General features: G+C 38.8%; 1 protein-coding gene across 2 annotated transcripts; it reads right to left on the bottom strand.

The window, feature by feature from the left end:
- Positions 1-31,817: 31,817 nt before the first annotated feature.
- Positions 31,818-137,208, bottom strand: gfra2b (GDNF family receptor alpha 2b). Of its 2 annotated transcripts, XM_053515596.1 has the most exons (9): positions 136,625-137,208; positions 131,752-132,036; positions 94,098-94,175; positions 71,576-71,960; positions 55,434-55,543; positions 52,529-52,669; positions 52,217-52,404; positions 41,378-41,428; positions 31,818-32,175 (listed from the first exon to the last, which is right to left on the bottom strand). In XM_053515596.1, exons 1-9 carry the CDS (start codon positions 136,662-136,664, stop codon positions 32,038-32,040), a joined length of 1,416 nt encoding a protein of 471 aa, XP_053371571.1. In that variant the 5' UTR covers positions 136,665-137,208; the 3' UTR covers positions 31,818-32,037. The 2 variants fall into 2 exon arrangements, with proteins under 2 accessions (XP_053371571.1, XP_053371572.1); XM_053515597.1 differs by lacking the exon at positions 41,378-41,428.
- Positions 137,209-144,179: the final 6,971 nt, after the last annotated feature.

Below are 144,179 nucleotides of genomic sequence, written 5' to 3'. Positions count from 1 at the left end.
CTGAATTATGCAAAGGTTAATCAGATAACAAAGCACACAGCTTCTCCATGACTGTGCTTGTTGAAGAGAGTCTGATCTTTTAAATCATATTTATCTTGATTGATTGCTTTGCCTTCCTTTCATTCCAAACACAAGTAAAGAACAGCGTCAAACAGAAATCGCACTTAACCCCGTTCCTCCCCACAGCTCTCTGGAATGATAATTGGTGTTTTTTGTTTTCATTTTTTCCCCCTTTTACTGTAGGTGTGTTACACGACTGCCATTAAGCTGTCGCAGCCTGTCAGAATAAAAAAGCATCCATCTGTATGAAGAAGTCCCTATGATGGTCCTAAATGCATGAGAAGAATATTACAGTCCCACATGGCTGTGAGATGCGATATTTTAAACTGCTTTTCTGCATGCAGATGGTTTGTGTTATTCCTTTAACAGCAAAATCACACTTAGATTTTATCAATTTAAAAGGTTTGTACAGTACTGTAAATACTGGACATGATAACATTTGTTTGCATTATTTATTCAGTTAGGGTCAAGCTGTTGGAGTTCAGGATACAGCAGGATGTTTTAAAACCAGTTGGCAAATTTAAAGACTTGGCAACAAAATCAGAAAGAAACAACAGCAAATTCTGAAACACAATGTCAACCTTGGAAAAATCTGTAGCAAATACAGAAATAGTAAATTCTAAAACAATAATGGCAAATTTAACAACTGGGCAGCAAATTTTGAAACACAACAGCATATTGTGAACATTAGCAGCAAACTCGAAAAAATCAGCAGCAAATTATGAAACTTAACGTCAATGTAAGAAAAAAATTGACAATTGTGAAATGCAATGGCCAATTAGGAAACATGGCAACAATTCCAGAACACAACAATAAATTCTCAAACTTGATGTAAATTTCCTAAATTCAGCAGCAAAATCAGAAACAGTGAATTCTGAAAAAATATGGTAAATTCAAAACCTGAACAGCTTATTCTGAAATCCAACAGCAAACTGTGAAACTTGATGCCAAATTCAGAATGTCAGCAGAAATTTTGAATCTTGATGGCAAATATAGAAACATGCCCTAAAATTTGGCAACATGACATTACATTCAGAAACCCAAAGAAACCCGAACACAACATACTTTTTTCTTTGTGCCAAAAAATTACCAAAAATGAAGCTAAAAAGAAATAAAATTGTGGGCAATACGAATAATAAGTACCCCTTTACTGCTTTCACTAGATTTAAGAGGGTAAGTTGTAACCAGATGCTGCTAATCATCAGCTTTTGATTAATTGCTCATCAGCAGGTGTGCAGAGGCAGATGTTTTGTCAGTTCGTTAGTCTGGTGCCTTCAGGTGTGTGTTAACACAATGCCGAGAGGGAAAGACAACGATCATAGAGAAGCAATTGTTGCTGCACATCAATCTGGAAAGGGCTATGAAACCATTTATAAACAATTTAAAGTTCAACATTCTACAGTGAGAAAGATTATTGACAAGTGGAAAGCATTTAAGACAGTTGCCAATCTTCCCTGCAGGGGACGTCTCAGCAGATTCACCCCCAGGTCAGACCATGCAATGCTAAGAGAAATACAAAGAAACCCAAGAGGTAAATCTCAGACACAACAGGCCTTTCTGATCATGGTAAAGTCATTAACAGCACAATTAGAAGAAGACTGAACAAGTACAGATTGTTTGGAAGGGTTGCCCTGAGAAAGTTTCTACTGTTTAAAATGAACATTGAAGCACTGCTGAGGTTCCCAAAACTGCATCTGAATTAAGGACAAAGATACTGGAACAATGTCCAATGGACAAACGAGACCTTTGTTGTTTGGCCTTAAGGCCCAGCTCTATGTTTGGTTCAAACTGAACAGCATTTTAGCAGAAACACCTCATACCAGCTATCAAGCATGGTGGTGGAGTGGTTATACTGTGGGCTTGTTGAGTAACCGCAGGACCTGGGCACCTCGCAGTCAATAAGTTGACCATGAACTCCTCTGTATACCAGTGTATCTATCTGACAGCTAAAGCTTGCTTGAAATTGGGTCATGTAACAGGACAACCATCTGAAGCACACCAGTAAATCTACATAAAAAAAAATCAAGGTTTTGGATTGGTCCAGGCAAAGTCCAGACCTCCACCCAATTAGAATGTGGTGGGTCCTTAGAGAGCTGTAAATTAGCAAATCCCCCAAACAATCAATGAACTGGTGCAATGTTGTAAGGAAGAATGGACCAAAATCCTTCCACAACAAGTAGCGAGAGACTGATAAAGTCATACAGTAAACGATTATGTCAAGTTATTGCCATTAAAGGTGGATCTACAGTACATGCTATTGAAACAAGTTGGGTACTTAGTATTGCCCACATGTTGTTTTTGTTGTTAAATAACTAATGGCACAAAAAAAAATTATATGTTGTTTGTTTGAGGTTGTATTTGCGTGATATATTTTCTGTATATGCTTTTACAAAAGAATATATATAGAATTAAAAGAGGGGGTACTAACATTTACACATGACTGAAGCTTTCTTGTTCAAACAGAGCATGTTAAAATGTTCACGCGTGATTACAGCATCAAAGTCTCAGATACATTTTGCTTCCCAGTTATTGCTAAAGCTATTATCCTATAGTTTACCTGTAATAAAATAAATAAATAAATAAAGGGTTAAATTCTTTAAATGAAAGCAGGCACCAGTACATCTGACGTCATACACATGCTGTTGCTCCAAAAGTGTTAAATCTCACACCTCTGATTGCTTGAGCTTGTGTGTGTGATCCCTCAGGATTGTGTGTGAATGTCAAGGCCAACCTGGAGATTGACCTTAACACTCACCACAGGGTTCAATGACCTAATGTTCTTGCCATGTTAATGAGCGTGGAGATCCTGCTGGTGTGCTTTGCTCTCTGCATCAAGAGAACCTCGACAGATATAGTTTGTAATAGTGATGGAATCTTACAGAACACAATCCATTAAATGCAGATCTTTTCAGGTATATGTGTAACAGCATCGTTTATCATCTTTCAAAACCTAAACCTGAGATAATATTGGTCCCATCTTCATGAAACTAGATTCAGTTTTTAGTATGTTTTCTAAATAGGTTGGATTCACACAAATACACACCAAAATCCTGCATCAGGAGCAAGCAGAAGCGGCAGGTCCTGTACAAGTAAGCAATCTCCTGAGGTCTGGCCATGTGTGCAAGCATTCACGCTTGTGTGTGTGTGTGCACTTTCTGTAGGACATGACCCTCCTGTGTCCTGCTGCACTGTGCCAGATCACACCACTGTCCCTTTTTATGATTCACACCATCTGTTAGCAGATCATGTCACAAACCCCATGATAAAACTATTACATCAATGTGAATATGAAATGCAACTTTAAAATCAGCTGACAGGAACAATCACCTGGATTACAAATACTATGAGTTTATGTCCAACTTGTGAATGAAGGTGTAAAACCGACATTTACAGAACACTTCAAGCACAGTACGGTGATGAGGTTCTTAGCCGCAGAAAACATTTGAGTCGTTCCTGTGAACATTCAGTGGAACGCCTGGTCCTTGAAAATCTATGAATAACTTGTCACCAACTTGCAGAAGAGACTCATCAGTCTGATCATGGTGACTAGTGAAACTCCTGTACAAGGTCAACGGAAGCCTGTAGCCTATCCCTAATCAAAAGTCCTTGAAAAAAAAACTCGAGTTCACCCCGTATTTCACCCTTTTCAGGCCACCATGTTAGTTATACACCACTTGACCATTTACTGTCCAGCTGTGATGAATCTATTTCCTGGCCAGCCATTAACCACTTCAGTTTCTGGCCTAGGTTCTGATTACCTGATTTCCCGTCCACCCTCTGATTATTCCAGGCTCCTCACCATACCCCGACCACCCAAATTCCTAACATCCCTCTAATTACCCCATTTCTTGGTCACCATTGCACCAACCCAATTCCTTGCACCGACCCCCAATCTCCTCCAGGTTCCTGGCTTGTCTTTGATTATTTCCTGTTCCTGCCTTTCAACCACTTTATTTCCTGGCTATTTCCTGTCCATTCCACAACTTGACCTTCCTCTGACCACGCTACTTTCTGGTCATTTAATTTTCTTTTCTTTGACCACTATTTGATCTTTTTTTTTCCTGATGACCCCAGTGACACTCTGCTCCAATTTTCTTGTCATTCCCTGATCATCAGCATGGCCAGGTTTTCATTGTTACTGTCGCTAAGACATTAATCCCCCCGCCCCCCACTCCCCCTCGCCGGTGGTACTTAGTGTGTAACCTAGTAACCCAGTGTAGGGATCTATCCAATGATGGAGATTACAAAGCACTTTTGTGAATCGCTTTGGATAAGAGCGTCTGCCAAATAACATGTAAATGTAATGTAAATAATCCTAAACTCAATATAAACCTGATATCCTGATCACCCGGTTTCCTAGCCAATATCACTCAATCCCACTTCCTAGACACACCCTGCTACCTTTTTTGGTCACTTGTAGACCACCCTGTCACCTCCCTGACCACCCCATTTTCTTGTTTCTGTTTGGCTAGCCTCCGGTTATGAGTTCTGACACTAAAGAGCACAAAATGTTAGACTTGTGCTGTGACAAAAAAATGCATAATTTCTGAATCCCTAGAGCTTCACTGAGCGTATCGAAGTTTGCATCATTTTCAGACTACATTACTACGAACGGCCTTTAAAACCAACCAACGTGACTGAAGTTAACATTTCAGCGTGACGTTCAGCAACTTGGAAGCGGGAACAGCCGTGGCCTCTGCATCAATCTCTCCTTACCAAATCTCATTACCTGTGAAAATGATCTGAGAGATACACACAGAGGATTAAAAAAAGCCTCAAAAAGATGAAAGCTTTGTTTTCAAGTGCTATGATGGAGCCCTTTAGGCTTGTTACTTAAATGACGGTGTGTATGTGAGTGAACCAATCCTATTTAACTGGAGAAGATCCTCAGCAAAGTACACAGTGTTATCTGAAAGATGTCAGACTTCAAGTGTTGGATTACTGCTGCCTGTGGAAGAGCTTCTTGTCCTGTGTGTGTTTTCTCCCCCAGACGCATTAGAAGCAGTAGTTGACCAAAATAACAAACACTGTAGTAAAGGAGGTCCTGTGTTCGATCCTAAACTTGAGGTTTGATAATGTGCCTGAAGTGTTGCATAAGATCTTTTGATGTTATCAAAAAAAAAAAAAAACACAAAAGTAACATTACATTTACAACATTCAACAGTGGCAACTTGGGTGGTGTTGGGGCTTGAACTCGGGACCTTCTGATTTGTAGTCCAACTTCTTAACCACTGGTTGGCGCCCTGTGATGGGTCGGCACGCCATCCACTGGCTCCTGTCTTAGACCCCAGGGCCGCTGTGACTCTAGACAGGATAACTGGTACAGACCACTTATAGGTATATAGTTCCAATACTCTGCTAATATTTAACATTAGTTAACACATTATATAAGTGCTTTGGCTTTTAACTTAACCCTAAAAATGTGTGCAGATTTTCTGAAGCTGAAGCTCGACTGTGAAAAACAGATAAAATTTGTAGAAAATCAGAGTATAAAATGTCTTTAAGATTATAATTTGTTTTTGACTTGTGATACATATTTAAAGACTTTGTGCTCTTGGAGCTCAGATTTTACAGGCAATTAATTAATAGATTCATGGAGAATGAGGCAGCAACATTGAATAAAAACTAATTGGCCTCTGATAACAATTTTATATTACAAACGTATGTTACAGGACGAGGATGTAGCGTTTAATTTAAATTAATTTGTTGATGCTGTGTACAGGATACAGGTACAGGGTCGGGGGGGGGGGGTATGTTATGGCTGGAGCCTATGCCAGGTGACTTGGGGCAGGAGGCGGAGTACAGCCTGAATGGCACTGCATGAAAAGAGCTGTATCCAGACAAATATGGTATGGGAAATCTCCGCTAAACTTTACGTTTGCCAGATGTATGAGGTTTTGTGAAACGACCAGATACCTCATGTATGTGGATGTATACAGGAATCAGTGAAACTTTCTAGGAATCCTTACAGCTAGCAGTGAGAGGTGATGGCTGTGAGGTGTAAAGGCCTTTTGTATGATAATGACTAGCAGGAAGAGGTGCTGTCCTTCTTGTCATTGCCAGGTCGGGGGATTAGCCATGGTGTGCCTTTGTCTCTTCAGCTTGAGGGTTTGAAGGAGAAGCAAGCTGCACACACACTGCTCTTCTCAAAGAGGTTATCCAGCGTCTTGATGCATTTGAGCGCAAGTTTGATGAGAGAAGACCGCAGGAAGAGTCAAGCCATGTGCATAAAAGAGCTAAGAGGGCACATAACGTGGGCATTGGCTAACGGTAAGCATTTGGCTACACATCTACTTTGTTACTTGCATTGTTGTAGGTGTCCAGCATATTTAAAAGTTTGTCACGTCTGAATTATACAATGTTGTTTACAAATGTATGTATTAAAGTGGTTTTAATTCAACATTACAGGAAGTTGAAAGAAGCCTCCATAATTCAGAAAACAACCCACATAAATACGATCCACGAACTGGGTAAGAATGTTGTTTCTTTACATGCTATGTATGGGGTTTTACATAATCATTTTAAATGTAATTAATGGCACTACTCTCTTTCCACACAGAACAAGTTTACATCATGATCAGGCAGTGATGATATATCCGCTGGAGGAATTAAGGATGACTTTTGCAGATGCAGACCCTGCGTGTATAACGGATAATCAGAAATTGTTATTGTAATTATTTTCATGTCCCTTTTTTTTTGTCCCTCTTATAATTTGAATTGTTTCTGTCACTTATCTGATTTTTTATTTTTTTTACCAACATGTTAAACATTGCAGAGGAAATACCTTTTGTCTCGGCCAGGGGAAGTCTCAGCTAAGAGACTCTAGTAAGACTGGGGCTAAAAACCGAAGTAAGTGTACAAATTCATCTGTGTATTAAGTTCGGTACGTCCCAGAGTGTTTTTAGGGGTTAACGTATGGTGTGTTTTGCAGTTGCTGGGGTCCAGGTGTAGAGTCGTTCAAACAGATGCAGAGAAAGAACTATGGCAGACTGCAATGCTGAAACTGATGTCCGATGAGGAGGATGCCATTGTGTGCTGTGCCATCAGCGTGTAATATCTAATGGGACCAAGCTAGAAGGACATTTATTTTGACCATCTAACAAGCACTTGTGCAGGTTTTGTTTTAGTATTGCTTTCAATTCAATTGCACCTTCATTGCTTTGTATATTTATTAGCGTTTGGTTTGATTTTAATTAAAACAATTCTGAATTAATTCTATTGTAGTTTTTTAAAGGATGTGGGGGATATATAGTTTTGTTTGGGGGTGGATAGGGCCTATCTACATACCTGCCCAATAACCAATCAAGTCACTTGGACTCCTCCCACACGAAGCCGGTGTGTTCCCTATCTGATAATTTTTTTGCGTGAACACGGCGTCGTCTCAAGAAATATCTGCGTACACACGAAACCACTGAAAACGGTGTATGATATATATGCCAGACCAGTATGGGGCGCTGTAATTCTGCCATAGAGATACACTATACACGGAGAAGAAGACTTTGAGCATGCGCATAACCTTGCGCGCTGTATACGAACCAAGATGGTGTTGTCCATTATCGCTTGTTGCGCATAACAGTTGCATAGAAACAATAGATTTTGCTGTAATAAAGCTAGTAGGCTTTGTAGCAACACGAACACAATCATGTAGTCCGCCATTATTGTTGTTGCTGTTACGTGTGACGCAGCCGACACGTGATGTGATGACATCATCGTTTCACAAAATATACGGATTGGCCGTACACACGAAGACGCAAGGGTGTCGTATTCAGATTTATCCACTTTGGGACCCGGTTTCAAAAAATAGCGGTTTCAGTCTCCTAAAACGCCGGATCCGTGTGGATGAAACGCCAATACGATAAAAAATGTATACGTATACAGCGAAACGCGTCTCCGTGTGGACAGGCCCTAAGTTATGAGGGCTTGGGTTGGGCTAAATAAAAAGTAGTGACTGGGTAATGTCCCAATAGATGTCAGGGTTTTGGGAGTGTTTGGGAGTTGGGCAACGGTGTAGAATGTAAATGGGGCTTGAGGTATGAATGTCTCCTGACAAAATCCTTGAGCGGATTATTTACCACGGCAACAAATGGCTGTATCATGGAAGGATTCCTCAGCAAGATACATCCAAATTGGTATCAATCCGGAAGTATCTTAGCTTGGTGAAATTTAATGTATACGCTCAGTGGTACTTGTAGATACTTCCGAAAATCAGTGGTGTATATGGGAGTTACCTAGTACAGATACACCTCTTTTCATGCAGTGTGGGGTGCGTATACATTACAGGGCACACAAGCGCACACACAATCACACCCTACTAGCAATTTGGAAATGCCAGTTGGCTTACTCTGCATGTGGGAGGAAACCGGAGTACCCAGAGGAAACCCTCCAAGCATGGGGAGAACATGCAAACTCCACACACACACACACACACACACACACACACACAGTCCCTGAGGCAGGACTTAAATATAGAGGTGCGGGGCTCCGGCGCCACACAATTTAATTTAAATGAATTTAATTCAACTTATTGTCTACTTTCCAAACAGCAGTGACCTAATTTATATAAAATATGAATAATAGCAATAATAAAAGCTTTCTGCTGATTAGTTTTCTAAGTATTTTCTAAATGAACAGTTGCTGCATGTGTAGTCATATTTATAGTAAATAGCAATGATTAAGATTTATGTATGTACAGTATGTCTAATTAATTAATGCTTTTTAATAGTTTACTTTAATTAAGTCTGATTATAATTTAGATTGCATATACATTATACTGTACAAGCAAAGAGCTGAGCACACTATGTGTGTGTGTGTGTGTGAACAGTAGTTGGGCGAATATTTTCCCATAGAGAAAACTGTCAGCATTGCAGTTTGTGTGAACTGATGAAGAAGGCAAGTTTATGAAACTCTCCTTTTAACTTTAATTATTCACAATGAACTGAACAGTGAGACAGGATCCAGAACTCGGGATCTAAACTCTAAAGAACTAACAGAACTATATATATATATATATATATATATTTAAAAAAACAGTTCTTTGCCTCCGTTTGGAAATCAGAACATCAATCAATAGGTCAGCGTTTGGTTCAAAGTCTGTCTGGGAAGATCTGATCAGAACTGGTCAAGTGATATGGTTGAACATTTGCACCCACACTTTAGTGAGATCTCTGTAGCCTCGGGTTCGTGTTCCTAGCTGACAGGAACGTAACCCAATGTGGTCTCCTGTAGCTGCACCCCAGCTGCCTCAGGGTCAGACATTCTGTGATGCTTTTCTCTTCATCACGCTTATAAAGAGTGATTATCAGGAGAACCCCAGACAGCTGGAACCAGTTTGGCTCTTCTCCTCTGACCTCAGTTAAAGATCATGTTTAATGCCCCGAAGGATTCAAAAAGGTGTTTTTTCATTTAGCCTTGAGCATTTAGATGTTCCTGAATGTTGTTTTACAGAGAACGAACCTCATTAACTCAGTCTAATTCTCATAACTTTATGTATGAGTAATTTCAGTGTGAACATTTTTGTCATTTGAGTAAAAATATGCTTTAATTCGCTTCAGTCTGGACGATTTCTACTGGGTTCTGCACTGCAGTTGAATACCAAATTAGTGCACTTGGCACATCTTAAAGCATCAGAGAAAATATTTCCTACCATTTACTGTAGAGAGAATATGAAGCCGTGCAATAGTCAGCCATTCGGGAAGATTAAGAAAACCCTAAATGAGGATAACTCAGAGGGATGTAGATGAAGGATTAATTCAGGGATAAAAAAATAATCTGGTGATTTTCCTTGTAAAACTGTCAGTGGACAGATATAAAGCAGTGCTGCTGAAGTTTGCTGAACTTTAGCCACTTTAACATAATACACTAATGACTTCACATATAGTTATGATACTTGGATTTCCTCTTCAATGGATATCTTGAGGAGGAATGGATATGATTGTTGTTCATTTCATTTTAGTGGAGATAACAGAACTTAGTTTGGACTTAATTCTTAGTTAGTTAATACTTAATAGTTTCATACGTTATATGTTCAATTCAATTTTATTTATACAGTGCTTTAAATAATAGTCACTCTCGCAAAGCACCTCTACAGAACTAAAAATAGAAATAAAAATAAGTTTAACGAATGTAAGGAGACATGTATAATTTATAATTATTTGTCCCTGTTTGTCCCTGATGAGCGAGCCGAGGGACGAAGGTGACAAGGGAAAACTCCCAGAGCTGGCAGTAGGAAGAACCCTTGAGAGGATCCAGACTCAACAGGGAACCCATCCACATACTGTGTGCTATAAGACTGAAAGTTCAATTTAACAGAAAAGTTATTTAATTTAATATGAAGTGCAATTTTATTGTTGGAGAAATTTTAGTGCTAAACAACCGTCTGCATCAGCTACACTATCTTCATGGTCAAGTGGAACTACAGTATATACAGATATATATGTCGCCGTCACCCTTGGCTTGCTCATCAGAGAAATTTCATTCATTCATCTAGTTATTATCTAGACACATTTTTCTCACACATACACAATTTATTATTATTATTATTATTATTATTATTATTTTATTATTATTTTATTATATATGTATATATATATATATATTTTTATTTATTAATTTTTTTTTTTATGAATTTCTTTCATCTTTGTGAAGCTGCTTTGAGACAATGACCATTGTTAAAAGCGCTACATAAATAAAATTGAATTGAATTAAATTGAATATGTACAGATAGCCCTACTTTGTTGGCCCAATGTTAGCAAACTTTTGGTAACCTTTGTCAGTGCTCTCAACAGCAGTGCATACAATGGGCCAATGTTGGCATCAGTGGTCGGCCCAACCTCATTTGTCCGAACATATTTTGACGTACATTTTACTGTACAATGTTCAAATTATTGTTGCATTTACCCAGACTAGTGTCACAGTTCTCCAAAGATGCTGTAATGTTGAAGATGATGAGGATGATGATGATGATAAAGAACAGCTGAACTACAGTGATCAAGCCGATGGTGAGAGTACCGAGGTGAATGATGATGAGGAAGATGCAGAGCCACCTGATATAAAGACAGTCTGAGGCGATGGGTACTTGTATGTTTGTATTTTTTTTTTTTTTTCATCCACTTTGCTGGGAGAAAGAGTGGTTGTACTAGGGGTTTACTTTGTAGTTTATCATCATAATGGTCACATACAGTACAGTAAATTTGCTTAGTTTGTAATCATTTTATCACGTTTGCAAATACATTTCTGGAGATATAATTTTTTTTTTTTTTAAATACATTTTATGTTTTTATTAGTAATGATTAAAAGCATTTAAATTAATTTCCAATTTTCAACCTTGCCATTATCTACTGAACCAACATTGCGAGAACGTTGGGCCAACAAATCTTTGGGCCAATTATTGATGCCAACATACTGTATGCACTGCTGTTGGCCCTTCTGGGTATATACAGTACAGTGTTTGAAACCAAAAATTGTATACAAACTAACAGTTGTTATTTATGTCCTTTTTAAAAACTCAATTTGAATCCTGGCAGTGACATGTATACTGTATGTTTCCTCTAAAAATGTCAGTGGTCGCACCATCGCTAATGCTATCATGTGAACATGATTTTTCATGCCTTAATTTTTCCTTTTTAAAGAAAACATAACCCCCTGTACGTATACACACAGTAGACTTAGACCACCTGAGATGGGTGCAAACATCTGCATTTATAATTTTTAACACATACTATTAGTTGCTTATGGAAGTGCACACACTCGAGCACACCAGGCCCGCTTCGTGAGAACTGTTTCTGTGTTGCCTTAAAGTAAAAAGAGCAATGCGAAAACCTGTCTGCACACAGCATACATTACTTTACTAACCCATAAGGTGTATAGCTGATGTCTGGAAAACAGCCAAAGAAAAATTAATGATGTTTCACTTTTTCTTTAAAGTGAGGGAAGAATTATTTGAGAACGGAGTCTGAATGTTCTCTCTGCTTTATGACCAGCATAGCCAGAATGTTTAAGCCATCTGTTACATAAACAACAATAAGTAATGAACATATTCCAGGGAGAACAAATAAAGAGAGGGTGTTGCACGAATATCTGTCCAGACGTGGGATCCTGGAAGTAATACCATATAAGGAATGATGAAGCACTTTTTGAGAGACATGGAAAATTCAGTTCAGTTCAGCATTTATTCGTCACACATACATTACTGCACTTTATTCTTCGCATATCACATATTCTTCAGGGTCAGAGCACAGGGTTAGTCTTTATACAGCACCCCTGGAGCAGACAGTGTTAAGGGCCTTGCTCAAGGGCCAACAGTGGCAACCTGGCGGAGCAGGGGCTTGAACAGCCGACCTTCTGCGCCGGGGAAAATAGTCAATTTGACTAACAATATCCAAAAAACTTGCTACCTAATAAAAGTAATTAGATCCAGATAATCATTTCAGAATTTTTATTTTCAATTTAGTTACGTCCAATCTTAGCTCGGATCTTTACTCCAAATTGTGTAAGCAAAAAAAAAAAAAAACCTACAACATGGACTGACAGTGTAGTTTTCCAAAGTGCAAAACAAAACTGAACAGCTACGATGTCTGAATTTACCTTTAATATTAAACTTTAGTGATGTAACTTGTCTAAATCTGTTAGCTGCCTTCATGGAGACGATTTCCAGTGATTTTATTTATGACATTCTCCTGGCAGGCGTTAACTTTGAAGAAGCTGGCACGAGAGAACGACAGAGACGGAGAGTAATATCCATTTTTTTCCATTAAAATTGTGATTGGTATCAGAAAAAAGGTTTTAGCAATCTGTCATGTAAATGCGTGCACATCTGTCTCAGCATGTCACATGATGATAAGTGCAGCTGTTTATTTCGAGCACCTTCCCAAGTACAGGAACGCAAACAGCTACTGTAGCTCCAGCCTACATTCCTATCTTAATAAATAAATAAATAAATGAATAAATAAATAAATAAATAATCCTCTTACAAATGTTGAGTGTTTGACTGTAAGACTTTGTGTGTGTGTGTGTGTGTGTGTGAATACTATACTGTACATTTGTGTTTTTTGCTTTTTACAATCAACAAAAAAAAACACGTGGGGGGCATTTTAGTGCATAACACGTGTTACAAAAAAGTTGAGCCGCTCTTTTTCCATTTCCGACATATCGTAATTAGCACGATTATCTCATCTTAGATGTGTCAGATGTGTCAAGCGACGTACGAAGAACGGACCCCAGAATGATCCAAACAACAACAACAACAACATGCAAGGACAGAGACTATTCATACATGAATAGATAAAGAGCACATGAGTAGATGAAGCATTCTGGGCTATTTTCACAAGCTGAAAGATTGGCAAGGCTTTCCAAAAACACTTTGAAAACCATGCGCTTCTGTAGAATACAGCCAGGAAGTGAACCAGATTTGATTAACTGAAGTAGACTCCTGGTGACCTCTCTTAGCAGGATGGCTTTTCTTTCCTGGACTGCTATTTGACAGGTGACACAGTGGTGTAGTGGTTAGCACTGTGGCCTCTCCAGTGAAAAACAACAACAAAAACACTTTAATGTATTACATATGTATAGAAATTCTCGATAGTACATTGCAAATACACTAACAAAAAGTCATACCATCACTTAATATATAAAAAGTATACTAACATTCTGCTTTTACCAAATTTTGGAGTTAAACTTTAAACATACTTCAAAATAATTGTATTATAGTACACTTTCCAAAAATACATTATTGGAAAATATACTTTAAGTAAAAGTTTGGTCTAATTTCCAAAGTACATTTATTTAAACTTTCTTTTTCAATTTATTTTTGGTATATTGTAAAAAAAATATGCTTAAAATAATCATTGTACAAATGTACAGAAAGTATACATTAGAATAAATTTTTTTTATATACGGTAGTCCCAGTATATTATCAGTTATATTTAAATGTACTTATTCATAGGTACTTATTTATGTTTATATTTAGTGCCCTACTCTCTCATGTGTGCGCGCACGCTCTCATACTCGTTTTTGTGCACTAAAAATCACTTTTGCTCATTTAAGATCATTTATGTTTGCACTCTCGCACTCTTCTGTGCACTCACTATCATAAAGCTACACTTGCATGAACTGCAGCAGCGTTAAAACTCTGCAACTATTCCAGCCAACCAGAGACTAGAGTCGGTGCAACACCAGCCAATCAGAAGCGGGAGGCAGGCATATTCGGAGGCTGTCTGTTTTCTGATTGGCTCCCCAGTCCTCCGCTTCTGGTTTGAATTCACGGCTGGAAGCTGCATCATCGCGTGCGTTAGTTCATATCGTTATTACTTTATTTTCATCGGCATAAGTTAAATTTCATGTTTTTTTTAGGGTAGTTTAAAATCAAGTACATACTTTAAACTACAGAATGTATTGTCTAATGTGTTGTTTATAAATCTCATGTACTTTGCTTGAGGTATAATGGCTCCGCAGCTCTCGGCCTGTTTTCAGTCTCTGTGTAACAGAATCAACACACAGGTTTAAACTAATACTGTACCTGTATACTCTAATACTAATGTCTGTCTGTGTCCACACACCAGGTTTAAACTAATACTGTACCTGTGTACTCTAATACTAATGTCTGTCTGTGTCCACACACCAGGTTTAAACTAATACTGTACCTGTATACTCTAATACTAATACTGTCTGTGTCCACACACCAGGTTTAAACTAATACTGTACCTGTGTACTCTGATACTGATGTCTGTCTGTGTCCACACAACTTATTAAAATTTAGTTTGTGTGTTTGTGAGACAACCTGGCGTTTTGTTGAACACAAATAAACTATAGTAGTGTTTTTTTGTAAGCTTGTGGAAATTATTTCTGTTGAACTCATGAATAAAATCTGCCTCATAATAACTGATGTAATGTGTTTCAAAACATGTTGTAGTGTAGAAAATACATTCAGCATTTATAAATTATCCTAAACACCTTTATTGTACTGGTAATACATTTGCAATATTGTAGTATAGAAGGTTGTGTGTACTGTACTGTATGATACAATAAAGTATATTTGTATAAACCACAAAGTGTACTTTTTTAGTATTTGTAATTGACCAGGAGTATAACAGCTACTGCTGCAATAAGAATATACTTGTAGTATGTACATTAGTACACACACAGCCATATACTTTAAGTGTACTGAGCACACAACAGTACACTTAATGTACTTAAAATTGTGCTTTTGTACAATTTAATTACAACTTAAATACACTTAGTACAAAAGTAGTTGTTCCAAAATAGCAAACCTCAAGTATACTAGTCATTAGTCTGGAGCAAGTACACTTAAGTATGCTTTGACATGTTAGGATTTAGTACACTTAGCATACTTTTTTTTTTTTTTTTTTTAACTTGGGCTTGCATCTCCAGAGACAAGGGTTTGATTCCTGCCTCAGGCCTGTGCTTGTGCATGTTCTCCCCGTGCTTGGTGTGTTTGTGTCCTGCCATGAACAGGTTGGTACCCCTCTCATCAGAAACTCACACATTTGAGATTTTTTTTTTCATCTTCACCACTAAAAATGTTATAACTGTTTGTTATAATTTATACTTAATTGATTATTTTTTTTCTTCTAATTTATATGCATATTTTTATTCTGTAAAGGGGGTTTTCATCAATGAATACTGTTGAAATGTAAATAAAAATAAATAAACACAAATAAATAAATCACATTTTTTTGATTAAATATTTGCATGTTTTCTTAAAGCTGAGCTGTGAAGGATTATTACAGACAGAAAAACAGTAGAGACCAATTAAGAAAAAAAAAAAAAATATATATATATATATATATATATATATATATATATATATTTTTTTTTTTTTTCTCACAGAATTCTGCACCAACAGACACATTCTTCCAAATTCTTGTATATTTCGTGATACAGTCTAACTTACTGCACATATTTGTACGCCTCGTACCCCGAGTCTCCTGAGATCCCTGTGACACTGTATACCATTGACACTGTGATACCTGTATACTATTCCAAAGTGGTTGAATTGTCTGTCACAGTTGGCGGTCACTACAGTTGTTGTAACTTGGTACAGTAGGTTCAGTGGGCTGCTAATATGGTGCTGCTAACCATTTTCTTTTGATGCATACTGTCTATTGTATAAAACTTACGTAACACTTTACACAGAACTGTCCCCCTTATCCGTCCCCTGTCCCCATGACAGATACTTACCTGTTTTTTTTTATTTATTTTAATATTATGGCTATATATAGCTGCTTTTTATTCATGTACATCTATATTGCAAACTATCCAGAAATGGTTGCCATGACAATGATCACAAGAAAGCCACCACTTTAGGGAAAAAAAAAAAAAAAGAGGAATCTATGACACAGTCAGTCTTTTTGTCTGTCAGTCATTTGTCTGTGCAAGTAAGTAAAAAGTGTCAGCCCTGGATGTAACACACTCCTCTTGGTGTAGGTTTTGTGGTGGTATAACTCATATTTATGCTGTAATTATACCTTGTTACTCTGTGATAAATCATTTTGCCTGCTGCACCAGAGATATCAACCAAGCACATATTTTGTCCTCTGGAAAGAGCTTTTTTTTTATTAGTTAGATGATGATATTACTGTGCCTTCTGTTTTAATACACATACAATACAAATACAAGCTATAAATTAAACTAGGTACATTGAGATAAATATGAATCTGCCAACACATTTAAATTAAGAGCAGAATTTCTAATCAACCTAAATAATATCGAAGTTAAACAATAAGTAAATAAGCAAATGAATAAATAAATAAATAGATACAACCCAGAGCATTTTTCACATTTCTTTTTGTCTTACAAAAGAAGATCAATGCTTTTGGTATTTTGCAGTCAACCTTGAGGAAACGGTATCCAGACAAGAGTACCAGACTCTCAAGACACTGAGTGGAAGAAGCAACTCAGCAACAACAAGAAAACAGATGGAACCTTTGTAAGTTCATATCATTGGAAAGAACACTGCTAAGAGATACCCAACCATGTTCAACTGCAAGGACCAGCAGCAGAGCCACCAGTATTCATTCCTCAGTGGTTGATCCAAATGATGGTGAGGGAAAAATATTAATGGAGAAGAGAAAGGCTACATGAGTGGGCCAAGGCTTTGGGTTACTCATCAGAAGGTCAGGGGTCAAGTATCTGCACTGCCAAGTTTTTGGGGAAGTGGTAGCTCATTATAGTTGGGCTCTAAATTACTGATAGGTCAGTGTTTCAAGCCCCAGTTCCACCACGAACAAGGTCCCAAACCCTATCTGCTCCAGGAGCACCGTATCAAAGCTAACCCCATCCCAGCTTCCTAACACCCTGGAATATGCAAAGAAAGAATTTCACTGTGCAGTATGTATGTATATGTGACAAATAATGGCTTAACTAAATGCCAGAGGAGACATTCTGGTGACTTTCCTCCAGATGTTCCTGCAGTTGATCTGGCATCTGGAATGCATTCTATCATCTTGGAAAAAAGCCATCATTGTGTCAGGTTTAATGACATCTAAAATGCAAATGTTATTGCAGCATCAGCCATTATTCTAACCATCATCGGATGCAGTCAGACCGTTTATCAACAAAGGATGAAGTGTTACTACACACTAAAAGTCAACATCTGACCACATATATTCACCAGCCGCGGCAAATGCTCCAAACTTCACTACAATGGCTACACTAGCTATATTTGTATCCTCAATTTCCTGCCCAGGCATAAAATGTTTGGATCATGTCAAATGTTCTTGACTTGAACAAACTTCATTCTTGATAGAATCCAAAGCCAGGAAGTGGACAAATTTAAATACTTGGGATCCATAATGTACTGTAGAAGAAGAAAGTGGCAGCAGATTGGTAAGGCAACAATAGCATTCATATCACTCAACTGGTACAGACAGAAAAAGCCAATATTTCCATTAAGACCAAGATTGATCCTATACTGTATGGTATGCAGAAATGCATATCATGCTGTAACCGAGCTGGATAAACTAAAGGCTTTCCGAATTCAATGCTTGCATCACATCTTGGGTGTTTATATTTGTTACCGACTTTTTAACGAGACGATTTGACACAGTTGAGATGTGGTTTGCCAACACATTGTCACACATCTGCCAAATAAACACCACCTGGATATCATATCAACTATTCTGGCATCAATGTCCAATGGGCTGAAGGTACAAAGATCTGCGCCAAAAAACATGTTGTCCAAGCAAATTTAGGAGGACTTGGAAAAACTGTGCCTCCATGATGCCAAGGCCAGTGCCATGGATCATACTGCAATAGAAAGACTTTATGAATAAAGTCTGCAATCCAGCAGGGCCCATAGCAGCGTACCAGCTTTGGAGGCAACCCTGTCTGGTTGCCAACTAGGGATCAAAATAAGAAGCCATTTAATAGGGACTCATGCAAACGCTCTTGATTGTTGCATCTTTAGCTCCATGATTTTCTGTAAGATTCCCAACCTGAGAGTAGAAAAAGACTTGTGTCTGCCATATCAACCCCAATTTTCAACGTTTTTTTTTTTTTCTTTTTTTGTTTCTGGCTGAATCCTTGCAGGGACAAGTATCTGATTACACCACATCAGGCACGAGAGCAGAAGTCAAAACTCAAAGGCATAAATATAAATGTTTATGTGAGAGGTGGGTAATTACCATGTAGGCAATTAGCTAATCACATCAGGATGCTAAAACATCCATCTGTAAATGCACACACACACATTAGCTCTGCGAACCAACATCCGTGGAAGAGAAACAGAAGCACAGTTGCTTGGCTCATAAATAAATTAATTACTACTATTACTACTACTACTATTATTATTATTATTATTATTATTATTATTATTATTTAACACTATATAACTGTGTATAATAATCACTTCCAAATACCCATTCATAAAGCATATTGGAATCATATATTAATTAATATTAATAATGAGATGTGATTAAAAATTGCTGGATTTCATGATCTGTTTAGAAAGAATTTCTTTTTTTTAATTGGTAATGTGAATATAAATTTGTATAGGATTTCCCTTTCACTATGGATGCAGTTATGGAAATAAACATGGAGGATTTTCTGCAATCTAAGGAGTGATAAACAGATGAATTCTGACATTTTCCAATTAAATTCATTGCATATTTGAAGGTAGATAAAATTAGATTTCTAAATAGTTGGCTCCATTTGTCATGTCAAATTTGGTTTCATGTGATTTGAAATTTTACCACATCATAAATTTAGTAAAGACAAACTAGACAAGACAAACTGAAGTCTACTCTCTAATGAGTCTTTGAGGAGGAGATTACGTCATTGTGGAACGCAGTTTTTATTTTTTTTATTTAGCTCATTTCAAGAATGCTTTTTTTTTTTTTTTACCTTTAGATAAGATTACACATGGAAAAGTTTAACAAGCTAGGACTGTTGACCAACCAGAAACCCTTAAGTATAAGGATTGTTCAAGTCAAACCAGGATTGTGCAGAACATAGTTCTGAGAATAAAAACTCCATTTATTTCTCTATATAATCCCCTGCTACACTAACGCACTTATCCTAGTGTTTAACTAGTGCTTGGATACCATCAAGGTAGAAAGTTTCCCTAGTACGTCAGAGCCATGATAGGACTGCTTCATGTCTGAAACACTGGCCTCCCAGGAACTCCTTTAATGTTTGCCCAAACATGGGATGTGGAGATAACTCTGTAACGTACCTGTACTGTACATGTGGTGTTCATGAACACTTGAAGTCTTCTGTAAATGCCAAACATCAAAAGTAATGGTTTGACTTAAACACCCCTTGTATAAGTACAAAACAAAGAAACAAACAAAGAAACAAACAAAACACCCTGGATATTGTCAAGATATTAAAAAGTAGTATGTAGTATGGGCATTTCCTGTCTAGTACTTGTTGGTTTTGTAACAGCAAGTCTGTCAAATTAAGGCGCGGGCGATGAAATGTGCATAATTAAAAAACGTGTTAGTAATCGCACTTCTAATTTCAGAACCCGAAGCAGAAGAAAGACTGCGGTGCCAATATGAAAATCATATGACTGTGACTCAATTTTATCTGATTCACATTGGCGTTCTCCTGAACAGTGTTGTGTTACTGAGTAAAGAAAGCTATAAGTATCATGGTGTTCACATACAGTAGACATTAGGCTAGACTGGTCCAAAAACACAGACGTGCTGGATAAAAGGTCAGAGCCACCTGTATTTTTTGTTTTTCAGTATTCTCAGGTCTTTCCGCATCTGCAGAACCATGCTGCTGATGTTTGATGACTCAGTGGGTAGCAGTGCCATCTTGGCGTGGTACAGACAGGTGATGCCAAAACACTCAACAAACTTATTAGGGAAGCTGGCATTAGAGTGGACCTGAAGTCTCTGGTGGAGGTTCCTGAGAGAGGAAAACTGAATAAACGTCTGAGGATTATAAACAATACGCCCCATCCGCTGCATGTCACACTGGTGTCCTACCCGAGCACACTGATGGAGATTGGTGGGTTTCCTTTGAGTACTCCAGTTTTCTCCCACAGTGCAAAGACATGCAGATTAGGCTAATTGGATTTCTCCAAAAAATTTGCCCGTAGTGTGTGAATAAGTTTGTGTGTGTGTGTGTGTGTGTGCCCTGTGATGGATTGGCACCATGTCCAGGGTGTACCCCTCCTTGGAAAGGCTCCAGTCCCCCGTGATCCTGTATACAGAATAAAGAAGTGTAGATGATGAATGAGTGAGTAGAGTGAGTAGTACTGTTTTTTTTTTATTTATTTTTTTATTCTTTACTCCAGGAGCCGTCTCTGGCACAACAATTTCCCCCAGGATTAATAAAGTTTTAATAAAATTCTATCAGCTCTCTATGTCTATGCTGTTTTTTTTATTTTAAATAGTTACTGTATGTATAGTACATGTTTTTTCTGCATATGAAAAGCTTAATGAAAAAGTAAGACATTAGATTTGGTATGCATCGCCTCTTGTACCAGGTTATGAAGAGGCGATGTGATTTAAAGTGCTTAAAGAGAAGATGTGCCATGTTCATTGGTGCAAAAGTTGTTAATTGCTGCCAATAGATAAAAATAAATGTGTTTGTCACATATACCTATATAACGTCATGAGACAGAACTTACTTAGATAGTAATGTTTAGTTTATAGTAAAAATGTTTAGTAATAGTTTAGAGGGATAAAATGTCAGATTGTCCACTTTCATTCCAATCGACTTGACTTATTAAAAATTTGGACGGATGATTTAAAAAAAAAGTCTGAGTTTATTCCAACACGAACACATTTCTGACAAGCTCCCTTTTAACCAACATTCCGTGCACAGAAACCAAGGATTAGAGATTATAGCTTCAAGTGCACTGTGGAATAGACTGCAACATCTGTTGCTACAGTATAAACACACAAACACTTAATAATGGCGTTTTATTCATCATGAATGCACTCCACATTTTTTCCGTATAACTACTGTATATACAACCATATTGTAATGATGATACACCATTAATCCAGACAAGCTTGTTTTTCCCAACACTGGTTGAACAAAACAACAAACATTGACTAAAAGCCAGAGGGAGCGAACGATCAGAGCAACAGCACAGGAGTTCACCGACAGGTCCATGAGCGCTTCAGGGGCTCCAGTCCAAATGTAATCCAAAAACATAGCCTGAGTTTTATCAGCTGGAAATAAAGTAGGAATTTATGTACTGGTTTTTCTCCAACTTTGCTGTGGGTAACTGCAGTGTATCAGTCAATGTGCAATATATACAACTTAATTCGTGTAGATTACACCAGCTCACACTGTCTGCATGATTTATGTGCTGTTTTTGTATCCGTGCATTATAATGCTATTATTATTATTATTATTATTATTATTTTTGAGTTGCATCCTTACATAGTGGTTACAGTCCAGCACTGTCGTCTTGCACCTCCAGGGTCCGGGTTCGATTCCTGCCTCGGGTCTGTGTGCATGCAGTTTGCATGTTGTCCAGGTGCTTTGTGGATTTTCTTCGGGGTTAACTGGTTTTCTCCCACGGTTCAAAGACAAGATTACAAGATTCCCAAATTGCCTGTAGTGTGTGAATGTTGACTGAAGGTTCTAGCATGGTCATAAAAATAAAAATAAATTCCATGATTACTATTGGCCTCTACAGGCCCTAAAAGTTCCTGTATGGATGGATGGAAATTGCCTGTAGTGTGTGAATAATTGTGTGATTGTGTGTGTGTGCCATGCGCTGGATTGGCTCCAGGCCTCCTGTGACCCTGTACATGATAAGCGGTACAAAAAGTTAATCTATTATTATTATTATTATTATTATTATTATTATTATTATTATTGTTGTTGTTATAGATTTCTTTCTTGTGCATGCTCCCACCATTTAAACCCTTATGAATACAGTATTCTTTGACTTTTTTTCTTAATATTCTTAAACATTGCCTAATTTGCAAACACATTTTGTTCATTTTTATTAAATTTATTTTATTAAATTGGCTGCAGAAAGAGTGAAGGAATTAATAAAAATCATGGCTTCAGGTGTGCAGTTAATCCCATACAGCTGCTCTGTTGGGGAGGAAGCACGGATCGATGCGGGTCACTGATAGCCTGGCGAACTGTATGCTGGATTATCACACCATGATGCTGCTATTTGTTCGCCCTTTTAGCTGCACTTTAGCCACCATATTGTGCAGCACAGGATGATCTGAGACTACTGAGAAAACTGTCCTCTGTCATATTTTTCCTGTACACAGGAGAGCTCGGGGAAAATTCGGGTTCCAAACCGTCACGACTCAGTGAAGGGTGTGGGAGAAGATCTGGCGAGTGCTGTGAAGGGAATGATCTTGGACGTCAGGTAGGATCAAACAGCATCTCTCATTCTAAGGACAAATGTACAGTCTGTCCAAGCTTACATGTTCCTTAGTGCCATATTAAAAATAGAACGGAACAATAATGTAAAGGCTTCTCCTTAAAACCAGCCATGGCTTTATTTATTGTGGAAACAACTTCTAAGAATCCAAAACGGCTTTGAAAAAGTGCAATCCTTTTATTTCCCGTTACTTTAACAGGCGTATGGCTGCAGTTTAAATCACATGCTTACATTAAAGCTTGTGTTAGAAGATTTTGTGTTTTCTTGGCAATATGTCACTTTTTTTCTTGTCATTAAAATTATTACAAAAAATAAGCCATAACATTAAAACCATTAATATTATAATCACCTAAATTTTGGTTCCTCTTGTGCCACTGGCTTGGCTCTGGTCCTTCAGGGCGTGGCGTCGTAGGGCCTCTGGGATGTGCTGTGGTGTCTGACACCAGGACATTGAATCTTTAGGGGCTGTGGGTTGTGTGGTGGTGCTTCCATGGGTTGGATTGGGATCTGGGGAGTTTGGGGGCTGGATCAGCAACCTTAAGCTCATTGGTTGCTGGATAGCATGTGCGGCAGGCTGTGGTGCACTGGCTGTTCTGGTGCCTTTATATCGTCGCCAGAAGTGACTTTTGCTTTGGCTTTCCAGTGGACAGACATCCAGACATCGGACAGACAGCCTGGCCTTTGGCACCCATGGGCATTGGGTGAGCACCAGTTTAGAAAGTATATCATTGGTAATCAGTGATAATGTGTTAATGTAATGTGTTGTTCATGTTATGGCTGATCAGTGTAACTTCTATAAAAAAAAACTATAATCTTTAAAACAATTTTAGTTGATTGCATAGTTAGCACACTTTGGGACATAATGTTACAAGAAAATAATCAACTTTGAGGTGGTAATAATAATAACATCATGTCCCATGAGTTTTTCTTTTATGTAGTTAATTTTAAATGTATTAACATACAGTATTACTACACTACTTGAACAACTTAAGTATATAAATATAAACCCCAGAGCATTTTAGCCATTATTTGTTTTGCTCTTTATTTAATTATAAATTTTTTTATAAACATGTATATGGCTCAGGATTGTGCAGTAAAGAGTGACATATCCTTTTTTTCAGCACAAAAAAGGCAATATGATGAACTTACTTTTATTTCATTTTGACCAACTATACAAACATGACTGAGCAAAAAAAAAAAAGAGAGAAAGAAAAAGAGTAAATGGGTCACATAGGCCAAAATATTGCACAGATACACATGATCACGTGTTTTTCTGGTTGTTTTCGATTGTTTCTATGACAAAAGAAATAACATTTTTAATTTACACATTATAAAAGTAATAATAGCTTTCGTTCTACCTGACATATCGGGAACCTCAAATGCACAGTTCGGTGTCTGAAGGCTCCCCGCTAACACACACCGACAAGTCTTCCATACAAGCACATATATATATCATTTAATCCTCATTAACCACAGCTGTACTGCCAGCACGGATCTGCTTGGGTTTTAATGGTTTTAATAAACAATCAATAACATGTTGTATATAGTCCATATCATATAGTTCTACAGTATATAGAATAATGTTTTATTCATCACGGTAGTGTTCCTGAAGCCCACATCCTCTCACATCCTGGTGAAATAACACAACTTGCAACATTAAAATAACATTTTATCAACATGAATTTTTTTTATTGAGACTTTGACAGATATTTCAGACACATTCTTGAGTCTGCCCCCCAACCCAATGTTTAAAGCAGCACAGATTAAAGAAAACATGTTTGTTCTTCCGGAAAGAATACAGTATGTCCGTCGTGCCCTGTCCTGAAACCGTGACATGAGGGAGAGAAAGAGAGAGAGCAAGAGAAAACGAAGCAAAGCCGGAGAGCAAAACAAAATTAAGGCCCCACGATATATTGCACACTATAAAACACAAACAATTTTTACGCAATCAGTAAACGTTCAGCTTGTGTGCTGATCCGAATCTCCTGGGTGAAGCGAAAAAGAAAAAAAAAAAAGAATAATGACATACTAACAAATAAAAGTCTTTTTTAGACTCTGTATTATAGACATGAACCTGGATTTCTTTTAACCAATTAACATTGTGTGATGTCATCAGTGTGTTCCTCTTACTCCTCCTTAATTTCTTAGTTTATGGAGCCATATTGTAATGTTAATCATTTAAAAGACAGAATTATTGTGTGGTTTATTTAAAAAAACAAACAAAAAAAAACCAGCCTCCAAAGGTCTTCAGAAAGTGACAGCGCTACTAAATGCTTGAATCTGATTGGTCAGAAGTTGGGCATGATGTTTGTATAACAGCACTGGGAGTTCCACTTGTCACATGAACAAAAAGTAAATTTTAAAGCCCTGGTTCTAATACCTTATTGTTTCTATGGTAACAGCTCATACGCAGGAATGAAATGGTACAAAATGGATAAAAGCCTTGTTGGTTTACAAAGTAAAATGTATAACCATTGATGCGATTATGTTTTTTATGAGAAGACATTTATTTATCATTTATAAAAGGAAACTTGGTTGTAAGCGCTTTGTAGAAGTGATGGCGCTTTGCAAAGTGCATCATCACAGGAAAGTATTCAGGCGAGAGGAGTTTAGAATTTACTTTTTTATGAGAGAGAGAGAGAGAGAGAGAGAGAGAGAGAGAGAGAGACTGCTAAGGGTACAAAACGCTACAGTATGACATAAGTGAGAACTGAAACTGTCTCTCAGACATTTCCTAGCATTAAATCTAAATGAACTATAAAGCCATAAAATGTGTCATGTTTTCTATACTGAATGAAATATTGTAATTGTTGGCACATCGCTGCAGTACTGTATAAGTAAAATAGTAGACTCCGTACTGTGCTGCTATACAAACCCATGAGAAATTTTATCATGGTATACAGTAAGTCCCCTACATACAACATTAACATTCAAGTTACGAACTTTCAAAGTTACAAACATGCATTCGCGCATGTTCAATTGCGGAAGTTACATCACGCATCACATGTCCGGATGAGCAGGCAATAACGATGGAGACAAAAAGTAAAAGTAATTGAGAGAATGGAGTGAGGTAAAAGATGGCAGACTCTGCTCATTCTTTTAACATGACTCATTTACCGTACTGTAATATAATGTATATAGCCAGTTGTGTTACTTTTTTAATACCTAGACAATGTTTGTTAGACTTACAAACAAACTGGACGTACGAACAAGCTCTCAGAACAGAACTTGTTCGTATGTAGCGGACTTACTGTATGGTACCATGGTATTTTTGACAGTACCATAGTACTTATTTGCTAATATAGCACATGTATTACACTACTACGGTGCACCGTTTTACCATGGTACATACTCTGACCCGATGATACATGTACAATGGAACACATACCAGGATACTGTAAAAAAATTTTATATACTGTATATATATGGTCCATAATTGTAATATTTATATATCATGGTACTATTGTGTGTACGTATATAACAATAATTAAATATTATAGTGTATGTTGAAACGCTTAATATTACATACTGTATATACAAACATACCAGATTAGATCCCTGCTGAACTTTTGTAGTCACTGACTTACCCAATAAGTACCATAGTATTATCCAAAGTATTGTGGAACACACCATAGCACTACTGTACCACGGTACCCAGTGAAGTGACATACTACCTACCCCTGGTACACTGTACAGTCCTATGGCCACTACTATGGTAATGTGTAAAGCATTAGGGTAATACTATGACATATTATTGTGGTTTACATCACATTTCATATGTATATATATATATATATATATATATATATATATATATATATATATATAATTCCATCATTTAGTGCTCGGCTTGTTAATATTAACTTAACCCTCCAAAATTTTTGTAAAGATCAAATTTTTGGCTTTAATTGGATAACAATGATCTAGTTGGCACTCAACACAGAAAATGGTAATGTTTTGGCCACCATAGTGAATTCAGTCCATATCTCAAAAGTGTTCAGTGCACCAAGAACCGCGGAAGAAAAAAAAATAATTGAAAAAAGAACTGCTGCACTCAGTGTGTCAGACCCATGACATTTAAATAAAAATGGAAAAAAGTGTAAAAGTGCAATGTAAAACATATATATATATATACTGTATATTACACACTGTAGATAGCATTTAAACATAAAAAAACTACAATCTATTACATGGATCCATCATCTTGAAATTGTGGTGGTCACGTGACTTTCCTGATACAGTAACTGACATTCAGAAGTGGGAGGAGTCAGAAACGCACACTGATGACAGTAAAATCAAATGACCCACTTAAAAGAAAGGGAACGAGAAATAGTTGTTGGTTCAGAAACCACCTCACCTTGTTTATTTCCTTAAGCATTAACCTATGTGAAAATGGACCATTTTTGTTCACCTTGTCCAATAATAATCACTCATTCCAGCGCAGTCTGTGTCACGTGGCATGTACTGACCATCACAGACTGTTAATACGCACAATATGTTACGGTGATCCCAAAACTGTAAAAAACCCGACCGAACATCAGGCACCATTTTCGGACAGACGAATCATTTTACGATATGAGTCTGTGATTAGGGATTCACCAACACGGACAGTTTGGGATCGGTCTGACACTGTGCTCATTTACGTATATGAATAAAAATCTAACATCTGATGACATGATGCTACACGACATGTGCCTACATAGCAAAATCCTCCAGTGTGCTGATTTGACACTTTTAGAGGTCATTTGTGTTTAACTAGGCTTACAGTACTATGTAAAAGTTTTGAGCCAACACTCATTTTTCTTTATATTTTGTTTCTAAAGAGCTAGACGTCCTTGTATTTTTAATGTAGTCTTGAGGAATAGTTCTCTAGGCTTTATGAAGGCCTTTTTTGCCTCTCATATCTGTAAAGTTTTTGTCGCATATTTCTAGTCCAGTCGCTGTACCTGAGAAGTTTTTTGTTGGTTTGTTAAGCTACACAGTGACCTATGAATCATTCAAGCATAAAAAAACATCTAATGCATGCACCGATAGATGATTAGTACTGTATACTGCTGATGCTGAATGCTGAGCGGTCAGAAGAGTCGAGAGGGGAAATGAGGTTGCTGCTGAGGTTGTTACATAAACATCCAATTTTGTAATTATCTTTAGGCACTTTGGAGCCTGTTACAGTAAAAACTTCAATTTATTTAATATAAAGAAATGATGGGTGGCTCAAGACATTTGCATAGTACTGTATATAAACACTGAAAAAGAGAAATTCATGTGTTAAGTTAACAATCCTCAGGACCTACAGCACGCTGTATCAAAAATATCTCGAGTGTGCAATCCTGACTGACCTGAAAAGACAGAATAGTACAAGTGAGCATGGACAAGCACAAGGTGTTATGAATGATGCACACACAAAAGCAGTCCAGTTCTCCCAGGATTGAGCGCTGGCACACATGCACTTTATTTTACCGTGGTTTAAACTTTTCTTAGTCTCAAGGTGGCATTCACACCCTGGCCGTCCTTGTGTTCTTTGTTAAACACGATAGCATCATAAGAATAGAAATCCACATGAACTACTGTAGGAATCAAAGACTCCATGATGAATATTCATGACTTAAAAAGTGTAGTAAAGTGTAATAATAATAATAATAATAATAATAAGAGATGAAAGGTACTGTAACATCAGCACATGCCTACGCACAAGCTTCTAAAATCTGTAAATTACATCTACTTCCATTTCACATTTTCACACACCATACAGTCAGGCCCAAACACTCGAGTCAGCACCAATCACTGATTTTTATTTCATCAGTTAGCAAACACAATCCGGTTTTGTCTAATTGTCTTAGCGAAGGACGATCTGGTTTAAGGAATATAAGCCATTCACAGCTCACAACCGCCGAGACCTGGATCTGCCTTCTGTTCGTGCAATGAAGTCGTACAGATGGATGTGTTTTTATTCTGACAGGCTGCGACAGCTTAATGGTACTCCTGTAATGCACAGGGGGAAAAAAGACACCAATTAGCATGCAGGAGAGATGTGAGGGGGAACGGGGTTAAGTGCGCTTTCTGTTCTGACGCGCCTCTTTCTCAGACAAAATAAAAGGCGACGCGATCAATCAGCTCAAGTATGATTTAAAGATCGGTCTTTCCTCGGCATGTTAAAATAAGACTGTGTTAAGATGTAAAAAAAAAAATATATCAATCATGATTTCTGATGGAATTTTGAAACAAATTAGTACCAAAAATGGTTACAAATTAAGTAGGAACATTATTATTATTATTATTATTATTATTATTATTTATAATATTGGTATTATTATTTTTTAAAAGAACAAATATTGTTTACATATTAGTATAAATATTAAGTGGAAATAAGACTAGACTTTATATCAGATTGTTTAGATGTAAATTATGCAGTAAGCACAGCTAGACTTAAATAAATAAACAAATGAATAAGCGCACTGCCAAACAAACAGTTAAATCTATGAATAGGGAGATCATCATCATTTATCAAGGATTAGGTAATCAAGGAAGCCGGAGTTTGTGATTGTGATTAAAATCTGATCAAAATTCAGCACAGCCTTATTAAATCAAAGCAGCAGGCACGAGAACAACTAATACATCAAATAGCGGAGCGGATAAACCATGTGACAGACACGAACACTGAATTCCTATAGGATTATAATATGTTGTATGGCGCACGCTGACATATGACGACAGATTTAGATCTTGCACTATATCGCCAAATGTTTGTGGACGACCCTCATATGTGACACATCAAATCAAATCAGGCATTAAGTCACACTTTGGGTGATTTGTCAGATTTCTGTTTCAAAAAGATCTATTTTAAAACCATTTCAAATCCACATTATTATTGGTCACATACATGACCATAGATGTTATGATACATTACAAAGTTGTACGTTTATCACTTTATCACGTCCGGTTGCTGAGACGGTCAGTGTGTATTTGTTTTGAGGAGGACCTCCAAAAAAATCAGTCAAAATCCTATTTTAGAATATTTACATGAGGATTCTGACATCAGCTTGATGGAGAAAGAAAATGCTTATCTTATGACAACTGGGGTCATCAGCGCGGATAGTGCTCATTAAATGTTTAAAATGGAAACTTTCTTAATGAAATTATGTTAGATGAAATAAAAAATTTGATACATTTCACTTACCGTACTGCTTAGCGCTGAACTAACCTGCGCGACTTAATCCCTGACTTGATATGTCACATTTGTGCTTTTCGAAGTTCTGCTGTTATATTAACCTCCACTTTTCTGAGAAGGATTTCCACGAGATTTGGGAGATTTTTGGCTGTAGGGATTTGTAATCATTCAGCTGCAAGAGCTTTAGTCAGACCAGGCACTCATGTTAGTTGGATTCATGTTACAGTAGGTCACGGTTAAGTTCATACAGCTTCACACCATGACTTTAAGGTGCTCTCTTTGTGCACAAAGGCACAGTTTTGCTGAAACGGGTTCGGGCCTCTTCGTTGCAGTGAAAGGAATGTATGCTGCATCATACAAGAACTTTTCACTGTATAGAGTTGTGTGCTTTTAACTTTGTGGCAACAGGTGGGGACGACCCACATATGGGAGTTGTGGAGGTCCACAAACTTTGGTTCAACTTCAAATAACATCTTCGCTGAGTAAGATTTTGATATCAACAAGATGAACATCTTGCCATTAATAAGTTCTAGACTATAGTCCTGCTAAATTCTCAATTAGGTGAAGTATTTCACGTGTCTGCGATGGATTGGCACCCCGTCCAGAGTGTACCCTGGGATAGGCTCTAGGCCCCCCGCGCCCCTGAATACAGGATAAAGTGGTATAGACGATGAGTGAGTGAATGAGTGAGTGAGTAGTTCATGTGTATTTTCTAAAACAGACGCCAGTTGTTTTGGTTGGAAGCCACATCACTCGATCAGCCATAACTTTGAAACCATTAACATTAGTTTTTTTTTAAGCACAAATCAGTGAAAAAAGTCAATTTTGGCAATTTTGGATCGCTCGTTGATCCTCTAATACAGATTTAAACAGAAACGGATGATTTCACATTTTTGGAAAGAGTCTCCAGTACAAGTGCTGCAGATTCTCTTATAATATCTTGAATATCTTGTAATACAGTATTGGTTGTAACATAAATTATTATTAAATGCAGCTGTATACTGGTAAAGAAAAGCTTTAAACAGCAACAAATTAAGCATAACTGTAAGCGAATGGCTATGAGATGAGAGAAAGAACACTTCAGGTCATGCGGTTATGAGAACATAATGAATGACAGAGGAGTGTGAGACAGTCTAATGTGAAGCAGCCGTCCAATTCATGTTTTATTCCTTACTTATAACTCTGAAGATAAACAACCAGACACGGCATTGTGGGAAAATCCAGCTCCACTGTCTAAATAAGTGTCGCATTTAGTGTAAAATATTCAGACACGATCAAGCATCAGCCAGTCAGAGACAACATTCATAATTCTAGTCATCTACTAGGAAACATAGTGTTTGATGACTGATTTAATAAAAAAAAACAAAAAAAAAACAAAAACATTTTGGTTAACTCAGACCTTTGCACCTGACTCGAGCTGTAAATTAAAAAGCATTTTACACATAAACGATGTGTCGTGCCATGTCAGACAGCCAGGTGGAGGTTTATTTTACAGATCTTCCCGCTCAACTGGATATAAATATACAGAAGAAGCTCAGTATTATGAATAATGCGTCGGTATCTGAAAGCCACACACTGTTTCAAATATCCACGAAACGTCTCCTGTGATTATATACCTGTACATCACAAAGACTTTCTGCATTCCTACTTCCTTTGGTTGTTCAATCCCAGATTTTTCTCAAGACTGCCCCCATTTACCCCCCGCCATTACCCCCCCCCCACTAACCCCCCTCCCCTGCACCCCATTAAGCCCATGTTGCTAAGCTAACGGGGACGTGGAGATACCCATTCTGTGCTGTAGGACTACACATCCGCGGTTGCTGGTTCTCTTCAATTTGACAACAATTGTTAAAAATGGCGTGTAAGACACACAGAAAAAGAGAGCGAAAGAGAAAGAGAATGACAAAGATCAATGTCAGGGTTTGGACTGAAGGTGTCCATCTGATTGTTTTGGTCCTTGTGGACTCGGGAGATTTATTTACACGACCTGAATGGCAAGTACGACGGACAGGACGATGGTTGCCATGGAGACGCCGGAGAGATATGCAGACGAGTGTCTGTCGTTCTCGGATTGGTGCGAGCCGACGGAGCCGTCCAGGCTGGAGTCCAGGATGGTCTGTAAAGGACAAGGAGAGGAAAACGTGATGTGGAAAACATTATGTGGCAGATTTAACTGTAACATAATAAGATATTATTACTAATATGAACTAAAATCAGTTATCGAACGAAAAACTCCGGTGAAGGTTAAAACTTAAGGTTGATTTTTAAACTTTTTTATTGACTTATTTAATACAAATCGTAAACATGTAAACAATTTTATACATTTTCATTAAAGTGATATACTACGGAGCCAAAGTGCAAAAACATTACCGAGGTCAAGAGGAATACAACAGGAACCCATACTGCCCACGAAACAGGACATTACGATAAATATGTACAAATTTTAGTCTACGAGATGCTGCACATGGTGCTTCAACACAACAATGGCTAAAATGCACTAACGTACTTGACCTTTCCGTATTTTCTGCTGGAAGACTGACCCGGAAGTATAAGTTTCAAATCTTTTTCTGTTCTATGTCCCATTTTTTTTTCTTCTTCTCAGAAATGTTTTTTTTCCTTTAACGGATTTCTTTCCCTGACACAGAATTATTTTTCCCTTGACAGAGAATTAGTGGCCAGGTGTTACGTTTCTCGCCTGTCCAAGCCTGGATAAATTGGGACGGTTGAGTCAGAAAGGGCATCCAGCGTAAAACCTGTGCCAAGTTGTGTGCAGATCAGATGGACCCCCTCGATGTTAGCAGCCAAAAGGCCAATAATAACATTTTTCCCCCTTTAGGGGCTCCGTGATATACAGTAGTATAGTAACTTCACATTCTTGGACACAACACGGATGAGATTATTGTATATATTCCTTTATAAGCTGCTTTAGTTAAAAGCTTGTAAAAAAAGATCTTACTGTAGGCGACCTATTTCTACAAAGCTAAATTTACTTTGTAGTCATTTTTAAACATTCATATGGTGTCAGATTTAATAAAATTTGGGAAAAAAACATTCATATCATCATCCTGTATTTGTTTTTGGTCTTATGTTGAAACTTCATTTCCCATCATGCACTTCATCACAGTCAAGTCGTCCTAATTGTATTCACCTGCACCTTGTCTTGTCTAATTAGTCTATGTAGTCTATAAAGTGTTCCCTTTCGATCGGTCCTAGATGTCATCTTATTTGTACCCCATGATTTTGTTTTGTTTTAAAATCTGTGCACTGCGTTAATAAACCACTGTCTGCACTCGGATCCTGTCTCTCCTCCATACATGACAATTCCTTGATTAATGTCCATTTTCAATTCCCCCCCCAATATGACCTCATAAAAGAATATCCCATCCCCCAGCTTGTTTCTTAGTTTGCTGTTCTCTGGAGGGGCGTGGCTTTAGCAAAGGAGTAAAATTATAAGGTATGGAAAATGCATTATCTAAGGGATATTATCAGTTCCAGCATAAACACACACTTTAAGGGAGCTCTCGAGTCCTGTGTTAAATAAATAGTAAGATATGGGACCTTTAAGGTTAGGCTCAGGTTATGTTGGTCACAATGCAAGCAGGAATGCAACACAATGCCTTTATTGTATCGGATCAAAAAGTGCGGAAAGATTTGATATTCACTCGAAAAACTGTAAGGGCTACACTAGATATTTGCTAACTTTAAGAACTTATTTATTTTAGCTGTGTAAGAAACTCTGATCTGATTTTATTTTTATTTTTTAGGGGTTGTCCAATGAAAAAGAGTGCCAGGTGCTGTGGAAAAAGTGTTTGCGCTTCCTGGAGCAACTGTCAGATGTGTGAGGACTTCAGTTCTGCAAACACCAGAACATGAGTGCTTCCTTCTGCCAGGATTCAAGTTTTGATTGAGTCAAACAAAAAGAAAATTGTTATAATAGTTGTTTAATTGTGTTTGAATCAACAAACCATTATTATTATTATTATTATTGTTGATATTGATGTACTATCAATCCAGGCTCTACCCCACTTTGTGCCCCAAATCTCCTGTAGCCTCCAGACCCCCCATGATTCTGTATACAGGTTAAGCGATATAAAAGATGAATGAATGAATAAATGAACCACCATGTAACCTCAGCAATTCAGAACCTAAGATTTTAGCTGAGTAAACCGTTTTTATTCTCATCAGGGCACTACTGGCTGAATAAAGCACACAGTGTTTACACATCAGTCAGAGATGGCTAAGATGACTGAGGGGACTGGGACGTTGAGCCAGCTACTTTTTTATATACCATACTGGGGCCGGGCTGAGTAACAACATCATTATGTCTTGTCTCCTGAGGGACCACAGCTAGCTTTTTTTTTTTTTTTTTTTAACCAGCTTTTCATTTTCCCTCAGTAATCGTAAGACCATGTGTTGTCAGAGCTGTCAGGATGCTCCTCCTCACTGGGGTAATTAATCAGCAACATCCTCATCACCGACATCTTTAATCCCTGAGTCTGCAAAACATTCAGACAGCTCCTCCCTCCATGAACATTTCAGGGTTCATGACTAACAGGGGATCATGCACTATGATGTCAGTGCCCTAAATATCCAGCACTGCCAAATGAACTAACTGGGATGTTAATCGCCGGAAAAGTTGACCTATTTTACTCAACAAATATTGTAAATCCACAAAATATTTAAGTTAAAAACGTCTTCTTTTTGTGTCTATCCATCCATCTAGCAAACTCTGTAGTCCAACTAGGGACCCTAGAGGCCATTAGTGACCACTGTATTTATTCCCATTTCACAAGTGTGGTATGACCTCTGGTCAACATTCACACACACGTTTACACACTACGGGCAATTTTAAAACAATAATTAGCCTAAATTGCATGTCTTTGGACTGTGGGAGGAAACCGGGGGAACCCAAAGGAAACCCATCAAGAGAACTCCATGCGCACAGACCCCGAGGCAGGAATCAGACCTGGACCCTGGAGGTGCAAGGCGACAGTGCTAACCACTAAGCCACCATGTCGCCCCTCTTTGTGTATAAATTTAATTTGCATGCCTAGATTTCAGTGGATTTAGTGGTTAAGGCATTCGACTACAGTTTGGAAGATCCCAGGTTCAAACCCCAGAACCACCAGGTTGCCACTGTTGGGCCCTTGAGCAAGGCCCTTAACCCTCAACTGCTCAGATGTGTAATGAAATAAAAATGTAAGTCGCTCTGGATAAGAGCGTCTGCCAAATGCCTAAATGTAAAATTTTGGGATTTTAACTCTTTTTTTGGGGGGGAAAAACTCAGCTAAACATTGGAATGCATTTTTGCATGGAATGAGGGTTGTGGAATTTGGCCCTGATTACTTACATTGTGAATTGTACATCAAGTGACAAACTTTATGGTTGGTGTGCAGAGCAGGAAAACTTACAATGCCCGACAGCAATGGTAATGTACAGAACAGTCGTGGCCAAAAATTTTGAGAATGACACAAATATTAGTTTTCACAAAGTTTGCTGCTAAACTGCTTTTAGATCTTTGTTCCAGTTGTTTCTGTGATGTACTGAAATATAATTACAAGCACTTCATACGTTTCAAAGGCTTTTATCGACAATTACATGACATTTATGCAAAGAGTCAGTATTTGCTGTGTTGGCCCAATCAACTTCTGGGCCAAATCCTGACTGATAGCAACCCATTCTTTCATAATCATAAATCTTTTTCCAGATGCCCCAAACAAACGGAAAGAGGATTCTTCGGAGAATATGACTTTGCCCCAGTCCTCAGCAGTCCATTCACCATATTTTCTGCAGAAGATCAATCTGTCCCTCAAGTTTTTTTTGGAGAGAAGTGGCTTCATTGCTGCCCTTCTTGACACCAGGCCATCTTCCAAAAGTCTTTGCCTTACTGTGCGTGCAGATGCACTCACACCTGCCTGCTGCCATTCCTAAGCAAGCTCTGCACTGGTGGCACTCCGATCCCGCAGCTGATCCTGGCGCTTGCTGGACTTTCTTGGACACCCTAAAGCCTTCTTAACAAGAATTGAATCTCTTTTCTTGAAGTTCTTGATGGTCCTATAAATTGTTGATTTAGGTGCAATCTTAGTAGCCACAATATCCTTGCCTGTGAAGCCATTTTTATGCAACACAATGATGGCTGCACGTGTTTCTTTGCAGGTCACCATGGTTAACAATGGAAGAACAATGATTTCTAGCATCACCCTCCTTTTAACATGTCATGTCTGCCATTCTAACCCAATCAGCTGTCAGAGTTGACAAGACGATTACTGATCTCAAAAGGTGATCTCAAATGATCTCAACAGGTCCTTTAATGACAGCAATGAAATGCAGTGGATGTTTTTTTTGGGATAAAGTTAATTTTCATGGCAAAGAAGGACTATGCAGTTAATCTGATCATTCTTATAACATTCTGGAGTATATGCAAATTGCTATTATAAAAACTCAAACAGCAACTTTTCTAATTTCCAATATTTATGTAATTTTCAAAACTTTTGGCCACAACTGTACATTATATGCACCTCACTTTGTAAAAAACAAACAAACAAAAAAACAAACAAACAAGCAAAAACCCCACAGACTTTTATACAGTATGCACAGGACAAGACAGTGTTAGAACTGTGATCAGGATTGTACGGAAAATCACATTCCAAAGGATCTCATCTTACGGCAGGATGTTTCCAACAGAACACTGTACAGATGGCCTACGAGTGTCATTAGGAGTCCCTGCCACCCCGCCCACTCACTGTTCACACTTCTAAACTCCAGTAAATGGTACAGACTCTGGGACAACCTGCTTCCTCAGAATGTCCCCAGCAATGGTCTGCCACTTCCACCTACATATTATCCTTAAACTAAACGTATATATGTGTGTGTGTGTGTGTTTGTATATATATTAGATGACCAAACCAAAAAATTTGTGTGTGCCAATTGTGTCAAGCCAATTGAACAAACAAAAAAAGTTGAGCAATAGTTTTACGGTTATATTGACTTGTATAGAACTTGAAACCTTATGGACGATTTGTCAGGATTCAAAAACATTCCAACCACAAGTATATTTTACTGCTGCACATTTCTGATTTGTACTACCATGTTCTATTCTACACCATGTTTTCAAAAGTATTACAGCCTACACAGCTTACCAGCCTACAATTTCTCCCAAGTTTTCCCCAAACTAAAGGTTAACTTGCACACAGTTGTACAGAATGTCTTTTTTTTTTTTGCTGTAGAATCACAATTCCCCTTTACTGGAACCAGCATGCCAATTGTCTTGTGCACAAAGTGAGCTTCTTCAAGACATATGTGTCTATTAAAGGTTGGAGGGTAAAAAACCTGATTGTTCATTACAGACCCCGGACCTCAACGACACCGTACACATTTAGGATGAACTGGAACGTCGACTACACCGCAGACGTCCTCAAACAATATCAGTGCTTGAGTAAACACAACTCTCCATGGCTATACTCATGGTATAGATCAAGTCGGGTTTAATCAAAACCAGCATGTTCATCAAACACAAATACAGTAGCTTTGCTACTCAGGTGTCCACTAACTTTTGGTGAAATAGCGTTTATCTGTGATATGTGCAACCTGGCAACTCTACTCGCTAGACATAAATGGTTGTGAAACTCCTGGTGGTTTAGCTGCTGCTCCATAACGCTTACACAGACTCCACGCTGTGCACAGAAGAGCAGATCTCTGCCGGCTCTCCATTCATTAATTACTTTATGAATAAATATTCTAAAACTTCTACTTTTATTTCACACAATTTTCATCATTCTTTATCCATTGTTCTCGTCGTTATGAAAAGAACTTTTTGGAATATCTTACAGGCATTATAATTAATTGCAGCTTAAAGCATCCTATTTCAACCCACAGCAGCATTCCAGTCTGTATTCCAGCTTTACTGCAGATTTTATTCATGTATCCGGCTGATGTTAAGTATGCGAGGAACGGAAGTAAATCTGAGGAAATTGTATTAGATGCTATTGTCAGCTTTAGCCTAAATAACCTTGTTACTTCGTAAATGATAGAAAGACCACACCCTCTTCTGGTTTGATTTCGAATATGATAACACTGACTATCGAATATGATAACACTCACTTATTGTATTCTGTATACTGGGGGGCCTGGAGCCTATTCCAGGAGACTTAGGGCACGAGGCAGGGTACATTTAAGCCCAATCCCAATTCTACCCCTTACCCCTACACTTAGCCCTACGCCTCCGTTTGGCGCGTTCACGTGAAGGGGTAGGGGTGTCTCATTCCTCTTTTGGTTGGAGGGGTAGGGATAAGGGGAAGGGCCAGATAGCCCTCCAAATGAAGATTTTTCGGGACCTCACTTCAAACAAAGGGCTAAGCGAAATTTTCAACATGGCTGCTCACTCGAGCAAGCAGACCCATAAATGTAACTAATTTTTGCCATTAATAAGGATTTTACAACAAAAAGAAAATAGAATTGGGATTGGGCTTTACTTACATTTTCTCATTATACATCTGAGCAGTTAAGGGTTGAGGGCCTTGCTCAAGGGCCCAACAGCAATAACTTGGTGGTTGTGGGGTTTACAACACACAATACACACAAAGAGGCAATTTGGGACACCAATAAGTCTAATCTGCCTGTCGTTGTACTGCTAGAGGAAACTATATTCCCCATATTATATATATATACATACACATATATATACACACTCACCCTAAAGGATTATAAGGAACACCTGTTCAATTTCTCATTAATGCAATTATCTAATTAAACAATCACATGGCAGTTGCTTCAATACATTTAGGGGTGTGGTCCTGGTCAAAACAATCTCCTGAACTCCAAACTGAATGTCAGAATGGGTAAGAAAGGTGATTTAAGCAGTTTTGAGCGTGGCATGGTTGTTGGTGCCAGACGGGCCGGTCTGAGTATTTCACAATCTGCTCAGTTACTGGGATTTTCACGCACAACCATTTCTAGGGTCAACAAAAAATGGTGAGAAAAAGGGAAAAACATCCAGTATGCTGGGTGAAAATGCCTTGTTGATGCTAGAGGTCAGAGGAGAATGGGCCGACTGATAGAAGAGCAACTTTGACTGAAATAACCACTCGTTACAACCGAGGTATGCAGCAAAGCATTTGTGAAGCCACAACACGCACAACCTTGAGGCGGATGGGCTACAACAGCAGAAGACCCCACCGGGTACCACTCATCTCCACTACAAATAGGAAAAAGAGGCTACAATTTGCACGAGCTCACCAAATTGGACAGTTGAAGACTGGAAAAATGTTGCCTGGTCTGATGAGTCTCGATTTCTGTTGAGACATTCAGATGGTAGAGTCAGAATTTGGCGTAAACAGAATGAGAACATGGATCCATCATGCCTTGTTACCACTGTGCAGGCTGGTGGTGGTGGTGTAATGGTGTGGGGGATGTTTTCTTGGCACACTTTAGGCCCCTTAGTGCCAATTGGGCATCGCTTAAATGCCACGGGCTACCTGAGCATTGTTTCTGACCATGTCCATCCCTTTATGACCACCATGTACCCATCCTCTGATGGCTACTTCCAGCAGGATAATGCACCATGTCACAAAGCTCGAATCATTTCAAATTGGTTTCTTGAACATGACAATGAGTTCACTGGACTAAAATGGCCCCCACAGTCACCAGATCTCAACCCAATAGAGCATCTTTGGGATGTGGTGGAACGGGAGCTTCGTGCCCTGGATGTGCATCCCACAAATCTCCATCAACTGCAAGATGCTATTCTATCAATATGGGCCAACATTTCTAAAGAATGCTTTCAGCACCTTGTTGAATCAATGCCATGTAGAATTAAGGCAGTTCTGAAGGCGAAAGTGGATTAAACACCGTATTAGTATGGTGGTCCTAATAATCCTTTAGGTGAGTGTACATGTGTATATACAGTATTTATATATATATATTAATGCTGGTAATTAATAAAAATCATCAAGTTAATCAGAATTATAGTTTGTGAGTAATCACAATTAATCACAATTTTAAAATGCATTATTTAATGTTTAATTTAATTTGCGTTAAAAATAGCAATGTATATATATATATATACACATTACAATACACCAGCTGAAATACTCCTCAGATGCATTTTTTTCACTCTGCTTCATTCCTCTTGCAAATGTGCCATTTCAGTGTTTATGTAAATGAGCTACTGCTGAGCCACGCCCTTCCAGAGAACAGCAGAGTGGGACACTTCAGGGGAAAATTCTACAGTATTTCATTATTTAAACCGTGGCCAAGACAGAAATAAAAGAGAAAAAAAAAGCAGAGAATGCTCTTTTCCTAAGTTTTTTTTTTTTTCTGTGTTTTTATTCACCCTGGAGAGCCATCTGAGCGGAGCGACCTGTTCTTTATTATTATTCAATACTGCAGCACCCATGCAGGTGCTAAAACAAAGGACCTCATTGTGCAGAAAAACTTGGGCACATGACAATAAAGTTCTTGAATCATGAATAAAACCCTGCAATTTAAATTGAAGCTGGTCAGAAGCGGTAATAGGAAAATTACTAAAATTAATTTCAGCTTTAATTAAAAGACCTCCTGACCAATCAGATTTAAGAATTCAACAGCACTATGGTCTAAAATATTGAGGTTTCTTCTATGCAGTATTTCCAATCTTTTGCTCTTCTTGATGATCATTTCTTTCCTTTAAAAGTAAAAATCTTAAAATATAAGATTACCCAGAAGGCAAGGTGATGAGTTTTTTTTTCTCACAATGTCAATAATAGATGAGGTTTATTAAAAGAATGAAAAACAAAACATTTAAACTTGTTTATAACTTGTAAACATTTTCTACATTCAAAATTAATCTGAGAATTATTTATTTATTTATTTCATTTTTTTTAATTGATCAAACTCCTCTGAATAAGTGAGCTGATCTGACTGAGAGTCTGAATGAGCTAAAAGAACAAATCTTTGAATTAAACATGCCTGGTGGTTATGTATTTGAATGTGTGGCAGGTCGTTTCTTATTTCCACTCCCACCTGGACAAGCGTACTCGGGGGAACAGACTTGTGGGATTCCCTTTATCGCCGCTGTTTAAACCAGACATCACTGGGATGCACAGAAGTGATATCATACTAAAGTGATATCATACTGATCTGATGTAAGACCGCCTGAGTCAGCGGACAGGACATCGGCAAGTACACAGTCATGTGACTGCACGCTTTTTGTGTACCGCACTTCAGTCGCTCGGCTCTTCGCTCCGGCGTTTGTGTTTTCGCCCCAGCTCCCAACACACCCAAGGTAATCAAAGTTGTGCAGCTGGAAATGAGCTGAAATTCCCTACGCTTGACGTTCTTACCTCATCTGCACATTCAAAACTGCTGGAGGGAGAACACTTCTCCGTACCATCCTGGGAGACACAGACACAGGAAAATATGATTGCGGAAGATAAAAGCTCCGCTAAACATCCATCAAAACTATTTGTTATGAAAAGCAGAGCTCAGAAACTGTTTCTTTTTTTTTATCAGCCATCCTTATTTGATCCTTAATAGATTCCCAATTTTACAAGACTGAGACAAATCAAATGTCTGGATGTGAGAGTAATCACAAATCAATCTATCAATCTAACACAAACACACAGCGTTAACTATTCTCTCGTTATCTCTTAATGACCTTAGTGGCTGCTCACAGCTTCAGCACTGAAAAAGCAATCTATATCTTTTATGTTACACTGCACAGTGCCTCGCAAAAGTATTCATACTCCTTGAACTTTTCCACATTTTGTCACGTTACATCTACAAACGTAAATGCATTTTATTGGGGATTTATGTGATAGATCAACACAAAGCAGTACATAATGAAGTGAAAGGAAAATGATAAAGGGTTTTGAATTTTTTTTAATAATCCAGTTTCATTTCAATGTCAAATCCAGTTCAAATTAAAAAAAAAAAAAATCCAGTGGAACCAAAGAAGATCCAGCTGTGTGTAATTGAATTTCATTATGTTCTACAGCTGTTCCTTGAAGCCCTCAGAGGTTTGTTAGAGAACATTAGTGAACAAACAGCATCAAGGAACACACCATAGAGGTCAGGGATAAAGTTGCGGTATAGTTTAAAGTAGGGTTAGGTTATAAAAAATATCTCATAGAGCACTGTTCTATCCAACATTCAAAAGCTGTTAAAAGAAAGCATTAAGAAATTTGTCTTTCTTTCAACCGTGGCTTTCTGCTTGCCACTCGTCCATGAAGGCCAGGTTTGTGGAGTAAATGACTAATAGTTGTCCTGTGGACAGATTCTCCCACCTGTAAGATAGGGGTAGCTCAGTGGTTAAGGCATTGGACTACGGTTCGGAAGATCCCAGGTTCAAACCCCACAACCACCAAGTTGCCACTGTTGGGCCCTTGAGCAAGGCCCTTAACCCTCAACTGCTTAGATGTATAATGAGATAAAAATGTAAGTCGCTCTGGATAAGAGCGTCTGCCAAATGCCTAAATGTAAATGTATGTAAGAGCTGTGGCTCTTTGCTGCTCCTCCAGAGTTACCATGGGCCTCTTGGCTGTTTCTCTTTAGGTGGACGGCCATGTCTTGGTAGCTTTGCAGTAGTGCCAGACTCTTTCCCTTTTCAGATGATGGATTAAACAGTGCTCCGTGAGATGCTCAAAGATTATGATATTTTTTAATAACCTAACCCTGCTTTAAACTTCTCCACAACTTGACCGGTCTGGTGTGTTCCTCGGTCTTCATGATGCTGTTAGTTCACTAATATCCTCTAACAAAGCTCTAAGGGCTTCACAGAACAGCTGTATTTATACTGAGATTAAATTACACATAAGTGGGCTCTATTTACTAATTAGGTGACTTCTGAAGGCAATTGGTGTCACTGGGTTTTAGTTAGGGGGATCAGAGTAAAGGGGGCTGAATACAAATGCACACCACTATTTGTATTTGTGAAAACCATTTATCATTTTCCTTTCACTTCATAATTATGTGCCACTTTGTGCTGGTCTATCACATAAATTCGTATTATTTCGAGCAGGTGAATACATCACTTATCACAGTTAGCGGGCTATCTTGTTGCTATATTGAACCTAACATACAAGCGTCCTTTATTTTTTTGTCGGCTCACCGTGGCGAGAAAATCCTCATAGGGACATACATTAATAAATTTCTCTCATTTCTGAGTAACACCTGATGGCTGATATGAACTCAGCTACTCCCCTTCGTTGCAGTTGATGGGCTCCCACTGCAATACAGAATGTTCACGGAGGCGACACCATTGACGAGAGCAACGTGCACAGATGGATGAAGAAGTTTGAAAAGGGGGAAACCAGCATCGAAGACGTGCCATGCAGCGGGAGACCATCAACTACGACAAAGGGGGTTCAGCGATGGTGAAAATGCATGATCTATGTCAGTTTATGAAAAAAAATACTCTCACTATAGCCCTTGCATCTTGTACTATTAGTTTTATAAGCTAAACAAATGAAACCCTTTACTATATAACAGCCCACTATTCTACATAATCAGGTAATTCTTTCTGACATGCCAGTCTAATGATTTATATGATTACATGTTGGCTATAATCCACATTCTAGATATGATTTTCTATCTCACTTGCATTACTTTTACAGATAAACGTGTAAAGCAAATGTAAAAGACATTTTAAACACAGCGTCCTTCATATGTTTTATAACACACAATGTCTTGGGAACTACGCTGCCCTCACTCATACTTCACCTTGGAATTTAATAATTAAAATACCTCAAAATACCTCTTTGTGTTAATTAATATGTGAACCCTTTGAACAGCTCATGGCTTATTCATGAAACATCCATTATAGATGATGAAAAATGTACAGTTCTGCTTTCGACCCTGGTTCCTGAACACACGCACCCTATGAGAGGTCAAATATTCCACAAGGTCACATGTTCAAGTTGCATTCCTCAAGTTTTCTACAGATTACGGACAGAATAAAAAAATATTTTTAATTACATTGTAATATTGACAGTCGAGGTCTCTTTGAAAGTGAAATCCTTTTATTTAACTTACAGATTTAAAGTTAACAGCATTTGTGCTATTTAATCACATTTTGTCTATTCGATGAAAAAAAACAAAAACTCAGCCCTGTTTCTCATTTAGGAGCAAAATGCCAGTACTGTCAGCAAGAACATGCATGTAATTGTTGTTAAACTCATGTTATTTTATCCATATGGCATCCCTGGTCGTTATATAGATGCCAAGTTTGACGACTTGACACCATCAGCCTTTGGCGAAATCATGTACAACTGTGTTGTATTAAAGCTGTAATCACACACACCTGCGTCTCAGACTCACTGAATCAGGTGGATTACATTAGCACTGTGTAAATCAGTAGAACTAAATTATTCTTTTACCGAAGGAATATAATGATTACCGAGATTTTTCCCCCTATATGGCATATTAGTGTGAATATAAGTCACTGTCCACCAAGGGGACATTTTGGAAAGACCTTGATATATCGGTGGACATGTTGTGTTGAGTGAATGAGTGTATCATTGATTAAGGACTCTTGATACACCAGAGTAATTATTTATTAAATGCATATTTAATTTAATTTTTTATTATTATATATATTTTTTTATTTGTTGGGATTTGTGCCAGGATTGTTTCCGGTCGCTATGCGCCACTTTAATTTATTAACTTTTGTTTCGATTCTATTTTGTTGTTCTTTTTTTTTGTTTTCCTGCTCGACTGTAATCTCTGCAATCATTCTCAGGTGTTTGGTATTTAGTTCTCTGTCTGGCATCTGTTTTTGTATTTCTATATCCATCTCTCATTGGTTAGTTGCTCTCTGTAAAGTGACTGCACTGGGTAGTCTTAAGTAAGATTCGAACCCACAGGATGCATAACTGCTCCGTTCGAAGGGAACAGAAAACAGCATTGGTCACTGTTGGTTGTCCGTGCATTACCTGTGCATTACCAGATCCATCAAGATATGTTGTTTATGTCCTGCCTTGTCCCTTGTCCCTGACAATAAGAATTAAACGCGAAAGTAGAAAGCGAAAAGCAGATTTTATTAAACACTTCAATTAAAAAAATAACATGGTATATTTCTATAGAAAAATTATGGCTATTTTTAGTATTATATACAGTATCATAATCCAATCTAAAGAGTATACAGTAGAATAAAATTCTATACAGTAGAATGAACTGTAAAATAAGTGCCAAATGCTCTTATTGTAAAGTGAAATTTACAGTCTTTGTTTACATGATGTTGCGTTAGTCTGAATAATTGTGTTAGTCTGACTAAAACTGGACTTAAGTTTGTGCGACTGAAATCGTAGCAAATCGAACTTGGCAAAGTCGGATCAGCTCGACCAAATGATGTGTTTAAGGGGCCGAATGCAGTAGGTTACATTACATTACATTACAGCTGTAGGTCTCATTCTCCCTCATCTTCCTGGCCTCTTAAAGCCAATTTTCCAGACAGCCTTCCTTAAAACGTCTAATGCATCCCTTACTGATCGTGTCTTGACTTGTTCTGTGTGTCTTCAACTCGTTGTCTGTTTTTTCCGGCACTTGCACACTTTTTCTTTCCAACACGTTTCCTCTCAGTAGCGCTCAGCATCTAGTTGGAGTTTTAAGTTGCCTTACAGCCACCAACCTATATATCTCAATCTCTCTCTCCTAAGCTTCCCTGTCCTTTAACGCTGACTTTTTCAGTCCAGTCTTCCTCCCATTAAATGCTTCCTTCCCTGATCAGTGACTCTCCATTCTAAAAGACTCTTAACATTGCTTTCTACTCTCCCCAGTTCTTGGAGCTGTGCCACCGTATCTAGCCTCTCCTGCATATATTTCCTGCACAAGAGCAGACCATGCTCAACAGTCTCACTTTCATGGCATTCCTCACGGAGTCCCTTTGGGTGTTTACAGACTGTAAATACAGTGCTATTATGGTTACTGTGTCCAATTCTTAGTCCGCTAATTAATACTTCCTCTTTCCGATTTCCCCCCTCCTTATAACATCAACTTTGTCCTGAATTAAATGCAAATGCCTGACATTTGGTTCGTTATCCCACTTCTTTTGCCACTGTTATCTAGTTGTCTGCCTTTGGATAACACCATGACCATATGGGATAGTGTGCATCTCATTTGTACACAAAGTAAAGCATGTGGCACTGTAAAATTGTTCATGTTTTCACTGCTGAACATGCGACCAGTTTCCTCTTTGGCGGTTGGAATCCAGTAGGCTGCATTATCCCCAACTGTAGGTTCTATTTTCTCTCATTTTCCCGGTGTCTTAAAACCAGTTTTCCACTTGAGTTTTCCTTAAAAAACATAAAATGCTTCCCTCCCTGATCTCATCTTGTTTTGCTCCATGTCTTGAACTGTTTGTCTGCTTTTATCCTCTTCTACTTGCTCTTTCTCTCATCCTGTAAGTTGGCCTCCAGCTAGCTTGTTTGTCTAAACGGGTCAAACATCAATACAATACAGAAAGTCCCCAACTTACGAACGTCCGAGTTACAAATTTTGGCAGATACGAATGGACCACAGACCTAAGAACATTCAACACTGTTGTCTTTAACACCGAGACAACAATCTTGTTCAATTCACATTTTACTGTGAGATTCATTTCCTTAGGTGCAGTTATGGTTTTTGCCCACATGATGGCAGTGTGGGGAAATGCGACGGAGAATTAGTCAAATGGATCGGTATGCTTTACATTGTGTATATTCGTGTCAAAGGCGAATAAGACTTCGTCGAGCTTAAGAACAAATTCGACTTATGAACATGCTCCTGGAACAGAACTTGTTTGTAAGTGGGGGACTACCTGTTTTAACAAGCTGTAAGGGAGCATATCGCCACGTATCATAGTCGATATACTTTGGTCAATAAATCCATTCCCCTGCCATGCTTGTATAATGGGACAAGGACAGCAGACCAATTAAAGGGACTAGTTGAGCTGTAGCTGTAGCTCAAATTATCTGTGTGCAAACGTACTGAATGACTAAAGATGGTGCTTAGCTAAAACCCCTGTCAGAGCTGCTGTTATAGAAAAATTTATTTTAAATTTCTAACTAATCAGATTCACAAATTTAACAGTGATGTGCTATAAAGATATTTTACATTCTATATAAACGTTTAACATTCTGAAGTGAGAAAGATTGATTAAAAAAGGCTGCCAAGTAAAATGTTGAATTAATTCTTTAGTATTTTGGGGAGAGAAGATAATACTTCCGTAGTCTTCTAAAGGTTCGAAAAATCCTTTTATGCAATGCAATTCAGCATGCGGTGGAATTCGAATTCACAGTGCGGCAGCACATTTCATATCTATTAACTGCATAAGGGAAATGCCTCTTCCTCTTTTCATTTTTTTTCTTTCACATGGGCTATTATATCTACAGCTTCATCATTCAGCCGTGTCACGATAATGGTCCTGCACCCATTTCTGTGGCAGAACGGTACGCAGCCGCATGGGAGAACCGGCAAGAACATGATGTTTTCATAATATTTAAAACACATTCATGCTAGTGCATTTAGATCCATTTACAGACAGGTAAAGGATGTGTTCTGTAGAAGGGACACTCATGAAATAGGCCAAAAAAAAAAAAAAGAACTGTAGTCATCACTATTCAGTTTAAAATATCTGTACAGTGCCAGGGTGGTGTTACAAAATCATTTTCCTGCTGTTCACTTCAAAGATTAACGGCAGAACCTATCCAACTCATAATAAAAATGGGCATAATATATTTGTGATGAGCCCCCTGCTGTGAAAAGTGTGAGAGACAGTGGGGGAAGCAATCAAAAACACTCAGAGAAAAGACTTGGATAGTAGCGTGACGTGTCATTTAAAGAGATACCAAACAAAACAATATTAATTCCTAATTCACGCGCGGGACTCATACTCCAGTCGCTACAACAAGAGCGCTGAGTGTTTACCGCTGGACCACCAGGGAACAAATATTTGCTGTTCCCCATTGTGTGTGGAAAGCTTTTATGTCCATCCCAGTCTCTGATTAGAACCCTAAACCTGTTATAAACTTAAGGGACCATGGATGTAGTCAGACAGTGAGGAAGTGTCTCCGGATAAATGCTCTAAAGAGAGGTTTTGTTGTTTTGAGTGGCATTTGGGCCAGGGGTAGCTCAGTGGTTAAGGCATTGGACTACGGTTCACAACCACCAAGTTTCCACTGTTGGGCCCTTGAGTAAGGCCCTTGCTCTGGATAAGAGCGTCTGCTAAATGTAAATTTGCAAAGTTGTGCAAGGTTATTTTTTATTAAAGTCTTTCTAACGTTCGATAACAATGTTGTCCTGAAGGAGAACGTTATTACAATGTTGTTGCAACTATTTTATAACGCTCATCCAGTGTCAGCATTCCTGTTGAGTTATGTCTGTTCTTCATAGCAAAATCAGTTCTCTACTCCTGGTGGTCAATAGATATTCATTGATGTTCTATCAATAGAAAGTTGATATTTTTATTCATATTTATATATGTATTTTTGATAGCACTAAACTAGTCAGCTATGTGTAATGAATGCTTTGGATTTTTCTCTGCAAAACAATGAACTGTATACTCGGTGTTTGGTTGGAGGTTAGGAATTATGAGTTACGATGTCAAGTTTTTCTCTGTGAGAAAGTCTTCAGGAAAGTTTTTGTAGTCACTTGGCTTGCTTCTGTTTTATTATTAACTAGAAATAAAAAAGAAAGGCTTTTAGAGAACACACGATGTTAAATGTAATTAAAGACGAAGGTATTTAATTTTGTAATATTCTGCACAATTAAAAGTCCCAGTTTGACTTGAACACCCCTTTCTACTTTGTTATTATGGCCACTTATGTTCATAATGTAAGGATTAAGCTGACAACTTAACAGGCTACAACCTAAATTTAGCCACATCATTGAAACTCAAAACAACTTTAACATGAAAATATTAATTACTATATTCTTATAGTTATTATCGTAAAGGTCTAAAAAAAATTATCAACATTTATTGAACTCATTTACATAATGTACCTAATATTTGAGTAATTCATACAATATGTTCATATAATAAATACATATTTATATAATTTATCTATACCTATATGAAAAGAAATATTACAAAAAAAAAAGTCATATGTGTTAAACGGGAGCTGCAGTCATTTATTAATATACACTGAGGGAAATAAAAGCCTTAACTTTAGCATACATGGTGATACTGTACACATTCTTCTTTTACATAACACTCACATCATTTCCACCAAAACCATGGCATACACACCTGGCCATGCTGAGCTAACGTTCAAAATCATCATAATATCATAAACTGTGATAACAACTCGCCCAGTTACCGCGCTGAAAACAGAATACTGGCACACACCCAAGCCGAAACTAATAAATATCCTACACTCAGATCCTCAGTGTGTGATGGAGAAGAAACAAAGGCACACATCTGTTCTGAAGGGCCCTAAAAACGCCAATAAATTACTTTCTGCGCCGATATTGCTTGAGAAAGGAGCATATGTTCGAGTTTATTACAATCTGGTGCCAGCGTAGATCAAAAGAACATCTCAGTCATAATAATCTGGGACCCGACTGCTTGATCAGAAGTGGAAAGGAACAAAGTCATCACAGTCTGCGAAGTCAAAGTTAATCAAGGAGCTTTATGAAGGATTTCCAATCAACATCTGAAAATAATTCTCTATGCAGAACGCAGTATAATGTGCTCGTTCGTTCTCTGATTGTAATACCATTTATAACAATTACTGAATATTTTCTTTTCTAATTATTTGCCTCAGGTAAGCTGAATACTTTAATAGTTTTAGGAATTGAAAGTTGTGTGTGGTTTAAAATATGATTATAAATTATTATGAATACCGGCAAGATTATTTCAGTTACAGTACGTGTCACGATTTTTCAGTGACATTCTAAACTACTCACATATGGCACATCGCCCCCATGTGGTAAACAATTATTTAGCTTGTTTAGAATTGTAAACAAATCATATATATTATGATATATAAGCATATCATATATTAATCTAAATTATATTAGAAATATATAAAATCTAAGAATATAGCTAGTTATTAAATTGTGATGTTCACAGAATCACAGTACTAGTAGTCCCAGACTTACAAATGAGTTCTGCTCCTGGAGCATGTCCATAAGTCTGATTTGTTCTTAAGTCAGACAAAGTCTTATACACCTTCCACACGAATATACTATTTAAGGCATAAACCAATCCACTTGACTCAACCTTTCTCCACACTGCCAGCATGTGGCCAAAAACCATCAGTATGCACAAGGAAATTAATCTGACAGTGAAATGTCTTTGTGCCTTTAAAATGCGAGGGGAATCTCGGACGCTATTTTGTCTCTGTTTACCACTGTATTAGACGGTGGACACTGTGAGGTTAAGTATTTTTCGAAATTAGGATTATTCATCATCAGGACAGCTTTATAGAACAGACATCCCCCCCCACCCACACATACAATATACTGGGCATATTATACAATCACTTTCACACTGAAAATATTGTATATAATTGTAAATATTGGTATCTGGTTCACCGCATTGTGAGATATTACGGTAATTGAACCAGAAGTAGAACCACGGTTTGTTCGAAACTGCGGAAATTCGTAACTCGATCGTTCATAGGTCGGGGACTACCAGTACAAATCAAATCGCCGTTCTTATCCCTATTATACAGACTGTCTTTATTCAGGTTTAAGCTGTATTTTTTAAAAACTTTTCTTGTTTTTGCATAAATTAGAAATAAATGATCAGCCAATAAAAAAAGGCTGCGTGAAGCTTTACATTACTGCTAAGATGAATAACATTGTTGGATGCAGCAGTGTGCGTAAGTCTTGGGCCCCATTTATTTCTTTATATTTTGCTTCCAAAGAACCAGACGTTCTTGTATTTTAATGGAGTCCTGAGGAATAGTTCTCCAGGCTTCCTGAATGACTTTATCGCTTTCAATTTTTGTCTTTCATTTTTAGTCCTTCAGTCAGTGACCTATAAACCATTCAAGCATAAAAAACAATTTAACTTAAGGCCTGATCAAGGAATCCAGGAAAGACTGATGCTGAGTGCTGAGTGGCTGGACTAGACGAGAGAGGAAATGAGGTTGCTGCTGAGTTTGTCACATAAACAATAGTTTTTAAAGGGGTATTTTTAGGCACTTTACATCCTGTCGCAGTAAAACATTTGTTCACATTTCTTTCATTAATTTTCATCATTTCATTTAATTTAATTTAATATAAAGAAACGAGGGGTGGCTTAAGACTTTCGCACAGAACTCTATTTGCATGCTAAGATTTTATGCTGTGTTGGATTTTGTAAATGGTGTTAATGGTTTCCTAAAAAAAAGTGGCAGTAGGAAGTGTTATTAAAGCTTTAATATTAACAGCCATAATTTATTCATTTCTTAGATGCCTTTTAATTAAAAGCCACTTAGGGTGTTTTTACATATGCCGCGGTTCAAAGCCCCGGTGCGATGCTTTAGGCAGGCGAGAACTCGGCGATCGCACTCTGGTCTGAGAGTGTCTGAGTGAGGTGGTCTCACACTGCTTCAGAGTTAACTATAGTGCAATTTAATTGCAGTGAGAAAGCGAGTCGACTCAGGAAGTCACCCGAGCATCCTGCCTGTTTTGGGGTTTTCAGTATGAGGTGCTAAGCTGACATAGAGGTGCAAACTAAACTGAAGAACTCGCGGTAGCTGTGGTGCTGAAGAAACGCTATCAAGGCCTTGGGAGTGAATTCGACTTACACATCGCATTTGCTGTCTGGTGAATTTTTGAAGCTGTTACATGAGAACTGGCCCATGCATATATGTCCACCTCCAGCCATCTTTTCTAGATGTAGGAGTTACTGAGGTATTGTTTCCTGTTTTAGACGGCAGGAGCATTACGACAGACCAAATAGTATAAGTGAAAACCGCAAAAGAGAACGCTCTCCTTGTCTCTCTCTTCTGATGGAATCCAGCTCTATCCATGCATATGCATGAGTCCTGCGCTAAGAGCTACATAACAGGGAGTTGCCTGGCTGTTTACTGAACCACTACATTCCCTCAAAACCTGAAATCAAATGGATTTGCTGAAACATTTGTTTGAGGTCTTGGGTTGATGCTGTTTCAGAAGAAATGCAGTGGCTCAGAAAATAGCAGGGTAAAGACTTGCAAGATTTGACAAAACCTCAACAAACATGAGATTGCGATCCGTCTGGGTGTTGGACCTACCTTAAGATTAGCGCATGTGGAGAAAAGACACGCGTTCTCGACTGGTTTGACGTCGTTGGTCATGATGTCGGGTTTAGTGATAATGGCAGGATGAAGGTGGGGTTTTTCAGATGGGACGACGGTATGAGATTCGGTGAACGGGAGGAAACCGGCGTCCACTCCGTAACCGAATGCCTGGATTGCGTTTCCTGCAGACACACACAGAGAATTTTAAACAGAATGTGAAAGTGAAGCCTAATGCAAGACGTGCCAATTTTTGTTCTGATTAGTGTGTTATTAAGCGAGGCTACGTGTCGTGTTAATGCCACTCACTTAGACATGCGTTCTCTCTGAAGTCACGCAGGAAAGCTTCACACTCTGTCTCCTGGTTACCGCTTCCACGGCAACTGCACCATGGCGATATGGTGATGTTGGCATGGTTGGCATCCACATAGTTCGGGGTCACGTCTGATCCTGCCGGGGTGTGACATCACAGAGGATCGTGTGTGTTATCAGTGTCAGATTAGCTGCTCTTCACACACATAAGCGCACACGTAATGTATACGCATATTTAACTATTAAAAGTTTACGCTCGTGTTTACACTCTTGTGTTTTTGCACCTTGTACCATCTTGCGTATTGTTATGTTATGTGGACCAACGTGGCTCTTTTTTTCTATAATTAATAGACTGATATTTAACTGGTTATTTGACAATCTTAATTATAGTTTTATTTGCTATAAAGTTCAGCCAAGAGAGCGATCTAAAAAAACAAACAGATAAACTGTTTCTTTGACCCTTAAAACTCAGCACGTAGCAGGGATCCTTGGTGGCCACACACAATTAAACAATGATTGATTTAAAAAAAAAAAAAAGGCTTACAAGGAGGTCCTGCTGGTGTGTGTCGACAGGGGAGGCTTAAGACAGCAAACTGTGCATTTGGGTTTTCAGTTATGTCAAGTAGATCTGAACACGTAAATTTTACCTCTGTGCAAAAATGTGAAACTCACCAAATGTTCATCTTGTTAAATTTTTTTTTGGTCATAAAAACGACAAAAACAACCATAAAAGCATGATTTTATATATATATATATATACAGTCATGTGAAAAAATTAGGACACCCTTTGAAAGCATGTGGTTTTTTGTAACATTTTTAATAAATGGTTATTTCATCTCCGTTTCAACAATACAGATAGATTAAAGTAATCCAACTAAACAAAGAAAACTGAAGAAAAGTCTTTTCAAGATCTTCTGTAAATGTCATTCTACAAAAATGCCTATTCTAACTGAGGAAAAAGATAGGACACCCTTGCCCCTAATAGCGAGTGTTACCTCCTTCGGCTGAAATAACTGCAGTGAGACGGTTCTTGTAGCCATCTACCAGTCTTCGACATCGGTCTGAGGAAATTTTACCCCACTCCTCAATGCAGAACTTTTTCAGCTGTGAGATGTTTGAGGGGTTTCTTGCGCGTACAGCCCTTTTCAAGTCACCCCACAGCATCTCAATGGGATTCAAATCTGGACTTTGACTTGGCCATTCCAGGACTCTCCATTTCTTCTTTTTCAGCCAATCTTTGGTTGATTTACTAGTATGTTTTGGGTCATTGTCATGTTGCATGGTCCAGTTCCGCTTCAGCTTTAATTTTCTAACTGATGGTCTCACATGTTCTTCAAGCACCTTCTGATACACAGTAGAATTCATCGTGGATTCTATGATGGTGAGCTGACCAGGTCCTGCTGCAGCAAAGCAGCCCCAAACCATGACACTTCCACCTCCATGCTTCACAGTTGGTATGAGGTTCTTTTCTTGGAATGCTGTGTTTGGTTTACGCCAAACATGTCCTCTGCTGTTGTGTCCAAATAATTCAATTTTGGACTCATCTGTCCAAAGAACATTATTCCAGAAGTCCTGGTCTTTGTCAACTTTATCTCTGGCAAATGTCAGTCTGGCCTCGATGTTTCTCTTGGAAAGCAAAGGTTTCCTCCTTGCACACCTCCCATGCAAGTTAAACTTGTACAGTCTCTTTCTGATTGTAGAGGCATGTACTTCTACATCAACAGTAGTCAGAGCCTGCTGTAGTTCTCGAGATGACACTTTAGGGTTTTTGGAGACCTCTTTTAGCATCTTGCGGTCTGCTCTTGGGGTGAACTTGCTGGGGCGACCAGTCCTGGGCATGTTGGCAGTTGTTTTGAAAGCCCTCCACTTGTAGACTATCTTCCGGACAGTGGAATGGCTGATTTCAAAATCTTTTGAGATCTTTTTAAATCCCTTCCCAGACTCATAGGCTGCTACAATCTTTTTTCTGAAGTCCTCTGACAGCTCTTTTGTTCTCACCCTGGTGCTCACTCTCACTTCAACAGTCAGGAGCACACCAAACTAAATGTCTGTGGTTTAAATAGGGCAAGCCTCATTCAACATGCAGAGTAACGATCTACTAATTATGTGCACCTGGTGTGATATACCTGTGTGAGATCTGAGCCAATTTAAGAGGGAATACATGTGAGGGTGTCCTATCTTTTTCCTCAGTTAGAATAGGCATTTTTGTAGAATGACATTTACAGAAGATCTTGAAAAGACTTTTCTTCAGTTTTCTTTGTTTAGTTGGATTACTTTAATCTCTCTGTATTGTTGAAACGGAGATGAAATAACCATTTATTAAAAATGTTACAAAAAACCACATGCTTTCAAAGGGTGTCCTAATTTTTTCACATGACTGTATATATATATATATATATATATATATATATTTGCTATTTCTTTTCATTTTCTTTGTATAGTTGGTTAAAATTCAATTCATCATATTGACCAGTTTTTTTTTCCTTTATTTTTGTTAAACAAATAGTCACAAAAGTTGTTGAAATACTGCATGTTGTTGTTTGCCTGAGGTTGTATTTGCCTAATACTGAGACCTGATAAAAATAAAAAGAGGAAGTACTAACTTTTGAACTCTTTATGTTACTGAAAGCAAATAATATATATATATATATATATATATTTTTTTTTTTTTTAGCTTTATAATTTGGCCCTTCGTTAAAGTTTTCCTCCCTCCAATAAATTAACTTCAGTACCAGACTCTGTGCTTTCTTCCTAATACAGTATAATATCCCACTCCTTGTCTCAGTGCTATTGTAACCAGATAATCAATATTATGATTGCAATGTTCTGACTGATCGATGTGTTAACACACAGTACCGCGTAGACATCTCTCTGCGGTGAGGATGTTCGTCTAATCACTTACCTATGAGCCCAACGTAGGACACGAGACAGCCGTGGTAGTTGTCATTAGGACAGCTCGTTATCGAGTGCGGAGTCGTCTGGCAGTTCATGTGGAAGTCTGCCAATCTGGATCTAATCCAAAAAAAAAAAGATGAATGAATGTCAACATGTCTGAGAAACACATTTAAGTAAACAGGAGCAAGATTAAGGTAAATCCTTTTTTACACTGTGGTTCAATAAACATAAACATAACATCTGTGTCCGATAAATCACCGTTCAGTGCAGTTTTGCAGATCATGAATTATATTACGGAATCTCTCTCTCAGTCCACTGATGATAAAGTTATATGGACCAGATTTACTTTGTGCAATATTTATTTATCGTAGATATGTCTCACATCTGTCCTTGCTGATCTCGTAGTGATGGAAAAAACAAAACAAAAAAAACATGGCTTTCTCATGACATGAATTTCTCATTTTCATTGTGGCTGAACTGTTTCGAACATGTGGATTTTTACTTGTCCCAGCGATATGCTTTCAAATTTTATATACATCATCAGTCTGTTTAGTTATGATACTATACATAACTATTTTAAATTTTATAATCACAGACTTATACTGGCAATATTCCTTTAAAAACTGCAGTCATGAACATGATGCTATTTTTGAACACCCTCTGAAACACTAGGGGGCGCTAATATTTTGTTAGAAAAATAACTTGGAACATATAGCAATATTTATAATTGCTATTACATGCGCTTTCATTGTGACTGCACAGGGTGTATTTGACAAAAAAATGCTTGTCTGTTTATTTTTAAGTGGTATTAAACAATATTATCAGGTCATAACTTATGCAATAGTCTATCTAAAAAAAAAAATCCCGTAATTTTTAGATGGGCCTCAAAAACAAACAAAAAAAAACAAAACAGATTTTGTATAACTGGTTTTTAGTTATACAAAAAACTTTTTTGCCTTTTTTAATTTTTGTATTGGCCAAGCAACAAGTCAAAACAAGTTGAAGAGACTTTCCCTAATATGACCTCATGTAAGGGGACCCACCCCCCCATTGCTCAGCTGATTAACATAGACACTAAAACAGCATCGTCTGAAGAGGAGTGAAAAAAAAGGAGTTTGAGGTGATATCTGTTTAAGGTATTTCAGGCGAGGCATTAACACACTTTTGGGGTAGCTCTTAGATCTAATGCAAATTTTTTTATTTTTATTGCTTTAAATGCAACTAGAAACAGATATAAAGTACAATGCGTCACTGATTGATAAAAAAATTGAGAATTTGCTGAGGGAGTAAAAACAGTAATCATGTTCAGGGTGGTAAATGTCAGGTCACATCAGCACATGATTATTATTTTTTTTATCTCAGTATGTTATTTCACATATGAAGACATATACCATATGATGTTGATCTGATTAAAACGAAAACCAGAGCTTTTTTATATTACAAATGCATATTTTCATATACAGTATAAGCAAGTCTATTGCGACTAAGATTCTGAAGCTCTGTGGTCTATGAGTAAAATATCTCAGACTGATAGTGTAGTAATAATGATATTTCTAAAAAGACCCTGTTTATCGTGTCGAGACACACCTATCCAATCCCGAACACGGTATGTGTGGCTGAACTTTTTCATGCACCTGATAAGAGAAAAGGTCAATGTTATTTCTCGGGCAAACTGAGATAAAAATGCATGTTGCATTTGGCTTTGCATTTCATCCTTCTGATAGCAGCGGCACCAACATGCCATCAAAAAAAATCCCTCTATTACAGAACAAACGGTGGCTCTGAAAGTCGGCGCTTTCTGAAGGCTTTCTGGATTATTACCTTGTGCTTTTTCGCACAGCTGAAACACGGCAGACTGATCGCAGAAATGCACTGCTAATTTCACTGAAGTGACTGGAACATATTCAAGTACTGCGCACACTCAGACCTCATCTGCCACTGTGTTTGGAGTGCTGTATGGAGAGTCCTGTTTTCATTCTGTCTTGCCTATGTGCCTGCGAATAATCTGTCGGGCCAGACCATCAGACCAAGGACATTTTAAGAAAATTTCAAACATTAATACAAATCTTCATATAAAAATTTATATCTACATTAATATCCTGCTTACTAAAAGGAAATACATTATAACTAATTTCTACTTCTTTTTTTTTGTAGCTTTTTGTCCCGATGATGTCATTGTTAACCAGCCTCCCATTAGCATGTCCAATACATTAGTTCTCATTGTTCTTGTTTCAGCTGCCCGTATCACGCGGAGTTGCCACGCTGGATCATCTCATCTCATCTCATCGTTTGATTTGGCACAGGGTTTGTGCCGCTTCTGTCTGTCAGTCTTAATAAAGGGGGTGTGACGTCTGTCTGTCAGTCTTAATGAAGGGGTGTGGCTTCTGTCTGTCAGTCAGTCTTAATAAGGGGGTGTGGCTTCTGTCTGTCAGTCAGTCTTAATGAAGGGGTGTGGCTTCTGTCTGTCAGTCTTAATGAAGGGGGTGTGGCTTCTGTCTGTCAGTCTTAATGAAGGGGGTGTGGCTTCTGTCTGTCAGTCTTAATGAAGGGGGTGTGGCTTCTGTCTGTCAGTCTTAATGAAGGGGGTGTGGCATTTGTTTGTCAGTCTTAACGAAGGGGGTGTGGCTTTTGTCTGTCAGTCTTAATAAAGGGTGTGTGGCGTCTGTCTGTCAGTCTTAATGAAGGGGGTGTTGCTTCTGTCTGTCAGTCTTAATGAAGGGGGTGTTGCTTCTGTCTGTCAGTCTTAACGATGGGGTGTGGCTTCTGTCTGTCAGTCTTAATGAAGGGGATGTGGCTTCTGTCTGTCAGTCTTAACGAAGGGGGTGTGGCTTCTGTCTGTCAGTCTTAATGAAGGGGTGTGGCTTCTGTCTGTCAGTCAGTCTTAATGAAGGGGTGTGGCTTCTGTCTGTCAGTCTTAATGAAGGGGGTGTGGCTTCTGTCTGTCAGTCTTAATAAAAGGGGGTGTGGCTTCTGTCTGTCAGTGAGTCTTAATGAAGGGGTGTGGCTTCTGTCTGTCAGTCTTAATGGAGGGGGTGTGGCTTGTGTATGTCAGTCTTAATAAGGGGGTGTGGCTTCTGTACATCATCTTCTTTATTAGAAATTACAAAGAAACCACACTTAATTAGGGAGGTGTGGCTTCCGTCTTAGTTTTAGTAAAGGTGGTGTGGTTTCTGCATTTTTTAGTCTTAAGAAAGGAGGTGTGCCCTCTATAAGTCTTAATGAAGGAGGAGTGACTCCCGCCAGTCACAGTGAAGAAGGTGTGGCTCCCGCCTGTCTGTCTTAATGAAGAAGGCGGGGCTTCTGTCTTGGTTTTAATGAAGGCGGTATGGCTTTTGTCTGTCTTAATGAAAAAGGCGTGGCCTCTATCTATCAGTACTGTAATAGTAAAGGAAGTGTGGCTTCTGTGTCTACCTGTCTCAATAAAGGGGGGGTCTGTCATCTGTCTGTCACTCCTAGTAAAGGAGGTGTGGCTTCTGTCTGTCACTCCTAGTAAAGGAGGTGTGGCTTCTGTCTGTCACTCCTAATAGGGAAGGTGTGGTTTCTGTCTCCACCAGTTCCAGTAAAAAAGATGTGACTGCTGTCCCTGTCAGCCCACACACAGCTAACAATTTTTCCACGATACTGAATCTAGACGCAGTTTATTGTATTCGCATGTATTCAGTCAGCTCCAAAGTCTATTGCACTAAATGCTCAGATACTTACACTGTATCTGTTGTACTTCTGGACATTATTATTGCAGCAGCCGCGCTGCAGATCACTCAACCCTCATTATTTTACACACACTGCAGCTCTAAGCTTTGATTGCTGCTTTAATAACCCAAGGATGAGCATGGTGCGCGTATGAACATTACGAACGGCACAAACAAACAAGTAAGCCAAAACCTTCCTAATTATGTTTGATTACAAACCTGGGGACCATCAACGATTACATGATATTAACGTACAGCTCGGGGCGATTGATTATACATTTGGTGGAGCAGGTTGGAATGGGATTGAGGATTGTAATAGGAAATGAAGCAGGTCATTATGAGGCCCATAATGCAATATTTAAATTTCTTAATTAAGAAATGCCAAAGCTGAATGCCTGATTTACATAGTTAATTACCTGATGACCCTATTAACAGTAGAAAACATGATGTTTTGTGTTAACCTCTTCTCTGGCTGTCTATTTTTAATCTAGAGATCTTTATTTTTTATCTATCCATCCATCCATCTATCTATCTATCTACCTCTTTTTCTATCTGACAGGAGGTCTATACTGTATATCTATGTAGTCAATCAGTCATCAGGGTCAGTACTACATTTAGTGGAAACAGCAGACAGACAGACAGACAGACAGACAGACAGACGATAGATAGTAAGAGGACCCACTTGTTCCGTCTCTCTTCCTCCCCAATGTTAACAGTTCTGCTTATTCGACTTTCCCTCAGCGTGATTTAGCTCTGGGCGTCTATCCTGTAACTAATGTGCTGGATCTGGGTTCATTTGTTTCAGGAATATACCAACAGGCTTCAGAGGAGTGAGATAACAAATGGCTTTAATAGCAGTTTTGCTCTCAGGCCGTATCTTGCGCTTTGTTCCTGCTCACTTCACCGCTAAATTAATGAAGCAACGTTTTTGCTGGTTTTCTATTTCTCTGCTCTTTTTTCCCACTTCGCTCTTTGTAGGTATCTAAGTACTCGGGATATCTGGAGGGAAGGTCAGCCTGAGTTCCCGAACGCTTTGTTTGTGGTGAGGACCGAGAAAGAAAAAAAAACCTTACTGGATGATCAAATCCATCGATGCATCGACACTAGCAGTCAAAAGTTTGGACACACCTTCTAATTCTATAGTCTTTCCTAATTTTTATTTCTTTCTACGCTGTAAAAACAATACTGACGGCATCTAAAATATACAGTAATCTTCTTTATAACGGCTCTAATCTGAGGTGCTGGTTGTTAATTGGTGATTTTTGAGGCTGGTGACTCTAAATGAACTTCTCCTCTGCAGCAGAGGAACGTTTTGGTCTTGCTCTCCTGGGAAGGTCTTCATGAGAGACAGGTTCGTCATGGAGCTTAATGGGTTTTGTAAACGCACTCGACGATACTGTTCTTGCACGAACTGTTCCAGAACAGCTGAGCTTCATGTCTTAAAGTAAAAACTGACTGTTGGTGTTGTTGGTACTTAATTACATAAATCCATATGTGATATTTCAACGTTTTGAAAAAAACAAATCCAGTATTGTGTTAAACTGTGTCCAAACTTGTATTATCTCGTATGTCCAAAGTTGTGCAAACTTTTGTCTGGGACTCTCTCTCTCTCTCTCTCTCTCTCTCTCTCTCTCTCTCTTTCTACCTGTCTATCTTTTGTCCTTTCCGTTACGTATTGTTTTAAACATTCTGGCTGTAGTAATATAAATACTTAAAGTTAATTAAAAGGTAAGTGGGCCTTCTCCTATAGGAAAGCAATCAGTGACTGTGTGGTGTGATGCACCCAGCAACAGAAGCCACTGACATCACTCCTGAGTTACCACCCTGAAGGTGATCAACATCCTATAACAGTGTGGATCAGCCACAAAATGTTATTTCCTCTTATCAGTTACATGAAGAATCAGCCTCCCCTATTTTCCTCTATCTGTGAAATTAATGAGACAGCTCGTCATATTACTGAGAAGCCGCAAAGAGCAAAGTCCTCGTCCCAAAGGAATACATATTCATGAAATACTTTGAATTCAGACGAAAAAAAAAAAAACATTCCTATCCTAGTCGCGCTCCTGAATGTGTGTAAATTTATTCACACGCAGACTAACTAATGTCAACCTCGACTTGATCAACTCTGAATCATATAATTTGCATGTTTTCTTCTTTTTTCACTTTTATATCAGTATTATAATGCTGAGTTGAAATAGCTTAATTTCATAAGATTACAGCATTTAGCAGTCCGGCTTATTAAAGTGCTCTAGAGTCTCTCTCAAAAACACTTTCTGATGCTAGTTCAAAAGATAACGGACTAAGAGTAGCTTTAAGAACCTTTTGTAAAAAAAAAAAGACATGTTTATATTATTGACATCAATTAAATGATACAAAACCAACATATAAATTTAGACATATAAAACTTATTTTCAGTTACGCTTTAGAATTCGGTTATTAAAGGCAGTGTTTAAATGAAGGTAGCGTCGGACTCTTGATGCAGAGCAAGCCATAAGCGAATTCCACTTTTATCCTTCAGCCTTTAACCAGCTGTCTATTTATTCATCCATCCATCCATCCATCTATCCATCCATCCATCTATGAACCTCTGTTGTCCAACTAGAACGCCAATGCTGTCCACTGTATTTATTTCCATTTTGTATGACTGTGAAAAGATCTCCAGTCAACCTTCACACACTACAGGCAATTTAGGAATGTCAATCAGCCTAATCTGCATGTCTGTGAATTGTGGGAGGAAATCAGAGAACCTGTAGGAAACCCACTAACCACTAACCTATACACACCAATCAGCCACACCATTACAACCCCGTCTATTATTGAATAGGAACATGAGCCAGTCCTTCCTTGAATCACTTTTGGTACATCCTGACCACTGCAGCCTGAGAACATCCCACACAACCTACAGTTAAGGACTTGCTCTGACCCTGTCCTCTAGCCATCACAATTTGGCCGTTCTCACACTAGCTATCATTTCTTGTTACAATGGCAGGCTGGGCGTGGGTGGGATATATTATGCAGCAAGTTATTTTTTTTTCTTTTTCTCCTGAAGTTGATGTACTGGAAGCAGGAAAAAATGGACAAGCGTAAGGATTTGAGTGACTTTGGACAAATTGTGGTGGATAGAGAACTGGGTCAGAGCAACCCAGGGATGTTCCAAGGCTGCAGTGGTCAGGACTTCCTGATCCAAGGAAGGAAAACTGGTGAACTAGCGACAGGGTCATGGGCAGCCAAGACTCACTGATGCACAAGGGCAGTGAAGGCTGGCCCGTGCAGCTACTGCTAATAGCTCAAATTGAGGAAAGATTAATGCTGGTTCCACTAGAAAGGTATCAGAACATTATTAGGCAGGGGTATATGTGGGGTAATGTACATGCGCGTACTTGTGTATCACGTGTTAATTAACAAAATAGATTTACTCAATAAATAATATAAGCAATATATGCTGTTTGCTTATAGGTAGACATATGGTAACATATTTTTATACATCACTATATATCATAATGTATATATCATAATATATGTTTTTAACATAAGTGACCATACAGTGTACTGTAGTAACATACTGTATATTGCATCTGTGTATGGGGCGTTACAATGTATTGTCAATGTGCAGTATTTCCCAGCACTCTACCTTACCTACAATATATCTACCTGTCTGTCTCTCTATACAGATGGACAGAGAAATAATCATTAGGGAAACACTCCATCGAGGGGGTACAGGATACATCATAAACTTCAACAGGAAGTCCAGGGTAAACCCCACATATTTATGTGAAATGACAGCACGAAACACAAGACCTGATTAAATTTCTAACACACCTAACTCTAATACCTTATATATTCTCCACTATTGTAAGTGCAGTACAGTTTGTTTTGATTGACTGAAAGCAGCAGAGATGATAACACACAGAATAATGCATTATACTGTGGGAGTCAATATCAGGTGTTAGTCAATGAATCATGATGGATTCATCACAGTTGTAAATAATGGATTTTATATATGGAAGAACTGTGGAGAATTTCGATATTATTTTTCGCAGATTCCTGGATGCGACTCTATCGCTCTCATCCGTCAGCAGGGTTTTGGCCCACTTTATTTTCCTAATTTGAGTGCTATAGCTGTGGGTATTGGAACAGATGGTGCCCATCGTGTCCTGGCATGGTATCAGCGGGCATGTCCTCACACAATAGAGAAATTATATTCGGTGGAAAGAAAAAAGGATCCGCGGCCAGATATCTGAAGCACTTTGAAGATTGAGCATAGGTAGTGTTAGTACAAATCAAACCGGTAGTGTTCAAGTCAAACCGGGACTGTAAAACCGACTGGCAGTTTCAGAAGACTTCAAGCATAGTACGGAGATGAGTCTCTCAGTCGCAGTAAAACATTCGAATGCCAGTGTATTAGACATAAAACAGGCGTAATGAGAAAACATTCAACCTTGATGGTGTCCAAGCACTAGTGCAACGCTGGGATGAGTGCATAAGTGTAGCAGGAGATTATACAGAGAAATAAGGGAAGTTTTTACTTTTACCATTGTGTTCCGTTATTGTGCACAAACAAAAGTCCCAGTTTGACTTGAACACCTCACATAAATATAATTGTATGATTATTATTCTTCTAAAATCAGTTGCACTTATACAGTACCTCCAGCACAAATGGCTGATAAATAACTTTGTGCTTCCATATAAGGTAATGTATGAGCACACACTATTCTATTAATTAAAAACAATCAATTTTTAATTAAGCTGAGTTACTGTGACCATGCCAAAGTTTTCTCTCTATCGTCCTGAAGTCTTTTTTTTTGTTGCTCTTGGAAACAGCAATTACACTTTTTCATGCATTAATGTATGACACATTGTGTATTTTTATCCATTTATAGTTAGTTGAGGAATGTGCTATATCAGCTATAAACTGCGGTAACCTCGACAGATTCTTATTTTTATTAGCCGTGAAGTCAATAATGCAAAGGAATAAAAGTTTATAGAGAAATGCATCCAGTCTCATTGGGAGGAACTTTCATCATGCGGTGAAAATGATGACCTGAAGCATGTTGTCGACGCAGTACAGGAGTTTATCAGGGCAAAACAAGTACAGGGTTTCAGATCGGCCATACATAAGGATATGATACGATAAAACTTCATCAGTTAACACCAAGATCGTCATCATCATCATTGAACAAAAAGTTGTAATCCTGACCAGTTCATCCATTTAACATCTCAACTGATAGAATTCTGGGAAAAGCGGTATTATATTCTCTCAGGTTGTCTCTATTTCTCCTTCCTGGTGGTGTAAAAGTGTGTGCTCGAGCTTTCTGTGACCTATTGTTAGCGATTTTTCTAACTAGTTGGAGTGTGCGCTTCTTCTGCTCCTATTTAAATGCTTTTGCAGCCTGAATGTCAGCAAGTTTTGAGCAGACATTAAACAAGCTGAAAAGCTTTCATTTATATCGTACAGACAGGCTCCAGTACCAAGCAGTTACACCACATAAAAATATGCTTTGAATGACAGAACCGTACAATAAATCAAGGATCTGCTTGCTTGCACTGAATGAGTTTAACCTCTGGAGGAAGTAAATACGCTGCCGCACTGTATTTGTATAGCACAAGCAGCGCACGTGTATCGACCATGACCATGTGGCATCCGTATAAATGTACACGTGTTTGTCTGATTCTACCTGATTGTTTCAGAGGGAATTATTACTGTTGAAGGAAGATACAAGATTTCTACTGTTGGCATTTACACAGCGCTACACATTATAATGTTCTACCTCTTCTACCACAGACACGTTTTTTAAGAAAAGGCTGGTACAGCAAGTAGCTGATTAGTTACATTAGCTGTTCTGGGAACGTAGACACTAACATTTGCATGGCATGGGGTTCTCCAGCACCAGGCTTAGGAACACCTGTGCTTTGCTCTGGACTAAGGTAAGAATAGTGCAACTTGTCCTGCTATGGGTGAGCTCTTGTCTCCAGGAGGAATAGCACACATGCATCCATCCATTATCTTAAAGTATGAGGTCATAGGGGGTCTGGGTTTAGAACCCAGGGTGCATGGAAGAGTTCACTTTTAACAGGATGTCGAAGTCCCAGGGTGAGTCCAAAATTCTCCTTACTCCGGCTGTAGAATTTATTTTACTCAACTTTTCAAGTCCATCTGTCAACAAGCTTTCGTATTCCCTTATTAAAAATTTTTTTTAGCTGCGAGCCACAAATGCACCACTGTCTTCACTTCTTCATCAGAAGTGAATCTTGTGCCTCGCCGGGCTGCTTACAAAAAATCTGATGGAGTGTGATCAGGTTTTAACGATTTAACACCTCAAAACGATGTCGACAGTGTGGTCAGAAGTGTGCAGACGTGCATCGTCATGCAAAATATCGACGCCCTTGAATATCAGTCCACTGTGTTTAATCCTAAGTTTAGTCTTCAGCTTTTTAATAAGCGTCTCACTGTAACAAGCACAATCGATTGTTGGACTTTATTCCTGATAATGTTCCAGTACTGTTCCAGCTGATGGTTGGAACTTTTGAACTTTTTCTCGGTTGGTGATTGAGGATGTTTCCGTTCCAGACTCTGCCGTTTACTCGCAGGCTCGTAGTGATGAATCCGTGTCTCATCACCAGTGATGATTCACTTTAAGAAACTTTAAGAAAAGCACTGATGAGACAGTGCAGCCATCAGAAGTTTTAATATAACCAGATCATTTTCTTTCTCACTCACCCTCGTATAACAGGGAGCTTGCACACTCAATTATAGATGACGAGTAATTTGGAAATGTCAATCAACCTACTATGCATGTTTTTGGACATAAACATAAAATGACGAGCACTGCAAACTCAAAAAACATGGTACAGTAGAATAATTTGGTAAATGAAACAGATGTGTGACATGAGATCGAGGCGCTGTGTGTGTGGGAAGCTGTTACGTCCGTTCCAATCTCTGATCGGAGTTTTCAATTATTCGACGTTATCGCAACATCATTTTATCAACGTCTTTCCAAGTTCCTAGAACAGCATTGTCTGCATGGTGAACATCGTCCTAGATCATTGTATGAGATGGAGCATTATGGAGAAGTGCCAGATTCTTGCCGGGTCACGAAACAGAATTAACGACACACTTAGTGTGACACTCAGCTAAAAATACCGCGTGTTAGGAGTGAGAGAGATTACAAGAGTGGTGCTGGGTTTTTACAGAAATGTTGCTGTCGTCGTCACTCGTAACCCTTTATCCTGTATTGACACACTTCGTCTGCATGTCTTTGGACTGTAGGAGGAAACCGGAGTACCCCGAGGAAACCCACAAAGAACAGGGAGAACAGGCAAACTCCATGCACACAGAGACGGGAATTGAACCCGGACCCTGAAGGTGCAAGGCGACACTACACCACTACACCACCTTGCAGAAATATATGCTGACAAAAAAAAAAAAACAAGGCTTTTGAGCAGCTCTAATATTTGCAGTTGATTCACAGTGAGCGCGTCTTGGTGATGCACCGCAACAATGGAGCAATTTTCTGCAAGCGTGCTTTCATTAAAACATACAAGACACCCTTTGATTACTAAATAACACTGTAAGATGTGTAAAGTTCAGGTATTATTTTTAAGACTCACAGCTTCTTCATCCATGTCGAGCCTCTCACGGTGCAGGAGACCGAGCAGTCGTGTTTGTCCTCGTTTCTATATTTATACCTTTATACCGCGGCGTCTCATCTGTTAGGCCTTTCTTTCTGATTTCTACCTGCTTTATTTGATTTAAGTTTATAATCTGATTAATATCGAGACAAGAAATGTGAAAATACTGATTATTTTATGCAAAAAAGATATATATATATATATTTTTTTAGGTTTCATAGCACATCTGACATCAATACGCATGTGTGTTCTGCTTTTAATTCCCCGACATGGTTCACCAAAGCAACAGGATTAAGCAACACAGATGTGCAGGTTGTGAAACCTTTCCTGTTTGTTTGTTTTTTTCCCACCACACTCTTCTATATTCCCTCAGATGCGATGAGAATGCGATATGACAGCGGCTTATCTTGACAAAGAAACCCGAGGTTTCTCTGCCACGCTTCAACCTCCAGCTTTTTTAACTCGGAGTCCTTCGAGAAGATGATCGGTCCAGAGGAATATCGTGCCTCGTGATCTCGCTACATCCTGCCTCCAAACAGTTAACACACGAATGTGCGGAAACAATCCCATCACCTGAAATGAATTACAGTTAGGAAACGGTCTCCCTCGAGGGAGCTTTCATACTAAAGCTGTGTGTTTTCTGGCTTGAAAAAACATGCTTGTGTGATTGATGTCAGAGCGCAGATGAGGGAAAAAAAATCAGGTATGACATCAAACATTCAGGATGAGAAATCAGTGCCTGCTGATTAACAAAGGAAAAAGAAGGAGGGATCAGATATGGTCTGATGTTTTCATTCTATTACATTTAAAACGATGATTTTGTCTCTGCATGTCAATTTGCTTAGATTGTTTTTTTTTTCTTTTGATAGAAACAACTTTAAGACATTTTAATAGAATATTTTATGCCAGAATATTACACAGCTATACAGCCTTTTTGCTTGCGTGGGTAATTTTCTTGTCTTTCAGCTGAAAAATGTAATGAATTCCAGTCCAACGCGTTATCAGTGCAAGAGTAGAGCAAATTGCATGAATAAACGTCGACCTTACTGACTTCCGATTTTCCCAAATCTGAACATTTCAGAGTATCTTATTCTCTATTGTTGTTGTTGTTTTTGTTTTTTTGGTCCGTCTACTTTCCTCACGCCCTTGTTCATGTCTTGATTGTTAATTCACTAAGTTAACTAATAACTTAAGGCTATCAATATCAATGTGTTATTTGCTTTCTTTTCATTTTAACGCATTACTTTTTCGACTTGAGTTTGACCCTAATGGCTTCCCGTAATCGCATCGCGGTTTTAACATAAACAATAAGATGACAACAATCACAGGTGTACTGCGTGGAAAGTTTATAAAGTCTATAAATAGCTTTTAGATGGAAGTTTATGATACAAGTACATCCGAGTATTTTAAAATTGAGATTAATCGTGATTAATCATATACTATGACTGTGATTAACTAAATTAAAAACTTTAATCGACACCACTAATAATAACTTCACCAAGGTAAGATTCCTTGTGCGCTGATTGTCTGGTTTCTGCTGCTCATAAGTTTCCTAGTTCTGTATTTAATGGCGCTAACGACTTACTTGGTTCTGCATTACGGGGTACCTGCATTCACATGCTGTTTAATATTTTACTCGGATGAATTAGAGCAAAAGGAAACAATTTGCCTCATTTGTCTCATACAGTGTCTGACTGTCAGTCGCAACTCGTAATTCTCAACCTCCAACCAGGAAAAAAAAATCTTACTTGTCATCTGAAGGCAGTGTTTTCAACTATGAACTCCTTCCCCATTTACGATGTGATGTCAAATCAACATGTGCACAGAATTAGAGGTAAACAAAGTGTCGATCCTTATCTTTAAATGAGAGATGGTGAAATCTGGATGAAACTACAAGAGACATTCAGTTCAAACTGAGACTTGTCCATGAGGCCATGAGAATTGTGTCTGCTCACTGATCACAATGTGTGTTTATACAGACCCTAATATTCCACTAATAATGAGAATTATAAACAGCCCAGTCGGAATAAAATTGCATCATGTTGAAACAGTCTGACCCAATCACTCATAATCTATATCTCAGGAGACTTAGGGCATGAGACGGGGTACATCCTGGATGGGTTGCCAATGCAACTCACACACTATGGCTATTTGGGTTGGTCTGATCTGCAGGTCTTTGGACTGTGGGAGGAAACCGGAGTACTCGGAGAAAACCCATCAAGCACAGGGAGGACACGCACACAGCCCTGAGGTGGGACTCGAACCCGGACAATGCCAACCACTACAGTACACCACCGTGCTGCCTGACCCAATCAGAATAAATTTTTTAATCAGAATGAGACGGTTGGTGCAAACCTTCAATAATCAGTTTAATAGGTGAATAATAATCATGTAAACACTTCATCTGATCATTTCCCTTTTGTCTGATTAAATCTATTCTTTCTGCACATTGGGGGGGGGACATTAAGTGACGTGATGCATTCCTAGGAGGGAAATGTTGCTTTATCCACTGTTTACTTTCATCCGCCGAGTCTTTGGATCAGGAAGAAGCGCTGATTGGCTCATATTTTACATTTTCAAAAGCTATCATAACGCAGAAGGTGGGATTTATCTATAAAGATGGGAAGCCTAACCTAACCTCAAAGTTAAAGGAAATCTTCTTCTTCGATTTCTGCAGCTTAAATGCTTCAAAGCAGGAGAAACCAGTTTGCGTATGTCAAAAAAAAAAATTGTGATTAAACGCTCTGAGCATGAAAAGGCATATCGGATCAGCGTCCATGTCAACACACACCTCGCACTTTATCTGTCAAATGCACTGAGGTGAAGGCTTAAATCATTCCGACCTGTGAGTTACCACTCACAAGGTACAATATAAGGCCAAAAGTATGTGGACACGTCAGCCGTTTCTGATTGTACTGTAAGGATAAGGTTATTGATGGAAACCTCAAAGTACTCCTGTTACTCATCCTGCCAAACGCAGTAAATGTAAATGCAACGTAAATGTTTTCGGGCTCTGTGGAGGCCATTCGAGTTCTTCCACCTACAGCACCCTGAGCAAACCATGTCTCCATGGAGCTCACCAGGGCACTGTCATGCTGGAACAGGTCCAGACCTCTTAGTTCCCCTGAAGGGAAAGTCTAATGCTAAAGCATACAAAGACATTCTGTACAATTGTGTGGCTCCAACAGTTTGGGAGAAGAACCACATGTGGGTGTGATGCTTATGTGCCCACGTACCTTGTTGCATTCAGACAGTGTGGGGCCGAAAATGGGTTATTTATGAGTTAGAAATAGAAGAACAGAAAAAAAAACAGAAATAATAATTATTCATCACAATAATTTTTTTTGTTCGTATATCCCAGTTATGAAGCTCGGGTCAGAGCGCAGGGTCAGCCAGGATACAGCGCCCCCTGGAGCAGATAGGTTTAAGGGCCTTGCTCAAGGCCTCAACACTGGCAACTTTCCGGTGCTGGGGCTGGAACCCCCGACCTTCCGATCAGTAACCCACAGCCTTAACCGACTGAGCCACCACTGCCCTACAAAACTTCCAAGTTGAAGTAAAAAAAAAATAATAATACCCAAATAAACAGTAAACACAACCCCTGAGATTAAGACTGTGTTATTTCTTGAGATATTTCTGTTATTTAAGCGTCTGTTTTTCGAGTTATTTTTGGATTTGCTCTTGGTTTCAATGGACTTAATTATTTTTTTAAAAATCCACAATAAATCTACACTGTGTGTTGCTATATCTCGTGTGTGTGTGTGTGTGTGTGTGTGTGTGTGAAATGTGTTGGATGTCCTCCAGTTTAAAGGTGAGTCTGCAGACTGAGACCAGGGGTTTAACTTTTACAGTGACCTTGTGGCCTATAAATCCCACACTATGAGGACAAACTGGTCCCTCTCTCTCTCTCTCTTTCTCTCTCTCTCTCTCTTTCTCTGAATGTCACATAAAAAAAAAACAGAAATACTCTCATCTTACTTATTGCCTATACCGCTTATGCTGTACCGGATTGCAGACAGTCAGGAGGCTATTCCTGTGGACACAAGGAAGGCAACACTCTTGTGCTTGTCACTCCGGGAAATTTGGAAACAGCAATTCGTGTCCTCTGGACGGTGTACCCAGAGGAAACACATCAAGCACGGGTGGAACATGCGAACTGCACACAGACACAGCCCCGAGACAGGACTCGAACCCTCGACCCTGGAGGTGCGAGGCGACTGTTCTCACCACTATGCCACTATTATAGAAACACGTAAAGACAAATATACTTGCATACATACCATATTATTATTATTATTATTATTATAAATGAATTTATTCATAACATCCTAAAATACCTATAATCATGTTCGGCATTTAGATGCGGCTAGTGGGTGATGTGGAAGAATCACTGCAGACTCTGAAAGGAATCGTTTGTCTGACACAAAGCCGATTGATTTTCTTATTAGCTCACCGGATCCGGCTAATTAACATTCTCCACTCAATTAAACAGCTAGTCTGAGTGCTGCTAATCGCCTGTGAGGATTAAACGAGTCCGTGCAATATCAATCATCGATTTCTGCCGACAGGAACTCTGTGAGAACTCTACAGGATGATGAGCTGCACTGTTAAGGGATTGCTTAAAGGTGTACAAGGTGGGCACACTAATGTGCTACTTCCTTTCACTGAAAAAAAAATCGTTACAGCTTACAGTATGTCGTAATGTATTGTCTTATAAATGTTTTATTGCCTTCGTTGATGACTGAAGAAGTATTGAACACTGTTTCGGGGATGTCTAGATGTTTTTGTGGCTGTTTTATACTGGTGTGGTTGACCAGCGCTGAATCCGTACCTGCAGAGTGCATCTGATCGACAGATCCTCCGGAGCTCGAGGCAGTTCGGTTTGGACTTTTCCTCAAAAGAGCAGGTGGGTACGATGGTCTGACGTCGTCGCTCGGCGCACGCTTTGTCCCGGCAAGAGCAGAACAGCAGCGGGTAGCTGAGATCGTTCTGCACGCGTTCGAAGAACTGGCGCAGAGCCCGGTGGCAGCGTTTCCGGCTGCACGGCTCGGGCGAGGGCGCGATGGGCGCAGAACGGCTGCACGCGGTGACGTAGGCCGAGCGCTGGCGCTTACACACGGCGTTCAGGTTACACGCTTTTGCAGCATCCAGACACGGATTGCAGGAATTCACAGACTCGGGACATACGGTGCCTTTGGAGGAGACCGAGTCCATGGCTGCAGAGAGAGAAAAGGAAAGGAGAAAGTATTACTAAAAGATTTTCAGTAGAACTACATGGAGATGAGGTTGTTTTCACATTGCTGTAAATGTAATATAGCAGAATACATTTATTATTTTTTACATAATCATAATACACTGCTTACTTCAGGAAAGTTCAAAAGCAGTAGCAAAAATTATTTATATACAGTATGATTTATATTTTATCCACAAGTGCTGCTTTTACTGCATGCATTCCAAGTTTATCCTGGGAAGACTGGGTGCATGATGGTTATGCCAATCACACCAAACACAGAATTAAGAATCCACATACCAAGATGTTTTTAAATATGGGCCGACTGGACACCCGAAAAGAAACCATTACAGTATATACAGGAAACAAAGCTTCCTGGTGCGGTATTGAAGCAAACATTGCAGCATCCCAACAGTGGACAAGGTCATAATGAAACACTCCTAGTAACAATCCTAACGTTGGATAAGCGTTGCAATGTAGCTGTAATGAAATCGTGCTGATGCCACCATTGGGAGCAAAACAGAGCATTATTTTCAAAACTTAGAATGACTTTGATAACTTTCTAAAAAAAATGGGATTTTGAATGAACAACACAAACACAAGTTTGCAAATCCAACCTCAAAACTATACAATTTTAACCGTCATTTAGAGAATTTATGCCAATTAACAGCCATTCACAAAACAGCCCTTAGGTTTCTAACAAGGTTTAGATTTTTTCTGATCGGAGTCTGGGACGGAGACAACAGCTTCCCGCACACAGCGCATGTATTTAATGTCATGCATCCTTAAGTGTTGTAATGGTACCTCTTTGTTTCATTTTCTTTTAGTAATATTTAATATGAAGTGCATCCTAGCTCCCAAATTACTCTACTCTAACGTGGAGTTTGCACAACGTCCAAGTTAAAGACCTGCTCCGGCTATTATTTTGGTGCTAATATTGTTTTTGAAGGCACATTTGGAAGGAAAGGCAAATTACGACTATGACTAATAGTCAACAGATTGTAATTTTTCCGCTTGAAATACTATGCACCACATAACTAGTGGTTATGGATCGCAACATCATGTAGAAATGTTGTATAAAAGTACAGGTATGTGCGGCACAGTGTAGAGGAGTAAAGGTAAAATTATAGCCTAATAAAACAACTCAAGTAAGGTACATATATGTGAAATATGAACTATAGTAAAGTAACAGAGTTAATGTCCTTCCACCTCTGATCCAATCATCATGCATTCAACATTATTTAGAAGTAATTCTAACTTTAAAAAGCAACCAAATATCAATGTTGATGTGTTGGTATTTGTGCTGGTGGAAAAATAGTCTTTGGCCATGACTAAAGTATGGGAACTAGATACTATGTTGTGGCCATGACTTACTAAGGTGTGGGAATGGAATGCTATACTACGGTCACAACTTTGGTCTCCATCGCTAGATTTCTCATTCATGACAACTAATGGGGTACATTTTTGTCTAACAGTGAAGCCTCAGGAAAGGAAAGGAAAAAGAACAGCATAATCAATCCCCATTTATTCAACATTAATTTTGACAGCCATAATATACCGTATGTTTACACTCCCCCACACAATCTCTGGCTATGTCTGTAACGTTGCCTACTTAACGGCACCACAACATTTTGACAATCAAAAATTCCTGGTGGATAAAGTATGAGGTTATATTACATTGAAATTTACCAAGTTAGGTTTTTTCTGAGATGAAGGAAATTAAAGAACCATGTGGAAACCCACGCAGGCCCAAGGAGGACGTGCAAAACATCTTTCGGACAGTAACCCGTGTCAGGGGACAAACCCGGTAATGTGGAGGTTAAAGTTGGCACTTCGACCCAGTGTGTCAAAAATAAAAAAATTATCCATAATTGACCAATCATAAATACAAGAGTTCAGGTCCATAAGCATAATGGATATAATTTACATTTCAATTATCTGGCAAGACATTTTAGGAAACTTTTATAGTCCATGCTCAATAGAGCAACGGGTAGCCAGTTCTTTACATCAAAGGAGGCAGGAAAGTCGATACCTCCCTTTGGCAGGTGAGTTGCTGTTAGACCATTAGACTTGCCTTCTTTTTTTTTTTTATAACACAGAACCAGAACCCATGAACACCTCTATTACACAGTATTACTATTCTACTGCTTTTTAAAAAGTTCTTTTAGCGCTAATGGAATATCTAACAGAGTTCTATGGTTCTCCCTGTGCTTGGTAAGATTTGGTAGACTTATATAGGACTAGACTAATTGGTGTTCCCAAATTGCCCATAGTGAGTGAATGTGTGCGCTCAGTGATGGATTGGCACCCTATTCAGGGTGTACCCCGCCATGTGCCCTAAGTCCCCTGGGATAGGCTCTAGGCCCCCCATGATGTTGTATACAGGAGAAAGCGGTATAAATGATGAATGAGCATAACCACAAATATTACACAAACAGGGGAGAGTAAAGACCTTTAGTTGGCAGGCAATTTTATAAAAAGTTTATAAAAAGTGACTAGAAGTAATGCGAAAAGAGAGAAACAAATTACTTATTAATTGAGATTGACTGATAAAAGGCAGACGACACAGAGGCTTAGTGGTTAGCACTGTCGCCTTAAACCTCCAGGTTCTGGATTCGATTCCCCTGCCTTGTCTCTGTGTGCATGGAGTTTGCCGTTCAGATGTTCACCGGTGCCTGAGTCTCCTGGGATGGGTTTCAGGAGGAAAGTGCTAACTTCATCCTTCCACATCCATGAGCTCACAGATACCTGTAATATCCTGGAGCAGTGATTGACAAGGAAGAGAGAGAGAGAGAGAGAGAGAGAGAGCATGCCACCGTTCCCACTTAGAGAGCAGGGTTGTATTACTCTCGGTTACGGGTGTCCAGGGGGATCTCCCTGAAATTAGTTTTTTTTTTTTTTTTTACAAGGTGGGACGTCTGGATTGTACATATGTAACCAAACGTCAAGTATGGAGTGTATTATAACATACATTATGATGGCCCCTGAAGAAAAAAAATCCACAAATGATTTCCTTTTTCGCTAATTGCTACCAGGTACCTGTGGTAACGGAACGGATCTCATTGGTGCAACAGACCAGCCAGATTTTCAGCATTTGTACCTCACAAGTTAGTTCTGAGAAAATGAGTTATTAGTGCTTAATTATACGGTGTGTGTGGGAAGAATATGCCTAAAACCTTGCAGCGAATCTTCCGCGGATGTCGCCTCGGCGTTAAACCCGTCACATGTTCTGACCTTTTCAGTTGCTCAGATAACAACTCGCCCGCGCTCTAATTGCATTTTTCCTAAAAGCCTTGCCTTTGTTCTCCGAAGCAGCTTTAATTAGTTTTCGCCCAATGTGAACTGTTGGATAAGCGACTTTCTGTAGTCCCGAGAAACTGCTGATGTAATTCATTTAGACGAGTAAAAAGGTGTGCTTCTTCACCGCTCCTGCCTGCGAACATCATGTTTATTCAGCTTTATGCTTCCGATCTGAGATGCACCAGCCTGTAGGTAAAGCGCACCATTTTCATATTAATGTCATAAATCGAGTTCTACTTATTGTGTTTTTTTCCTCCCCCTCTCTGATTGTGAACTAAATCAGCTGTATTGTATTTTCACCCGAGTTGTTTTTGTTTTGTTTTATTCGAGCACATCGCCCCGGGTTCAGACCCATAAAATCTAATCGGATCTAATCGGAGCGGCCCTGTCCCGCTTTCCGCCTCTTTCTCCGTCACTATACACCGGGAGAGCTTTCACACTGAATCAGGACGAGGCCGCGTGCTGGCCGATGCGTGTCGAGGCTCTGATGTAATCTAAACCTCAGGCTTATTACGCAAGGCCCTAACCTACCTTCCTTTATCCTATTCTCTGTCTCATTGGTCTGTCCTTATTTTCTTCCGTCTTTTTTTTTTATCAATTTTCCATTTTATTCTCTTATTGCTTGTATTTTTTTTTCTATTTCTAACAGATATTTTATCCCCTATTTTTCTTTCTTTTTTATGTTTATTTCATTATGTTTACTTTATCATTTCTTTAGTTTTAACTATTTTGCTGTTGCCTTGTTCCCTCACTCACTCATTCTCTAATCTGCATGTCTTTGGACTGTGGGAGGAAACCGGAGTACGTGGAGGAAACCCACCAAGCATGGAGAGAATATACAAACCCTCGATCATGGAAGTGTGAGGCCACAGGGGTCACCATCAGGGGACATGCCAGCATTGTCTTATTGATTTAATGATTCAGTTTTTCTCTTTGTTTCCCTTCAATGTTTGTTTTCTTCCTATTTCATGATTAATATTTCTTTCTTTCTTTATAAAATGTACTTTCCTAGGTTTTTCTTTTTTCTTTTATTCTTGCTATTATACTAAACATTGTCTTTCTTACTTTTTGTTTCATGTTATGTACTTTCTCATTTATTTTTATTATGATTATTTTTATTTTATTTATTTAATATTTATTTTTACTGCTACCTTGTTTATTTAGTTCGTTCTTTCTTTTTTCTGGCTTGCTTTTTGCCTTTTTCTTTCCTTTCCATGTTTCTTTTCTTCATATGTTGGTGATAACTTCGTTCTTTCTTTCTGGAATATACTTTCCTTATTTATTTTTTTTTTCATTTTTAATCCTTTTTTCTTGCTATTGTACTAAACATTTCTATTATAATATTTATTTGATTAGTTGTCTTACTTTCTGTTTCATGTTATTTACTCTTCAACTTTTATATTATAATTTTTCTTATTATTATTTTATATCAATTTTTTCTGTGACCTTGTTCATTTAAGTTCTTTCTTTCTGGCTTGCTTTTTGCCCTTTCTTTCCTTTTCATGCTTCTTCTCTTCTTATTTTTGTCATAACTTCTTCCTTCCTTTCTGTCTGTCTTTCTTTTATGTATTTTTCTCACTGTTATGTTGATTAATATTTCCATTTGCCTTTTCTTTCTTTCAAGTGATTCATGTTTCTATTGATTTTTTTAGCTGCTACTTTTTATTTGGTTCTTTTCCCACACTTAAATGTGTCTATTTACTCAATTTTTCCTTTAATTCTTACAGTATTTTATCTTGACCTTGGCACGTGCGCTCACACACACACACACACACACACACCCAACGGCAGAGAGCTGAAGGGGACATGTTTTCGATGCTGTGGGACTCTGCAGGACTGATAAATATTCCGTGCGTATACGTGTGCGATGGCCAATTAACACGGCAGCAGAGTGAGCTTGTTATGGCTCTGACAGGAGGGGGGTCTCTCTGTATTTCTGTATCTTCCATCCCTCCGGCAATTCACCGCATGTTTTATTTAAGCGCGGGGAATCAAACGAGGGCTTCAAAACCGAATCGCACAGAGACAGAGGCTTTCGCAAGGTCACGTTAGTGGAAAGCGGAGCCTTGTTTCAAGCAGTACGAAGCTCAGCGCCAAGTCCCTCGAAATCCTGACACACTCAGCGCGGTGAGAGACACAAACACTGCCTCGTTTCATCTCTGAGAGGAGAGAATCAGGGAGGAAATGACTGCAGGGTCTGTTGACATCAAAGTCCAGGAATCTGTAGAGGAGGAAAGAACATATCCAGGTTTGGTTCCTTAAAAGCAACACGCTATGATGAAACGTCATATAACCAGATCTGAAGGTCTGAGCGCATTAACATTTTCATCAGCTAGCAAACGAACGTTACTCATCCTCTATTGTAAAATCAGGGGGGTTGGGGGGCACTGGGTAGCGATGCCACCTCGCAACTCCAGAGTCCCTGGTTCACCTTTACAGTCACTTTGGAACGTTTATCAGGTCCGAATTGAAATTCTCAATCCAAGCTGGCTTTCCTGGATGCAGCGTGTGACGATGTCACAGCAGACGCCTGCAGAGGCTGGATAAAGACATCACGAAAGCGTGTTTCCGAGCTGCATTGTGATGTGGATGAGAATCTGCGAGCCGACAGACAGCAACATCAGGAGGTCTAGAGAGACTGCACTGTAATTCCCTATACTCAGCCGCACATATATTTCTGCCTAAGGGTGTTTCCCTGTGTTTACATTTCTAATTTTGTCATTTTTTATTGTCTTTTGTGCTGCACAGTGCTATAAATCAGTCTTGACTTTTCTTGACTGTACTGTATCCAGACAGTAAATGCGAGTCTCCAACATACAGTAAAGTGCAACTTTGGAACTGATGAAATGGCATACATAAGTGTAGCCTTGTCTGTTTTAGATAACTGTCATCACAGCCTAGTCATAGGTTTGATCAGAAAACACACACAAAGTATACAGTACTGCTACACTGACAACATGGCTATGTAACCGTCTTATGACACAACATGACACAAGAACTTGTCAATCTGATGGCACTGACACTCTCACCGACAGAAATATTTACTTTCTATGTATTTTGAGCAGGTCAGGAGCTTCAGTAGGTAATCCACTGTGTGCTGCTGTTTGTACAAATCCGTTTGAGAATGAGTTTCTCATGTTAGGATGATTTAAGAAATGTTCCAAAGTGACTGTCATTCAGTCCATCTGACTTACTTACAGAAGGACTGAATGACAGACCATCTGACTGACTCAATGACTGAATGACAGACCAGCTGACTGGCCTAATGACTGAATGACAGACCATCTGACTGGCCTAATGACTGAATGACAGACCAGCTGACTGACCTAATGACTGAAGGACAGACCATCTGACTGACTTAATGACTGAATGACAGATCATCTGACTGACTCAATGACTGAATGACAGACCATCTGACTGACTTAATGACTGAAGGACAGACCATCTGACTGACTTAATGACTGAGTAAAACTGTAATGTGATATACCAACCAAAAAGATGAAGTGAAAAAAGTAACCTTAGTGCTTACATAAAAAAGACTGAATTACTGTCTTGGTGGTGGGCTGACTGAATGACTCAATTTCTGACTTACTGACTGACTGATGGACTTACCGGGAGACTGACTGACAGACTGAGTGATGAACTGACAAATGGACTGAAAAACTGAATCACTGACTACCTGGCTGACCAACTGAATGGCTTAATGACTGACTGACTAACAAACTTACTTACAGAAGGACTGAATGACAGACCAGCTGACTGACTCAATGACTGAATGACAGACCAGCTGACTGGCCTATTGACTGAATGACAGACCAGCTGACTGACCTAATGACTGAATGACAGACCAGCTGACTGACCTAATGACTGAATGACAGACCATCTGACTGACCTAATGACTGAATGACAGATCATCTGACTGACTCAATGACTGAATGACAGACCAGCTGACTGACCTAATGACTGAATGACAGACCAGCTGACTGACCTAATGACTGAAGGACAGACCATCTGACTGACTTAATGACTGAATGACAGACCAGCTGACTGACTTAATGACTGAATGACAGACCAGCTGACTGACCTAATGACTGAAGGACAGACCATCTGACTGACTTAATGACTGAATGACAGACCAGCTGACTGGCCTAATGACTGAATGACAGACCAGCTGACTGACCTAATGACTGAATGACAGACCAGCTGACTGGCCTAATGACTGAATGACAGACCAGCTGACTGACTCAATGACTGAATGACAGACCAGCTGACTGACCTAATGACTGAATGACAGACCAGCTGACTGACCTAATGACTGAATGACAGACCAGCTGACTGACCTAATGACTGAAGGACAGACCATCTGACTGTCTCAATGACTGAATGACAGACCAGCTGACTGACTTAATGACTGAATGACAGACCAGCTGACTGAACTAATGACTGAATGACAGACAATCTAACTGACTCAATGACTGAATGACAGACCAGCTGACTGACCTAATGACTGAAGGACAGACCATCTGACTGACTTAATGACTGAATGACAGACCATCTGACTGACTCAATGACTGAATGACAGACCAGCTGACTGACCTAATGACTGAATGACAGACCATCTGACTGTCCTAATGACTGAATGACAGACCATCTGACTGACCTAATGACTGAATGACAGACCAACTGACTGACCTAATGACTGAAGGACAGACCATCTGACTGACTTAATGACTGAATGACAGACCATCTGACTGACTCAATGACTGAATGACAGACCAGCTGACTGGCCTATTGACTGAATGACAGACCAGCTGACTGACCTATTGACTCAATGACAGACCAGCTGACTGACTTAATGACTGAATGACAGACAATCTGACTGACTTAATGACTGAATGACAGACCAGCTGACTGACCTAATGACTGAAGGACAGACCATCTGACTGACTTAATGACTGAATGACAGACCAGCTGACTGACCTAATGACTGAATGACAGACCAGCTGACTGACCTAATGACTGAATGACAGACCAGCTGACTGGCCTAATGACTGAATGACAGACCAGCTGACTGACCTAATGACTGAATGACAGACCAGCTGACTGACTTAATGACTGAATGACAGACCAGCTGACTGACCTAATGACTGAATGACAGACCAGCTGACTGACCTAATGACTGAAGGACAGACCATCTGACTGACTTAATGACTGAATGACAGACCATCTGACTGACTTAATGACTGAATGACAGACCAGCTGACTGAACTAATGACTGAATGACAGACCATCTGACTGGCCTAATGACTGAATGACAGACCAGCTGACTGACCTAATGACTGAAGGACAGACCATCTGACTGTCTTAATGACTGAATGACAGACCATCTGACTGACTTAATGACTGAATGACAGACCATCTGACTGACTCAATGACTGAATGACAGACCAGCTGACTGACCTAATGACTGAATGACTGACTAACAGAAGGACTGAACGCCTAACCAACAGACTTAATCATGAATGACTAATAATCTGACTGAGTATGACAGACCGACCAACTAACCAACTGACTTAATGATTAAATGACTAACCATCTGACTGACAAAAGGACTGAATGACTGAACAAAAGACTTAATGACAGACCAACTACACGACTGACAAACTGACTTAATATGGGACTGACTGACTGATGTATAAAAACTGTCTGAATGAGTTACTGATTGATTGATTACTGTAATTGACAGCCTGACTGATGACAGCCTGACTAACTGAATGACAAACTGAGTTATTATGAATATATATACTGAATGACTTATTAAGTAACTGACTGACAGACTGACTTACTGATTTACTGACGCTAACACATTTCCTGTTATACTAAACTTCCGTTATCGCCCAGATGAGGATGTGTTACCTGTTGAGTCTGGTTCCTCTCAAGGTTTTTTCCTATTACCATCTCAGGAAGTTTTTCCTTGCTACTGTCGCCGTTGTCCTTGACTTGCTCATCAGGGACTGTCTTATCATTTTGATTCATACACATTCACATCTCATACAACTTAAATTCTTTTGATTGTGTAAAGCTGCTTTGCAATAATGTCAATTGTTTAAAGCGCTAAATGACGGATTAACTGACTGTCTGACTGCTGAAACCCACAGCATCAGATTTAAGATTTATTTTAGGTCAGATTTAAGAGAACACATCACACATAGTTTACGTATAATACTAAGCTTTACCAAAAGTGATTTCTTCAATCAAACTAAGTTTAATTATTTCCAATAACTCTGAATTATGGAAAATGAGTGCAATCAGTTCGGATAGTATTAATAAAAGTCTGTTACATTCTAAAATCTCGCAAACATGTCAGGAGTGACAGGAAGAAATAATTAGTACTAGTGGGGTGTGCGATCAGGGCATTGCAGATACAGTACATACATCATGCACCATGTTGACTGTAAGAAACCAAATTGTGCTAATGTAATGCAATCATTCATGTTCATTCAGTGACCTTTTTAGCCTGGCAGGGTGATCTAGAAGAGCATTAGTGTTCACTGATTGACTGACTGGGTCTCATTGTTGAAACGTGCGTGTGTGAGGAGTCTAGCCGAGTTTCAATCTTGTTACTTTTCGCTAGCAAGCAGTGGGTGATGATGATACCAGGGTGTTCTGTCAAATACGTACTGTATGAATTTGGCAAAACCAGACCTGCGTATTTCCCTTTTATTCAGGTTTTTTAAATAAGAGTCTTACAACTTACGGTAGTTCACCTTGACCTAGATTTTTTAATTTTAATTACTTTGATGAAATGACTTTGGAAAAACACTGACCACATGACGATAATGATAGGCCCTAATACGATATTACAAATGATATAATATAAAAAAGTCATTGATTTAGGGTCAGTCGTTATCCCTTCGTCATGGGACAACCCAACATCCGTAATGTTGCAGAATTAACATAACCACAACATTTAGACATCCTGCTGCGTTCCCTATTGTCTTGATAAAGCCACTGTCGCAGATAAAGACATCCTGCCATCACCATGCTTCACTTTTGCTACAGTGTGTTATCTGGGTGAGAGGCTTGCATGTTCTTGTGCCAAACTAATCATTTAGACTTTTGCCCGAAAGGTTCTACCTTGATCTCATCCGATATGGTTTGGTGTACTTTAGGTAATCATCCTTTCTTCCTTTCCCTCTCTCTTCATTTGTTTGTTCCTTTTTTTTTGCCACATCACTCTTTTTCATGCTTTCTTCTCGGGCGCACGAAGCATCATAATAAAGCTCCACGAGCTGATGTGATGAATTCAGATAATCTGACGTGATTGGCTTGCTGTGTGTTTTGCACTTGAAGAGACAGAAAGATGTTTTGAAGTCTGTCTCAGTCACAGCGAGGTCTTCCTTCACTAATCGATTCAAAACACTCCGCTCCTTTCAAACACTGTAATATTCCGCTGCTCTATGTGCGGTGCAGAGTTAAATGTCCTTTAAATGTCATCGTGTCTCATTGGGTAGAAGTGGCCTGGCTGTGCTGCTCGCATTCCGTCACGCCTCCTCACTTCTGTTCACACACGTCTGTCCCCGCACTAAGACATGGCCAGTCCTTCGATTCAATGCAGGTCAATTCAGAAATCTGCCTGTGTTTCTGTGGTTCCCATCCTTAGATTGCACATCTGTCCATCTTACTCTGTCTGTCTGTCTCTCTGTCCTCTTCTTTGTCTCTGTTTATCTATCTCCGCATGCCCCCCCCCTTATTTTTAACTCTCATTCCTTGTCCACCTTCCTGTCTGTCTTAGTCTCTCTATTTATCCCTGTCTAACTGTCCCTCTCTTTGTCTGTCGCTCTCTGTCTTTCTCTCTATATTACTCTTCCTGTCCCTGTATCTCTCCCTCTCTTTGAGAAAGTCTCATCTCTAATCATATTACACTGCCTCTTTGTGCTTTTCTATGTTTATACTTTATTATGTTTATAATTTATCACTTTGATTCCCATTGCTTCTGCTAGCTCCATTTTATGGAGCGTGTTTTGGTTTATTAGCGTGATTAGCGCAGAGCTGGCGGTGTGTTTTCCTTGCTGGGTGTTATCACGGCCTGGGAGAAAATGGCGTTTGAACAATTAAGCCGGCGGCATGCAATCAAAGTTGCCGCAGGTGTCAATGATTCAGCAGAGGAGTGCAGATTTGCTGTGGGATGAAGTTGCGGGGCACAAGAGAATATTATCAGCTTTTAGAATAAACAGCTATACTGCATTGTTTCTACTCTGTTACAAATAAGGCTGTGTTCGAACTAGTTGCTTGTGTGGCTTCTGAGAGCTAGCTACTGTTGTCACTATCGTTTTTTTTTTGCTCACAAGAGGATAGACAACAGTATACAATTTATATGCAATGCTTTCGTATAATATATCCAGTGGTACCTCGGCAAACGAACCCCCCTGCTCACAGATTGTAACCTTAAAAACTTAAATTTTGCAAGGAATTTGCCTCGGCATATTGAGGAATCATAAATTTATGATCATAAATTCACACAAAAGGTTAAGTGAGGTTCAATGTCCATTATCTTCATATTTTACTTTATTTGTGTCTTTCCCAAATGTTTTTTTCCCCCAGATTTTCTGCTTCCCCCTATTAATGCTACTACTACCACTTAGTCGGGAGGGACGAAGACTATCACGTGACGCCAGCCAACTTTTTGAACTGCTCGCTCACGCACCGTTGTGGGCGGCATAACACACTCGGAGGACAGCGCTATCCGCTTGCATGAGCTCGCAGACGCCCCTGATTGGCTGTAGAGCCGTAATTAATGTGGGAGCACGAAGAACCTCTCATCCCTCCCCTCTTAGAGAGCTCGGCCAATCGGCTCTCTCTAGACCTCCGGCTGCGGGAGGTTACAACATCACCCAGGATTCGAACTCGCGATCTCCAGATGATAGGGCAAGCACTTTACCGCTGCTCCACTCGGAGGTCCATTTTATATTAAAACATTTTTATTATAGTTTGGAAATTGGTAACATTGGCAATATTTTTAAGATGCTGGTACGGATTATCTGCATTTACATTATTTCCTATGGGAAAATGCATTTCGCCTCAAGAATTCACCCCCAAAACGGATTACATTTGTTAGCTGAGATACCACTGTATTCATATAATGTAGTTTTATTTACATGTTGCATGCTATATTGCTGACTACATTTACAGCATTTGGCAAAAGCCCTTATTCAAAGCAACTTGCATGTTTATCTGAACAGTTTGGAGTTAATGGCCTTGCTTAAGAGACCAACAGTAGTAGCTTGGTAGTGCTTCTGATCTAGCAAGGTGCAGATCAGAAAGTTCCACGCCTCACCCATTGAACCAGAGTCAACAACCCAGCAGGAACCCTAACATCAGCTGATTATCGTGATACAGTATATTTGTAACACTGTTGAGATGAATTTCACTGTCAGGAAAACATTTATTTAGAAAGTTAGGATGACTTGATGACACGACATTGAGATAACGTTGAACGAACGCCACAAACGCAACGTTGCAAATACCACCTCATAACATCGCAACTTTAACCTTATCCAGATTTGCACAACATCACACAGTGTTGAGTGCATGTAGCTCATGTTTCTTTTAGTGTTGTAGCGTTACTGTACCTCTCTGTTTTATTTTCTTATGGAAATACAGTCCCGATCAAAAGTTTAAGACCACTTGAAAAATGGCAAAAAATCATATTTTGCATGGTTGAATCTTAACAAGGTTCTAAGTAGAACTTCAACATGCAGAACAAGAAGAAATGGGAGTGAGACAAAACATTTTTTGAGCAGTAGGACAGTCATTTGGAATTTCTTAAATGATCCGGAGGGTTATGGAAAAAAAGGTCAAGTGGAAGACCCAAAAAAGTTTCACCAGCTCTGAGCCGGAGGATCCAATTGGCTGTCCGTCAAGACACTGGACAATCCTCGACCCAAATTAAGGGCGTTACTGGTGCTGACTGCAGCCCCATAACCATCGGACGGCATCTGAGACTGAAGGGCTTCAAAAACATAAAATGTCTTCAAAGAGAAAGAGGGGGCATCTTAGCTCCCATATTACTACCCTAACATGTTGCTTGCGTAACATCTTTCTAAACTGCATCACATCCGCTTTAACAAAACAAATCTCAGACATTAAGATTTTTTCTTTATGATTTTGGCTGACTTTCAATGTAATATTTCAGCAAGTTGCTGTTGGCTGTATTTTTCATTTATTTATTTATTTATTTATTTTGTGGGGCTCATTGTTCCAGTATGTATGTGAAGTATTTGGAGTATGGGCTGTCTTTTTGCAAAGAAAACTGAAGGTATGAGCTCTGGCATGTTGTGGTAAATTCACATGGAACTGTGGAATAATGAAGTGTGGACCTGCTCTCACAGAAAGATGCACAAAATATCTGACATGCCAACAATCCATCCAACCGTCTAGATGCCAGGTAGTTGGTCGTACGGGTGAATAATCAGGTATGGGACCTTGCTCGCACAGTACATCAAATGACAACTGATATGATGCTGGGTGCTTATACAATTAGGGGCGACTGATTCTGGGCTAAAATAGGGCCAAATCTCTACCTTTGTCTGGCCTAATAGAGCCAACCGCATGATTGGTGCCATAATAATGAGATAATCAATCAGTGTCATCTATACTGCTTTATCCTGTGTTCAGGGTTGCGGGCCTATCCCAGGAAACATAGGGCATGAGGCGGGGTGCACCCTGGACAGGGTGCTTATCCATCGCCGAGCATACACTACGAGCAATTTGGGGTCTGCAGGTCTATGGACTGTGGGAGGAAACCAGAGTACCCGGATGAAACAGACCAAGCACGGGGAGAACATGCAAACTCCATGCACACAGGGATGGGAATCGAACCTAGCCAGGAATCAAATCCGGATCCTGGAGGTGCAAGGCGACAGTGCTAACCACTACACTACCGTGCCACCATAAGATAATCAATGATTTTCATTTAAGTGGTTTTAACGGTATTATTATGATAACGTACAGTATAGATAGATAGATAGATAGATAGATAGATAGAATTTGGAGTATGGTCTGTCTTTTTACAAGGAGAACTCAGTGTTTCCCACACATAGAGTATGCTTGGGCCAGCCACCCATGTATATTTTCAGATATTTTTTTAAATCTGTCCATCTGACATCTGCGATAGATTAACTAGTAGCGGACAGTTCAGTCTCACGCTAGCAGAATAAACAGATACATTAGCACGGCAGCGTGTGCTCTGTGTATTAAGACACATTAAATGTGGTGGGCGCCAGATGCCGTAAAAAGTATAGGAAGGCAGTAGTGATGGTCGTGCATGCTCTGCAGAGAAAGTGTTTCCCACAGTGCCAGTGTGTGTTAACGGGGAGGCTTCAGACATCACACTGTGCATTTCTGATATGTCATGCAGAACCAAAGTTATCATTACTTTTAAAACGTGTAAATAGTACTGATCCAGGATTATGGAAACAAAGTTGCAAAAATGTAGCATATTATAAAATGCGCATATTATTATTGATCAGAGAAACAATCAAAAACAACCATAAAAACATATGAATATGAGCAATTTCTTTGCCAATGCGACGCTTTTTATTTAATTAAGTCATGTTTGTAAAGTTGGCCGAAAATGAAATAAAATTCAGTTTTATTTATCATATTCCCTAGGCTGTGCACAATCCTAAGCCATACATACATACATAAATATATACATACATACATAAATATAAATGCCTGCTCTTTCTGAGTGCTACAGTACCACCGCAAGAATATTTCAGACCTGTGGGAAATACTGAGAACTGAAGGTATGAGCTCTGGCATGTTGTGGTAAATTCACATGGATCTGTGGAATAATGAAGTGTGGATCTGCTCACACAGAAAGGCATTTACCCTAAATGACAAAAATCCATCCAGTTGTCCAGATGCAGGGTAGTTGGTTGTATAGGTGATTAATCAGGTAGTAGACCTGATGTTGAGATAAAGTCTATTAGTGATGAAAAAAATGGTTTTGGTCTACTCAGCTAGATTTCCCATTTATTAAACACTTTACAAGGATGACTTTTTACGTACCACATCATTTAAAACTACACTGTATAGACAAAATTACTTATTATTAAGTTATACTTATTATTATTATTACTAATTATTAAATTCAGGTGTTTCAATCAATCAGGCCCCTTATCCCCAGTGAAGGTCAATCTTAAAGCTTCAGCATACCATGACATCTTGAACAACAGTTTGAGAAAGGCCCTTTTCTATTCCAACATGACTGGCATGGTTTGATGAGTTCAGTGTGGAAGAACGTGACTGGCCCGCACAGAGCCCTGACCTCAACCCCATCGAGCACCTTTGGGATGAACTGGAACGGAGATTGTGAGGCAGACCTTCTCGCCCAACATCAGTGCCTGACCCTGTAATTGCTCAACAGAATGAATGGACACGAATGCCCACAGAAACACTCCAACATTGTCCTGTGGACAGCCGTCCAAGAAGAGTAGAAGCTATTATCGCTTCAAAAGGGGGACAGACTCTATATCGTATTTGAATACAATGTCACGGCTAGTTTGGCCAAGTACTTTTGTCCTTATAGTGTATGTTAAAGCCATGAAATTATGATTTGAGTGACAGCTACTGTTAATTACAGATGTCAAACCACTAGCCACCACTAAAACAGATTTTAGCTAACCTGCTAACGGAAATCGTTGTAGTTTAACTTACGAGAAGGAATGTAGGAGTTGACACAGGACAGTGTGTACGGTGTGGATGATGGACTCCATTCAAATGCAAAGTAACTTAATTAACATTGGCCACCATAAACCCAAGCTCAGTTCGTTCCGCCCATTCGCCCGATCATTGATTAACCAGGATTTAGGCTCCCGCTAAGGTGGGTGACGACATGACGGGTTTGTCCAGTTTTTATACAGTCTACATACAATCACTAAAAAACTGCTAATGCTATTAAAACATAAACACTTACACATGGTTTTATTTCATGTTCGTTAATGCAGACGAATACATGCACCTGTATTTATCGATGAAGCTATTTCTTCTTGATGATTGCAGCAGTAGTGCATATGGGTCACTAGTGGGTCTGTACGTCCTAAATGTGACACAGGGTGTTTCCGAGTTGTCCAATTCTAGAATAGGAAGTCAGAGATGCTCAAAACAAATAAAACTTTATTCTAGATTAGTTTACGGAACTGTTTTTCTTTGCGTGTCTACGACTTGGCCGATTAGATTATTCGCCTTGTGTCACTATGAAGAAGCTTAATGAATGTTAATTAAAAGTTTTTAATTCTAAGTGCATTACCAAAAAACACATAAAACAGGTGCTTCATACCCAAGTGCATTTTTCCTTACTGACAAAAAAAATTTTCTCCGCTGTACGAACCTCCACACATTTCTCTGCTGTGTGTTTCAGGTGGTGTGTTATTCTCTGATGGGAGTACTGTGTTCCTCTCATATCAGGATCCAGATTACCTTTCGTGTAGTGTAAATAATGAGAAATGTGACGTGGCGCATAAGGAAGGGCGAGGAAAAAAAATAAATGGCTTTTTCATGACAGCAGAATTGAGGATGGGCTTTGTTCCATTTCATCAGTACATGTTATTTCTTATATTGGTGTTCCTTCTCTCGATCTCTCTTGCGCTCTCTCTGTATTTCACGTGGAAAATCCCAGGTGAAGTCTCGTCACTTGATGCTGTCTGCTATCCCACTGTGCAATCAACTTTCAGAGGTGACAGCACAAGAGATAAAAAAAAGCCCCCACTGAGGCTCTGAATCACACCAGCCTTTGCCCAGTGCTGCAATTATGATTCATATGCACTCATTTTCTTCTCCGGTGGTGGCCTGATTGAATTGAGGTTGTAATAGTGACTAATGCAGACCAATTAAAACAAAGTGACGGCAGCACTTCGGTCACTGGAATAAAGTCAGGAAAGACTGACTCATCGAGAAGGAGAACTTCAGTGCCCAAGTTGATTGCCGACTCCTGGAACTTGTTGGTGCGACAGAGGTTAGAATGTAACCATGACAGCGACAGGCTGCGAACAAGATTCGGGAAGCTTGTAACCAGAAAGTTCTACAAAGACACAAGACACTGATGGTCTTTTGGGACAACACAAGCAACTTATGGACCTAATCGTAATAAATTGTAATTTTAAAGAGTTTGTAGTTTCTTTTCTGTAAATGAATGTTCAGAAGGAATGCTTTTTCTGAACCTTATAAGTATAGTGCAAAAGTATTCAACCCCCATAAAAGTCATCGAAGTAATCACTCACTAGCTCATCATCTATACCACTTTATCCTGTATTCAGGGGCGTGGGAGGACTGTAGCTTATCCCAGGAGACTTAGGGCCTGTCCACACGGAGACGCGTTTCGCTGTATACGTATACATTTTTAATCGCATTGGCATTTTGTCCACACGGATCCGGTGTTTTAAGAGCTCGAACCGCTATTTTTTGAAATCGGGTCCCAAAGTGGATAAATCTGAAAACAACACCTTTGCGTCTTTATGTGTACGGCCAATCCGTATATTTTGTGAAACGATGATGTCATCACATCACGTGTCGGCTGCGTCACACGTAACAGCAACAACAATAATGGCGGACTACATGATTGTGTTTGTGTTGCTACAAAGCCTACTAGCTTTATTACAGCAAAATCTATTGCTTCTATGCAACTGTTATGAGCAACAAGCGATAATGGACAACACAATCTTGGTTCGTATACAGCGCGAAGGTTATGCGCATGCTCAAAGTCTTCTTTTCCGTGTATAGTGTATCTCTATGGCAGAATTACAGCGCCCCATACTGGTCTGGCGTATATACTACACCGCTATTTAGTGGTTTCGTGTGTACGCAGATATTTCTTGAGACGACGCCGTGTTCACGAAAAAAAATGATCAGATAGGGAACACACCGGCTTCGTGTGGACGGAGTCTTAGGGCACAAGGCGAGGTACACTCTGGACAGGGTGGCTATCCATCACAGGGTACACTCATTCACACCCTACGGCGATTTGGGAACGCCAATTAGCATAATCTGCATGTCTCTGGACTGTGGGAGGAAACCCACCAAGCACAGGGAGAACATGCAAAGTCCATGATCAGGAGGCATCCAAAATATTCAATAATCTTCTTTAAACAGTTGATATTGATATGTGTCTGCTACTGATACTCTGTAAAGCCTTCCTACATTAAATAATCCGGATTAGTCACATGTACACTCAACATGAACCAAAAAAAAAATAAATCATACTCCAGCAGCGGCCTGTCTGGCTTCACCACACTGCTGAGAAAGTCTGTCCTGTAACGTCAGAATTAATGAAATGTCCATGGAGCGAATCCCATTTATTTACTTCGTAGTGCTAGAAACGTTTCATGATTTTTGCACGTTTGGATGCAACTGCAGAGCTTTTTTAAAGAATAAAAAATTAGGAAGCAAATGAACCAAAGAAAGGAAATTTTATACTGAAGTGAAGCAGGAAAAAGATTAAGGGTAAGATTGAGTTGTTGGTCACATGTACCTCAAAACACAGTGAATTTATATATTTTATTTTTTTGCATATGTCAGTTTGGAAAATGAGGTCAGAGCGCACGGTCAGCCAGGATACAGCGCCCCTGAAGCAGAGAGCGTTAAGGGTCTTGATCAAGGGCTCGAAAGTGGCAGGTTGGCGGTGCTCGCGCTTGAACCGCCGACCTTCTAATCAGTAAACCAGAGGCTTAACTGTTGGAGCCACCACTGTCCCTACAGTCAGCCAATCAGCAACCAAGACAGACAAAGAGATAATCAGGTAAGGAGTAATCAAAATAACAGTTAGTGTTGAATAAAAAAATACATAAAAACACTCCTGTAGCCTTTAAACCGACCAAAGGAACTTTAACATTGTTGCTTCTGAAATCACAGAACATGTTAATGTTTAAATGATGAAATTTAGAAAAAAAAAAAAACCTGGAAAATTATCTGACTGTGGATTTTGGGAAATGGAGATTTGACAAATAGAGGCCAAAGACAAGCTTGAATGTAACAACTGAGTTTCTTTTTTTTTTTTTTGCAAATTTACAAAAAAGCAAAACCAGTCTTTGTTTGACCAAATTGATGGATGCATTAGTAATGTACTGGATGTCCATGGTTGCCAGATCGGCATTAAAATAAACAACAAAAGAGCATTACTTGGGGGGGTTGTGGCGCAGGCGGGGGTTTGAACCATTTTCTCTGAGCATCTATTTTATCCAGTTTTATAATTTTGTCATGAACAACAACAAAAAAATAAATCTTTGCGAGTAAATGAAACCGTTTCTAAAGTGGCTCTCTCCATGCAGCTTTGTGTACAGTATATTCATCGGAGCAAACAAGCAAAGTGCTGATTTACACCTGGAGGAAGAAATAACATGTAGAACTGGCTGTCAGTAATTGTGCGAATTAAGTGCATCAAATGGAATATGTAATCATATACAGTCTGCTGTTTCTTTATTCCAAAAGCATCCCTTTTTTTCTTGTGATTGCAGGCTCAAATGCACCAAATATATAGCATATTATTAGTCAACACGTTTTTGAACACACGCTTTTTCCCCCCTGGATTTCATTGCTTTCTACATTGTAAAACATTGCTGAAGGTCTCCAAAATATTCAATAATTGCATACAGTTGATATTGAGATTTGTCTGCAGTACTACAGTACTTATGCTTGATTAGTCACATGTAGACTCAACATGAAGAACATCATAATGGCTTTAACCTGGAGTGCTGGTTGTTAAGTGGTGATTCCTGAGGCTGGTGACTCCAAATGAACTTCTCCTCTGCATCAGAGGTCAGATTTGGTCTCGCTTTACTGGGAAGGTCTTCATAAGAGCAAGTTTTATCATGGTGCTTGATGGCTTTTTCAAATGCACTCGACACAATACAGTTCTTGGAAGACCTTTTTCCACAATAGCTGACCTTTGTGTCTTTAAAATTGTTCTTGAAAATATGCAAATAAAGGAACATTTTACTTACATTGCTTCTATACAAGATTAAATTGGCGAATTCACAGAATGCATGGACAAACAGCTTGCTACACTGATGTTTGTTTGCATTGCAATCGTTCTGCACTATTTCATGACTGAAGAGTCAATCGGGACACCACGCTCAGCTGGCATTGACAGGAACAGACCATGGTCACCTAGATCGTCTCACACTTTAGGATCAGGACTCAATTGATGAGGCCATAAGGTTAAGGTTGAGAGTGGAGTTAACCTAAAAAGATTTTCTTGGGCTTACGAGAGTCCAGAAACACATTCACCCAATTATCAAGAGATCGTGTGTTGGAGCCCTGGACTCAGCCATCCGTAGTCGGGAGTCTAGAGAGCAAATTCGCTGTGCATACTCCTGGTCTCACATCAATCACGGTGACAGTAGACCATCATGGGGGCATGTGAGCTCACGCAAGTGGAAAGGGGATGAATAGCGCTTTCCTCCTCCGCTCCCTAATGGTGCACGAGCTGCAGTTCTAAAAGATGTGGTACTGTATGTGGCAGGGTCATGTGTCTTACTGGAAGCACGTGATAGCTTTTACCTCCCCGGGTTGGTATCTTTCACCTTGATCAGAGACTGTCCTAAAAGATAGACAGGTTTGAGCTGGGGGGGGGATCCCGTCTCCACCAATAAAAATAATAATAAAAACAAATGTTTAGCACTTCTTTTTCATGAGCTGAAGTGACATTCTTATTTCAAATCCATGCAGCTTGACAGTCTGACAGTAGATGTCTTTAAACAATCCCTTAGAATTCTGTCTATCATCAGCTTTCCAGATTTACGAGTGGTGTTCAAGTCAAACTGGGACAGAATAACAGAACAGTTATGAGAGTAAAAACTTGCTTTATTTCTTTATATAATCCCATGCTGTACTAATGCACTAATCCTAGTGTTTCACTGTTTTTTCAGTATGCCGGAGACATGATCGGGCTGCCTGATTCAAGTCTGAAACCCTGGCCTCCCAGGAACTCCTACAATGGCCCAAACATGTGGAAATGGCCTGAAGCGAGGTCAGGACTGTAGGGGGATGTGGCAAAAACTCCCAGCCAAGTTCCTGTCACGTGCAAGTGGTGTTGGTCAATGATTGTGTGTACAGTTCCCACGGACAGATGCGTCTCTTCCGCAAGTTGGCGACACGGTGTCCATCTATTTTCAATGTGTTTCACTCGCTTGAAGTGGGCTCCGTACACTAGCGTATTGCTTTGTATGCACAATGTATGCACCACTCAGATGTTTTAACACGGCTAGGAGTCTCATCACCGCACTGAGCCTGAGGTCTTCTGTTAAAGTCACTTTTACTGTATTATAAGTTCGGAGCATTACTTTCACTGTAATCACCTTCACACTTTAAAGGGTTAATCACTGTAAGTGGTTCTGTCTCATGTATTTAAATATACAAAGCATTTGGTTTGTTTTGCTGTATCGTTTTTGCCCCTCAAGCTAAGGATTAGATTTGCTAATGAATCATCAGGGTTTACAAATAAGCAAATGCTAAAAATATTCTAATTCAATGCCATATATTATACAACAAATACAGTATAAAGCTGATAAATCTTAAAGCCTTTAATAGTGTTTTAATAAGTACAAATAAGTCTCTGCTTAACAAAAGTAAAAAAAAAAAAAAAAAAGGTTGCTTGATCTCACACACACACACACACACACACACACTGCTTAAGGCTTTATCTGACACAACTATAAACGTGATGCTGAAAAGCTGCTCCCCAGGACACTAACTTTATAGGAAATCACTCGCCATTACAATATTTAGACTGAACACAATTTTAATTAAAAATAATCTCCCGTACCTGAAATAATCGAAGCGAGTCGGAATTCATCTGAGAAATGCATTGGCTCGTAAGGGGACGTCTCGTAAAGTTCTTCTCCTGTAAAGACAAACAATCAAATTTTAATTCCCAGAACAGTCTCCTTGAGAGGCTCTGCAGAATAATGTTTACAAGTAGACATGTCTTGGGTAAGAATTGAGACCCTGCAGGAGGAGCTTTTATAGGAAACTAATCAGTGACAGTGTGGTGTGATGCAGCCTGACGTGAAGTGCAGTCAGTGTTAGCACCCTGAAGCGGAATGTTTTCAGCAGGAGCTGTAACAGTTGGTTAAAATTGCAAACTTTCTGAAAGCCTGACTTGTCACTGAACAGAGAAGTGACTGGACTAAGTAAAGAATAACACCGCAGATTGTGTGGGTAGATGAAAATAACGCATGGGGAGTGAGGCTACACTTCGGGCGCATCAGTCCGAAGCGCATTAGATTATTCCGTGTCTGGTTTTGCACTTACGCCCCACAACGATTCGTCCATGATTATTTCATAGTTACATTTATTAGCAAATGAAAAATTATGCATTTTATTTAAGAGATTTAATGTTGTGGAACATCTGGGAGACAAGTTAGGTCCGGCGCTCACTAAACTGTGACAGTCATTCACTTACCTCTCTCTCTCTCTCTCTCTTTCTCTCTCTCTTTCCTCTATCTTTCCTCTATCTTTCTTTCTCTCTCTTTTCCTCTATCTTGACAAAAAAACTGTAAGGCGTAAACCTCTGTCTTTAAAACATTTTTTTTTGCTTTCAAACGTTATAAAACAATTGCAATCTGAACTAATTTAATAAACTTTAAACAAATGTCTCCTTAGAAAATACATCACCACATCAACATTTATACAATTTCCCCTAATAAACAAAAATAAATATTTGTATTATTGGTCATACACCAATCAGCCATAACTTTAAAAACATTCAAATGAAAACCACCAAGGTTTGGGGTTCCCCTTGTGCCAATAGGGTGGCTCTCGCCCCTGTTGCTGGGCAGGGAGTGATGTGTCTGGCACCAGGACATTGACAGTGGATCCTTTGGGTGCTGTAGTTTGCGGCACATCCCATGGGTGTTCAATCGGTCTGGGATCTGGGGAGTTTGGAGATTGGGAGTTTGGGAATCTTGCCTGCTGGGCCACATGTGGGAAAGCTGTAGTGAATCGGGTGTTCTGATACCTTTCTTTCATGGCCTGGATTGGCTTTTCTGTGGGATCGGACCTGGCACTGCAGTACCCGCGGGTATGGGTGAGCACTGGGTGCCCAGGATCCTGTCACCAGTTTACTGGTGTATAATTAGTGATGTGTCAGCAGACATTCTTTATGGTTGATCAGTTCAAACTATGTGCAGCATCTTCCATACAAACTGGTTTAACAAACTTTACTTGACTGTATAAAATGGACCACTTACATATTATACAGTATATTTTCTTCTGCACTCGATGAGCCTTAATGCTACCTACAGTAGGAATGTAACCCATGGTTAAATTTTAAAGCTAACACGACTGTGAAAACATCAGCAATGACAAAATTTTGCTGTTTTAAGAACCTTTTAGAAGCCAAACAACACTAGTAAGTCATTTCCATAGCTACATTTGGGCAGCTAATGTATGCAGGCAGCAGGCAGCAGTTTACTATGTGCTGCACAAGTTTTTATTATTATTATCATTTTTTTCAGATTAGCGTTTAATGTTTCATTTTAGTGTTTTCCCTAAAAGGAACACTATATTCACAATGTTGAATGAAGCTACAGAACATAACACAACCTGTGAGATGGCGTCTACAGTATAATTAGCTAGCCTTAGTTAGTTATGCAGCTTAGCCCACACAAGATTTAATCATATTTTCAAACCCTTAAAGTGAAATTTCTGCCCAAAAAGAACAGCTGTTACTGCTATAATACAATATCCTGACAACAGCATTTACCGTGATGAAATATCAGGCATTTATCCTGACATCTGAGCGCTCGCTGCTCCCTAAGTGGTGGGGCGTTGAGGGCTAGCCGTAGCAATTCACAAATTAGCCCCGCTGTGGTGAACTACATCATCTGAATCATACAGGCATACAAGAGAGATGTAGGAACCAATAAACCTCTGGAAATATACCGTAAATACACTGTTTAAGAAAAGGAAAGTTTTAAAAATTATAGGAGTGATCATTAATTCTAACAGGACCAGAATTTACAATGTGATCATGTGACGTCATCATGTTTTTACGTTTTAGTGCTACACCTCAACATTTACATTTAGGCATTTACAGTAGCAGATGCTCTAATCCAGAGCGACTAACAAAAAGTGCTTTATAGTTTCCGTCATAAGAAACCTAACAAACGGCTTATTATAAAATACTGGTTTGATTTAAACAGTATCATGGGTTAGCGACATTGCTCTAGCTAGTCAAATGATCTATTATCTAGATAAATTATCCACAGTATTTAGCTTAGTTATTTACGTTTTGTCCAGCAAGTTAACAAATTATTTTGTAAAAATCCAAAACTGCACTTACTGTAGTAAGTGGAAACACCATCTCAGGTTGCGTTGTCAAAAAACCTTTTAAACATTTTAATGTGATCCGAAAATAAATGACTGTCACTCCTGGCTTAGTCACTGATCTTTCAGTTCACTGAAGTAAATTTAAAAGTTTACAGCTAAAGTTTATTTTCATATTTCTTTATATTTCTAATTTGAACATTTCACTTTATACTGTGTAAGACTGTGTATGTGATGAATACATTTTATTATTTTTTATCTATTCTTTATAAGTTACATGTGATCTGATGTACCGTATACAAGATATTCAGGGTCTTATTTACTCTAACAATAAATCTGATTATTAAGCCTCCCGATGGCATGTCTCACACATCACACGTCTCTAAACGAGACCCCTGTCCCTTCATCCGGTGCTCTGTCTTTCACACAGATCTTGTCTCACTCCAGTCACCACCTCCCGGTTTGGCTTAAAGTTAAGACAACACCGACCCAGCCGGTTTTATCCAGCCAGTGACAGGTTAAAGGACAAGATCAATTTTGTGTAAAAGGTAAATAACAGATCGGTTTACAGCTCAGGTTGCAAATTCTTTGTAAAATCGGGTTAATTTTAAGCACATTTCAAACATGTATCGCCTTCACACTTTGCCGCCTCCACTCAAACCTTCCCTGTTCGAATTATAGCATTTTAATTATCATATATAACAAGCAATTATGTGTCACATCTTTTCCAAATCAAGCTTTAATTAGCTTGTGTATTTATACTCTCGTTTTACTTTAAAAACCTCAGCATATCTTCGAACAAAGCGCAGCTGATTTGAACATATTGCACCATTTCACTTCTCCTGGCTTGTCACCTTTGATTTGTGAACTTGTTGCATTTCGCCCTTCCTGAGTTCACATACGGTTGTTTTTGACTCACCCCCCTGCGCATCCCTACTCATCTGTCTCTTTCATTACAACATGGTTGAAGAAATAGCCGTGTGTGTGTGTGTGTGTGTGTGTGTGTGTGTGTGTGTGTGTGTGTGTCTTTTTGTAAGAAAATATTACGGTACGTGATGCTCAGCATCAATGAAATAATTTTTTTGTTGAAAATGAAGTATATTGATATTAAGCATTTGTGATCCATATGGATATTGGAATCTTGACCCATTTGTTAATATGCAAAAGCACCCTTTTCAGTCTTTTAAGTTGTGATGCATGTGATCATGCAGTATTTATTTTAGACACACCAAAAGTCGAGGGGACGACACACATGATAGCATTTGCATGCTGCATTAAGTGCTCAACGTTAGCTAAAATTAAACATAAAAGCCTTTGCCGTTTGATTTCTGATGATGATGCAACAATCATCACTGGCCTGGAGCTACGAGAGAAAAAGAATTAGCCATGCTCTCCGGGTGGGAGGGGCATGCTTCCTCTCTGATGTCAATCAGTGTGACACTGGGTAATTGCTGGCATTTATGGGACTGGAGCTTGGTGCAGAAGATTGGTGCAGGAACAAAGATAATTGCTTTGCATGAGATTTAAAAAAAAACAACAACACAAGTTACATAGGAATTTAATATTCATTAAATACATAAACTAACAGTAATTAATGATTTTGGAGTAATTGATACTTCGAAACCTGTAAGAAAAATAGCTGCTTAAAACATCAAATTAGAAAATAATCATTACTGCTATCAAGTCGAATTGAATTGAAAATTACAAAGCCCAAAAACCTTACTTGTATCGACAGACTACATATCCATAAGAAATTTTACTATAGTATGTACTGTACTCTATTTAACTATGGTAAACAACATTACATACCATACTTTTCCATAGTATTGCCGTGGTACTTTTCCATGAAGGGCACCTTGGGTCTACAAGGTAGTACTATGGTATATTCCCTAATACTTTGGTGAATACTATGGTACTTATTGGGTAGCAGTGTCTACCAGAGATCAGCAGATATCTAATATGATATGTTTGTACATACTGTACCATAATGGATATGTTGGCGCATACAGTATTATTGGTATGCTATAGTCCAGGCAGTACCATATTATGATTAGGAGTTGCAACAGAGCGTAGGGTCAGCCATTATACCCTGGAGCAGACAGGTTAAGGGCCTTGCTCAAGGGCCCAACAACAGCAACCTGGCAGATATGGGGCTTAAACCGCCAACCTTCCAATCAGTAAGCTAAAGCTGTAATACACTGAGCCAAAACCAACCTGTGGAGTTAACTCATTACAGGCAATTCTTGCATTTGCATTCACTATTTTATTTAGTAAATGTTACATACATATATTGGAACCATTATTGTACATAATCATGCATTGTATAACATGTTTGTTTTTTTTAATATCCTGGTCCGTAGTGGAACCATGCTATACAGGTACTTGTAGAGCAGTGGTGGCTTAAACATTTGAGGCTGTGGGTTACTGAGTTACTGATTGGAAAGCCAGAGGTTTCAGCCCCAGCACTGCCAAGTTGCCACTGCTCCGGGGGCGCTGTATCCTGGCTGACCCCACGCTCTGACTAGCATCCTAACTGGGATATGTGAAAAAAAATTCTCTATGCTGTAAGTTACATTACAGTTAGCCAAGCGGCTAGTTCTGCTGGAAGAAAAAACTGGAGAAGCTTCATATGAATCTCAGCTGAACTTAAACCGACGAATATTGAAAGGATGGTTGTGGAATTTGGCCCAGATTACTCACATTCCACTCACGTTCTGGGGGACAAACTTGTGTACAAAGCAGGAAACAACCAGAGCCATATAATGTACTTATATGCACCTCAATTTGGATTTAATAGCTGAACTGTCCCATTAATATAAACCTGCGCATTTGATACAATTTCAGAGCTGCAGTTAAAGACAATTAACCAACACCTTCGGAACAATCAGGATGGATGAGAATCTCAGATATGCTGTTAGATTTAGTTCAGCCTTTATTCTCACATATACCGTATTGCACAGTGAAATAATCGTCTGGGGTCAGAGCGAAGAATTATACAGCACCCCTGGTGCAGACAGGTTAAGGGCCTTGCTCAGGGGCCCAACAGCGTTAACCTGACAAACCGCTGACATTCTTATCAGTACGTTGTAGCATTAAGTTGGTACCCTGAGCCAAAGCCACCCAGTCAATTCTTGTACTTGCATTATATAATGTGGTGTCTTGCAAAAAAGTGTGTTAATAAGGAGTTTGGCCACCAAAAAGCACCTAAACAGCTTCAGTAGCACAGATTCTGCACAACTCTGCACATACTGGCACACTAGCACAATGAACATGATTCTTCCAAAAGATTTTTTTGGCTCAGTATCTTGATAATAGCTATAGAGAATAACAGCAGGCGATTGATATCGAGAGTCATCAAATTCTGGCCCTGCAGGTCAGATCCAGTGAGTTTCTGTAGAATCTGTAAAAGCACTAAACACCTTTTAACCATCCAGACCTCCTGCAATGGGGAACTACATGTAGGCGATGCTCTCTCATGCTGGAAGTGAACATGTGTGCTGCACACAGGTGACATAATGGATGCCAAAAAAAAAAAAAACACTGTTGTTAGCTATCAGTCTAAAAATGATGAGTTCTGTTAGGGCGAGTTTAAAAAAAAAAAAAAAAAGAAGAGTGAGAAAGTAAGTGGGGAAAAATGGTACTGAAAAGTGGAGGCACGTCTCTGGATCGACACTTCAGGGTTAAATTAGACCAACTCGGTACAGAGATTAGTGTAAAACACATCACACAGTGGTGCACTTTTACATAAATTGTACTTAGACCAGTGGTTACTTTTTACTTTTCCTTGAATGAAAAGACAATTTTATCAGTTTTTTTTTCCTGCAGTGTTCATTTATGGCTGAATCTCAAAAAGGGGAAAAAACATCTTTAAGGCTACCAGTATACAAGAGAGTAAAACAGTATGATTATATGATTAACAAAGTGATTATTGTTATATAATAGCGCTGAACAACATGGGGGGAAATGGCATATGGAATTATTTTCACTTCACATAACATCATAAATTCATTATTTTCCTAAAACCACACAAAGTCTATTATTCCTTACCTAATCCTGTGGAGTTCCCATAATGCTACACTGCAATCATCCTTCCTAGTATGAGACGCTTAGGTCTCTGCATAACATTTATGATCGCTCTAAATAAGTCGGCTCTTTTAAGGGATCATCCCAGATCAATGGCCTTATCTGCAATCTGCTTCCTGCCACCAAACACGCCCTAATCCATAAACAGAGTGCTCGTCCTTTAGGGCGAATCAGTACGCGTGAAGAAAGAAAAGTGTCAATGACATGACACGTAAATTGAGAGATGGAGTCAGGTGCTCTAGGTAATATTTATGTGCGTGTGACAGAGACATGCTGTGTACCTCTTTATGTTTTATGCAAATGTTGAATCATGACAAAAACAAAAAAAAACAAAAAAAAAACGCCTGAGCAGAGAAACTGAGAAATTTTAAAAATAAACCTGGTCAGATGTCGTACTCATGGCATGTGTAAAGAGAAGATGGAACAAAAAGGAAATGACAATGGTGCCATCTTGCCATTTATCCTTTGTTCAGAATATTGAACAAAACAGGGACAGATTGAAATGCATACATTTGAATGTCACATTTGCAAAATGTACCAGGGGTGTTCAAGTCAAACTGAAATGAAATTTCTTGTGAATGAAAGTGTAAAACCGATTGACATTTACAGAAGCCTTCAAGCACAGTACGCTGATGAGACTCTTGACCGCGGTAAAACATTTGAATGGTGGAAATGTTTTAAAGACTGTGCATCTGTGACAACCAGGCCAAGGTGACACGGAGCCTACTGCAGCCGTTCCCGAGAAAATTCAGTGAGTGGAACGCCTGATCCTTAAAAATTGAAAAAAATCCTTGAAAATGTTGCCAACTTGACAAAAGGTTCACTTGCTGCCTAGTAACATCTGATTCTTAATCCATAGTGCTTAATATGATGTTGGCCCCGCCTTCTTTGCAGCTACTGTATAACAGCTTCAAATCTTCTGTGAAGGCTTTCCACGAAGTCTAGGAGTGTGTTTATAGAAATTTTTTGTCCATTCCTCCACAAGCGCATTTGTGAGGTCAGACACTGAAGTTAGACGTGAATGCCTCGTTTGCAGTCTCCGCTCTAATTCATCCCAAATGTGCTCTATCATGTTGAGGTCAAGACTCTGTGCAGGCCAGTCAAGTTCTTCACACCAAACTCACGTATTCATGTATTTATGGACTTAGTGCACTGGTGTACAGTCATGTTAAAACAGCAAGGGGCGTCCCAAAACTGGTCCCACTAAGGTGGGGGACCATAAAATTGTCCAAAATGTCTTGGTATGCTGAAGTATTAAGAGTTCCTTTCACTGGAAGTAAGGGGCGGAGTCCAACTTCTGAAAAACAACCCCAAACCAGATGCAACATGGCTACGCACCAAGACCACAGAGCTGGAATAGGCTAAAAGACCATAAGCTGGAAGCTTGGTGAGAAGGAGACAACTGTTGGAGCGATTATTTGCAAATGGAAGGAATACAAAATAACCATCACCATCGGTCTGGAGCTCCATGCAAGATTTGAGAAAAATGAGGGATCAGCCCAGGACTACACAGAAGAAGCTTGTGAATGATCTCAAGGCAGTTGAGATCACAGTCACCAAACCATTGGTAACAGAATACCGTACATCGTCATGGATTGAATACCTTCAGCGCTGCAAGATCCTCCTTTCTCAAGAAGGCACATGGCCTTCACGAATTGTGAGAAAGTGCTGTGGTCAGATAAGACCAAAACTGAGCTATTTGGCATCAACTCGATTCACCATTTTTGGAGAAAGAAAATTGCTGACCATGACCCTAAGAACATCATCCCTACAGTCAAGCACGAAGGTGGAAACATCATGCTGTGGGATGGTGTCTCTGTTTAGGGTAAGGCTGACTTTGCAGTATTGAGTAGCAGTGGATGGGTACATGTTTTGTAAAATTCTGGATTGGAATCTCCTGAAAATGAGTCATGGATAAGTTTTTCAGCATGACAGTGACACCAAACATAGCGCCAAGGCAACAAAGGGGTGGCTCATTAGAAGCACATTAAGATCATGGAGTGGTCTAGCCAGTCTCCAGACTATAAACCTACTGTATGAAAAATTTATAAAGGGAGCTGAAACTTCGAGTTTATTGTTCTCATTAAAATGCAGTCCAATTTATAATCTTTGTATCATTCCGGATTTTTGGTCCATATGCTGTTTATCTCCTTTACAATAAACCTATGATAAAAATTATAGACATTTAATTTCTTTGTAAGTTCTTTGCAACCTTGCAAAATCTGCAGGCGATCAAAGAATTATTTTCCCCACCGTATATAGCTGTGAAATGGTAACAAGAGGTTAAAGTGGTTTAAATGTTTTACCGGTGTAGTGTAGAGTTTAGCACGGTGATAGTTTTAGGATGGAAGTTAGACCTGATGGTAGTGTTTCGGATGTTCCTGTACCTTCTCCTGGGTGGAAGGAGGACAAAAAGTTCTGCACTGAAATATGCAGTATATAAATCACTGGAATCCTTGTACTGTTATTTCTAATAATTATTACAGATTTTCTAACTAACACAAGCTAACCTAACAGGATGTCTGCAAGGATTTTCTAATTAATTGATTTACATTCAACTTCACTTCCAGCACTAATCACCTAGCTAACAGGAGCTAATTAAACAGACATTTCCTTTGTGTGCAATATTAGGAGCTGGGTGCCTACGAAGATACGTCTGTAGTGTCGCCATTGTGTTTTATTCAGTACAGAAAGTGTTAAGATACTGTAAGTGTGTGATATTTCCTTATATCTGGAAGAAGTGTTATTTCTATATATCGGAATACACCTGTCAAAAACATCATCGCATCACGAACCACGCAGGACTGTAACCATGTAACCATGACAACGATTATAAAACAGTGTTGTGAGTAAGGTCTCATATTTACACTCTGCTATATTGCTTAGTGAGATACCCCAACCTCACACACACACGCACACACACACACACGCACACACACACACAGACAGAAAGCATCACGAGCAGCAGAGTGTGTAAAACGATTTTGACATCGCCCTTGGCAGTGACTTTGTGCGTTATTCTATTAAGGGCAGCGCGCCGTCTCAGGACATTTAAGAGTTCAGCAGATGGAGAGACCTTGAATGATGCCAAATTTAGATTCAGAACAGGGACACTCGCTTAAACACTCCTATCTGTCATTTCAGCCGATCGTCTACACACATTTTCCTGTGGCATTTGATGAGCGCTGATAATAAATTATCTGTGAGATTTACGTAGTACGGTGTTCTTCAGTACTGTGTTACATTCAGGACAAGGTTGCCTAGGTACAGTAGTCTGCTACAGTATAACAGTGTTTCTTAATCCTGCTACTTCTTCTAAGTCACCCAATATATTCTTGTTCAGGCTTGTTTATCAGCTCATAATCCAAATCTGTTTTTTGTTTTGTTCTGTTTTTTGGAGTAGAGAAAAATGAAAAACTAACTGATGTGAATGTCCGATTTTTAAGGCCAGCGTGATAGCCTGATTTAATGACCTATTGAAAAAAGTTTTGAAGTTTTATTATGCAATTTTTTTTTTTTTTTGCATACTTGTTTATAGCACAGAGTGTTTGAATTCTTATTTTTGTTGTTGCAGTAAACACACTCTTTGTAATACATTACTGTACATTTCACAAAATGTGTGATTGTTGATTTGGTTGAGTTTTCAGCCTTTATGGAAGGAGTCTCCAGTCTCAGCGTTCTGTAGTCATTCATAGCCAAAGCTGTTTTTCAATTCAATTCAATTCAATTTCATTTGTATAGCGCACAATACAAATGAATATAACAATTGTCATTGTCACCAAGCAGCTTTTCACAATCAAATGAATTATTTAAGTTTGTATGGAATGTGAATGTGTATGAATTAAAATGATCAGATAGTTCCTGGAGTTATGATCTGGGGTTGCTTTTTAACTAAGGCAGGTTATCTTTAATAGAGAGAAGAAAGAAAAAGCGAGGTTAGTGACCGAATGGCTGTTTTTACACTCCCTGTTCAACCAATTTGTGTACTGGAAAACGCCCGTGTGATGGAAATCATGGAATAACCTGATCGTCTAATACATTCAGGTAATCAACTGCCTTCGTTTTATTCATTTAACCCGAGCAACTGAAGAAACCCCTGATGGTAACTCGTCGGCACTGTGCACTACGCTTGTACTTCGCTCTGAAACAGGGTCAATCTGATCTTTTTTTCATTTCTCTAAAGATCTTTAATCTTTATGCTCCCTATCAAACACGAAGCCTTTTTCCTGATGATTCTCACTTACAAGTGGCTTTCTTATCGACAAACAGCTGTGAGTCACAGTCTGGTGAGTTCTCGGCACATTGTGTGTTTGGAAATGCTTTTACGTTCACTATTTAACTTAGCTCTGACTTCTGCTGACATCTTTTTTAGGAAGCATTCTCACCAAGCATTTAAGTGATCTTCGATTACGGTCTTTATGATTTTTCATGACCAATATACCGATTTTATTAAAAAGACTACTATTCTGTGCTTATATTGGGCAACAAAAAAAAAATCATTAATAGTGGGGAAGTTAAATCCCCAGTAGCTTCCCCATACAGTAGCTGCATCATCGATTATTTTCCTATAACTACATATTCTATCATAGTGTTCACCTCATATCATTTCCCCCCTTTTTCTCTCTGTGTAATAAGAATATGTTCGTTCTAAACAGTCTGTTTTAAACATATCTTTGAATAAAAATAAATACATAATAATAATAAAAACATAAAAGCACACACAGACATTATTTTTGGGACAATAACACAAGCGGAATATTGCCAATGAATAACAGTCATCGCTCACGCAGTGTCCAGTCGAGGCCGTGTAAATAGATGTAACGTGCAGACAGATGAGATCTTTGATTTATACTCTGTCATTTGCTACAGCTGACATCTATCTGAGAGAGATACAGGACGCAGGGATTGTAGGTGTATGTACTGTAATATAACATATAAATCATAGTATTATAATTATCTAACATTTATCACGGCTTATGATTTATTAATGTTTTTTAGGAAGATGAACGAGTCGACAAATCCGTCATTTATTTCAATCATTTCAGCTTCATGACTGAGCAAATTCAACTCGCAGTCGTTTCTGCAGAATAGACTTCACATAAATATGGAATAAACCATGACGGCGTGGTGCGTGTGTTTGGTTAATGATATAAGCAAGGGCCTGATTTTGTAAAATTATTATTATTATTATTATTATTATTATTTTAAAACTGTGCCTCAATCAGCATCAAGATGAAGTTCTCTCGAGCCTAACAACCCTGTAAAATATAGCAGTGTAGCAGTGACTCTGTCTAAGATTTCCAGACATACAGTACAGCGTGTACCCTTTCATCCCATCAATCACTCAAAATGCTTATGCAAAATGTACAAACTGTAGGCTCAAATTCCAGATATAAAATCACGTTAAAATATCCTCCATCTCATATAGCCGCTGCTTTCCTTTTTTTTTTTCTTTATTTTAATCAACCAGTTCTAGAATGTCTTCTCTTGACATTGAGAAACACTTCATGAGGGCATACAGGAACCGTCCTGGGGTAAGAAGGACTGTTCTGTTTCCTCACACCTACGGGGCTTGTAGGACACTTTCACCCACACACACACACACACACACACACACACTAATGGATTGGGAATGCTGGTCTGTCTAACGGATTACATAAATTGTCTGAATAACGGATTACCTTCTTAATTACTAATTTAATTAGTGTTAATTACACTTAATAACTGAGCACTTAAATAGCAGACCTAAGGCGTTCGATTGCTCGTTACTGTACATCAAAAAAGTCATACAAGTACTCTAACGCGTACTTTGTAACTCGCTACACCCAACACTGTTTATAAGAAAAGTAAAAGATGACATCATGCTCTGTTTAACACTTCACAGTATTTGGGTAGTACTGTGAATACTACGAGGATGATTTAAAAATATATATATATATTGTTTAAATTCTTATATTTGCAAATCAAGGGCAGTGAAGTAACCATATATACTGTATGAATTCTATGGAATTTGAGTCATTTCTTATTGTTTGGTACTCTTTTTGCATATTTAAATGTGCCTTTAATTTGATCTGCTTTATTATTTCTTTTTCTTTAAAAAAAAACCCCAAAAAAACCCTAGACCAGGCATCACTAAATGGCCGACCGCAGTGCAGATCTGGACTGAGTGACAGTTTTATCTGGACCCTGATGCTTTTCTGAATAAATAAGAATAATTATTATACCAGCAATTTAGCAATTTAGTTTTTTTTTTTTTTTTTAGTAATTTAGCGCTTTTTCTCTTAAGGTAGGCGCCTCTAAACACATCATTCAACAATGTCCAAATAGCTCAGCTGGGAGAGCGTTAGACTGAAGCTGTAAAGGCCCTGGTTTGATCACCGGTTTTGGCGTTCTGAAATACTACCCATATATTTAGGGCAGTGGTGGATCAAACGGTTAAGGCTGGAGGAAAATGGGTTTCTGATCAGAAGGTTCAGGGTTTAAGCCCCAGCACTGCTAAGTTGCCACTGTTGAGCCATCGCACTTCGCTCTGGAGCAGGGTCAATCTGGTCTCGTCAGACCACACAACCTCTTTTCCAACAAAATGAATTTAATCCACTTTAGAATAAGACTGTGACATAACTAAATGTGGAAAAAGTGATGCGCTATGAATACTTTCCGGATGCACTGTATATACAGTACTATATATAACTACAGTATATATTTATAGGTATTTTTCGACCACATACAAAAATCACGCTTTTTTACAATTCGTGGGTGCTCTAAGGAATATAATACCCTGAGAATTTTGGGGGACGACTGTAATAATTCTCCTTGCACACCTTTGTTTTCTCTCTTAGGCAAAAAAAAAAAATAGATGTCATAGATTCCCCCTCTTGTTTTAATACTTATATATATTAATACTTTTAATATACAGTACTATATATAACTACAGTATATATTTATAGGTATTTTTCGACCACATACAAAAATCACGCTTTTTTACAATTCGTGGGTGCTCTAAGGAATATAATGTAATATATACTGTAATAATTCTCCTTGCACACCTTTGTTTTCTCTCTTACAGTGAATAAGGCAAAGAAAAAAAGAAAAAAGAACACCGATTGCCCTGATGTCATAGATTCCCCCTCTTGTTTTAATACTTATATATATATTAATACTTTTAATACTTTAATATGCTGTCTGTTGTTCTGGACTTCGGTTCCCAGTGTGCATTTCACCACAGTCACATGCTCCCGATTGGGTCACCTGTTCCTAGTTACTTGGTCATTAGTAGACGTATTAAAAGCCTCAGTGTCTCAGTTTTTTTCTGTTTTTACTGTGTAAATTCCGCTCTTCTGATTACAATTAGTTTCGCGACTCGTCTCTGCTCCCATGCCTTATTTTTTTTGCATTAACGTTTAACACCTGTAGTCCAGCTGTAGCCTTAGCTCACTTGTTTCTTTTTGGATTTTGTTTGGCTCTTGATGATGAGAAAATTTCATCATTCTCACAGACTTTATACACTCTCCATATAAACGCTAATTAAACATGGCCTTACATAAAACCTTAGCGTACAAACAACATATTAGAACGACCGCTGTAACATGCATGTAATTTACCTCCCGTCCAACATTACAATCAGACCTGTTCTTACCAAAATTTCTGACCAATCAGAATTAAGAATCCCAGGATTTCACTAGTGCTTGGATACCATCAAGATAGAAAATTGTCTAACACACTGGCCTCCCAGGAACTCCTTTGATGCCTCAAACATGTCATCCTATCACATATAAACATCCTATCAATATGGGCCAACATTTCTAAAGAATGCTTTCAGCACCTTGTTGAATCAATGCCACGTAGAACACCGTATTAGTATAGTGGTCCTAATAATCCTTTAGGTGAGTGTATATATATATATATATTATATATACACACACACACACCCAACAGATTTTATCAAGTTGCTAGATGTGTCTCCTCAGCTTTATTTCCTGTTTCCTAATAGTTTTTTAAGCACTATAAAAAGCAAATTCAAGATATAAAAACTCTTCCAGTTCTACTGATATAGCTTATGTTAATACAGTGATGTTAATGACTACCTCCTCGCCACATTATATTGCTGCACTGTAGTCATTCTTTGTGGCTTGTTAAATATTTGCCTCCTGCTCTGATGGACCACCAGTCCTACAGAGACTCTAATGCATCTTTGTGCTCCTATTTTAATTACCTCTGACAATAAAGTCGTCATAATTTCTAATTAACCGCGAGTGTTCTCCTCATTTTCTTCTTAGAGGTCAGAAGCCCTTGGAGGGACGTCACGTTAAGCCACATGTAGCGTCTTTACTACTTAGTAATGTGCACAGTCTTGTCCTTTTTTTTTTTTTTAATTATACCAGGAAAACATAATAGAAAATATCCAGCGCTATTATGAAATCCCATAATTCCCTGCGGTTAATGTCTAAACAAGCTGTCTGACAGGGTACATATTACTACACACAGAATTGCTGTTAGAAAGGGACATATGGAGTACATAGTGAATGGCTTGTGTGGTTTGGGACGGAGCCGCAGTGGATTGCTAATGAGATGTTTCAGATAGTGTTGATGTAACCTATTGTATAGAATAACAGCGGTGAGAGATTTGCTGTTTATAATATACCATTTACTAATGAATTACTTAAATTTACAACAATTAAGATTATTAAAAAAGCAAAGTTTTTTTTCAATGACAAATCAAAAAAAATTAATTTTGCATAATATTCTTCCTTTAAAAAAGTCTTTGCAGACCAATTCGATTTTTCTCCCTAATGTGACCTCATTTAAAAATCCCCTGCCTCGTTGCTCAGTTTTCAGGAAGGGTGTGGTTTAGAAGTAGCTAATTTGCATAGACACTGAAACAGGACGTTTGAAAGAGGTTAAAAAAGTTTCTCTAGGATGTATTTTAACTGGAGCATTACCATGATGAACTTTTTGATGGACCTCTGAGACCATGGGTTAAATAGCATATATGTGTTAAATGGTATAATGGGACCTTTAATGGTGGTAAAGGTCGCTGTTATACCAGCACTTTTGTACTGGCTTGTCTTCCTAAAATGCCATGATTGTTGTCACCTGTCTTTATTAGGTCCTAATTACTGTAGTTCACCTACAGTACAGTGCATAACGCCTGGTCCACACATACAAAGGGATAGTGGTGACCAAAAGTATTTAAACGAAATTGGACATCAATCATTTAATGACGTCTTCAAATGTTTTAAATAATGACATTCAAGATGATTAAAATATTTTTTTCGAGCAATGAACTTGATAAATAACACTCAATATGTTTATATTTATGAAGCCCTTTATTCTTTAAAACCTGCTGGATCCGGCTGAGCATAGAGTCAAAAAGACATACTGTAGAGTCTGCAGCACCCGGTGTCACTCGCTCAGTCCATGCCTGCTTGATTGCTTCTTCAAGATCGTGCACAGCAATTCGCCACAGACAGTTGCAATTCTTTTTCAAGTTTAGACATTTTTGTGCAGACGTGGACACCCCGGCTTCAGTACGTAAAAGTCCTGCCGCATACTGTATGTGTTCCACCCATTCATTTAACCAGCTTATTCCAATAAGCTCAGATCTTCAGCCAGATAGGCGAAAAAATTATTGATTTGGAATTTTCTTGTTTGATCTGACTTATTAGTGTCATCTTTCCAAGTAAAGTGTTTCTTGTAATTTTTACTATATTTCCTGTTGCTTTTTTTCCCTGTTGTATCAGTCTATCTGATTAAGCAGTATGGATTATGGGGCACGAGGACGCAGCCTGAGATGTCACAGCCATGCTCGTACCACACCTCCATTGGGATGTTTCTTTTACACAGCAGTTCCACAAATGCCATTTATTAGCTATATCACGAGCTGGGCTTGGTTTAAGGAATCCAGTTGCAGGAGATTGACAGTGAAGATACGAGAGAGAGAGACAGAGAGAGAGAGTGCATCTCTTTATGGAGGAGGCATGTCAGAGAGCGTGAATGCAGATGGCCGGGGCCACGCATCCCGTCTGCACTGTAACAAGCCAAATTGTTAAACAAAGACACGGTCGAGAAAGCGGGACTCCAGTCAGCGTGGAAACAGAGTCAAATCGTTAGACAGAGCCATAGTGAAAAAGTGGAAGCGTTAGAGCAGTGCTGTGAAATCCGATAGCGGAGCGACAAATTCAAAAACGTGAGACGAAAGTGGAAAAAACGATGGCCAAAGCGAACGTGGCAGCGTCAAAAACAATCCGTGAAAAAAACAAAAGAATTGGGCAAAATCCGTCAAAAACATGCTACGCTTCCATAAATGCTGTGCGTGGGCGGGGCGGTCGCGGGGTCGTGGGAAAAACATGACAGCAGGGGAGGAAACATGACCGCGGCGCACCAAGATGTCGTGGAAATCTATTTGTTTATTTAACCAGTTATTTTACCTTTCACTCCTAGAGAAACTTACGATCTGCGACTACCTGAGCTGGCGACTGACAGTTAGTGTAATTAACAGGGATGAAGTTGGTCTCCCAGGTACTACAGTATGTGGCCAAAAGGACGAGGAGGTTTTGTTCAGCCTCTTGTCCAGTTTAAACCATGCCAGCACTTCTAAGATGGTGGGAAAAATCTCAGCTACCTCTCACCAAACAATGTTATCTTTTTTCCTGTTATGAAAATGTCTTTATTTGGCTTTATTACAATATGTACAGTATCCTGTGTACAGCTACTACACCTAATGTTCTCTGTATTGTGTCAAGATATATGCAATAACAATTGTTCTAATGTTCATACCTAAGGGTAGCTAAACTACATTTACTTGCACTGTACCAGAACCTGAGTATGATGGCAATGAAACTGAATAAGATTCTTCTTCTTATTATTATTATTATTATTATCAGTGTACTACATAATGGTTTGGCAATATAGGAAAGACCCTACATGTTAAATGCTCTTTAAATCTCTGCATAAAAGGTTCCTTAAGAAACACAGCAGAGAATAGATTTCCATTAAGCACATAATATCGAGCATTCCTCACCTCCACGGCCAAATCCTACTCAAACTGTGTACAGTACATTTCCTCAAGTTATATATGGGCACTTATATTTCTAATTCAGCCACAATCTATTCAAGTCATCCCTTGGCGAGACGTGCACACGGCGGGCTGCCGTTTCATTTAATCTACGCCTACTTTCTGGTATTTCTCTTTTGTGTTCTCACTCTCTACTGGCTGTTGTTCCAATCCGCTTAAATTCGATTTGTGCGCCGATATGCGCTGGGAGACTGTGTAGAGTTCAGGCAAAAAAATAAATAAATGAATCAAATATTTGATGCACTCTGACGGGCCTGTAGGTCAACCGGGAATCGAGGAATTTGTTGCAGCGCTCTCACGCTTTTTGATTTATTTTTGACAGCTTGGTGATTTAAAAAAAAAATAAAATCACTCTTCAAAGCAAAAAAATGCCATCTTGGCACTGAGTGGCATGAGGTGATATGAAGGAATGAGAGGTTGTAAAGGATTTGTCTCTTTAAAAAAATATATATTTTTAAATGAACCGTTTAAGAAGAGGTTGATGGAACAATTAAATTGGAGAGTATAGAAGCTTTCCAGCAGGAATTTTTATTCATTAAAACGTTGTGGGCACGTTAATTTGGCAACGCCATGGAACAACATTGGGACAATGGTGGTATTTAATTGTTTTGTTAAAGTTAGAGTTACTTTATGAAGGACACGGGAACAGTGGAGAAGGGTTGCCCTCGACTGCCTCCAACAGAAATCTACAAAAATTACATCAAAAGAATATCAATACCAAAACCGATGGTCTAAGCACGGACACAAACTCCGGTCATTGTGGCGAAATTACTGTAATAACTTATAGAGTATGGACAACTAGGGGACGTGTTCAATTTTGTTGTACTAGTGCAATGACAATAAAGTGAACCTTGAACCAAGGCTTCCCACATCGACGCTAAACGAGGGATTCAGCAAATCATGGACTCTATGATCCGTTAGAGATGATCCGTTTTTTGTAGATGTACTTGAAACGAGCCTCTGTGTTATGGGGTAAGGGCTCGACTACCATCTTTTGAGATACGGATCAAATTCGGGAAAGCCCCCCAAATGGGTCACTTTCAGTCAGTCAGTGCTGCCACATGAGAAAGGAGTAAAACATGACCATGTCTACTGCTATGGTACAGCGATTAATCTCAGGGTAGTACTGTATGATGCTGTCTGATGAAAAGCTCGGTTACTACCACCACCTTAAAGTTGATGCTTTCCTATAACAGCAAGACATGACCTTACATCCCACATGCAACATTGCAGGCCTCAGCAGCTTCGAATTGAACCGACCAATACGAATAAATGCATACACAAAGAAGCCATTTATATGTTAGTGATAAGGTCTTATGAAAAAACTACATGGGACTGGGACTAGACGTGAGGCTTGAGCTTATAAAGGGTAAACGAAGAGACAGTGAACAAGGAAGAAGAGGAAAATCTAATAACATGAAAGGATTGGTAGAGAAGATGGAGGTCAAGGAGGTGCAAGATTACTAAAGGCTTTCAAAGGCATTGTGCTGCTTTATGTGAAGCCAGTGCAGATTTTGGAGGACAGGCATAACACGATGTTGGGATTCAGTGTCGGTAAGAAAGGAGGCAGAGGTCTCGACTATCTAAAGCTTGTGGAGCCACGTCGAGCTCAGGGATATTAGCTTCACATCTGGCTTAAAAGTAAATCCAGAGAACGTCAAACTCCACGTTGAGGGTTTTAGCCTTTTGTGCTTTCCACCAATTATATGTTAGCTCATGTGGTCTGCTCGAGTGGACATTAATGCACTTCATGTGGTAGAGTTTCAAAACTGTATTTACATTGCGCTATAACTTGGCACTCATCCACTCAGAGAAAAATGCTGTCATTGTCAGTAAAGTGTTCTTTAAAATAAAAAAAAAAACAGAGTCCATTAGTGCAGAGCCATTACTGTGGCCTGATTGAATAAAACATTTCGAGTTCCTGAAACCTTTCGAAAGAGTAATTACAAAATGGTATATGTACAGTGTTTAGGTTTTATGCAAAACAGGCGAATCTGCATGGGTGAAAAAAGGCTTAATGTGCTGGACTTGAGTGGAAATTATCAAACGATGGCTAGATTTTTGCCACAACAGCAAAAAAAAAAAAAAAAAAAGACAGAGAGACAGCAAAAAAGAGGCTCAGACGTTTTAACGGCGCTGCTTATATATGAGTCAATTCTGTTATTATCACCATTCGAGTGGGTTTTAGTGCTTTTTCTGTCCCCTCTACCTCCTCCAGACAGAAAGCAAACCAGTCAGCAGTAATTGGACGACAAGAAAGCGACGCAAGATTGAACAGGTTGGTGTGTTTTTGAAATTGCTTTCCACCGAAAAAAAAATCAATTACACAACACCAAAACACTGTGGCCGGCGGCAGAGAAGGCGGTTTTATATAAAAGGGTTTTTTGAACGGTTTATTATTTCTCGAGGAAACAAATGTAAAGTTTGTGCAAGTCTGATCGAACCTATGGCTTTCATCATGCGGAGAATATTTTCATCTGCAGGCTTATGATAGGAATTTGTTTCTAACATATACACTATACTGTAGAATACAGTGTAGATCAGAAGGAAGGTGCATGTAGGAAATTATGTCTAACAAGAACGAAAGGAATGAAAGGTCTGGAAAAGCAACCTGGGTTGCTTTATGAAACTGAGGGAGAGAGAATGTAACATGTTTTAGTGCCTGCATTTTATACTGTTTAAATTTTAATCTACTTTAATTCATTAAACTCGTTTTAGATATACTTAATTGAGAATAACAGTAAAGAGAATGAGTTTAATGAATTAAAGTAGATTAAAATTAAATTAAAACAGTATAAAATGCAGGCACTAAAACATCTTACACGCTAACTTCAATTAACTTTATTAACCCACTCACTAGACAGCAGCAGCAACTGACCATGGAGGTGCTTCCTTCGAGACTCGCTGGAAATCGCTATCCACCCTCTTCCACCTACATGAGCTCGCAGGAGCCCACCATTACGTAGTGATTGAAAGGAGACCCAGAGTAGACCATCCAACCCATCCAGAGGGTCAGACTATATATATGGTATGCCTGTGTTTGTAAGATTTTTGCAATCTCTACATGTCAGTCCTGTCCAGAATCCAGTCTTGGACTTATCTGTTTTGCTGTTTCCCACCCAAAATTATTAAGCATCTGTATAAGCATTAAGCCCAATATTGTGTAGGTTCCTCTTGTGCCACCAGGGCAGCTCGGGCCCCTCGGGACCTGCCTCCACAGGAATTCTGTTGGTGGGCTATACTGTTTGGCACCAGGATTTTTGAGTGTTTTAAGTTGCAAGGTGGAGCCCTCCACGGATCGGCCCTGTTAGTCCGGCACATCCATGGATGCTCGGTTTATATTGAGATCTGGGGAAACCGGAGGCCAGATCAACAACCTTGAGCTCTTTGCCTGCTAAGCCTCATACACACCAAGCTGGTAGTAATTTGGCTTTTCTGTGGGATCAGACCGGACACACTGGTCTTTGGTATCCACAGGCATAAATGAGCCTTTGGGAGCCTATGATCCTGTCACCAGTTTACTGGTATATAACTAATAATCAGATCAATCAATTCAACTGTTTTAGTGTTGTGACTGATCGGTGTATAAGCTGTGACGGCAACCAGCACAGGCAGCTTCGATTCTCAATGGTCGCTTTGGCTGTGCTTGTCATCCCTGTGGATCTATTTTATGTGCTTGCTCTGTCAAACATGCTGTGATTGATTGCTCAGATTTGTTGAAATCTTTTTTTGCCAATTTTACAGTCGTGGACGAAAGTTTTAAGAATGTCACAAATATTAATTTTCACAGTCTACTGCTTCAATGTTTTTTCAATCTTTTAGTCAGATGTTACTTTGGTATATTGAAGTATAATTACAAGCATTTAATGAGTGTCAAATGCTTTTATTGACAATTACATTAAGTTTTAGAAGGAGTCAATATTTTACCCTTCTTTTTTAAGACCTCTGCAATTCACACTGGAATTCACGCTGTCAATCTACCTTAACATCTTGACTGATGGCAGGCCTTTCTTGCATAAAGCAATGCTTGGAGTTTGTAAGAATGTGTGGGTTTTTTGTTTGTCTACCAGCTTTTTTGAGGATTGACAACAAGTTCTCAATGGGATTACGGTCTGGGCAGTTTCCTGGCAATGGAGCCAAAATTTTGATGTTTTGTTTCCCATGACTCTTGGTTCTCGCGTTTGCCTCATGGCAAGGTGCTTCATCATCCTGTAAAAGGCATTGTTTGTCACCAAACTGTTCTTGGATGGTTGGGAGAAGTTGCTCTCAGACTATTTCTGCACCATTCTTTATTAATGGCTGTGTTCTTGGGCAAAATTGTGAGTGAGCCCACTTCCTTGGCTGAGACGCAACCCCACAGATGAATGGTCTCAGAATGCTTCACTGCTAGACTGATAGTATCACTCACCTTTGCTTCTTCAGACAAGCTTTTTTTTTCCAGATGCCCCAAACAATTGAAAAGGGGATTCATCTGAGAAAATTACTTTACCCCAGTCCTCAGCTGTATAATCCCTGTACCTTTTGCAGAATATCAGTCTGTTCCTTTTCTTCTTTTTGGCCTCAAGTGGCTTTTTTTGCTGCCCATCTTGAAATGTATGAGGGTGATCGCTACCCCACTCCTGTGTCATGCCAACAGTAAAGCATCCTTAGACCATTTATATGTGGGGTTTTTGGCCTGGGTATACCCTGAAATCATCTCCTGGTGTTCTTGGTATTGTACGCTATTACAATACTAAAATGTACACTGTATATTCTATGAATAACAAAATATTTTACTATCATGGCTCTTGCCTATAAATCCCAGTCTTAAATGTGGAAATTTTCTCTCTTTTTTTTGGTTGGTTGGTTCAATTTCCACATCGAGTCTACAGTATGTGTGTGTACCGCTTGCATGTTTCCTCTGGGTAATCCAGTTTCCTCTCACAGTCCAAAGACTATGTTCCCAATTTCCTGTGGTATGTGAGTGAGAGTGTAAGTGTGTGTGATTGTGCCCTGCCATGGATTCGCACCCCGCGTTGTCTCGTGTTCCCTGAGATAGGCTCGAGCCCTCCACTGTACAGGTACAGGGAATGAGCAAGTGTTTGTAATGAACTCTATTTCTAGAATGCAGTTAGCAAAGTAATGAACAACAAAATTAAAAGAACAGAGGGGCAATGAGTCTTACCGAAGTTTATAAGAAACCCCTAAGAAGCAAGCTCTCTAGTCTGGATGTCCGTGTGGTTTTGTGTGACTGTTTTATAGCAAAACCGTAGATAATGACTTCTGTCCCAAAACCTATATGCTTGCTTAATTAAAACTTTGTAAGGGGCAGGGCCGTCTCCCTACAGAATAATATCTCCAACACAGACCCGTCCTGAAACAATTATTATTATTTTTTTTACATTTAAAAGTCTCTTTTGGTATCCGGGTGCGATATAATCCCCTAATTAACATGGACGGCTGAAAATGAGGATTTGCATAGGAACGTGCAGGCTTGCGGGCTGCACTGTGTCTCAGTAATTACATAATTGCCCTCAGTGCTCGCCCACATACATATAGGAGACGGTACAGGCAAAAGAACTTCACTCTGAAATAATACGACTCTTCCAGGCTGCTCCAGTCAGATAAACATGCTTTAAATGGTTCAGCTTTAAGCACGTACTCCCTGGAGAAAGTCTGCATCCTGTGATCCTCTCATTAATGCAAGGAAATGACAATACGCAAAGACGAACCAGCGCGTTTCTGCGAAATGCTGGACATTAGCGATTAATTAACGTTAGTAAAGAAAGCTATAGGTTAATAAATACTAAAACGCTTTAAAATCTACACGTTAAAACACTTTTTTAGCTCCCGGAGCTGTGTATGTATGTGTGTGTATGTGTGTGTGTGTGTGTGTATGTGTGTGTGTGTGCTAGTACTGTTAGCATGGTGGCTAATTGGTGTCAGAGGTGAAAACATAACGAGAGCACAGAGGCTAAATTATCCTTAAACTGTGTTACAGTTAGACAGGCAGTGTGAAAAATATCAACAGTGGTAAAGTAATACGCAGATTGCAGGGCTGCGTGGCATCGCTAACAACCTGTTGAGGGCGAAGGCTAATGCTAGCGCCTTTCTCTGCTCACTGCTGTGACGTTTTGACGATTCCATTAACGTGGATTAAAAGTTTGGATTTTTAAACTAACTATTTTGTAATCCGATGATTGAGAAGAGTGTTCCTGAGAGTGAGTTTTGGGTAAAAAAAAAAAAAAAACTAGAATGAAGAATTTGCTTGAAGAATCTCCTTCCACCCATTCGTCTTTCTCCTCTCATATCCCATTTCTTTCTTTGATATTTTTTTCAACCTCTTCTTCCTACCCTTCTCTTTCTCCCTGTTCCTCTGTCACAGTTTTTTGTCTCCCCTCCAGCTTTCCGCTGTCTCTGGGCTCTACTTTGCTTACAAAGACAGTTTACTCTCCCCGAGTGTTTCTCCTCTTCTCCAGCTCAGTTTCTATCTCTTGTCACCCTCTTTTTTTTTCCCATTTCTTTTTGATGGAGGAATTCACCCAGTCGGGTATGGACAGAGAAACTCGTCCAGCACTGAGTTTCTAAACTCATAGCCTCAGTAGGTGATTTCTCTCCCAGCATGCCTCTGTGTGTGTCAGGGATCACACTGAGATACTGCTGGTGCTGACAGAACTTTAAAGCACAGAGCGTGAGAGTGGAAGGGAGGAGGAAGAGGAGAGGATAAGAGAAATGAGCAAAGGAAAAGAAACTGACGAGATGGGGGAGCAAAGGGAAATGGAGTAGGAGCAAGACAAAAATGGAGCAAAGATGGAATGAAAAATGAGTAGAGGCATGGAAAAAGAGAGGGGGGGGGAGAAAGAAAGAAAGGAGCTCTAAGACTACGATGAAAGACTAAGAGAGTTGAAAGACGGAGCTGAAAGACTATGAAGATCGGCCTTGACCAGGACTAAAACCTAATCGATAGTGTACACAGTTGAATAACTTTCATTAATAAAATACCTTTTACTACTAAAATGAGAAGAAGAGATGACATTCCAAGAGAAGAGTGGAGAATCTGTCCACCAGAATCATCCCAAGACCTACAACCACAAGACCAATATTTTCTATGATCATGAGGGTCCCTTCGCAGTTTTTACTCTTAAGGCTCTACATTTAATAAACTTAAATTTTCATATGAATACGTTTTCGTATTTTATTTATTTCTTTAATTTCATTTTTATTTGCCTTTACTAGTAATGGGTTAATACTGTTGTAGGCCTACGCTTTAAGTAAAATAATGAATACATTCATTTCTAAACGAAAGAGGAATGCATCATTTCTCTTCAGCAAATAGAGAACTTAACTGTTGGCCATTTCTTTTTGTACCAAATATTTACTATACAAGGGCAGTTCAAGTTCCAGTGTGGAGGGTTCGAGTCCCGCCCTGGGTCTGTGTGCATGGAGTTTGCATTCTCACCCTATGCTTGTTGGGTTTCCTCCTGGTACTCCGGTTTCCTCCCACAGTCCAAATACATGCAGGTTGTTAGGTGGAGGTTCCAAATTGCCTATAGTGTGTGAGTGTCTGTAATTGTGTACTCTGTATGGCTTTTGAGATAGGCTCCAGGCGTCCTGTGACCCTGTAGGATACGCTATATGGAGACTGAGTAAGTCAGTTCTGAAAGTAAGAACACCCTTTATTTTTTTATATAATTCCCTGCTTCACTAATGCGCTTTGCGCTTATTCCTACTGTATGTTTCACTGGTGCTTGGATGCCATCAAGATAAAAAGTTTTATCAAGTTTTTATCAAGAAATCTGCCTGTTTCAGGTCTGAAACGCTGGCCTCCCAGGAACTCCCAAACATGTAGAAATGGCTATAAGCGATCGAGTTCAGGACTGTACAGGGTTGTGGCAATAACTTACAGTCAATGTGCAATTGGTGTAGGTGAATGACTGACTGTGTGTACAGTTGCCACAGACGGATGCGTCTCTTCTGCAAGCCAGCGACAAGATATTCATCAGCGTTCCAGAATCAGGCGTTCCACTCACTAAATGTTCATAGGAACAACTGCAGTGGACTCCGAGCCGCCTCTATTGGTAACGTCATTCAGTCTTTCTTTAATATGTTTGCACCATTCAAATGTTTTACTCTCATCACCCCCTTGCACTTGAAGTCTTCTGTAAATGTCAATCAGTTTTATCTCTTCATTCATGAGAGATCTGACCACAAGTCCCGGTTTGACTTGAACGCCCCTCTTATGTTATATATAAAATATGTGTGGAATTCTTTAACATACTGGAGGTGCAAATTATAGGAAAAACTTCCCTGCATGTTTCAATTGTTTTAAAGGAAATGACTTGTTTTACAGACATTAAATCACGTAATCAGACACGCATCAAAGTATTATTGCATCATCAAATATAAGAGCCAATCAAGTTCTTGTATGCAAATGTAGGCCAGTTTCCCAGATTCAGGGGCGGAGCATATAGGATTTAGGAGCCTTTGTGATTCTTGTGCAACATACAGCATTCTTATGTATTTTTGTGGAAGAACATTTATTACAAGCTTAAAGTGACTTAAAAACCTTCCCATATACTGCAAATTATATATATTACTATATAACACGTTATTGTTTTAAAATCTCTCTCTCTTTCATTATCATTTCTCTTTCTTCCTTATTCTTTTGCTCCCCCTTCTCTCTAATCTTTCTCCGCTCTCCCTTTCTCTCTCTCTCTCACATTCTCTCTCAATCCTTCTCTTTCATTCTGTCAAATATAGTATTTTTTTTCTCTCTCCGGCTCAGTCTCGGTCTCTTCCCAGCCATTTAATCTCCCTCAATCTCTTTCAGTCCATTTCCCCTCATACTTTCACTCTCTTTTTTCACTCATCCATTTTTTTTTTTCATATTCCTTTCTCTCTCTATTTTTTTCCCTCCTCAGACCCTGCACTCATACCGGCAGCAACGTGATACAGCCAGAAGAGCTGCAGCAACTGACAGCAACAAAGTGGCACGGCAGAACCACTGCGGATGACATGAAATGGGCGGGGCTACTCAATATTTATAAATGTGAGACGAGTTTATGTAACTTAATGAGATTAAAAAATCCGAAGAGTAACGGACAATGGGACTCTTTACGCTTGGTTGTCCCAGCTGTTGAACTGTGAAATGATCTCCCACCAGACATCATACCAATATGAAGGTTAAAATTAATATGCATTTTATTGTGTCGAATTTATTTGTTGTGGCAGTCTGGGAAAAGCCATTAGATCGCAGTCAGTGTGAAATGTCAAAAACGTTTTTTGTCCACGTCTTTCCCCCTCCCCTTTGCTTAAAATGCACTTTAAGTGTGTTAACTTTAATAACCCCTCTATTTATTTCACCAATACAGGAGGCGTGTTGTTTGCTTTTTAATCTCAGCTCTGTCAGAAACCTTGCTAGCAAAGAGTGACTTCCTCACACAATGATTGGCAGACTTTGATCACGTCGCTGGATAGGCATGTTGCATACCTAAACAATTCAGTTAGTAATCACAATGATGTTCTGTTTAAATCCCAATGACGCTCCTGCACTGGTGGCGAAATAAAAAAAAATCTTTAAATGCAGAATTGACTCGTTGTCTCATTGCTATGCATTGAAAAATAAAAATATAAATACAGTATACCCTATGGCTAAAACTTTGTGCTCACATGACCATTACACAACACATATGCTCTTCTTCAACATCCCACTCTATTTCCCACTTTGTTATTATAATACCATATAATTAACAAAGTTATACTGTATGTTGTTCATCTGAGGTTGCCTACTACTGAGAGCTACAATCAGATTCTTTTTATTATGTTTTTACACAAATAAAAATATAGAATTAAAAGAATTTCGAACAGGACTGCAGCTCTGATTTATACTGTTAAGTTTTATTGATGCAACGTCACTAGTGTTTAAATGATCATCCATCAAAGTCATTAAAATTTTTGTTCCTGAAGACATTTCTTTTATTTCCACTATCCATCACTATCCTGCCAGGTTTTAATAATATGTTAGAAAGTTTTTAACCCAATTAAAGGAATTGGAAAGGAACCCTAAAAAGAAACCCATCTGAAATGGTGATTTTTTTTTTGCCTCGGCTTCAGAAAATAAAAGTCCTGCCACATATATGTTCCATCCATTTACTAAACCAGCACAAAACAGGTGATTTCGCTAATCAGTTCGAGTCTATCTGGTTGAAGAGTTTAGATAATTAGAATCAGCTGGTTGAATTAATAGATGATATAAATATGTAGCAGGACTTTTACTTTCTAAATCCAGTGTTGGCACGTCCGACAGGGAGTATAATGAGGGAAAAAAAGACAGTTATTGCTTAGAACTTGAAATGGACATACTGGTAGGCAAAGTAGCACAATTTGGTCAATGTAAAGTGAAAAAAAAAAAAACCCTGTTAAGTGAATGCAGGGTCAGTCTTTTCGTCTGGCCTCTCTTCTGTCTGTCTCTTTCAGACAAACATTTCATTTCTTCTTTCATTTTGCCACTCTTTCTGTGCTCCTGTTTTTTTTTTTTTTTTTTTTACGGGGGGGGCAATTTGTGCATTTCTTTAGCAGCAGAAAACGCTAGCATGCCATCAGACAGACGGAATGGCTTGAAGATAACCTTGCTTTTGAGAGCATCCACACAAGCGTGTCTGCACATGAGCCTCCTAAAGTTTCAGATTGTGTGTTTTGTGTTCTCTTGGTCAATTTGATTGAGTTCTGAGGTGCTGTAATCATCGCTGTTCGGTCCACTCGAGAGCCCTGTATTTTTCACAAGCCTTTTGCTTTTCAGCTCAACAGAATGGTGGAATCGAGAACAAAAGAGTCGCTGGGAAAACATCTTAATGACGGCCTGTGCTGATGCCGCCGCAGCCTAAAATAGGAGTCCAACCGTTTGGTGGATTGAAAAGAAAAGAAAAAAGCAATAGCACAAAAGCCACTGTGTGCCCAGAAATGCAGAGAAAGCCAGATGCTGCTGAAATAAGCAGGAGGTTATTAGAGTGTACATGGAAGACCTTTAAGTGAACATCCCACAGGGTATCTGCTAATAAACCTCACTTCATAGCAAAAAAAATAAGCAGAAATCAGCTCCATCTTCTACAATCATGCGTATTAGGCATTAGGAATGTCACAGAACTTTCATAGCTGAGCTTGACTACTGTACGTATTTGTGAAATATTTTTTTACCCTATGATACCACCATCATCTTTAGCTATATTCGATGTTGTCCTTTCCAGAGTCCATGGAGAAAACTACTTCAAACTTTACAGAGTAACCAATCAGACCACAGATTTCTGCAAAATGCCAGTGGAACTAGAAGGGATTGAAATCAGCAGGAACCATCCAATACCATATCATCACAATACCCAGTTGCAGATTTGTTTTATATTGCTATCTTGACCTGAACTGATTTAGTTATTTTAAGACCTTGAACCTTAAAGGGTTATATCTTAGCTTTATCCACTCGCTTCACAACTGATTTAAACTTGAGTAATTAAATATAGCCCATACCTTATAACACTGCACACAGAGACGGGAATCGAGCCTGGCCAGGAATCAAACCCAGACCCTGGAGGTGCAAGGCGACAGTGCTAACCACCACACCACCATGCCGCCTCCTTTATAACACTGGTTTTCCCAATTAAAACAGAAGGGCAATATTTAAACAACATAATGTACCTTAAAATACAAAAATGAATATTTCATTTTAAAATAAAATGAAAAGCGAATCTTTACCTGAGCAGCATGTATCTCTATTATGTCATCCGCCATAACTATTATTTCTATAAAAATAACTGTACCAAACTTAGCAAATAGTTCACACCTACCATACGGGATGCCAATGTGTGAATAGTTTAGTTTGTGCCATATAACCGAAGTTGCAGTTGCATTTCGAGACTAATTTAAGACGGGTGTACACACAGATGTTTGGAAAAAAAGACTTAGCAACATACAAAACTTTTGATAATATAGAACCATAAAAATGCATTTTTGTTCAACCACTCAAAGGCTTGTGTTTTCAGAACAGAATTGGTTCTATCTGCAACAGTACTGTGCACAAGTCTTTGGCACCATATTATATGCTGTACCAATTTTGTTATACTGTATATGTTTATTATGTCTGCATAATTATGTACAAAATCATTCAGTATTTCCTTATATAACTTAAAAAATTTTAAATAACTTACATTAAAAGAGAATATATGCATGACTCTGACAGGGAGTATAATGAATATAATAAGATAAATATATATATATATATATATATTGAGTATAATGAGGAAAAAATATATAGTACAAGACAGACCAGTTTTTAGATGGGAACAAAAAACCTAATGTACGCTCCTGAGATTTGCATAAAAATAGAAAGGAGCGAGTGTGACAAAGTTACCAGAAGAACTCATATTCTCCAGCAAGCTCAGTAAAACCTAACAGCTGTCTTACTTATAGTTCTGTGTAAAAGTCTTGGGCACATACAAAAATTATGGCAAAAGCAAAAAGATGCTTTTGAAAACATTTCTCCATAAAAGAAACTTCTATAAAGAGTAATAAAATAAACAGTAAGTATTTGGGGTGAAAACTCATTGCTTAAAATTAGAAGTTTTAGACAGTGTGCAGTTTTATAAGAGAACATCTGTTAGGTTTTACTGAGCTTGCTGGAGAATGAGTTCTTCTGGTAACTTTCTGATGTTATTTATTTTGTAAATTTATGTTATATCTGGAAATACTGAATGATTTTGTATATAATTATGCAGACATGAAAAACATATAACAAAATTGGAACAGTATATAATATGGTGCTCTCTCTCTCTCTCATATATATACAGTATGTATATATATATATTTATGGAGTCAGTGTTGCGGTAAATAACTCATCACACAAAAGAATCCTGTATCAATAGGGGAATAGGTGAACCAATTTCCCACCGTCTCTAATAAACAGTCACACCACAGGTTCTACCTCAATGCATCTTCCGTTAATCAGATTGCACTTCTTCCCAAAATGTAACCAATCAGATTAAAGTTCATGCGCAAAACATGATGTTTCAATAGATTCCATGAGGTTGCAAGATCAGCAATCAAAAGCAACACATTTTAATCCACACAGCCATTGGATAGTCGGCTTCATCATTGGCTCACTTAAAGTATCCAAGTTGTGCCTATGCCTACTGCCTTATCTGTATACACACATGCCATGATGAAAGGGAGCTCTGTATTTATATGTGTGTGTGTGTGTGTGTGTGTGTGTGCGCACGTTCATGTGCGTGCGTATGCCTTTTACCTTTGCAGGCCTGCCGCTCAACGATATTGAAATGGCAGTGCTGGGAGTGTAACTCACCGATTACTTGCGTCAATACGACTCATTTGTAGCGGCGCTGCTGAAGCAGATGGGTTTATAATCTATAATTCACGCTGATCTTAATGCCCGAACTCCTATAGCGATTCACCATCACTGTGAGGGAAAGACGCCAACACGTTCCCAAGAGCTTCCGCACAATAAAAAGCTGTGCAAATGAAAGCCAGGTAGAGTACATCTTCCTTATCCTGCACTGCATAATCAAACACGCTCAGTGTACACAGTACAGTCCAAATAATTCAGCTGCACTCTAATGCAAACGCTCGGGGTGTTTTACAAGCAGTGTGTCACAACATGCGTTGTGGTTTGTTCTTGTCTTCTCATATATATCATCCGCAGATTCAGTCTCAGGGTACGCAGCGCTGCTCTTAATAACAGTGTGGGAATTTGTTCCAAAATACACCTCGATGCACACAAGGGTTAGGGTGAGGTGGGGTAATGCAATACTCTATGTTTCTGGATCTCTATATCTTAAGTACTTCAAGTATCTACTGTATGTAATTATCTGTATTCAGGTTCTTCGATAGCTCCTTAAAGAGTTAATGGCCATTGGCCCATCTCCATTGACCTTATCTATTGAGACTATGAGTACAGTCGAGTATATCAAACTGAGCTTTCTCTCTCTCTCTCTCTCTCTCTCTCTCTTAAGCGATACAGTGCTCCTGAGTTGCCAGCGATCCAGACTACCTCTGCCCTCCGGACCTCTCTGATTCATCCTAATGCCCTGCTTCTGGTTGGAATTCTCGTCACATGGAGATCTCTGACTCGCTGCTGAGGATGGCCTCGTGTGGTCTGTTCGGGATACGTGTGGTAACCTAAGACGGGTCCACTTGATCATGAATATGATCTGGGACTTAGCTGATGCAGGCACTTTTTCTCTGATTACTTGTGACTGCAGTTGCTCAATAGGGTCAAAACTGAAATTCCCACAAACAGTTTTGTACCTGAGGCACCAATAGCGAAAGAAGACTCCATATAAACTGAAATACCTCTCTTGTTATACTGAACTTCCAGCCTCCTAACACACAGTATGACCGCAAATCAATCCCTGCTATCTAATATCCCAAATAAGGAAGCGTTTTCTGTTGAGTACAGTTCCTAAGAAGTTTTGCTCATCAGGGATAATTATAATTTATACTTATTTCCTCACACTTAACTATATATATATATATATTGGTTTCTACTGGGTTAAGGTCAGGACCAAACTCACACATCCATGTTTTTATGGACCTTTCTTTGTTCACTGGTGCAACGTCATGTTGGAACAGTAAGGGGCCGACCGCAAACTGTTCCCACAAAGTTGGGAGCACAAAATGGTCCAAAATGACTTGGTATATTTCTTTTCTTCGAAAGTAAGGGGCTGAGCCCAACTCCTAAAAAACAATCCTACACTACTTCTAACATGACTGCGGACCAGTGCACAAAGCAAGGTCCATAAAGACATGGATCAGCGAGTTTGATGTGGAAGGACTCGGCTTGCCTCAGCCGATTGAAAACCTTTGGGATGAATTACTGTAGAGCGGAGACTGCGAGCCGGGTCTTCTCGTCCAGCACCAGGGTCTGATCTCACAAAGTCTGAAAGTTGGCCATAAACAAACCTTTAAACTTAGTGGAAAGCCTTACCAAAAGAGTTGAATATATGTATAGCTGTTATATGGAGATGTTACATGAACATGAACCTTTATATAAAGAAAATAAAAGCAGACATATTAAAACCCTTGAAGGTTTGCCTACTTAAAGTGAACTTAATGCACTTTGGCCAATGTTAAGTAAAACCATTTCCATGCATGCCATATGAATGCAGGGTCACTAGTCCCTTGGCCTCCCCTGTTTCTGTCTCTTTAAGTCACAACATCCACTTTATTTCTTCTTTCCATTTTGTATCCACTGCTTCTTTTTAAGGACTTTCTTGAACAACAGAAAACCCCACTATAGATACCTAGATATCTAGTCTTCATTCACAGCCAATAACCTTCATGAGTTCTGTCATGCGACCTTCCTATTGAAATCACGTCACTGTAAACAAATACGGATTGCGTAGTCACAGCTCTGTGTATCACGTTATCTATGTCTTTTTGTACCGAACCACAGGTCTCGTCTGGTTTTCAACAAACCGAGCATACTGGTAAGTTGAGATGATGCTGCTTCAGTGTCCTTGCTCCTGAACATCTGAACGGTCGATAAAACATCCGAACACACGCATCCTGTCTCAGTGGCCCCTCATCCTCTTTCTTTCCATAAACATCCCAAAACCTTCCGTTGCAAAGCCATCAAACATGGGACACATACTGTAGAAACTCCACACACACACACACACACACACACACCAGAAGCAAGATTTTAACCCTAGGAGTGTGATGAGACGATGTCATTCTTTAATAGTTAAATTGTTTAAGCTGGAAAACGAACTCTGATGTATGGAACGTGCTGTTAATAATCAAAAAAAGTCAGGTTAAATAATAAAAAATAACTCATGGTCTTGATCACTTCCTGTTGTTAAATTGAGTTGAGTTAGCTTGGCCACTGAGCTTGTTTCCATCACACTAATGAGGCTTTACATATTGCACAACAGCAAGTATGTGGCAAACTCTCCTATAAAACCTTGAGCTGCGCTAGTCCTAGACATTGTTTTACAAGACACCACAAAAATAAAGACGACTGAAGCACCACAGTATTAAAACAGTACACTTTTCCATTTTGGATCTCACATTAAAACCAGAATAGTAGCGCCTCTACTCACTCTTTGTACAGCTTCTAAATAACTCAGCAGCTCTCTAAAAGTACTTAGTGCTCTTAGGGAAAGGCCTTTCAGCTGTCTGTTAGCATTCACAAGCCTAAAACAGTAGAACACATTACACAGCTGGCGTTACTGTACTTTACAAACAGAATCTCAGAGTCATGTGCCTACATCAGCAGAAATAGCTAAATACCACTGCAGATAAAGCAGTGCCCTGTAAATGAAAAACCCTGACTTGGCGTTAGAGCTTTGAATCTTGACTCTAAACTGTCGATTCAATTTCATTTGGTTTTTGGATATTGGGACTTTTCAATCTGATCCTATTAAACAGCATTTATATTCAATGCCTAGTTTGGTTAATGCAGCTGTGTTTTGTAAAGCTTTAAGTATTAAACACCATAAAAAAAAAATATGTACTAAACATACATACTGAATTGTTGTTTAAATGCTGGATCTCATATGAAGCGATTGTCTTTGTCTTTTTCCCTGCTGATCTTCTGCTCCACACTCCAGTCCAGTAGGTTCCAGTATTGTCCTAATTACTCACTCAATACTCAAAAATATGGGTGTTTGTGGAGGATTGAACTGGTATTTTCTGCTAAGACGGGGGTATGTTTTTCAAGAAATGCATAAATTTTAGAGCAGTTAAGATATTTGACAAAATATTTAAAGAGTGTGAATCAAAAACTGGCTTAGTGCTTAGCCCCGTCGCCTTGTGCTTCCAGGATCTGGGTTCGATTCCCGCATCGGGTCTGTGTGCATGTTGAGTTTGCATGTTCTCCCTGTGCAATCCAAAGACATTCAGGCTTGCCTAATTGGCTGTCCCAAATTGCTCATAGTGTGTGTGTTTGAGTGCCCTGCAATAGATTTCCTCCAAAACCAGGGTCTACCCAACCTTGTGCCCCAAGTCTCCTGAGATAGGCTTTGTTTTATTACCCTGATTTGGCAAAGATCTGATTTTTTTAGGGCTGCCTGAATGCAATTTGCTGTGTTTTAGATCGGATCTGAGTCACTTTTGTATGTGGTTCTAGATCAGATAATTATCCGATACACGGACATGCTACCTGAATGAGAATGACTAGATCGGAATACGTGTTTTAATTCGAGGATTTGACAGCACTGATAGCATTTTTCCTTCTGAACCCTAATAAATTCAGCCGAATAACTGCTTGCCATATTTTTTTCTGAAACATGCATTCATTGTTTAAACTGAACGAGCGGTCGCACATGCTGTGTTTTAGCCCTGATGTCGTGAGCAAAGACGTATCGATGTGCTCGTGCGTGCTGTTTCAGATGACAAACGCGTCCACATTGGAGTCAGTCGCAATAATGAATGTGGATCGTCATGGCACGTAAATCTGATCTGATCACAAAATCGGAATGGAGACAATGTGGTTTGTAATGTGAACGCAGCCTTTAATCGCACAGCTGTACGAGGCCTGTTCAAATATCACTCCTTTATATCACAATAATTACCTAATCTCTTGATACTGTACTTAAAATAGAAGGGTCTTCCACAGCATTTAGATAAAATAGGTTCTTGACAGGTATTGTATTCAAGGCAACACCCATACCTTGTGAACTCAATGCACATTTGCTATGTATATTCACTAGTGCCCACCTGGTCATCAGTCAACATGATGATGGATCCTAAAATAATCGCAAATTTTAACATCAGTCCTGTGTCATGCCAACAGTAAAGCCTCCTGAGATCACTCAAGTGTAAGGTTGCTTCTTAGCCAAGGGAGTGGGATCACTCACAATTTTGTCTAAGAACACAGCCATGAATAAAGAAGGGAACAAAATTATCCTCCGATAGCAACCACAATCAATCCAATAACAGCTTGATAATGCCTGTGTGTGTGGCCCAGAAGGTGATTGACAGCATACCAGGACGAATTGCAGAAGTCTTGAAAAAGAAGGCTCAACACTGCAAATATTGACCCTTTGCATACTGTAATTATGCAATTATGTAATTATGAAATTACTTATTGTAGTTGTCACTAAAAGGCTTCGACACTTATGAAATGCTTTTAATTATACTTTTGTATACCATAGTAACATCTGACACGAAGATCTAAAAACACTGAAGCAGGAGACTATAATATATAAATAAATATTTGTGTTATTTTTAAAACTTTTGGTCATGGCTGAAGGGCACAAATTTACTGTTAGCTTATTAATGTAGATAGACTGGCTAGCAGGTCACTAGCTAGATACGCTACCTACATAATGTTTTCCAGTTAATTTTAACCAGAGATCAATACTGTATATCAAAATCTTCCATATGACCTGCAATCAGCCTCACAGACAATGCACCCAGGTTTGTAAACGTATTGTATTTTTCGAGCAATAAAGCCAATTGTTTTGTCTTCCATGTTTGTCTTTTATGAAAACTTTTAAGATTTGGTGAAAAAAAAAAAAAAGTATTACCGATATCTCTCATAGATCCCTCCTTCATGAGGTGGTTGCCATGACGACAAGCATCATGTGCTCATGTCCGCATTTGTTTCTATTTTGGTCCTTTCTCCACCCCACCTCTAGTCATTAGCATAGTACCTGATTGTGCACACCTGTTTTGGATTAGTTCAGGATTAGTTTCTCCACTCACACCCTGCCGTGCCTGTGAAACGCTGCAAAACATGAACAGGTGGTGCTTGTCGCCATGGGAACTGAGATGCAACTGGAGAATTGTGTGACAATTGCAAGGATTTGTGCAGTTCTTTACTCAAACTTGTCCAAAATAAGGGAACCTGAAAGTAAACAAGCAGGACAAATTTGTCACCCTACGGCCAAAAACTTCCTGAATAAAACGCAGATTTTATTTACATGTTTTCGGTTAGCTGTCTAGAACGTCTGGAATATCACGGAATAGCATGTCTGGAATATACGTGTATAGATATTATTAGCATATACTGCTGCACAATTAATTGCGTAGAGGTTAAAATCACAAAAATGTTGATTAGAATTATCTAATCGCAAAAAGGTGCGATTTATTACAGGTAACGTATGCGTAGTCAGTAATTCCAGTGGAGTTTTGCCTGAAGTATGCTGAACGTGACCTATGGACTCAGTGCTAAAACTGGCCTCAATTATATGTGTGTGTTGTTTTAAACTTGGGTGAATTTAGTGAATTTGAAGGCTAGTTTTATATTATATATTAATTTGTAAAATAAAAATTATGCAAATTATTATAAGCCATGTACAATCATCATGCTGTCAACGAGACAAGAAAACCACAGATGCTGTCACATACACTATATGGACAACAGTATTTGGCCCAACCTGTTAATTATTGAAATCAGGTGGTTTAATTAATTCCCTTATCCCCATTTGAAGGTCAATCTTAATCCTTCAGCATACCAAGACATCTTGGACAATGCTATGTTTCCAGATTTGTGGCAACAGTTTTGGGAAGGCCCTTTTCTATTCCAACATGACTGAGATGGTTTGATGAGTTTGGTGTGGAAGAACTTGACCGGCCTGAACACCGAGCCCTGACCTCAACCCCATCGAGCACCTTGAACTGAACTGCATGAACTGGATTAACTGGAACTGAGAACCCTCTCGTTCAACATCAGTGCCTGAGCTCATAAATGCTCTACAGAATAAATGGACACGAATACCTACAGAAACAGCCTTCCAAGAAGAGTGGAAGCTGTTATAGCTGCAAAAGGGGGACCGACTCCATGTTGAAGTATATGTATTTGGATACAAAAGCATTGCAGGTTTGGCCAAATACCTCTGTATTACTTTTCCAGAAATAATAATAATAACACATGAAATATAAGTTGCCTTCATGCAACTACTTTTACTGCCATTATTTGCTTGCATACTAAATTGTACTTCTAATAGTTAAATATTGTAGTCAAAATAATCTAAATGTAGGACATGACAGAAAGGTTGACGTTTACCTTCGTTGAGGCTCATGTGGATGGTCCAGTAGCTCTGCAGGCACTGCAGCTCCTTCTTCATGCCCCTCTTGCAGTGGCAGTGGTGCAGCGGGCTGTCCTGCAGGACTTCCAGGGCCACCTGACACTCCTTATTCTCCAGCATGGCACTGCGGTCCCGGCCAACTAGGCACTGGCGCATGATACGGAAACGTGAGCTGCACTGCGCGTTCTGGTTACACATCTCGCTCGCACGTAAACAGTCCATGGGCCCCGTCCAATCCACATTCTCAAAAGCAGCCACCTCGTCTGTAGTGGGGAGGAGGGACAAGACATTCGGTCATTCACTACCGCCACACAAACCTTTTTTTTTTTTTTGCATTATATCCTAACAGGAAACACACTGTACTTTGTATTGTAGACTTGACTCAAGCTGTGAAACTCAAACAATAAATGTAAATGACAAAGGAAATACACTGTAACAGCCAAATGCAAAAATGTTCCTGGTGTCCTAGACATTAAGTTTCCTAAAACATTATTTTACTTTTGGACAGAAAGTTTAACTTTAATAGTTTTTCTTGATTTATTGAAAAAAAGTAAAATTGAATGCTCCCATTAGTTCAGTTCAGGCTAATAAACTCATTATATCACTGATGGTTTATCTCTGCATGCCTTCCTCTTTCTAAGACTTTAATTCTTTACCCCGTTTTTTTTTTTTTTTTTTTTTGCTGTTCCCAGGATGTGTTTCCTCGCCTCACTCATTAGCAGTCTGGAGACTGATTTCTGCTAAGCTGTTTTGTGACGATGACTCTTGTTAAAAGCGCTATATAAACTAATTGAAAAATGAAATATAGCTAGTTTCACATTTTGTTAATGACTGCAATTTGTGCAGAAGTAGATTTAAAGTGTGTCCCGGGATTGTGACCGTGATTTGCTCGTCTTTTCAGCTCTGCGGACGTTTATCTACATGACTAAATCCCTGTTGCTGAAAGAACAAGCTTTACTGAGGGGGTTTATTCAGCATCGTCAGAGTCTGTCCTACATTATTCCGTACAAATATTGAAGAACTAACTGACATTAGAGAATTTGGTGTGTATGGGGAAGAACTGGGTAATAACGGAATTACTCAGATCATATTTCCATGACAATTTGCTCCAAATCGACTTACATCTGAGACCAGACATAGCTGAGTAGTTGAATATTAAGGGTCTTGCACAAGAGGCAGCATGGTAGTGCTTGAATTCTGATCAGTTAACCATTCAGGTGCCACTCACTAAATACCTTACATTTTACATTAATAGCATTTGACAGATGTATTTATTCAGAGTGACTTAGATTTATCTCCCTATACCTAAGGGCCTTGCTCAAGGGCACAACAGTGGCATCTTGGTGGTTTGAAACTGGGTCTTTCTGATCAGTAGTCCAAAACATTATGCATTAAACTAACCCAGATTGTACTCATCTGGCTGATTCTCTTATCCAAAGCGACTTACAGCTGAGGAAGTGACAGGAGAAGGGTCTTGCTTAATGGCCCAACAACGTTTCAATTCATGACTCGATACTTTAAAACCACTGAGCCGCCACTGGCCTGTTCCTACTGGACTGTGCTTACGTTGACAATAAGTTTAAAATGACCATACAACAATCATGATTAAATGTTTAACTTTAACAAAGTAACTAAAAAAAAAAGCCACCGGGTTTTAATTATTTTAATCTCCTTTTATCTCAGCCTTTTTTTGTGATTTTGAGGCGTCTGAAGTTTGGGAACAGCTGTAATTGATTTCTCACGTGAACATTAAGTATTTCTGTAATAAAGAATTATGAGATATTTCACAGTAAATAAAATTCATAACAAATATTCGCCGGTTAATAGAACCAGTGTTTAATTAACAGTTTTAGCTTGGTTTTTTAATCCCTGGTGGGTTGCACCTTGACTAAAAATGTGTCAAATGTCACAAATATATTTTAAGCAAGAGTTAGCAAGATTAACTGATGTGGAACAAAACTACAAAGTTTACTTATGAATAATAATAATAATAATAATAATAATAATAATAATAAATATGAGGGCTGGCAAAAAATATGATTGTAAATAAATACAGCCAGAAATCAATATCAATATCAACCATTAACAATTTGTCAGGAAATAAACAGTCTAATGAATGAATAGCCTGCTATCCAAATACTGGTGTTGGCTAACTTATTTGTATTTCTGAATAGTTTAAGAACATCACAGAGAAAATATTAAATAAAGAAGATGCCATGAATTATGACAGGTACAACAGATAATAAAGCAAAATAGTAGTTAACAAATGGCAATTGATTTTTTTAAAAATAAATCATAGTTTTGTCTTTACTGAAAGGTTTTGTGTAGGTTTTGCTGCCAAGCCAAGATTTTGCTACCTTAATTAGCAGTTGACTGCATGCTAGCTACAATGCTTTCATTTTCATAATGGTTTGGTCACCGATTTAATATTGGCAGCTAAAATGTTTAGATTGCCTTGTGTTTAGGCATTATTAAGTTAACCTATAGTCAATAGTGATGGGAGTCGATAATTAATCGAAAGTTTGAGTAAACAAATCAATGATCAATTAGTAATCAGTTTAACTTCACAGTACAATACAGCTTCTTTGATAATTAGTTTTTTTAGATGAAGTACAGTACATACTTTTATAAGTACATTACCTTTATCATTAGGTCTCGGTCACTATAATTTTCCTGCTTTGCATGACAACCGTGACGTTACATCACCCGGCACGCGAGAACAATATACTGTAAGTAACCGGGGACAAACACAATCACACAACCTTGTCCCATGCAAATATGCTTCCAAATATATATATATATATATATTTATAATCAATTACTTAAAATACACAGAACTTCAACTGATTTAACTGATTTCCACTGCAATTTATTATCATTCTATCAAAACTATACAGAACACAATAACTAGAATGCTAGGTGCAATCTATTTTTTAACAGCCAGGGGGCCTGGAGCCTGTCCCACGAGGCGGGGTACACCCTGAACGGGGTGTTATCGCAATGCATACACATACACACAATCATTCACACACTACGAGGAATTTAAAAACGCCAATTAACCTAATCTGCATGGCTTTGAACTGCGGGAGGAAACCCACCAAGCATGGGGAGAACATGCAAACTCCTCGTAACAACAGATGCTAGTTTAATCATTAGGAAGACTCCTTGCGAGGCAATGTTTAGCAAGAGAGCAGTCATAGACTGACTTGTCAGCAAATGCATGTACTTTAAATTCCAATTTTAATTCCATCTCATATTTTAGATATTTAAAAATTAGTATTGCATATTTCGATTTTTTTATATCTAAAATACTAAATGTCATTTTTTACATAATGCTCTAGAATAATCCCAACAATCTTCTTGCGACATGCTAATGACCAGAAGTGACATTAAGGCTAGTTTGTAATTAGCATACCAACTAACAATCTTAACTAGCAACTGCATTTGCGCCACCCTTCTAAATAGTCAAAATGTACATTAATTAATAAAACCATTTAATTAATTAACCTATTACTTATTAATGTGATCACCATTTAAGGTTAAAAAGTTATGTTGGATAAAACATAAAACTTGTAGCAAAAAAATCTAAATAAAATAAACATCTAGCTAATGGCTAATATTCACTGTGATAGTGACAGATTAATTGTTATTGGTTGTCACTGACTGTTAAATGAACATTAGCATACCAGTACTTCATTAACTTCCTTAAATAATATGTAATTTATATTATTTAATTTTAACATGTCAGCTTTTACACATAATGGTTCTAATTTAATTGTCTACTTTGAGCTCTGTAACTAGATTTGTTCTCCTTTTGAATAAGGTTGACATTAAGTCATTTAGGCTAATTAGCATAATGATTAATATTAGTTTCGGAAGACCTGCTAATTTCTCAATAATGGCATTTGCAGATAGTGTGTCTGTGTGTGCTAATAAATTCCCGGAAAACATTTGAGGTACATCATGTGTACCTTTATCTTTCCGTAATTTTTTATATTGGATTTTTTTTTTTTTGAGAAAAAAACAACAATCGAAATGAAACCAAAAAACAATGATTAATGAAATTACGTAATAAGACATTTAAATATAAATATTAAAATAAATGTAGTATCCCTAAAACTAGCATATATATATATATATATATATATATATATATATATATATATATATATAGCTATCTTATAGAGACGATCTGATACGATATCATCATAATACCTGGGTGCCGATTCATTAGGTATCTTGATCTTAAATATTATATAATTATAAATCCTGTATCTTGATCTTAAATACAGTATAAAAAATTTCAGATTTTGTAACAATTCCAAACAAATGTAGCAAATAATTCCTCCTTCCACACCAATGTGTGCCAATGGGTGACTCGATTGGAACACACCACCTGCAGGATTATGAAGAAACTGCGACTTTTTATCACTTCAAATGCGAACACATAAAAGTTAAAAAAAAAAAAAAATTTAATTATATATATATATATGAAAGAGAGAGAGAGAGAGAGAGAGTCAGCCAAAATAATTTTATAAACGTGTTAGGAAAAGAAAAATAGTATGTATAATATTTTAATATAATATTACTAATATTTTTACATAATTTAAAAATATTTTCGTATTTTCGTAAAACTATTTTAAATACAGTGTATATAAAACGTATTAAATTATTAATACACATTTTTCTTTTCCTGAAGTGTGTATGCATTTATTTATAGAGAGAGAGAGAGAGAGAGAGAGATGCGACTTTTCTCCCAGCATTATCAGTAATGTCAAAAAGTTGCATTTTTCGTTATTTGTTGTGTGAAATCTGGTTTAACAGGAAGTTTAGTCTTTTGCTTTAACTTACCCGCTAAAACAAGGAGTGCCAGAATATTTAATAAAATCATGATAAATCCGAATGAAGGTGCGGTGATCCCGGGGTTTTAAAAGAAATTAGACATTTCCATCTCTAATCGCCTTTTATTTAAATTTTTTTCACATCCAAATTCCTGTAGTTCCACTTGACATCCAGTGAAAATCGCACTGTTTAAATGAAGAAAAAGATAGTTATGGATATTTTATTTCTGAGAAGATGACGAAGTCCAGCTCCCTGGGTGAAGAAGATCCGCTGCTGCTTTCCCGTCCATACGGACACAAAACCTCTGCTTTTCCCGTTTAAACTTTTCTTTGTTCCATTTTTATTCCCAAAACGTCTGGTCACAACTTCTGAGACTAATTCAGACTAATGCCTCATTCCAGCGCATCTGCACAACATCTGTAACAACCATCACAATCATAAGCAATAACTCTAATAAAAAAGCTCAATGTGGACACTAAGGTCATGCAAAGTGTGCAATAAATAATGAACTATAAGCCTGTTCTTCCAGGCAGCGTGATGATACCGTGATGTGTCCTCTCTCTCTCTCTCTCTCTCTCTTTGCCTCCTCTGTCGGTTTTGCTCTTTTTGCGCTTGAACCGAAGTGGCGCGAGTCGGAGTCGCTCCGTTTTTTCGTTGCGCTGTGGAAAGCCAAAGGTTCCACAAACGCTACAAAAACGTGCTTGATCACATCATTCACTTCTTCATCTCAAGTAAGTACTTCATCCATGATCATAATGCTGGAATAAGTGCATTAGTGTAGCAAGTCATTATAGAGAGAAATATATGAAGCTTTTACTCTTATAACTGTGTTCTGTTCTTCTGGACAATCAAAAGTCCCAGTTGTAGGTTAAAGTGTATAGTTTAAATGTGATGAATGACTTTAATATCATTGTAAACTACTTCAATTATAAAATCTTATGAGGAGGTTATATTAGTTATATGTAACTATAACTAAATGGATAAATCTATGCCATTGAAACGTGCAGTGGGATAGCACACATGAGCTGGCATGGTCTTTCTGTAACATCTGATCATCTGTGTTAGGAGCCACTGGAGTGTTGTGTGAAAGTGATCAGGTTTCTTTGAAAGGAATGAAAAAAAAAATCAGTTTTTGTGCTAAAGAGATAACATGGTCAATATGACAAATTTGACTACATTTAAGATATAATATTAGAAATAATTCATAATGTTGAATATTAAATATTTAAAATAGCAAAAATTGAGAACAAAAAGAAGGGAAAAAAAGAAAGAAACTTTACAAAAACAATACCCCAAGTTTGGGATCGAGTATATGGAACAATCCAACATAATAAGTCTGTAATTTAAAGTGGCTTTACAGTGTACAACTATCACAGACAAAAATCTTGCATTCTTTGGTCTTTGAATTCACAATGTGGCATGCTCACAGAAGACCAAAGTCAGCTGATGATGATATTCTGGAAGTGTCTGAAAATGCTTACTTGTTATAATCAACTAAAAACCACCAATAAGATGATGGAATAGGGTGATGTAAAACTCACAGGCAGCTAGAAATGGTTTGTGTAAGTAAGCAATTTTATAAAATATTGAGTTGCTTACATTAGATAATGTAACAACACCAGACTCCATGCCTGGCATTTTATCCACTCACTCACTTATTATCTATACTGTTTTATTCTGTATACAGGGTCGCAGAGCTTATCCCAGGAGACTTAGGTTGTGAGGCAGGGTGCACCATGGATTGGTGCCACTCTATCACAGGCCACAAACACATATACACACACACTACAGGCAATTTGGAACTACCAATTAGACTAATCTGCTTGTCTCTGGACTCACTCCCACTGACTCACTCATCGTCTATACTTTATCCTGTATACAGGGTCACAGAGGTCCTGGAGCCTATACCAGGAGACTAAGGGAATGAGGCAGGGTACACCCAGCACGAGAGTGCCAACCAATCACAGGGCACACACATATACACACACTTACATGCTTATTCACACACTACTTGCAATTTGGGAATGCCAATTATATTACTTTGAACTTTGGTGGGAAACCCACCAAGGATGGGGAGAACATGCAAACTCCATGCACACAGACTTGACGCAGGAATCAAACCTGGATCCTGGAGGTACTGTTCAAGACAGTGCTAAACACTACATCACTAGCCACCATGCTTTAGCCGTTAAGATGCAAATCCACTATATATATTAACTAGCAGAAAAGAAACAAATCTTTATTACCACAAGCTCACTCTATGAAATTCAGTGATGCTCTAAAGGCAATAAAGACTCTGAATGGCTTAACATTGACCAATAATGTAAGTATAATATAGAGATTTTTGTTTAATTACATATCATTAAAGAATCTTCATCTCAAAAGTTTACAAGTACTGTACATGTGAGTCTTGGGAACATAAAAAAAAGGGGCTTTACTAAATGAATATGCTCTAAATCGCCTATACCAATTTATTCTGTATACAGAGTAGTGGAGGTCTGGATTCTATCTTAAGGGAATAAGGCCAAATCCACTAGGTTTGGGTGCCAGTTCATCGCAGGGCACACACAGTCACATTCACACACTACAGGCAATTTGAGAACCCTAATTTACCTAATCTGCATGTCTTTGGAGGAAACTGGAGTACCCAGAGGAAACCCACTAAGCACGGGGAGAACATGCAAACTCCATGCACACAGACCCCGAGGTAGGACTCGAACCCAGACCCTGGAGGTATGAGGCGACAGTGTTATTAACCTCAAAGCCACTAAGTCACCTTGCTCTAAATACACTCAATGCAAAAAGGACACAAATCAAACAAAAAGTGCTGGGCATAAGAATGGGGGAAAAAGTTATTTTACAGAAATAATAATAATAATAATAATAATAATAATCGTCATCATGAATCAAAGTAATTATCAGTATTGCCCATAAAACGTTTTATTTCTATAAACCTGGAATAAAACTAAAACAATTTGTTCCTTTTGAAAGGCAACATACAGTAACTGCCTGTGGTTGGTTTTAAGAAGGTTATGGACCATTTGGCTTTCCACACTGCTGCTCTCACGTCAGACTCAGACCGCACGCGGTGAACAAAACTATGCGCGCGCGATTGTCATACACCCGCGCGCCCGCACCAGCTACTGGGGAAGCTTTTAAAACACGCAATTAATGTTACTGTGAGGAGGAATGGTTATTTACATAATCATATTATAAAATACATGGCGTAAGTCTTTTTCACCCAATTTATAGGCGTCAATGGGATATTAAAACTACGCCCCCTGGGCGATAATGTCGAGGTCAGAGATCTGTTGTCTGTGCGACGGTGGCACGTGACCCCGCCCCTACTTTAGTGATATTGCATAATAGCTACAGTAATTAATGCAGTAACAACACTACATGAATGAACAAGGTTGCAAGAATGCAAGGGTGCAAGAACACCAAAACAGCGTTTACAGACAGTTAAAAGATGAAGGATAAAAAATAAGCTGATCAGCTTTAATGTAATCAGTAATATTATTTCAGGTTGAAGCCCACATACGTGTCTCCCTGTCGTTCTGTACTGCAGAATCTCTGCCTAACTTATTAACACAGAGAAATCAACTTTTGTAAGGTTGAGTGGTTAAGTATCTTATGCCTTGTTTACTCTAAGTTGTACTTTCATCTTCACCTAAATATACTTCCAGTTAGGTAATCGGAGAATGAATCACAGATGAGAAATCGAAAAAGTAGATCGGGTAGCGAGGGTTAAACTTCGAGCAAATATCTACAGTAAGTACTGCACAAATTTTATTAAATCTTATCTTATGTTCTGCGGTTGATTTAAGACAGTTTGACACATGTCCACTACGCTGTCAAAAACAGCCACATAACAGCTCAAAACTTCCCTTCTACTCAATATTTTGATTTAATTTATGGTACAGGTTTAACTTCAGGCAAATACTTTAGGACTGCCAAAATTTCCTCAAATTCTGTCTAGCCAGATTTGCATGATGGTGTGACAAAATATGGCTAGACAGACATGCAGACAGAAAAGAGAGAGAAAAGAGACAAAATGTATAGATAAAACCCTCTCTTTTTTATATAAATGACTATTATTTTATTTTGCATGCTACTCCAGTTCCCTCCCACAGTTCAAAGACATGCAGATTAGGTTAATTGGCATTCCTAATTGCCCGTAGTTTTTGTGAATGACAATCGGGCGTTGAGCTGGCAACCTGAACCCTTAAGTAACTGCCACGGAAATGACGGATATCTCCAGTGTTGAGAGTATCTGGGTTGCTAGCTATTTCTTAAGGGGCAACATTTAATTTTACACCTTCATTTATGATAAATTTAGCTTTACACAAGTCCCTGTTTGACTTGAACACTCCTCATATATTTTTTTCTTTATATGTAGTATATCTATATAAACTGTTTAAACTTGTAAAATATTTGTAAAAGTTGTATTTAGCATGCATGTATTATTATAAATAAAACAATTAATATAATTTTCCACTTTACATTACGTTACATTAAGTTTTGTAGTCACATCGTATCTATTGGTTATTGCAGACTCATTTTCTTGTTTGCCCTCATTTAAAATTTGCCTTAACTTGCTAACATTAAATTGTGAAAAGTAATAAGAAATTAAATCTAGTGTTATGTAATTAATGACTTCTTCTTTGTCTTTCAGTTGTTCACTTTCAGGAGTCACCACAGCGAGTAACACTTTCAGCGAGTCACCACCATCATTTGCATCCATCTAACCTTATCCTCTCCATCCTCTTCTCTCACACCAACTACCTTTATGTCCTCTCTCACTGCATCCATAAATCTCTTTTTTGGTCTTCCTCTAGACCTCTCCGCTCTGACTTTATCTCCAAAACATCTAACATGGGTTGTCCCTCTGATGGACTCATACTTGATCCTATACATCCTTGCCACTCCCAAAGATAATCTCAACATCTTAAGCCATGGAGCATCGCTGGTCTCACCAAAGTCTTGCACACCTTTCCTTTCATTCTCGCTCATAATCTTTTAACACACCTGACACTTTTCTCCACCTGTTCCAACCTGTCTCCATACGCCTCTTTACCTCTTTTCCACAATTGCCTTTGCTCTGGACTTTTGACCCTAAGTACTGTACTTAAAGTCCTTAAAATGCAGCTTCTTTACCTTTGCCCCCTGTAGCCTCACTGTTCCACTTGGGTCTTTCTCATTCACACATATGTATTCTGTCTTGCTATGCCCAACCCTCATAACTCGACCTCTCTAGATTTTCCTCTACATGTTCCCTGCTTTCGCTACAAAGCACAATGTCATCTGCAAACATCATAGTCCATGGAGACTCCTGTCTAACCTCATCTGTCATCCTGTCCATCACCAGAGCAAACAAGAAGGGGCTCAGAGCTGATCCTTGATGCAGACCCACCTCCACTTTAAACTCTTCTGACACACCTACAGAACATCTCACCACTGTCTTACAGTTCTTATTTAAGGGCTTAAAATACTGAATTTTTCTGTCTGCATGTTTGTCCAGACAGATTTTTTAGCAGCATCACACAAAACTGGCTGGACAGAATTTAATGGAATTTAGGCAGTACTATGGTATTTGTCCTGAACCACTCTAACATACTTCTGCCACTCCAGACTTCCTCATACAATACCACAGCTACTCTCTCGGCAATGAGGCATTCTCTCTCTATCAATCTAAAAAGACACAATGCAACTTCCTATTACCTTCTCTCTACTTTTTCCTCAGCATCCTCAAAGCAATCTGCATCTATTGTACTTATTTAAGGCCATATAAAATATTTTACAGTGACATAGCAGAGTATGTTAACATAAGTGTTATAGTAGCTTATTTGATAATAATTTAATTACTTGTCACAAGCACCTTACAGCAGAGTTAGCAGTTAGGAAGCTGGGGTATAGCCAGAGTACAGCACTCCAGGACAGATATGGTGGGGTACGGTCTGTCTGTCTGTCTGTCTGTCTGTCTATCTATCTATCTATCTATCTATCTATCTATCTATCTATCTATCTGAGCCAGCACTTCCACCCATACATACTAATAAATTGTGATTATAATAGGTTCATTTATTTTATTTACTAATTCCTTCATTTATTCTTTCGTTGAGCATCAGGACATTACACACTTCCAATTAAAATTGAAAAACTAAACCACTTCACCTCATGGGTATGTACTGTGCACTGATTATATATCACTTTAAACAATTTCACACAAAACGGAGGAATGAAATATTCCTGTGAAACTGTACATTATAGTATACTGTATACTACAGTGTGGTGAGAGTTGTATTGCTTTACGAAGCTTTTTTTCCTGCTCTCATGATTGGCATCCCTAGTGTGAGTAGCACCTTTTTATAGGGAAAGAGTTAATTGACCAACATGGCAGCCCAGTGGTGTAGTGGTTATCTTTGCACCCTTTGCAGACATGCATATTAGACTGATGGGTTTTCCCATGTGTGTGTGTGTGTGTGTGTGTGTGTGTGTATGTGCCCTGTGATGGATTGGCATCCTGTACAGGGCGTACCCTGCCTAGTGCCCAAGGTCAACAACCGAGGTTAGTTAATTAAAATAAAAACTTTTGGTTGAGAATAGTGAATCATAATATATCTACTTGATGTGTCTGTGACTTTGTTCGCATGGAATTCAATTGCACTCTCATAAACACGTTTTAAAAAATGTACAGTGCCATCTGTTGAATTTTGAGAAGAACTACTGATTTTTCCAAGTTAGATTTTATTTGTTTGATTTTTTACGATATAAGGGCGTTTTCCATTTAAAATTCAAAGTAGCATATCATCTCTTTCCGTGGACCGATTTTGTTGAAACAAAGTTTATGTTTTGTTTCATGTTACCTCAAGCTCAGCCAAATGCATATCTGACCCCATTAAAATTCGTTCCAAAACCATATTGATGTGTTCTATTACATTTAAGCATTTGGCAGACGCTTTTATCCAGAGCGACTTACATTTTTATCTCACTACACATCTGAGCAGTTGAGGGTTAAGGGCCTTGCTCAAGGGCCCAACAGTGGCAACTTGGTGGTTGTGGGGTTTGAACCTGTGATCTTCCGAACCGTAGTCCTAACCACTGAGATACACCTGGCCCCTATTACTCATCCTATGTCCCCCAAATGATTTTTTTCCACAAATATCTTCATTGTACAGATATGTCAACTTTACAGTTTTATTATATGCTTATAATAATACATTTATATGGTGCTATATCATCTCAGTATGTACGGGACCTGCCCCTGTTGTACACCACAATATATAATATAATAGTTGTTATTATATCTTTTAAAACTTACATTGTTATCTCTTAAAGATAATATAATGACAATCAATCTTAAGAAAGTCCACACTAAAGCAACCCGAGCTTAGAGTTGGATCAGGGCCTGTGACGCTGCGACACTATAAAGACTGATTCAATTTTTTTATGTTTCATATACAAATGTAGCCATATTAGTGGGAGATGTCACAATATTCGTTATTACATTTTTTAAAACATTTATGTAGTAGTGATTCATTAATCTTAATTTATTGAAGAGAAT

Source organism: Clarias gariepinus, chromosome 17 (assembly GCF_024256425.1).
Source record: "Clarias gariepinus isolate MV-2021 ecotype Netherlands chromosome 17, CGAR_prim_01v2, whole genome shotgun sequence".
NCBI classification, from domain to species: domain Eukaryota; kingdom Metazoa; phylum Chordata; class Actinopteri; order Siluriformes; family Clariidae; genus Clarias; species Clarias gariepinus.
The sequence above is the reverse complement of the archived record's forward strand: the minus strand, read 5'-3'. Positions and strand labels throughout refer to the sequence as shown.

Excerpts from the sequence above, each read along its gene's own strand:
- gfra2b (XM_053515596.1), bottom strand. The coding sequence starts at position 136,664 with ATGATTTTATTAAATATTCTGGCACTCCTTGTTTTAGCGG. Across the intron at positions 71,961-94,097 it reads ACTCGCTTCGATTATTTCAG|CCATGGACTCGGTCTCCTCC; the intron begins GTACGGGAGATT and ends CTCTCTCTGCAG. Across the intron at positions 32,176-41,377 it reads GTTTTGAATGTGCAGATGAG|ACCATCCTGGACTCCAGCCT; the intron begins GTAAGAACGTCA and ends TGTCCTTTACAG.